The 144179-nt window shown below is 33.3% G+C and overlaps 1 protein-coding gene and 1 long non-coding RNA gene across 4 annotated transcripts; one reads left to right on the plus strand and one right to left on the minus strand.

Moving 5' to 3' along the window:
* The first annotated feature begins 26148 nt into the window (after window positions 1-26148).
* Window positions 26149-104081, plus strand: LOC131664816 (zwei Ig domain protein zig-8-like). Of its 2 annotated transcripts, none has more exons than XM_058936208.1 (7): window positions 26149-26335; window positions 29323-29537; window positions 44057-44223; window positions 53902-54112; window positions 97366-97493; window positions 100555-100723; window positions 103102-104081. In XM_058936208.1, exons 2-7 carry the CDS (start codon window positions 29417-29419, stop codon window positions 103191-103193), a joined length of 888 nt encoding a protein of 295 aa, XP_058792191.1. In that variant the 5' UTR covers window positions 26149-26335; window positions 29323-29416; the 3' UTR covers window positions 103194-104081. The 2 variants fall into 2 exon arrangements, with proteins under 2 accessions (XP_058792191.1, XP_058792192.1); XM_058936209.1 differs by having other exon boundaries at window positions 103105-104081.
* On the minus strand, window positions 63941-114845 carry LOC131664817 (uncharacterized). Of its 2 annotated transcripts, none has more exons than XR_009301971.1 (3): window positions 114094-114845; window positions 71291-71724; window positions 63941-64258 (listed from the first exon to the last, which is right to left on the minus strand). It is a non-coding gene; the product is annotated as an uncharacterized LOC131664817 (long non-coding RNA). The 2 variants fall into 2 exon arrangements; XR_009301972.1 differs by lacking the exon at window positions 114094-114845 and adding an exon at window positions 77251-77336.
* Window positions 114846-144179: the final 29334 nt, after the last annotated feature.

The raw sequence follows: 144179 nt of genomic DNA on the forward strand, positions 1-144179 counted from the left end.
CTGCAAAGAGTCAAGTTCGCTAAACTTACGAGTTAGATAAGATCTTTAATTATTCTACTTGGTCGTTTTACAAATTGAGTTGAAAATTCATCAAGCGTATTTCAGTTTGCTATGTAGGCTTATGAATGTAGTTCAACTGTATAACTTGATAAAATTATAGTTTCATAAAACATATTTCCATAAAGTTTATTACAATTACAAACAATTTTTTTGTTTAAATATTTATCAATACGTTAAATTGTAATTATCCTTTGAATCAGTGATGAAGAATTTCCTACTTTTTTATAGTCACTTATTTCATGACCTTTACAGACGTTACAAATTATTTTCAATTATAACGATATAGAAAAGGCATGAATTACTGAAAGAATAGTTATAACGATTTATCATATTAATTTTTAGTATTTCGGTACACAGTCAAATAAAATCTGTAACTAAGTTACTTAAGTAATGATGTTATTTTAACAATTCATTATTATAATGACGTTATTAAGTAAAGTAATGAAATACTTTTAAAAAATTGTGAAAAATAGATTATATTTGATTATTATCACAATACATTTACATGCAGTGTGTGTGTGTGTGTAAATTTAGGTTTCGTTTTGAAGATATAAAGTCGCAAGAAACAGTTATGTAATTAAAAAGTAATATTATACAAACAGACCATGCTATATTAGGCAAGAAATATTATTATTATACAGTAATTCTTTACATAATTTTTTTAGTGTTTCATGCTAGCTTCAACGATGCCATTTTTAATTATTTCGATCAAGTCTGTACCTTCATATCATCGGATTTCATTATATTTGCTAAATACGTTGATTATGTTGAAATAAATATCTCTGCCAACATATAAGTCAATATATTAATTTTTTAGTTTAATATACACTACTCGTTTTTTATGATAGTAAATTAGCTAGCAACCGTCATGGTGTTACATTAAGAGTAATAAAAAATAGAATATTAATGAAAGCTTTTTCTTCAAGCCTTTCGGAAGCAATATTTTGCAATGGGAATTTTAGAATGAAAAAATATAAATAAATAAAAAAATGTCTTGGAAATTCTAGACACTTGCTGTCTCATTGTTTGAACATTAAGTGGCAATCAAGACTTTCAATTGAATTTAATTACAACCTAGAGCAATTTATAGCACACTGAACCAAGCGTATTCTATAATCTTTCTTAAAGTGAAGTTATAAATAATCGAGCCAGTGCAGAGAAAAACATTAGCTACATAATACAAACAACGATCAAGGGTAGGAACTTTTAAGACAATAACTTTAACAAGAATCCCTTAAATTCAGCCCATGGGCGAAGGCAAACTTTATTGCGCATGAATCCCCGAGGTACTTCAGCTGCTAATTTTCGAGAATGTGAGGCAGCCACGTCGAGAAATCCGTTCCAATGTTTTGCCGCTCCCTGGAGTAACTTAGCGCCCAAGCTTTCCTTCGCTTTTTTCCCCTCTTTGCACGCGCGTCTTTCTCCTTTTCTTGTTCTTAATCTTTTAAGCTCAAATTTAATTGCAAGCCTCTGCAGTTCTTAGCTGACTTTCCGTCATCTCGTGCGTCACCTTCTTCTTGCTAAGAAAAAAAAAACTTTTTTTAACGACACGCGCGGTTTGTTCGCATAAAAGCTGGATTTTGCTCCAATGAAACTGCGTCAGTGAATTCTGTTGTGCAAGATAAGGGCTCAGTTCTTTTTTTTCTCTTGTCCCTTTCATTCTTTTTCTATTTATTTATTTCTTATACTGAGCTTAATCTACGCGTGTTATTTTTTTTTTTATTGTACAATTTTTTTTTTTTCATTTATATTATAGATATATATGTTCGGGATGGTATGAGATGAAGTATCGCGAGAATACGGTTTGAAATCAATATGCGCAACGACAAAACGATTGCTTGCAAACGCACTTTTGTTTGCATTCTTTCACCCAATTCTCATTCGTAAAATCCGATGCTTGACTGGCGCGTTGACATCTGTTCTAGCTCGGCGAGAGAACTAAGAAAATGTGACTGAGCGATCAAGTGTCGATCGCAATGAATGCGTTTTCGGTTGGGTAACACCGGATAATCTCTCTACGATCGCGATATGCCTCCTCGAAAGAAAACAAACATGTTGTTTTACTCGACTGAGCGTATTTTTTGTTTTTTAAGTGGCGATCTAGTTTAAGATATTTATAAGAACTGTAAATAATGTAAGAAGCGTGAGCGTGAGCGATTTGAGCGGTGCGCCCTGATACAAGCCAAGTTTTGTTTAGTTTTTATAGCGTAATTAGTTGAGGCGAAACGTTGAGTTTCCTTCAATTTCGTTCCTTTATGATCACATTTATGAACGTGTATTCCTTTCTCTAATGCATAAGATCTAACGATTAATCTGTCGTCAATGAGACTTATTGTGCGTGAAGCCGCTGTCCATGCCCTGCAAACAAGCACATCACAAAAACAGATGCTGCATTTGTTTCTCAAACCAGCAGGTCAGAACAAGATGGTTCATGACCTCATCTGGGTCTCGTAATTCGTGCTCAAGGTTGAACGGTGGAGGGCGGAGAACGTGACTCTCTTCCGAAAACCAAAAAATTGTTTTTGTATGATTGGGGGGACAGCAGGCATATCATCACCATTGGCTGCGGTGCAATAAAAAAAAAGCAACGCCCATTTGGTCTTATCTTGAGCTACGAAAGTGGGGAGGAATTTCCAATATTTTTCGGCTTGCAGCTAGGGACGCATTGTTCAGAACGCTTCGAACGCTCGATTAGGCAAGTCCTTTTCCTTTCTAGCGCTAGAATTTTGTATCACTTAGAAAGGCATTTTGATTGTTTATTACGATTAATGGCTCTTTGAGATTGTTTATTGCGATTAATTTAAGTTAGTTTATTTGCGTTCATTCCATAGTTTATTGTATTTGAGTAATTTATCATAAGATTCTCTGTTCTCTAATATTATATGGTTATATAATTAACATTGTTTGTTCTGAAATTCATTAAAATATTCTCACTCATCCTCATCCCGAACAATATATTATTGATTTTTTCTAAACACATTCTTATAATTGAGCGTTATTACCCAAAGTGTTAAAAGTGAACGAGTTATAATAAATACGTGTTTAATATTTGTGAAAAAATACGTTAAGTTTGAAGAAAATATTATAAAATACAGTCATTTTATTATCACCTGAACAAAACTGAAAATTTCAAAAATAATATTACAAAAATTTCATTTCATTCAGTTTTTAAAAGATGTTCCTCATCATCAGTTTAACTTTTATTAAATATTTTATTCCATTAAAGAATTAGTCCAAACTTTAACTGTTTTCGATTGTGCATGACTGTTATAATTTCAAAAAGCATAGCAGAAGCATGCTCATATCATCTACCGTCAGGTAGACAATGTTTAGTGAGCTGCAGTCATGCATACGTTTAAGCAATGCAAGGCAGCTTTAAAAGGTTGACTGGCTATTGATGAACAAAGAGGTGCTTTGAATATTATCGAGTTCACTTTATTCATTAATGGAATATTATGTTCAACTAACATCAACTTCAACAAAAAATACGATAAACTATGAATGGAAAAAGGAAAGAATATAAAGCTTTAAACTGTTAAATTACTTGAAGAGATTTAAACGGTATTCTTTGAATGGTTCAAGATTACATTCTGCAACTCAGGCGTTTCTACAGCTAGGTGGGCTTGATAAATGCTGAAAAAACGAGGACCTTTAATTTTTCATCCACACCAGTGCAGCGATGTTCCCCTATTTGGCTGGTTAACCGTACCAAATAAAGCAACCACTCATTCGTGAAAACTAATTCAAAGGATACTTTATGTAAATCAGACTAACGACTCTGTATTGATAGTTTTGCTCAATTGTACTTTTCTTCGTGTTATTATTCTAATCGAGGGATTTGATTACATACTTTGTTTGTATTATTTAATTACCGTTATATAGTCTTAAAAAATAATCTTATTTTTTTACACAAGCAAATCATACATAGTTTCCTGAAGAATTTTTGGTGTTAAAATCGAATCTGGTCTCATGCCCTAATTCTACAGGATTTTGAAATGTTATAACATAAAGGTGCGAAAATCGCGTTTTTCGACTATATTTGAAGTCATGTAGAATCACGAAATTCTTTTTTCACAAAAAAAATTATAAATACTATCTTAAAGTAGACGTATAGCCCTTTTAGAAGAGTTTGCTCAAATAGCTTATATTTTTCTTTGAGATATTCAATTTTTAAGTCTATCAGTTTTATGAATTTTGTACCTCTCAGAATTCATATGGCTCTGAACTTTTTATTCATGAGACAGAAAAACTTAAAAATTGAATATCTAAAAAAAAAGAGCTTTCTAACAATGTAAGCAAACCCAACGGCATTAGAAAGGACTAGACTTCTGCTAAAGTTAGTGTTTGTAGTTTTTTGTGAAAAAATAATGTCATGATGTTACATAACCTCAAATATAGCCGAAAATCATAATTTTCACACTTGCTTGGTTAAGATATCTCAAAAGGATCTGACGTGTTAGAGCAATTCTGAGGCCAGATTCGGTTTTAATATCAACTATTCTTAGGGAGCCTATATATAGTTTACGTTTGCTTGTATCGAATTCTTTGTGAGGCTATATTATCGGACAGCCTAATTGTACTTGTACCGAGTATCTGATATCTAAAAATATTTTAATGTAAGTTCATATTTTTTTTAGTTAATCATTCTTCATTAAAATTTCGTTACAACATAATTGAAACATGATACTGAATGCTATCATACCTTGTTATAAATCTTTGTTAAATCATTTTAATTAAAAATTTCGGTTAACAAGGCAATGTTTAATGTATCTTTGATATTTAAAAGAGTATTAAAATATAAATAGGTTTGATACAAATTGAATAATTTGTATAAATTGATAGCTAAACAAGTCGTACTTGAACTAAGAATACTATTTCAAGGTTACTACTTTCATAGAATAAAAGGGTTAAAATGAAGTAATTAAAAGTATCCGAAAAAATATTCTCGCGCGAAAAAAAAATGTATGACCCATTCGTCGTTGGGTCTGGCATACAATGGAATATAAAATTAAGAATCATATATTCCTAAAATTGGACAGTGAAATATTTGCTTAATTAATTATTTTTCAAATAAACGTATATAGAGAGCTTCATTCTTTCAAGGAATATATTACGTTTAAAATTAGTTCTGGTATCTATGTTAAATTTTATTATTTAATTACGCAATTTTTTAACAGAATAAAGTAAATTGTAGATATCTGAATATGTTTTCAGTATATCTCAATTGAAAAGTATCGACTCGAGCCAAATAATTCGCTATTGTTGTAGGTAAGCACAAAGAAATACAAGTGTCACTCAAGCGCGATGCACATATATTTTTTTCACGTCTAAAGGATATTTGTCTGCAACAGCAATTCAAGTGACTGTAAAAAAGTGATATTCACAAATCGAAAAACCATAGCGGTAATTCTCTTGTCTCGTGCTATTTTTCCCGGAGGATAGCTGCGTTTAAAGGTTTTTTCGGGCTTCATTTCCGCCGCTGAAAAGGACGTATCTCGATTGTCGAGCGCGGTTGGCTCCCTTTTTTTCTCGTTGGCCGAGCCCACATCTCATTCTGTCTCTTTGGATATTTGGCTGCGCTAGCGCTTATATAGATATAAAAGTACACATACAAACTTACAGACACACGGTCAGCGTTTACTGACAATTCGCTTCGTTTAACTCGCGACCCTCTTTTCTCTGGACATCGGCCAAGCAGCAGGAGTGAGCGTTTTACTCGCGTACCTCTTTTGAGGCTCGCTTAAGGGGTGTCTTTTTCGCTCCTTTGGAATCGCCCTCTCGCAAGATGCACAACAGGAGTATATTCCGTCGTGCGGAAAGTCAAAGAACGCGCGTTTTGCTCCTCACTTTTCTTACCCACGTGTATACGTATATGGCGCGATCTAGTCGAAATGCTTTAAGCATTTCACTTTACTGTGGACTTTTCAAAAGCCAAATATCAACTACCAGTCTAGGTATTGTTAGTCGTTTCGGCAATTAGTATACTTGACCATTAAATTAATTGATGCCGGGTAATTACTGTTCATTGGAATATCCTATGTAACACGCAAAATGCGATGAGACGCAATAAACTGCACAATAACGGACAAATAATAATCGGCTAATAAATGATGGATAAGCTTTTATCGAATTACACCCTATCAAAATATCAGTCACAAATATATAATATTATACGTGATGTATGGGCTTATTTGCCCATTATCCATGCGTCAAATCAGTTTCCTTTTTTTATTTATCAGCCACCACAAGCACGCTTGACATGCTCGCGTTATATACTCATAATGATGTGACTTGATAAACAGTCTACATGCATTTTTAAACACAGAGGAGTTTCTACTCAAAATTTCGTAATCATCAGAATTAATAAAACGAGCAACTAAAACTAGAAAAACGTACATTCCGTTTATGCTGGAACTTCACAAATCACTTTGCATGCTTCATAAACTTTGCAGTTTTTTCGCTCGTAAAGCACGTCGACACGCTCTAACTTGGAGGTTGAAAAACTGAGTAAGGGTGGAGGGAGGTTGCAGTTCGTCGGTCGTCGCATTTGTTTCGCTTAACTCCTTGGCCTCGTTATACTTGTGGGGAGGCAGAGCACACCTTTAGCTCGACGATGGATAGCGGTACTTTTACTCTTAGCTTGTCGTGAAGACAAGTCTCACGCGCACCATCTATAGATAGAGTCGTGTGTCCCCCAAGTTTCAAGATCGAGATGACAAGTGTTGGATTTGCTACAACGGCGGCGAAGCGCGACAATTCGCCGCAGGCTCATTTTGCGCTTAGGCCATACGTGCTACGTGTGGATCTTAGTCACGTGCGAACATTACTAACTATAGTCTCTTGCTTAACCGACCTTCCTGTCCCGCTCAAGCTTACAAGTATTAACGTAGGATCAGTGGCACATGTGTGCTTTTGTATATAGCACCATGTTATCAAGTTATTTATTCTCTCAATGTAGTGTTTTAATTATTGTGTACAATCTTCTCTATTTAATTTCCGTTGTGTTAATGTGCTGAAATTACGCATAAAAAAACGCTGGATTAATTTACTCTTTAAAACAATTTTTCACTAATCCAAGCGTTTGGAAGAATTGATTAAAAACGCAAAAGAGCTTATGTCGTACTTAAGCGAAACTAGAACTACAGCTTTAAAGTTGTTTGATTTAAAAGCTCGACTTTGTGTGCTCCGTTATTTTTCTTTCTTCGTAACCTTTTCTGCAAACAAACTTTCATATCCCACCAGCTATGTAAATACTTGGATAAGGGTAGGAAGCTCTTCAAAATGCCCTTAAAATATTCAATATTCACTTATTGTACAATATTTAAATTATTATACATGAATAAAATGTTTTAACATTGAGTTCAAAACAACCCATGAAATGATAATTTTCAATAATAATTTTCGAATTTTTCTCATCTTTTTGAATTATGACATGGCAACTCTTAAAATGTATATATATATTTCGTGATTACAACAGTATTTTTGAACTATGCTTCCATTAAAATTTTTCTTTGTTTTATTATTACTTTGCTTGGTTAGTTATATCTTTAATCATTTCATCCATTGTGTATGGAACGACCGGTCAATTTCACGCTCTGGTTTTACAAATTTTTTAACAAGGAAAAATGCATATGCAAAACACTTTACTATACAATGAGTGCTTAAATTGCCGAGCACATGGGACCTAAATTGTAGATATTATATAATTTTACCCGAATATATAATATATTTTTTAATGAGAGTTTTTACTATAGTTTAAAAATATAAATTTAGACGAAATGATAAAACAGTCTGACTAAGGCGGAGACGTGTTAAAGTTTTCATGAAGTCTATTGCAAACAAATACCTCAGGTTATGGAGTAATGAATAAGGAATTTTGATTAAAGTAACACACCTCAAAAGAGTTTTAATCTTTTATACTGACATTGGAAGAATTTCATATTTTAATATTAAGTACAAGTAAATAAATAAATAATAATGTAGCTATCAAATGATGTTATAAATTAAACATTTATCCTGTTAAATATTTTGTCTTCTACTAGAGTCATACAAAATGTGAATAAACTTGTAATATCTACACAAAATGAACTTCACTTCCCGCTAGATCTGAAAACTGATTAACAGCGCATGCTCTTTAATGGCATTAAACTCACTTAACGTTATTTCATTAAATTACAATAACTAAAAATTATCCTTATGCTTCATCGCTCCTTAACTTATTAATTTTCATTTATCTTTATATATCTTCATAGATCAGTAGTCGTCACAGATTCCTTGCTAAACAAGGAAATTGAATTGATTGTCGTATATTTATCGGATATTAAGGGGATGCTACTGTTTTGTCGACTTTTTCTTTGATGAATATTTTCTTTTAAAATACGCATCGTATGACGTTCATACTTAGGATAATAATTAATTATTTGATAATAAAGCGAAGTTCGGTTGAATCGTTGATAAAAGTGACAAAAATTATATTACTAAAAGAATATTGGATCAATAATTTTAATTGTGGCCATATTTCGCTTTATTATCTAATAATTAATTATTAGTCGAAGTATGATAGTTCTCCAACGTGTATTTTAGGAGAAAATATGACTCGAAGAAAAAGTTGATAAAATAGAGGCACGGCATCTCATTAATTCGCAACACGCCCAGCTTAAAATCACAATTAACCTTTGATAATTGAGGGGCTCTGATATATGGAATCGACGATAAGTCGCGAAATATATTTATCGTTATTCCGTTATTTTACACATAAAATCTTTACTTGAGTTCGATTTCCATATCAAAGTTGTTTGCAATCAACAAAGTTTAATTACAATTTTTAACTTGGCAATTAATACCTGGACATTGTATATTTTCGTATGTCAAAGAGACAGCGTCATATATTCGCAAAAGCTAATTAACAGTTCACGACTGCACACATATACATACATGTTTATTGTATTCACTCTTCATAATATTTAATAAATTTAAAAGAAATCATTGATGTTGATGGTCAACCCTTGAGTGAATTTCTGTATTTTTTATCAGTGAAACGTTGAAAAAGATATAATGTTTAATTTAAGAGTCGATCCTAACATCATTAACATTCTTTTAAATATGTGTGTGTGTGTGTGTGTGTGTGTGTAAAAACCATATAAATACACACACACACATAAACAGGCATTGCGTAGCTAGTACAATAAAAAATAAGCAAGTTTAAAACTCGGGAATTTCTTTTAAACAAAACCATACACTCAGAGAGCATAGGAATAGCGTTTATTCGGATGTAAGTTGGCGTTTAAATACTAACCATGAATGTATCATTCCGAGAGGACACTCGTTAGCATTTAAAGTGAGAAGAGATATATTTGCAGGGTAACGCCCGGATTACAGAGATTGCACAGATTATATTTTCGTGATGTGTTCCGCGGGTCGGCGTCGTCGTCGTTGTTGCGATCGAGCTTGCGCCATGGTATATATTTTCTTCAAGAGTTGATAATACTTAAACGAACATCAATTAGACTTAGATAATGAAGAATAATTTTGAAGAAGAATAATTCACAAGTCAAGATGGAATCTTCGTTGAGCTAGATAAAGAAGATGTATTTCGTGCAACGTTTTTGAAGTGTCCTATTTAATAAAGCTATTATTGTCATGGTTGGGTTAACAAATAACTTTCTATTTGTCGTGATTTTTTCTTCTTTCAATGCGTAATTGAATCAATTTTTATTTGACAGTAATTCTAATTTTCATCGAACATATACAATCTATTTAAGTAACTGTTATATGAGCGGAAATCGTGTATTAATAGTACATAAATAATCCAGTCATCATTATTCAAACTCTTGAAAGATTGAATGAGTGATTAAAGTTATATGTAATGGTATATCTGTGATATCCTGACAGAACTGTTAGAATTTTACGAAAATTATACCGTAATTATTATTACTTAATTATTTTATCCTTTTGTGGATCTATTACATACAATACAATCAAAATTCAATCACATTTGGTTGAGTTGTTTTCTGTGAAGAATCATATTCTACAGAAGAGTCAATTGACAGTTATTTCCTAAATAATTTTCAGTATAGAAACCGAATCCAAATTCAGAATTATTCCATCACATCAGGTTTTTGAGTAATCTTAACTTAAAACTGCAAAAAACACGATTTTTTGCTATATTTAAGTATCAACAACAACACTACAAAGCAACTTTTTACTTTCTATTTCAATAGTTACATTTATGATTTTGATTTTTCAAACCGGAGATATCGCTGATTAAAAAATAAATTGCAGGTTTCGCAATGATAGATGTATGAAAAAAAAACCAGACATAAAATTTCTTTTTCCATCCTTATTTCTAATATACAACGCATTGTAAGCCTGAGTACCAACCCAGAACGTCAAGCATTATAACATCAAATCCACGACAGGTAGGACTTTGCTGTATAAAATACAAGTACACTGTAACTCAAAAACTTCAAATACAATAACGTCAAACCCACAGCAGATAAAGTTACATTCAAGGTTATGGGGTTACTTCTTAATTGGGTTTTGTAACGCCCTATCTGTCGTGGGTTTGATGTTATAGCGTTCAAAGTTATGGGGTTAGAGCTTATTTGAATTTTAAACAGCTCTACCTGTCGTAGGTTTGATGTTATAGTGCTTAAGATTATAAGATTACAGCACATTTGGAGTTATAATGTCTTGTTTATCAGAAATGAGGATGGAAAAATAAATTTCATATGCATTTTTTTCATACATCCGTTATTGCAAAATTTACAATTTAATTTTTTTCAATCAACGATATCTTTGTTTTAAACAATCAAAATCATAAATGTAAATATTTGAATAGAAAGTTGAAAAGTTGTTTTTTCCATTGGTTTTGTCAGATTGTATAAATAATGAAAATTTGCGTAGTTATTAAAGCTCAAATACAGCAAAAAATCGTGTTTTTTGCACATTTAGATCAGGATTACTCCAAAACCTGACGTGATGTAACAATTCTGATCCCGAATTCGATTTTTACATCGAAAATTACTTTGAGAATTGCTATCAGCTATTTCATAATAAAAACCATGCAGACCTTTGTTATGGCTGATGATAAAATGAAGATTTTATAATATTACTATATGCAAATGTAACATATAAATTGTAAATAAATAAACTAATATTACTATATATTTTAAAAGTATGAAGGGATACTTAGTCTTAGATAAAATCGAAATGCATCGGTTGCAAAGTAATTATTGTTACAATATTATTAGCACGTACGAAGTTATATCCAGTTGTATCCTATTGTATGTCTTTGTTAACCCATGAACGCTCACAGGACTGTTTTGCGAGAATTGAGTTCGAATTATTACTACTGCCCTCTATGTTTTCAAGGATACTCTTTCTAATGGTGTTAGTTGAAAATCTTAGCAAGAAAATTTTGCCGAAATATCGAAAATAAATAAAAAAACCTTAATTTTTCGATTGAATTTTTTTCCAAATAAACTTTTTGATCCCTTAACATTTTTTTATACACTTAGAACCTCATTAAGCTACAACCTTGATGTCTAAATTAAATATTAGTAAATTTATCTGAACATGAAAATTTATTATTTAAACAAAATAACAGCCGATATGACCATTTTTTAATAGAAATTTTACAGATTTTTTGCTCAAAAATTATAGATTTTTGTAGACATTTTCTAGGGAAAAAATAATCTTAAAATTGATCAAAGATCACCCCCAAATTTTTTCAGAATGTTCTGAGAAAATTTGTGAATTTTCGGAAAATTACGGATTCGAAAAATTCAAAATTGTATCAGAAAATTCTAGGATACTTTTTGACTAATTCAAAGATATTGTTGTTCTTAAAAAATTTGTTTTCAAATATATAGTTTTTAAGCAAAAAAATTAACGTTGAGTAAACCTTAAGAATTTTTTACACGTAAACTATATATACTACTGAAAAAAATTAAGAAAACAAAAAATTCGTAAATTTTTCGGTGATTTTTTATGAGCTGTATTTTGGTGAAAGATAGTCGTATCTAGATAAAAAAAAAGCATTTTTAAGCTTGAAGTTTCTAGTTTAAGGATTTTCCAGTAAAAATTTTTATCTATTATGATTACTGCACAATCTTAAGGAAAAGAGCGAGATAAAAAATTTTTTAATTTTTTTTCGTTCAAATGGACTTAAATTTTAGTTAAATTATTTATTCATCTTCAATTTTGTTTTTTTCTTCATTTTTCTATGTCTATTATCGAGATATCGAATTTTGAATTAAAAATGATCCTTTTTCCTTCAATAGACAATATCTTAACAACCAATAATCGTACCGCAAATAAAGAGACAGTTTCAAAAATTAGAATAAAGTCCCTATAAAAACTATAAATTTGTTGTTAAAAAAAAAATACTTTCAATCTTCCATATTAAAATAAAAAAAGTACTAAAAAATGAGTTTTTGAATTATTTTAGAAAATCTGCCTCAACTTTGTAACTGTTGCGAAAAGTATCAATGTTTGTAGGTTTTTTAAGCTCAATATATATCCGTAAATGTCGCTAATTTTCAAAGCGATAGATCAAGCCGTTACTTTCCGAACCAAATCGTCAAACTTTTGAAAAGAATTAAAGGAACACGATTTTGTTCCTTAAATGTTAATAAATGATGATAATGACTAAAATAATGCCCTTAATCAAAAAACTGATACCCCGTGCTATATCCATTACGGGACCTACGGTATTCATGTGATTTCTTTATGTAAACGATTTTATTACTTTCTGCGAAACAATTTAACTTAGTAAGATATTGTCGAGTTCGTGTAGCTTATGCCCAGCGACACATTCAGTAGAGTATGATGCAATAAGGTAACGTTTTATTTGCCTACGAGTCTCGTTTTTGCTTATACTGCAACGATAGGAGACCTCTAGTTTGGCGTCACTGGGGAGAGCGGTTTCAATGAAATTTGACTTGAAATTTGACAATGAAAATAGCTGTCTACTATGGTGGATCGGTAATGGTTTGGGTTGGAATTTACAGCATATTGTGAACCTTTTTGGTCATTGTCCGCTAAACTTTCAATTCTAGATGGTACATTAATCAAATTTTAAAGCCAATCGTGTTACCTTGGCATGAAAATCATCAAGGTTAGATAATTATGCAAGACAATGCGCGCCCTCACACTGCGATTGTGATTAAACGATTTTTTGAGAGGAATAACATCACACTAAAGACATCCTGTAATGAATCCCGACCTTAACCTCATTGAACACGTCTGAGATATTATGAATACTCGAATTTATTAAATTTAGCAACGTTAGAACACGCACTTATACGAATTTGGTGTACCATTTCTCAATCGGTTATTCGATGATGGATAAATATGCTGAACCGACTGAAAGCCGTGATTCAGAGTAGATGCGGCAATACAAGGTACTAGACAGACGCAGACGAACATTACCGAGGGAATAAGTTTGGAGTCTTTAAATACTGCAGATGTGACAAACCGTGGGGACTCATTTCACTGAGAAAGGCAGACATAAAGACAAACAAACAGACAAACATATGGACAGACAGACTTGCGTATGCACAAGAAGCACAACTCCTACCGTGCAACTGCTACGTGGTATGCTTTTAGGTGACGAAAATGCCGGTGGTTAATGAATGCCAGAAAACAATTTTTGTTTAAAAAAAATTAATTTTTTAAAAATAAAAATTATTTATTTCATTATTAAGATAATTTTGTTCCTTGGAAATTTCTGCAAAAATCTATAGTTTTTGAGGAAAAAATCCATAAAATTTTCATATTGACCACCATTTTATTTAAATAATAAATTTTCATGTTCGGACAAACTTAATAATATTTATTTTAGACATCTAGGCAGCGATATAAAGAAGCTCTAGGTATATAAAAAATATTTAAGGATCGAAAAGTCTATTTGAAAAAAAAATCAATCGAAAAATAAAACTTTTTTTATGTATTTTCGATATTTTTGACAAACATATAAGACAATAGTTCCTAAATTTTTTCCTTTCAATATCATCACGTGATAATAATTCGAACTCAACTCTCGAAAAATCTTGTTGTGAGTGTTAATAAATTAAATATGTTCGTCGAATATATCAACTGAACTCTGGTGTAGCGTCGAATCAATTAAAATTAGTAATCGATTTACTCTAAATATATAAATAAATTAACTTTAAGGATTAAGATATCATCCTAAACTACGTTTAACAAACCTTCAAGGTTAAAAATATCTCAAGTAATCTTAAGTTATAAATTATCAACAGTCATTTGCAGATCTTATGTATTAGTTTGAATTTTAACGACTATCTCGAAATCATGGAAAACTGATTTAACCAGTTCTGTCAGGATACCACTAATATATTGATTACAAAATCAAATGTATTAAATTTAATAGCAAATGAAATGTTGATTGAAGGTTTCATATAGTTTCACATCAATATAAAAACTTGTAGTTCTCTGTGCCGTTTGATTTCAATAAAATGAAACAAATGGCGCTTATATACGTAATAACGCTTGATATCGATTAAGAGAATCGTGAGAATCCTGTGGACGTCGAAGCTCGAAAGGTCAATAGAGGCTTAGCACATGGGAGCTTTTTCCAATTTGCTTAGTTCAGTCGGTTCAGCTAGGGACGATAGTAGAGCGAGAGAGTGTCGAGCGCGGCGAGGGGTTAATCCAGCGATCGTCTCGGGATAAGTAAGGCGAGTACACGCTACAGCCTTTAAGTGGACTTGGAAAGTGCCGGATGGCTGCGTTAGTATTTGAAACAACTAGCTTTGCTAATTTTGCGTGTCTATAGTCGAGCCAGCAAAGAGGCTAACTACCAGTATTCAACGATGATACCCTGACCAGTATCTATCAATTATTCTATTTAGCATTTCTTCTTTCTCATTTTAACAATAAAGTTCACAACTTCTGCAAATGCTTATTTAAATTTTGACCCTGTTAACTTTTATTTGAAAAGTTTTTATACTAAATTTATGTGACTCAGTAGAAACATTGTTTTGGATGAAAAATATAGTAAAACCCATATGTCAAACTAACAGAGAAAACGTACTATAAATGTTGATTAAATAATTTGTAATCAATCGTTACCTTAATAAGAATTAATTTATTGGCACTAGTTTGCTTTAATTAATAAACACTATTGTGCAGTCACTGTAACTGTGATAAACTAATTACTATTGAAGAAAATTGTTTAGCTTTGTTTTCAAAAGCCGATAAACCTCGATGATAACCCGCATTTGCAATATACATGGATTGACCATCATCATTTTCAATCTATACTTTATGGCATAGATTTTTTTTGTTTATTAAGAAGCTTTTACATTTTGATTCACAGCTACAGTAAGTAGTACAAAGATTTTTTAATTTTTACAGTGAGTAATACATATTAATTTACAGACCATAGGTTCGGTTTAAGCAAATGTGAGGATATTGTGGTTTGCACATTATATTTTGAGCTGATATTTTTAAAAGTAATTTAAAAGATATTGACATTTTTACTAGTAGAAAATGGAAGTAGAGATTCTGCGTTGTATGGAGGAAATATCTTGATCGACTTAAAAGCTCCGACGAGTTGTACTCTTTGTGAGTTGTGTAGAGGGCACTGCCAAAGAACATACTCGAGATTTTCATTTGCATCGTTATATTTACATTTTGGATTGTTAAAGAGGTTGAGATTGAATAAAGATTCCAAGTTACGTATGATGATCGACTCGGCACCTATTAATAGTAACAACGAACTCTGTTATATTCGTTGTTTGCAAACCATGGTTTTTTGCGATTGTTGTAATAAAGATTGAAGTAGTTAAAGCCTGTAATTTCGCTGTTATCGATAGTTAGGCAGTCGAACTCTAGCCAAGCTTTTCAATGGAACATTTCAAATAAGTCTGAGTAAAGGATGTTTTTATGTCCAATTGCTGTATGATGGGCAGCGTCTTTACTAGTTTAGTCTGCTTTTTCATTTTTGTCGATTCCGATATGTGAAGGAATCTAATAGAATTTTATTTTAGCTCTTGGATTAGAGTTTGATAATTAGCTGTACTTTTCTTTATTTTTTAGAACGTAGATGCTTTAAGGTTTGACAATTGAAGAGATTGCAAGGCGTTTAGTAAGTCGAACAGGATAAATATTTCGCGATTTCTCATATCGTTCGTTAGATCGAGTGTCGCATAAAGCAACGCATTCTGCCTTCTACACCAAATCAAATTGGTTGACACTCTTTTTAATGTAAATTTTGTGGGCTGGACTTAGACAGGCACTGCCGACAGCTGTACAAATAGTAATTTTGTTGCCGTCGGGGTAAATGGCAATTGTTTTGCATTTTTTAATAAAATCATTTAAAAGCGCGATGGGATTGCTAGCATTACTTAACTCACGTTTCATGGTTATAGTTTTGTAATCGAGAGCGTATAGCAGAAGGATGTCATTGATTTCTATATTTTCCATTACCGAAATAGTGGTAAGGGTTGCTAATAAAACATTTGGTAGTAAAAGGTTTAGTTTTCCTATTGCATATTTTTTTAAAATTTTTGATAATGTTTGCAGTTAGACAACTATTATTTCACAATACGTTGACCAAAAAGCATTGGTATAGGTGGATGGCTCTTTGTTTAATAGAGACAAGTTTCGATTTAATTCTGACGACATTAGGAGTGCTGTTGCGGTATCCAAGAGAGAGTTTAATCGCTCTTTGCTGGATCTTTTCTACTTTTTCTGCTAAGATGATTGAGAAGAGATAATATACTAAAAGTTCATAGTCGATAATATATCGAACGTAACTCTCATAAAAGACGATGAAAGTGGCAGGATCGAAGCCCCACCAAGTGCTACAAAGAAATTTTATAATGTTAACAGTCTTGGAACGTTTTTTTAATATGTGATCAAAGTGTTTTCTGAAAGTTAATTTGGAGTTAAAGATGGTGCCTAAAAAACAAGCTGATTCTGAAGACTCCATGATACTTTATATTATAATTTCTATTATAATATATTATAATTTTGACGGAGCAGGGGTCATAATTTCTCCTATTGAAATGAATGAACTTGGTTTTGCTCGGGGTGAGTTTTACGCCAAGAGCAGATTTTTTTGAATTTTTTAAATTGCATTTTGCAGTATCTTTTTACCTATTAAGATGTTTTATATTTTATAAAAAGGAGATCGTCAGCAAATTTAGTTGAAACAACAGATTTGGGTAAGTTCGTGATGGTTTGAGCAACATCAATAATGTAGAGAAGTAGGCTTAGCATACCGCCTTGGGGAACGCCTTTGTGCACCAATCTGTAACAGTCTTTAATGTATTCAAAGAAAATGTGTTGTTCGTGTGTTAAGAACTTAATGAAGTATAAAAAGGAAGGAGAGTCGAATATATGCTAAAATGGTGAGAAGAATATCGATATTGATATTATCAAATGCTCCTTGAACATCTTAAATGACAGCTAGTATACCTTTATTTCAATAAATGCCTCTTTGATTTTAAGGCTTAACTTAAGAGGTTGTCACTACACGATTTATATTTTCGAAATCTATTTTGATTCTGAGGCAGTAAGCTAGTGCTCGATCCAACATGTCAGAAGATTTTTCATCATTATTTTAAATAGTTTACACAGATAAGAAGTCAAAGCTATAGGGCGCACGCTCTCGCTGTCCGATTTTGGAATAAAGTGAATAAGAGATTGCTTCCAAGAATGAGGATAGTCATTTTTCTGGTACTTTCGTTATATGTGTGTGTGTGTGTGTGTGTGTTTGCGTGTGCGTGTGTGTGTGTATAAGTTAAAATTAATTTAAGTTTAATCGGCATATTTTGGAGAGTTTAAAAGTCGATGCCATCTATGTCTGGCAATGATATGGTTTTTTTCGATTCTAACGTCAAGTTAAATTTCTGAAAACAAAACTAAAGGGACAATCAAAAAAATCATTTAAATTATATATTGAAAGCCAAGAGGGGTCCATTTGGGCCCAGCTGAGGTACAATTTATTTAGAGCTGAATCGGCTTTAAGATCATTTTGATAATTCTATTTGGAGTTTTAAGGAAAAATGTTCGCCCTGTTTTTAAGAATTTTGCTAATATTACAAATATAGTTGAGATTAGTATGGAATTTTAAACTAGTCGCAAATTCTCTGAAACAACCTTTTTTTTCATGTTGGTGGTTTTTCGATACAAAGTTACATGCTTATTATATTGTATCAAATCGATAAAAATTTTAGAAAATTACCATTTTTGTAAGGTAGCACGGCGTAATCTTTTCTAGCGAGCGTATTTCACATCTCACCAACCTACTAGATCATTGAACATTTTTTTTGTTATTTATAAATGTTTTCCTTGGAGTACTGGTATAAAATCCATCAGAAACTAACTCAATAAGTTTTTCATATTTTTCGCTGGCATTTAATTGATCATAATCGTGCGATAAAAAAATATTAAAATTATTTTATATATGATTTTGGACTCAGTTCAGTTGGTTTGTACGCTACATAATTTAGTTTTTTTTCTTTGTTGAGATTTTTGTTGTTGTAGTTGTTGATTTTTTTTTCTCATATGTCTGTTTTTCAGTGTCAACATTAATAGAAATAGAATAATGATCAGACCCCTAGGTTTCATCATCAATTTTATCGGCAATATTTATAGAAAAAAAACAAGGTGTAAATTAGATAAAGCGTCGCAATACATCTTGACGTAAATTTTCATATCATTATTGTGAATGACTAAATTATGAGAATCGATTGCATTGGAAAGTCTTTAGCCATTTGTATTACTATAGTTACAATTCCAGCTGACGTTAGACGAATTAAAATCATGTACAATAAGGTAGTTTGCGCGATTGTTTACATTATCAAAGATATCGTGCCATTGTTGCTGAATAAGAGTAAGAGCGGGGGGTCTATAGCAAGCGATAACATCGAAAAGTGGACTTATATTGTTTATGCGAATGCCACAAATTTCTGCGTACTTAACATTGTATACGAGTTCCAAAATTTCGGCGTAAATGAGATTATTGCAGATAGAAAGATGATACCTCCTCTTCTTTTGCTTCTTCTATCCTTCTTAAATGTGAGGTATTCGGAAAAACGGACTGTGTATCTCGGTGCTAGCCAAGATTCCCAGTAGATTATGATGTCATATATTTTAATTCTCGTTTCGATCCCTAAATGTTTCTTTCTAAAACTTGTTATGTTCCAATATAATATTTTTAAATTAGTAGAGATGTAGCGTGTATTTCTTGTTTAATCCATTTTTTATTTTTTTTTATTAGTTATTTTCGAACGCACTTGTCTCTACATTCTTTGAAGGATTTTTCAGTCTGTTTAGTAGACTATTGCTTGTTGATTTGAGGTTTTCGTTTTCAAGCATCTGATTCAAGTCATTTAATTTTAAGATAAGTCCATTAATGTCTGTTGTATATTTTTGGGATTCCGTGATAGTATTAGATTTTCCATGCGTTGAAAACAGAAACTTAGTCATAGGAACTAGGTTGAGTGGATATTTACGTTGGTTTTCTTCGAAAATATTTATGGTGTGCTGAAAGCTGGAAGCGATTTATTTTTCATTAGTCGAGTAAGTGTGTTTGGTTTTTTGGACGGGGTTCGATTTGTCTTGGTGTTAGACGTTTTCTCCTTGGATATGGAAACTACATTCAATGACTGAGAGTTGGAAAAAGGTCGTTTAGAGTTCAGCTGTGGCATGAGGGGCAGAGTAAGTCCGTTAGTCATACTATAGAGGTATTTTTATCGAAGAGCGGGGTAGAGAGAGAGAAAGAGAAAAAGAGAGTCCGTGAGCTCTTCTTCGTTCTGCTCATCCGAAGTGTTTGAATGTGAGCTGCTGCTTTCATATGAGCTAGTAGGCTGCACAGTTTTCTCATCGATTACAGGTGAAGCGGCCAATGATTGACTACAGCATAAATCATTACACGTATGAAGAATTATAAAATAAAATTCTTTAATTCGAAAAAGCTTATTTGAATTTTTATATTGCATGCACCTTCTTGCTTCTTTGATTTTACTACTCCATTATATATAAGTAAATTAAAAATATAGTTTCGAATTTGTTCGGAATTTAATAAAACATGAAAAATCTAGCTTTCAATTTTAATTCTACATTTCAAATATTTTTCTTTTTATTGGCGGTACTATTACTGTAGACGAAAAAAAGATGTCACGAACATGCTCGGTGATTGGCCAAATTATTTTTGAATCGACCGCATTTAGCAGAATCACATAACCCCGAGAAATTAAGAATGAACACTATGAAAATTAACTGACAGTTAACTGACAACAATATTTGAAGATTCAATGAAACTACCTTGAACTAAGGCATTATTTTATGGCATTCTTCCTATCATTTGTACACTTAGTATGCATATGAGTTTCAATTTTACAAAGAGCTTGAATGACTATACCAAAAATCTACTTATGTATATTTCAGGTATCATTGCTAGATAGTAAATATCACTTTGATTATTAATAATAGTGATCTTTAGATAACTGACGTAACGTTCATAAGTTTTATGGCACACTGCACACTTTACATAAATTATTTATTTTTGTTATTCATAGAATTGTGTATAGATATGCTGACTTAGTGGAATTAAATAGTTGCAAAATGCAATTAAACACAATAAATGATTACGTTGCTTCCCAGTGACAGGCAGCAGAACTAATCGTTGCTCATTTCAAATTGTGGTAATCACGTAAATTCCTCATTTGCTTGTTATCTTGGCAATAAAATGTTGTCCAAGTTTGTCCAAAGTCGGAATTTGAAAACTTACTGGTTTTCAAACCCTCGCCCATTTGTCTCTTCGTGCTTGTTGAGGGAAACTATGTTGATTATTTATTTTATTTTGGTCTTCTTTTTCTTTCAAAATGGATAGACTACATCGGGCAAGTGATGACATACCAATTAAGCGTCATCCTATTTATCTCGACAAGCGCAGGTTCTAACAAGGATCAAAGTTTGATAATACTCGCGTGATATCATTGACTGCGTGCTATTACCATAGGGGATTCCTGCTGATGAGTTGGGCCCCTTAACCGTCAGAGCTGACGACCTTTCAAACCACTTATACGAAACCCTTTAGTAACAACAGTTCTTACGGACTCTCTGGTGACTAGCAAGTCATCCCCTTGGCCCCCCTTCAGAGATACCGATTTCTGGATCAAGTAATAGCTTCTCTGACCACCCCTCTCTCTCTCTCTCTCTCTCTCTCTCTCGTGATTAGGAAGCTATCCTCTTGAGCATTTTAGGATGAAACAAATGACAACTTCTGTTCGCGTTGCTGTTGCCTTCTGATGCACCAAGCCCATTTCGGATTACCACTGTGTACTGAATCTTGAACACCATCGAAGATCTTGAGTCACGGCAAGATACTGCATAGGATTCAGAATTTGTTAAAAAGAGTTGTGTTTCCAATATGGAAAATAATCAATTTGTTTTTTAAATAAATTCATTGGATATGTTTGAGCATGAAATTTATGAGCGTCTGAACGCGTGTCGACGCACACGGAGGGTCCCGTCTCGCCATTACTACCGCTGCTAGGGAAAACTCAACTCGACATTCTTAACAACTATGAACCTAATTATTAGAAGCTGTTTCCTCTGCGCCCGCTTGTCTCCACGTTTTACGTTATGATGTATTTTAGATTTAAGCAACGAAAATTATGTTTAATGCGTGCATGAACTACCACAAAAGTTGATTAGAAATAAAATAAATGACTTGTCTATTTTCATTACTTCACGGCAGTCTGATTATTTTTCTGAATTATTTCGTTTTCTCTTGAGAAATTATAGAGCAAAAAAGTACGAGAGTGACACCCAAATACTATAAATAAAAACAATCTCCACTCAATTTATTTTTGACAACGTTTCGCTGGCTTGTTTTCAAGCCTCAACAGAACAAAAAGGTCCAATGCAACCTGATGAGGCTGGAAGAAAAACCAACGAAACGTTGTTAAAAATAAATTGAGTGAAGATTGTTTTTATTTATAGTATTTAGGTGTCACTCTCGTATTTCTGTGCTCTATAATTTCGCAAGATTTAATATGATTGAGAGTAATAATGTGGTTAATTATTTCGTTTTTTATTTTTAAATTAAAAGATTGGATCCTCTTTCTTTCTCTCTCGCAGCTCAAGACTTACATAAACATGCAGGAGAGCAAAGGCGTTGTCATGGCTGTAAAGCCACCACATCCTCCGCCTTCCAGAAGTTTGCTCCTAGAAGCTGTTAGATCCTGCGAGAAGATCTGCTTCTAGGTACTGTAGGACACCTAGGTAAGAGAAGCAGAAGCTGCAAAGCTGATTCTTGGTCAGTAAGTAGGCAAGTTGCTTTCAAGCGTTGTATCCCCTTTTTTTTAAATCTAGCGTCCATTGCGTATTAGTTTAAAAATTATTTTGTAATTCTTTTATAATTTTATAGTATTTTTCTCCATTTATTCCTCTGTTTACAATAAAAAAAGATGTTAATTAAAAATATATTCATGTTCGATTATTTCTGCTCTCCTAGTCCCATAGAACTTGTTAAGGCTGATTGTGTGACGTAATGTTTTGCCATTACTTTTTTCTGATTACTGTAACGATTAAAGGCAACTCATCAGTGAAGCAATGTTGTATTTACTTAATTGCTCTACCCTCAATTAACTCTCATCAACCATACGAAGTTGTATTACCGCGGGTTTATCTCGTGGCAAATAAACCGTCAGGGAAAGCTGTGTTTGTGAATAATAATTAAAAAAATAAGTTCTATATTAAGGATTCATTTTCTTTTTTCTTTAATTACAAGAAAAGATTTTACTTAGTCCTCAGAAGCAGCAAATTTGTAAGATAAAGAAATATACGCCACGTTGGAAGCTTAACAATGGCAAAGACTAGTATCGTAATACTCGGCACGGATGGAGTATACTGTAGATGATAGTTTTGCTCCAAATTTACTAGGAATACTTACAAGGTGGACGGTAGACTTTCGGTTTGACTATTGAAAGTGATAAAAATTCGAACTACTCTCGTACTAGCTAGAGAGAGCACACAAAAAAAGCACACTGGTAGTTTTCTTTCTCTCTCGTTGTGCTCAACTTTTTAATTGAAATTTAAACTTTGATATTACACGAGGATGAATAATAAAAATTAACTTGCCAAGGAAATTCTCGAGGCAAATAATAAAACTCGGTCTAAGTGAGCATCGCGCTTCCTTTCGTTTGCTTTGCTGTTGAAAATAACAGCTTCCACCAGAGGAGAACTTGCCTAAGTAACGAACGTGGCATCGGCAAAGTTAATGAAAACTATTTTCTCTCGGCGCGCGCTTACGCCAAATTGTTTGTGTTCTGAAAGAACGAAGCTGTAGCTTCCTCTTTTTCTGTTTTTTTACTATTCTCTCTGCTGCAATAGTCATTGGAGAATGTGGTCTCAGATTGGGAGCCTGAATGAAAAGTGTCGGAATAACTTTAGAAGATCGAGAAAAAAATAACGAGTGACGCGAGCTTTCATTCGAGTGCAATTGACGCATGTCAATTTGAATTTGCATAACAAGTGCACTCGAGGGAGAAAAGTACGCAGTGCTAGCGAGTTGCCGACCGCTTTTTTGTTGCTCGGCTGCAGAATAAAAAAAAAATTCACTATGCTTTTCGAAAAGCTTCTTTTCACGCTTTACACCTGCTACACCTATGCTTTTTATGTATTCACAACTATCATATTTTCTTAGCATCGATATATATATATATATATATATAAAACCCAACCCTGAATACTATTTCTTATAAAAGCCTAAAGCATTCTTTATAATTTTCTTTTACAAAAAAACATTCATAATTTAAAAAATATTTCACACATAAGAATATTACGTGAAAATTCTCATTTCAAAACCAAAACTTTTTTTTGAAATGAAAATATTATGTTGAAAACTACGTACATGTATGGTGTCAGAACGAACAAAGATATTTAGTAATAAAAATGTGATTATTCAATATTACTCCTTGACATTTAGAGCTTACAGTGAACATCGCATGAAAAGTTGAAACTTGAAATTTCTTGCAAGATCCGTAAGAGAAAACTTGTTTCGCTCGTTTCCTCCAAATACGGTACAATCCAATTAAACTAAGTCCAATCGAAAGTTAACTCACTTGGCGAAGACAGAAGAAAAGCGAGCGAGAGAGAGAGAGAGAGAGCTTGCGAATCTTGTCCCCGGTGACACGAGGAAAATTGATGTAGCTTCGTTTTAAGAGTCGCGATAAGAACGTGCGTGGCCAAAGAGGAGTCGAGGGAGGGAGAGAGAAAGAGAGAGATAGACAGACAGAGTAGGAGATAATTGCAACACTCTAGACGGAAGATCTGATGACGGAGCGATTGAAAGACTGAGGATTCAGATAAGCCCTTTCCGACGCAACGTCACGCACGTATAAAGTGAATGCATATTCAGCGATATTCACGATCGTTCTCACGCTTGTTATTAATTCTACTGTCGCGGAGGAATTTCGAGTTTGGTTAATAGCGGTGCTTTTATTTTCTTGCCTGCTGAAAAGATAAAAAAAAGAAAATAAGAAAATAAGGTGCAAATGCACTGTTATTTAAAGCATAACACTATAGTACTACTTTAATATTCTATAGTTTGAATGGAAAATACCGTATTTACAGACAATACCAATGATTTTTGAAGAACAATTATTTATATACTCTTCAAACGCTCATTTCCACACACTAAAAGCTAGAGCAAGATAAATTCTGTTATTCGTATACTTTTCTGTTTTACTACAACAAACTTAAAGGGAATGCACTCTTTTATAACAGGGACAGAGAAGACTCAAGAGATGAAAAGTGTAGCTTGAGGGGTTTTCCTCTTTTGCGTTTCCACGAACAGAACTTGACTTTTTCGCTGGCGTGTATATAAATCGAACGAAATTCGCTGGCTATCAGTGAGTAAAAAAAAAGCGTTAGAAATCTTTCTCTCCTAAAAGCATACGCAAAAACGCCTTGAGGCTAGAGTTTCCTATTGACTGCGCATAGCACTTCTGTAGATTATTATCCATTCTTTTTCCTTGAGAGGAATAATTTTATTCACCATTAACGATGGAAAACAACAGCGTAGCCAGAACACAAAAGCAACATCGGTGACAAATATAAGAAATGGGTAATCATACTAAACCGATATACGCTTCCAAAAGATTTATATTCCCTTTGCAATTATATAGTGCTGACCGACTAAAAACTAGGCAGTTGTTAAAATTAAAAAAAAATGAACGTGATTTCATAATTTTTTATATTTTCAAAAGCAGAATCTTCTCGACAGCTTTATAACGAGTACAAAAGCATGGAATACGAGTAAAATTTTCGTTCAAAGTTATTCAAATTTCGTAGATACCGTGAAATTAATTTATTCTGCTAAGTCATATTTTCTATTTATCCAGTGACTATTTTTGAAATATTTGAAACTAATTGAATTTTCAATGATAAAAGAATTTAACTAATTCTTTGAAAAATGCGTGAAATGGCGTGGTATGCATAAGTGTTGGTCTCGAAATATTTAACGCTTGCCATAATCTTATATGCGAATTAATAGTAGTTTATAGAGAGAAAAAGAGAGAGAGAGATAGAGAAAGAGAGAAAGAGAGAGAGAGAGAGAGAGATAGAGAGAGAGAGAGAGAGACAGAAAGTAAAACTGGCGTTAATAGCATTTCAGTGAATAAGAACGATAAGCAAGAAGCACTTGAGAAAAGTTGAAAAATCTTTGCAGGGGTTAAGCATGAACAAAAGCGCAAAATCCTCATTTTCTTGGCGAACTCACGTAATCTCTCAAACAAATAGTGCACATAATATTCATAGCGCCTGGCATGGCTTTATCTACGAAAGAAAATTTCCCATCGAATTATTCAAATGCGCTCGCGTTCTTAAGCGGAGGCTTTATCGCCAAAAAGTATAAAGCCCAACGAAAAATAACAGAATAAACGTGCGCGCGCGCGTGTGTGTGTGTATCGTGGAGTATAGGGCGTCTGCGCGCAACAAGGGAATATAGTGGTGGGGTTGACGCTTGGCGCTGGCGCTTTAGGGAGGCGGACCTCCATGCAAGCAGCGTAGCGCTCTTGCAGATAGTCTTGAACACGCGTTCGCCGGTGCGCGGGACACCTTTTCCTCGTTACAGCCGAGCCGTCATGCGTCGTGTGTGAGTTTGTGCGACATATATGACATCGTTAAGTACACACTGAAAGTTCTCTCATTTCAAAATACAAAGTGCAAGCATGCCGAGATCTTGCAGCTTAGTTGACTCGTCGCCGCCGGCATTATGTCAGCAGTTCCGGTAAGCTTGCTTTGAATCTAGTTTCCCGTCAGCTCAATACCTGATACGTTTATTATCTAGTGCTTTTAATTATCTTTCTCATCAGACTAGCTGATTTGTTGTCATAGCATATGTAGGGAATGGCTCTCTTCTCCAATTTTCTCTTTTATTTTTACTCGCTACTCTTCGATTTTATTTGTGTTGGTGATAATGCTAATCGATCATTTTTTATGATTCCAAGTGTTTTTATAAATACGAAAGCCTTGATAAAATTCTATTGATAGTTTGTTACCTTATAATTTTTATTATATAACAAACGAAATTATGAAAAATTTATGAAAAAGTTAATAGAAATGTTACGAGAATTTATATTGAAAATATTTTTTATAAATCAATTTGTCTCTCATCACATGAAGCATATTGAGTCAGACTAATCATTTTCATGTGTTAGTTGCGAAATATAATACTACTAATTCTGAAATAAATTAAAAAGAATTCGAGATATTTTTAAAAAAGGAGCTGATAAGCTATAAAGATAACAAATATAATTTTTTAAATATTTAAAACATAATTATTAGTTTGAAAAATCTTGGATAATCCATCAGAGTGCCGTCAATTTTCAATACAACTTTCAAATAAATTTTTTTTGGGAATAATGATTTTTATAATAAAGGAGATTTTTATTTTGGTAATTGAAAAATGTAAGTTTTTTGTGATCTATCTGTGATTATTGAGGATAATTAAAATTGAGTTTGATTAAATTATAAAATAAAACAAGAATATAATAGCAAGTCAATAATATCATTTTGAACTATTCATCATGGTAATGCATATACATAGTACTGTAAGATTACAATTCCTGTATAACTTATACTTCTATTATCTGTCAATTGTTTCACTAGATACATTATTCTGAAATATACTAGTGTAATTATGAACCGGGCAATACTTATATATATATACTTATACTTATTAATCAAATAATTTGCTCTAGTAAATAGTAACTAATGCTGTATGAACAAACTGTTTTATCGAAGCCACGTGGAATAAGAGCAAATAATGTTCTTATTCTCTACTGTGTTTTAAATATGTAAATTAAAAAATATATAGCAGTTTACTTAAGATTATGACAATTTCAGTGATTTATTAGACAAACGATTATTATATATTTTCAAATTTAGACATTGCATTTTTGAGTTTATGAAAATATCTGTTATGAGAAATAAAATTTTTTAATTATATAAAGTTTGGAACGTTTCATATTTTTTCTGATAGAACAAACATATTTAAGAAATAGTAAAATGTAATAAAGCAACGTTATTAAAATTTCTCGATGAGAAAGAAATGCATAAAAATCATTTAATAAAAAAAAACTCGGTTTTATTCATTTAGGAGTCGGTTTAGCGATAATACAATTATGTCTCTTTCATTGCAAATTGTATTTAAATGAATGAGCAATATCGAGATACGCTACCGGTGACAAACTTTGCAATTGAAAGTGAATGAAAACAAAGTTTAAATGGTAAATTCAATAGTTTCAGGCAAATACTAATTATGCATTTGTTTTTATTGTATATGTTATTATTTGAATGAATGAACATTGAGCTATGGCGCTAGATAATGTACTGATGACCAACTTTGTAACGTAAACACGAAAGTAAATCCAAAAAAAATTCGAATGAAAAATTGAGGAGCAAGTGATGTTTGGTTTACCTATTAATTCAAACTCGAGGGATATTATGATGGTTTCCAATCAGCGTCGATTCCATGAACAGGGTTAAAATCGGACGATCGTACAGGCATCATGTGAGAGCTAGCCTCTATTTACGCGAGTGCTGCGGTTAAATGCACTTTTGTCCATATTTCGGTGTGCTCTCGAGCGGAAGCGAAATTGCGGGGGACGACAAGCATGCCCCCCCCCCCTCTCCACTTTATGTACGGTCAAGCTGTATTTTATTTCGGATTAATTCCACTGGTCGACGATTGAAAATGATTTGTCGCGTGTGCACGAGCTCGATCGCGTACGAACCAAATCGAAATCGAACATACTGTGACAGCATGTAGTCCTCTCTTTCTACCCCTTCCTCTTCGCGTAGCAGAGCTCTCTTGTCGCGTCCGTGCGTTTAGTAATGTATACGAGGTCTACGTTTAATTACAAGCGTGGCTATGAAATGGAACTCCGGGAATGAATCACTAATCGTCCAGCCTTGCACCGGACACCGACAAGCATAATTTCGGTAAAATTTCCGTCCAATTGCTTTTAGTCAGCTTAATTTTGAAATCGTTATATATTCTTCACTTTTTCTCTTTTACTTTCCTCTTCCACTACCACGTCCTTGACATCTCTCTTGCAGTGCTCTATTGAGATAGATTTTAATTAAAAGTTTTAGCGCATATGCTTGTCGGATAGAGAGCGTTATAATAACAAAACAGATGCATTGAAGCTCAAAGTACAAAGCATCATGAATACACTGTTTGTAAAGTTTTTGCGTAACATTGAGAATTACGGAGGAGGGAGGAAAAAGTTTGACCCGCGCGTATTTCCAGTCATTATTCTGTTATAAGCTTTTTTCATAACTCCACTCGGGAAAGTTGACTTTTAAATTACAGTCCTCTCGTAGTATCGATATATTGATTTGTTAATTGAGATATAAGGTTTTTAAACTTAATATATAACTTATCAAACTTTCTCCAGATAACAATCCATTATGTTCTGATTGTTGCTGGAAACAAAAATACCTGTTTCAAGAATTGTACAAAATTTTAACGGATTGTTGTGAATTTCATTTATTTTGAAATCATGAAGAATAAATAAATTCACGTAAAATAACTCATTAATAATATAATATATTATTCATCAAATAGATCAATATGTAATTTGTGTTTGAAAATATCTATTTGAAATTAAAAATTATAAATTTTTCAATTGCATTCATAGATTATTATAAAGATGATTCAATTAACATCGATTTCATCAATTAACCTACTTGTAAATGTCTTATTTTCAGGCAAACACAAGTGATACCACAAATAGTTCCAAGTGAAGCAAAGTAATTGAATCAATCGTAGCTAATAAAAGTTTGAGCTAAGAGCAGAGGTGAAATGTTCTGGCGACAATGGCCTCTAATGAGAATGCAACACAGAAGTCGAGTAGATTACGTAAAAAATGATAAATTTGCTTTCATGATGATTCACGTCATCATCTATGCAGCATTTTTATATGGTAAGTTCATTCTTATAATTAATAATTTTTTTCGCACCGTTTTATAATCATTATCCTTGGGTCTTTATCGCTGTAATACTGCCATTTTAGTTAAAGTTAACATTAGTCAGATATTAGTTTTTATAACTTTTGTTAATGTTTCTGTGGTATAACGATTCTGTAATTAATTGATTGCTAAATAATGATGGGATACAACGGAATACTTAAAGAGAATTCGAATTTATATTGATTATCGAATGATAATCGATATGTTGACGATAGTGTCACGTTTTTTCCCGAAAATTCTTGGGGTGCTAGTACTTCATTCAAACATTCAAAAAAGTTTACAAGACAAAATAACATTTCAAGAATAGTAGTAAAATATATGAGAATTTTAGAAATAAAACTTTCATAATTCGATATCATGGTAACATTTCACGTAACTTCAGAAATAAAGTAAATGTGCCTATTTCCGAATTTGCTATTGATTTTTTCGCTCCCGAAGCTTATAAAAATAATAGGAAAAAATGTAATTTTTCATGATTTTTAGAGATTTATCGGTTCAAAATATACATCAGAATCATGATATGATCTTTTTTCTATTCGTGATTTTGAGGTTTACAAGATTTTTTAGAAGTTGTTTTTTATTGTATTAAAAAAATGGAAAATCATGTAAAACTTTTAATTGAGGTTTCTTCATCAAATTTTAGAAAATGTATATCGTAAACTAATGGGATGATTGTTTCAGGGTTTTTAAAATTTTTTAGAGTGACCATAGTCCATAGAGCGATAAAATCATAAAACTAAAAGCATACCCTATTTTACATTTTATGGACATATCAGTATTTAATATAATGGTGTCAAATTGTAAAATTTTTTTATGAAATTGCTCATATGATTCAATTTTTGAATCATGAACAATAACGTTCAAGATACTAGATTTCTCAAACTACTATTAATTCCTTATAATAAATTCTAAAAATTAATTTATCTTCTATCTTCTTATATTTCTTACGTTTATTGATACAATAAGATGCATAGGTGTAACGATAACGAAAATAAAGGGAGTGATTTGTTTTTCAAGCATATTACGCAAATCAAGAAAAGGCTTACACGATTATTCGTTTGGATAATAAGCTAGTTCTTTGCCGTAGTAAAAAATGAAACGATAACAATTGCTTGTAATTAAGCTAAAAGAATCAGACGCTTAATTAACTTGCATGCGACTAATTCGACTAAAGAATTACACAGTTTTCTCAGTAAGTCTTGAATGAGAAAAAGAAAGAGAGAGAGAACAGAATAAATCTCAATTGTAATTCGGAACGCGAGGTTTTTTAAGAGGTCACCATGTCAGCCTAATTACCATTCAAAAAAGCAATAATTCAACTGATCCTCCATGTCATGAAAATAATAACTATTTACTTAGGCGCTACGTGTCCAGTCGAGACGCACGTAATAGGTTTCTCGCAAGCAGTCATTTGTTCAAGAACCCTTGAACGCACACACGCTGAGGTATACCATGCGTGAGCTATTCATAAATAACTTGAGTCCTTACTAAAGGGATAAATTATTCACGTTGCCAGCGAAATGACGAATGAAGTGACAAAAGTAATGTTGGCTACTTATAGTTTCAGGTATACGTAAACGAATATATCTGAATTAAAAAATTTAATTGTTAGCCAAAGGGAGATTTTTGTCGATCTATAAAGAACATTGCTATTTTTATAAATAATTCTGTATTTTTCATTTCCATTAAAATTATTGACATAAGCCTCAATTTCTCATTTAAAGATAATTCGTATATTACAACTGAGGTATATTCAAATATGTATATTGCGTGTATATCAGATAGTATTAAATGACCGAGGGCAAAGGCAACTCAGCGTATATGAGGAAGGTTGACGTGAAGTCCATAGCTCACTAATTGCTTAATCAAAGATTCAGGCTGTTCGGTTAAACTTCATGCAGCGATATATATATGGCGAAAATGAAATTTCAAGACGCAGCATGGTAACGCAATATGCATGGGAATGATTAAAGCGTTGCAACGTTTGCAACGTCTTCGGATTCCCATTATGCATTCTCTTCTTCGCTTGGTTTCCTCTCGGTAAGACTTAAGGTTAATTAGTTGGAGACGGCCGCTCATTCAATATAGCGCTTGCAGCTCTTGCGAATACTGACCTAGTTGCGGACATTCTCGGCTCCTTTCCGAGTCACTGCTGGATTAATCGCTCACTGCACGCTTGCCAACGATCAACCAGTTATCGAAAATAATTAAATTGTCCCAGCTATGGAATTCAGATACTCTAGAAAATATTAGGAAGTTCATCATCCACGTGGAGTGTGAATGCCAACGGATCTATTCACGAAGCAATAGATTATTGGGTGTTTAATTTTGCCTGAACTATGCACGTTGATTTATTATTTAAAATTCTACTGATAAAATCGATTACCACAACACATAGTACATATAATTACTATTAACAATGTTAACGATTTTTGACGAGCTCGTTAAAGTATTTAGAATTTATGGATTAAAAATAATTTTTAATAAAAATGTAATGATTTTCTTAATATTCTTATCAAGATTTGAGTCAGTCGTTAAATTATGAGATTATTTGCCAAATAAATAAAAGCAAAGAAAACTACTTTCATTATGTAGTACAGTTAATAAATCCGTATAAATAGTCTTTGAAATTAATTAAATGAACATTATCTTTGTTTTCATTAGTTTTGTGGTGGCTATATTTATGTCAAGCATTGTTTCTATTTAAAGATTTGTTATGAATTAAGTTTACTCACCATAAATATCATGTCGCTTTGAAACTTCTCACAATTTTCAAGTTCGGAGCACTATCGGGAAATTTATAAGAGACACGATTTAAATGGTCAAGGTACTTGCACTAAACTTGTTATTGGTTACTTGCTAACTTACTTTACTTATAATTTCATTTACTACCAGTTAGGTACTTCTCAAAATCAGATATACTTAGAAGTTTTAGACTCCTTTGAATAATTCAACATATGACTAATAATCTGTTTGAGGCCATTATTAACAGTAATTTGATTAAAAAGTTTGATATTTAGTATAATTAAACATATTATTACTCTCAATCATATTAAATTTTGCTAAATTTTAGAGCAAAGAAATAAGAGAATAATGCTCAAAGACTATAAATAAAAACTCTCGACTCAATTTATTTTTGACAGTGTTTCGCTGGTTTGACTTCTAGTCTCATCGGGTCCTTTATTCAAAAAATAAATCAATCGATTATATAAATATGATAATAATTTTACAATAAAAATGGTATCAAATCGAATAAAAAAGAACGCGTACTAACGCAACTGCAAAATTTTTCAAAATGACATTATTGATTGTTATGAGTCAACAAAAAATTTATTGTAAATTTTTCTAAATAAAATAAATAATATCGTAAAGTTACTAGTCATAATATATTACATAGCAGTCGGAACATGCAATAGAAAATATGAGCGTGAAGTTACACGACACAAGTCAAACTGAGAAACAATGAGAAAAATACGAGTAGAATACAAAATTAATCCTATTAATATATGAAATCATTAGCAAAGCTCATTTTTAATAAAACAAGGATACGAAAATATTACATGGAATAATAGCTTATGAAATAATGTGGTATTGGAACCAGTAACGATAAATCTATTTAAGAAGTTTAAGAATACTATTGTATTGTTTACTGAGATATTGAGTATCCTCTTGTCTGTTAATAATTACTGTATGTATTAATAAATATCATTTCGGAAATTAATCTTTTATTCTTACTAATCTCTTTGTCAAAAATTCGAACATTGTTAAAATCAAAATGGTGTGTCGGATTTTCAGTAAGATATTTAGGTATCTTTGCTCTACAATTTCGCAAGACTTGATTTATCATGATATCAGGGTTGTTTTTTCAATTTAATTGATATCTTATTATCGTTAAAATGCAGGTCATACGTGTTATTACAAAACCATGATGAAACTTATAAGCCACTTTTCGAGAAAATCTAGCGTAGAATGAAGAGATGACATTGGACTAAGACAGCGGCGTGAGGTCGTCGGCTTTTCCGTTTACAGTACAACACACGACCTGTGCGCACGAGACAGAATGAAATTTGGCCGTCGAGCTCTACTCAGCCGAGTTATGCCTGGGTCTCAACATTTCTCCCTTATTCCTTCTTCTTCCGAGACGTGCACGTACTTTATTGACACAGCGTGAGTCTACATTCGTTTTAAAGGTCATTGGGCGTTGGTTCTTACTTTGATCTAACACAAACGACTCTAAGACTGAAAGTAACTTTAGAACTTTAATAAAGTCAAATTGTGCTTAAATAACATTTGATTAACTCGCGTTTATATTATATGTATACGAGTAGAAATCTCGAAGGTTTCAAACGATTTTTACAGTAAATAGTTTTTTGAAAAATAAAAGTTGAACATGAATGGAGATATCACCGGTATAATGCTGAAAAAAGTTAATTAGTACGCATTTACCGAAGTATTTCGTGGCGTAGAGAACAATGTATCTTCCCCTATTCCTTTTAAAGTCAGATCAAGAAAGTTACATCATGTTCTTTTGGATAGTGGCCAAAGTAAAGTACAATATGTACACGTACATCCTGACAATTTACTCGTCTCTTATTTCATGATCTTCTTTCATTAATAGCTGACAACTTTGGAGAGCACGCCAACTCCATCTTATTTGATGCATTTTAAATTGATGAAATGCTGCTAGCCTGGTGAATGATTAATCGATTAAACTGAGAATTTAATATCTAGAGTACTCGTGATTGAATATAATGAAATTTTTATGAGATTTTTATATGATGCCATATGGAAATACTCAAATTATTCTTATCGACTTTTAAATGAATATATTTCACTTTTTATTGAACGCCAAATCACTTTTAAAACGCCTTAGGATACGCTTCTATTCAGAGATTTTTTTATTGAGCTTTCAAACTTATATAAAGTTACATTGTATACAATGCATATTTACAGTGTTGAAGTCCAACAGTTACAATATTATATTATTAACTTGTAAAATTTACATCAAATTTAATTTTTAAGGTTACGCTCATTTCAAAAGGGTTGGACATAATGATTTTGATATAAAACGAAGGATAAAGCTTGAATTTTTCTTAAATTTTTCAGTAATTTGATTCTTTGGTTATTCTATAAAGAGCATTGCTATGTTACATGTTGGATATCTTCGATTTTTTGGCTACATTTGCACAGAGGATTGTTAACAAGTTTTATTTTCGCTAAAGATTCCGCCATATGGTACGAGTTTGCTTTGGCCTTCTTGACAGAGACTATATAGCCTCTAGATAGTTGTTTCTCTGTCAACGATGGTTAATTTTTTTCGTTATAGTAAGTTTTGAAATATATTTTACCTTTATCATGTAAAGACTTTACTAGTGCGCTAGTATTTGTTGTAGCGGTAAAATGAAGATAGCCAAACATGATAGTGAATAGAAGTTTGTTTATTTGCACGTGTCTTTTTTTGTGGTTTCTTTTGATTAATCTCATATCCTGTGATTCCCACATGAGAGGATACTCAGTAAATTTCTAAATTGGATGATGGACATTGTTTTTTGAATTTTGTATGTGTCTGTTTGATAGTAATATATATCCGATTAGTGTCTAATTTCCAGTAGTTGATCATCAATTTTTAATCTCCGCATTTCTTTCAATCAAGCTGTCAACAGTTTCAGGTTTGTTCAAATAAAAGCCAACTCTGTCTTGACTGATCCGTGAAATATAAAATATCTTTCGGTAGAATGACTACGACTAATGCTACAGTATATTCTTCAACAGTTTTTCCTTCAATGCAGTCTAGAACTATGGCGTATTCACGTGAGACCACACTGTCTTATTAAACAATAATAGAGAATGACTTTTTCGTTGAAGGCGTATGGACGGTGATTCTTGACATCTATAGCAGTACTTATGGCTCCTGATAGTCACTAGCACTTCACTGTTTGTACTTTCATTTTTTGTAAAGAATTTGTTCAACTAAAATATACAGAAATCGTAACTCAGTTAAGATTAGCATTGGCGTTGCGTTTAAATAACTCGTGATTAGAGTATAAACACAACCAAGTGCGAGCGCGAGTGCAAATACGTCTACACGGTACCGCGTCTAACTACCGAATGCCAGTGATTATATATAATAAATTTACGATGGGTAAAACGAGGAACAGTATACGAGCTAAAAATTATGCGTAACTCGTAAATTATATAGCAACGCGATAATAGCGTCTGTTGCAATCAAGTGTGAGATTGCATCACTTTTACGAGTCTTAGGCAAAGTGCGTATACGACGAAATCAATAAAGAAAAATGTACTTTTTTGCAGTTTACTATTAAAAGCATTTTTTACTTCTGTGGACCTTCCGAAGTGTTTTCCATTTGTTTCCGAAAGACTTGGAACTTGCTTCATATAAGTATGACTGCGCTTTATTATGACATAAGTAAGTCTCGTTTCTAGGTCAGTACATTCTTTGGATAAGATAGTTAGTCCTGCACAGTATATAGTCCTTAAGCTGATATTTATTTGTAACAATTTCAAAAATTAACATTACTGTAGATAGTATCAGTTAAGAGCTTTAATTTGCGTTTCGGATGCTAACGAAGAAGTAATAGAGCGTACACACGTACGCCAAACGCTTTACCTATGACACTTTATATTTCTTTCGCTCCTTCATTTTCCAATTATCCTACTATACTGCATAAACGCCTTCGCTTGAGGTCTAACTTCTACGACACGACCTTTGTACCAACAGACATCGAGCACGTTTAAAGGGAAATTTATGGTTGGTTAAGTGTTGCTTACGAGAACATCAGCTCGTACTGACGAGCTGCACGCATCCGAATATTTGCTTCTCGTTTTCAGGAAGTTTCAAATGGAATTAATTGATTTGTTTCTCGAATCATAAAGAAAAAGACATGATACTTTAAAAATACAATTGGATAGAAATGCGGTTTTAGCATTTAATATTTAAGAAAATATGTGATTGAAGTAATGTACTAGTCATTAAAACTTTGGAATATTATATTGTTATAGTATAAACGTGATAATTTCATGTCTTCTATAAAAGAAGGAAGAGAGTTTTAAACAATACAATTCACGAACTAAGCTATGTTATGTGAGCGAGATGCATCGACACGAGACGAGATTTGAAAACGTGTAGAAGCGGAGAAAGATGCAGAATTCTTTTTTCGTGACGTAATAGACGTTATAACAAAACGATTTACATTCTTTCAAAATAATTGGAAGCGTCAAATAAATTCAATCAACATTCTTTGAAAAGCACGAGCAAGCGAATCGCTGTCTAAAACTCAATCAATCCTTGCTTCTCGCGAAAATTGATACGCGCATTGCTAAGATCAGCAGATTGGAAGCAATCTTATTTTCAAAATGCAAGATGCTCGAATGTTGAATAGGCTTGCAAGTGTAGGATTTGAATGATCTGCTAGAACCAATCTGAGATACGACGAACGAGAGAGATAGCAGAGTAATCATCATTATAGGCGGCAAGGTTAAAACATGCTACGCCCTATGATCTTTAAAACTTAAGAGAGGTAAAATTTTTAAAGAAATCGATTCGCTCGGTACAATGGCTTAGAATGCTCTGAGGCAAGTCGTTTTTCTAGCGTTAGACTGCAGTAAGCTATTTAATTTGTAGTAACTTTTAGAATTAAATTGATTTGTAATTTAATTTTAATTTTTTGTGTATTTTAATATACAGTTATACCTTATATTTTATGTGATACCTTATAATTTTGGTAACTGTTGGTATGCTTTGAATAAGAAGGTGACAAATACTGAGAAACTCTAGGGGAGAAAAAAAATGTTTCTGTAGATGAAAGTTGGAAACGATATTAAAAATGATAATTATATTCTCATTGTTATGAATTCTCGAGCATCAATAATTGACGTAATTTTCTCATGAAAGCATCAACTAGAGCAGATGATATTCTCAAACATTAGGAGAATTTAAGAATATGAAAAATGTTCTTACTAAATTATTTACTGACGTCTCGTTAAAAAGTAGCTTCATAAATGAAAGCGAAGAAGCTGGGTTGCTGCTGTTGCATGTGTGATACGTTTTACCGTGACCAATACGCGTTGTCTGTATGCAGAAATAAAAAACACTAACAGCAACGGGCAAAGGAATGAGGGCGCACGTATTCCTATCTGCTCTGCATCGTAATTGATTCGTAGGAGGTGTAGAATATGTGCGAAAAAGCAACTGCGGACGTCCGCAGAAATTCAAAGGCGTTGACCTCCTGCGAGAGATGTATTATACGCTGAGCACACGAAAAATCTGCTCGACAGAAATCGCTCCCTCGGAGTATTAATGACCTTTCGCGCTCGTTCGCGCACCTCTTTTACATGCCCCCCTTCCTCTTTGTCCCTCTCTCTTTTTTGCACCAATACTTATTGTCGGGTACCGGTTTTTTGCGCGAGCGCTCTTCTTCTCTTTTTATTCTAAGTATAATGGCGGCACTATACTGGCTCAGTGCAATATTTTTTTACGAGCTTTTAATAACGATACCGATGCAATGGGTGTATTACAAAAGCTATGATGATAAATTTTATTACTTTGCTGTTTTCAAGCTCGTGCGCAATCTCATGTAATACGACGTATAACAAACGGTGCGTGTTCAATTTCTATGCGCATGTAGTGCTGCCCTGTGTTTCGTTGTATATACACTGGGAAATTTCATTTTCAATTAATGATCGATGCGAACGCACGCGTTTCTACCTTTTGTTTAGTTTCAACTTGATACGTTGTTACGTTATTAACTTGTCTCTCTGATCAAATCTATGTATGCGCGCATACTGCATAATGGATATAATAACTACGGAACGCGTAATTACGTCTATTTGAAAATGTTTGTTAATGCTTTTGTTAGATTTATGTCTCAAAATAAAAGAGGAAAGTGGAATATACATAGGTATGAAACACGTAATTACGTCTATTTGCAAATGCTATGTTGGTAAATGCTATTGTTAGATTTATGTCTAAAAATAAAAGAAGAAAGCAGATCATAAATGATAATGAAATATTTGTTATTCTGTCAATTATCCCTATTGATTGAAATACCTTGCAATATATAACGAGTCAATTCTTCGCGTGTAATCTATTGTGACATATATAACGAGTCAATTGTTCAGTGAAATAACTTTTTGGATTATTGTTATTGCAACTAACGTTCCATATTAATTATTCAGAATACTTGTAATAGTCTCATTAAAAAAAAACTCTACTTTTTTCGATACGCTTTATCAAGCGTTCGTGTACACAGTAATTCTGATGTATATACAACGTTACCAACTCTTAGCTAATCAAATGGCTTGATGTCGGCGATAAAATCGAAATCATCATCTTTTCTAGGAAGGAATAAACTTTGGTGTAAATTAATTGGAAATTATTTTTTCTTGATTAAAACGTCAATCATGTAACTACACTTGTAAAGTAATATGTCTATTCAGCTTCATCGTGAGGGCGTTATGTTTATAGCTGAGCTTTGGTTCGAAACGTCTACCTTAAAATTAATTTTCTTTTAGTAACATGTTACGGTAATTCTATTAACCGAGTTTATAAATTTTCAATCCCACTAACTTCCCGTCTTAGCTAGCTGGCCTCTAGAGCTTTGCAATGAATGAGCGAGTGAGCGATTGAGTGAGTGTGCGTGCGTGCGTGCGTGCGTGCGTGCGTGCGCGCGCGCGTGCGCACGTGTGTTTGAGCACATGAAACATGATGAGCTTTCAAACACTTGGAGCGAATGTCTAAGCATACACAAGCTGTTCAAGCGATGCCCCACGGTAATTGATGCAATTACAATATCATAGTTTGAGTGCTAGATTGCGTTGCCTCTAACGTGGTCGGAACATCCGAGTGTGTACAGCTACTCGACGCTTGCAGATTTGGATGGACGTGAACTACATTAAACAGCCTCCTGGCTTCAGCGCGAAAAGCTTTGTTTCTGATTTTGATTGATAACTCGTGTCGCAGAATATAAATCTCGCTCAAACCATAATAAAAACGAGCTATTTTTCCATGCCTCGATAAATTGTTGAAAAATTGGTAATATTACATGGTTGTAGAAATACTGTTAGTTAAGTTATAATTAGGATTTAAAATATGAATTTATTGCAACAAACATGACAAGTGTAAGGCGAAACGAATGTATCAGAATTTTTAGTTATCTCATATGATACCACTAGAATTATTATCATTACCACATTTCGTGTATTATCAAGTACTATATATCTTATAAGATTGTCTTTGATATTTAATACTCTTTACTAACGTAATAGGCACAATTAGTATCAACGCCTTGACGTTTATAAGAGATTCGTTCGATTTTGTAGCAATGGTAAAACAATATGGTTGTAAGAGACTGAGTTAAACGCGAACGCTTCTGCCTTTCTTTTATTGCCATGGCACAGTTGCCGCTTATAAACGTTGCGTTGTTTCCTTGTTATTGCTTTCATATGGTTATCAAGAAAAGGCGCGGTCGAGAGAAGACAAAAGCAGGACGAGGAAAACACTAGTAACTAGATTCACAACCGCAATAAGCGAGTCTACAGTTTTGTCTCTCCTCTTTTCTTTCTACAGCATCACTCGCAATACGAAATTATGCTTAAATTTTTATCAAAGAATTCGTACGCCGCCATTTACACATTCCCAATGTAGCAGCTATCGGTAATTGTATAGTTTAATTCTTTTGATAGAGATTTTTTAATAAATATTTTGAGAAAAATTACGTTGCTCAACGTGTTTTTACTTAGATCTATGCGTATATGTACGCGTAAGCAAGAGAAATGTATGAAGTTTGACAATCGAGATAATAAATCAAATTATCCAAAATTCACATTCCAAATTTCTAGATCATAAAACACTGCTCTCTGCCACCGCGTGGAATATTCTACTTTTGTAAAAAACTAGTTTCACTTTTTTTCACTTTTCTTAGGATTTTTGTCGGTGGTATATAAAAGGGTCAGCAACTTTATATATAAAAATTCCGCCCTCCACAGCAGAATAGCAGAATAGTAGAGAACTTCCGTAATCGAGGCCAGCCGATGTCCGAGGGAGATTACCCTTAACGCAAACTGCCGATACTCTCTCTCTCTCTCTCTCTCTCTTTCTCTTTCTCGCTCTCGCCCTCGCATATCGCCTTCGATAGAATCACACTGTAAATCATGAAACTTATCCAGATGCCCATTTAATCAGGTTGTGCATGAAAGACAGACGTAGAGCTGTCCTATAAAACTTAGATATTTATCAAACCAAGATCGCATTGCATTCAGGATAATTGTTTCATTATAATATAAATCTTAGCTAAAAATAGTTCTCTTGCTCTTGTATTACGTTGACTAAATAGAAGAAAAATGAATAATTAAAAGTATGTAAAATAACGCAGTGTTTTAATAATTTATTCACAATTTTCATTGTGAATAAATTATCGTCCAATATGTGAATTATCGATGCCTTTTAACATCAGTTCGCAGAGTTGAAATATAATTAGATAAACAACACATACAAGTTTTCAGTGACTGCACCAGCCGGAGGTCTGCTGTCGGCATCAAACTTGTTCGTATCGTGTACCAAACGGCAAGCGTTGAATAAACTACACCGAGAATTCACGAAAGGCACTCCAAGCAATTGTATGATATATAAACAGAAAGCGGGCAGATATTTGGGAATGACCTGTTTCCAAGGTGCTCTCGCGGCTCGCGCTCGTGCATATACGCCGATCAACATGGAACTTTCATTTGGCTCCATGTCATCCTCTTTTCCAGCAAGTTAAACAAGAATCAAATTTGGCATTCGAGGGCTAATAGACTCGGGCTACAAGTCTCAAAGTAAACAGCGCGAGAATGGAATAGTAGCTCGTGCCCGAAACAACCGGCTGATTTTAATGCAGATCCAAATTTGAATCTCCGCTTTACACCAGTGCATGCCTAGGTATATAGATATACATGTCTTAAGAACGCTAACGTAGGGCGTACTCTCTGCCCCACCCCTCCATGCGCATACAAATGGATGGTAGAGAGTATGCGCCTTATCTGCTCAATGTAAACGCGCATCCCTTCGAGACGTTTTATTGCTTCACGTGCTGGGTCAGGCTCTTGTGTAGCGGTTTCACACCTACTATGTATTCGCGCATATCTCTCTCGCAAGTCGTTCGTAATTGAATCATTATTCTATCGGCTTAATTATATATTCGGACTGTTTCCGCCTTCTCTGAGCACGTTCGCATGCTGGAAAACGTGCTTGCGATTGATACCATCTTTCTCTTCGTACATTCCTTGCTCACACTCACCTATCTCTTTCTCTATCTTTCATTTGCCACCAGAATTAAATCCTTCGCAGACAGCTTTATGAGCGCAGTATTTAAACACACTTTAAACGTGAGTCTGTTTCTGAGGATACATCTCTCTTCATTTATAAGATGCACATGTTTTACAGCGATAACTGATTACGTTTGATTATACAAATCTACTTGATTGCACATTATAACAGAAAACCTCGATTTGTATTTTTATGCAAAGATACAACTTAAAGTATTATTTTTGTATTATATCTCGATTTCATTTGCTATGTAGATGTAGGTATTACGTTTGCTATTAATTTATTGTATGACGATATATGGCCGCATACGGGGCTTATACCTATAATAAACTTGCACGTACGGAGATTACATTATTCTCCAAACTTATATAGTTGACTTATCGAATCATTTTGTCATGGAAGATTTTTGAAAAAAAAACAGTACGCGAGTACTAATGTAAGCCGCGAAAATATTTTCTGGGTAAAGTTTGCGTTACGCCTCGGTTTCATGCACGGTTCATATACACGGTCAAGTCGACGTATTTCGAATTCTTTTTTCACCCTCTTCCATATCCATAGTTCAGTGCATATGCACATGTCAGAGAACTCTGCAAGAGAATTTGAAATACGTAACGCTACGGAAAGTAGGTATTGTGTACGTATTTGCCGCAGTGCAGATTTATCCTTGTAGGGCATACACACATATGAACACGTACACACGATGTTTCCGCGTAAGTAGTTCCGCACACGTGTATAGGTAGCTTACATACTTGCACGCAAAACTCAGCAATATACCTCTTCTAACTTAGCCCCATCATTCTTTGTTAAAACATCTGGCTTTATGATTTTTTTTTATTGTCCTACGCTGTTGTATATTTTTATCTTTATGGTATCAATTTTATACAATTTGGATCGTAAATAATTCTTTTTGGAATAAATATTGGTAATTAGCCTGAAGGAACTACTGTGACACATTTAAAATAAATTATAGTATAGTACCAAAGATCGATATTGTACTCTTTTAGTTTTATATTGTTGTAGTTTTTGGGAAAAGAATTCTTGACTATAAATATTTTGTGCACAAAAATATACATAGTCCAATATTCTAAATATTTACTAATATAAGCTCTAAATCATTCAAATTAGGCGATAATTAAAGAATGAGGAATAAGATTGAAATATTAAAGGTCCGCCCATACTAATATATAGATGTTTAAATGACTAACATTTTTTCCACGGTATAGTTTTAAATATACGTATTTCTTATTACCGAGAACACGATGTAAATCGATAAATCAACATCATATACATAACACATTCAATCAATTACGTCGGCATATTCAGTAATCTAGTTTTTTTTTAAACACTTTTTAATAATTAGCTTGTGTCTGCAAGGTGAATAAGGCGATAAATAATTAAAAAATGATAATTTAACAGTACGTTTGAACGTTTATTTTTCAAAGAACCTGTTTGAAGTGACTGTCACACGAAATAATCCAAAATTCATTTATAGTACTTTTGTTACATTCATTGATATAGCAATCTACATTACTTTCTCGATATTATAATCTTTATTCTAAAGTAAAACGTGTATGAAGAAGCTTTCAACGTAACTAATCGAAAAATTTTAAATTGAACATTCGATTAAAGTCAAGTGATGAGCAGCGAATCATGGAACGAATCTGAGCCTTTTGATCTCTCGTGTACCGTACGTTGAACGTCAATATTTATCCTCACGTAATAGTCAAGGCTTGAGAACTCAAGAGTAGACTTTACGGCACGTACGAAAATACCTGAATGCACTTGCAAACAAGCTCTTTGCTCTTACGTAATCCTTGAATGTTTAGCTCCTACATTATCATGTTGTTTCCAAACATGTGCAGATTCTGCTTGTGCTGAAGTCGAACGTTTCATCGCTCATTTGCATTTCTAATTGAAGGCATTCAATTTAATTTGACTACCGTTATAAAATCTTTAGCCATTGATAGATGATAATGTAGATTATGTAATTTTCAAATTTATCTGCGATAAAACTTGAAATTATTGATCAATCAAATAATTACAATATTGCAAAATAAAATCCAAAATTATAGAAAGTAAAACAATGTAAAATCAAGTTTATAATTATAAGATAACGTAACCTTAATTATAGCATCAATATTGATATTTCAGAAGGAATGGCAGAAACTCATCGTCAGTTTAGAACAGATTATCTACAAGAATGGCCAACGGCCGAATCGGGACCACACTTCGATAGAACTGCACCTGTTAACGTGACTGGCCTCGTTGGCAAAACGGCACATCTTATTTGTCGGGTCAAAAATCTTGGCAATCGAACGGTGAGTTGTAACCTTGAATTGGACGCCCAGAAAAATTACTCTTTTTAAGTTTTCCGTTTTCTTTGTACAAAATTCTTAAATTTTATATGTAAAAATGTAGACACATTTAATTAATATTTTGTTATTTGAAACAATTGACAAAAAACACAAAAATAAAAAATAAAAAGGCATCAATTCTGTATCGCATAAAAGTAGTTGCTAATTATGCAAAGTGATTGTGAAAGGAAGTGCTGGATATTCAGGAGTGTTACCATCATGAACATAAAGATTTGTATTAAAAATTTTCTCCTTCCGTCGTATTTACAGTGATATAATAAAGTAGCCTGTAAAAATGAAGCTTAACTACCGAAATAATGTACATTGATTTTTTTATAGCACTAATGTCATAAAGCGCGTTTTGCGAGCTCTTTACTGTTTTTTCTGTTATCCATAACATTATTTGAACTTTTTACATGACAATTTTGAGATTCGAATAAAATACATGCATAAATAACATGCAATACATGCATACTATTTAAAATACACCACATCCATCGATATTCATTGATGAATAAGAATAGAATTTGCACCCATTTTTCCACGTAAACACAAAATATATCTGAAAAATCATTTAAAAGATTATTTAAATCTATGATTGATGAAATTTACTAAGTTATTATACACTATTCAAAAAAAGTATAGCATAGAAAATTTATCGTCGACTATTATTCAGCTTCAAAATATCGCAGAGAGACGATATATTTTTTTAATTAAAGCTTGAAGTTTTTAATTTAAGATCTATTTAACCATTTTTCGATTAAATATAATCCTAAGTTACGTGATCTTGAAATTTAAGATCATGTTTTAGAAATAAAAATTTGCAAAATTATGCAATACGCTTGTGCGTGGGTAATTTTTTTGAACAATTCTAAAAATGGTATTTTAAAGTAAAACTCTTTACTTTTATTAAAAAAAAAATTCCTAGGTATGGTGTTTTTAACCAATTTTACAATGTTTTAAAATGCTTTTGAAATAATACTTTTGTAGGGGTTAAAAAGAGTATTTGAATATAAACTATACGGGGCTTATTCTTACCGATGATTTTAGTTTTACCCGATAATTATTATAAAATAGTTGGTTGACAGTTCACCTTTTCTTATAATTATGTGTGTATGTATTTACGTATGTATTTTAGTATAATAGTATTAGAGATAAGGACACTACATTTCGTAAATTTTGTAGTATTTTATAATTTCCAACCCCTTCTGACACTCATGTTAGAATATGTGTCTGTAAATGTGCATGCAGTCTTGCAAATATTGGTAAATGTGTGTTTTTTAATCACACGTTGCCTCTACTTTGTTGAATAATGTCACGCAATCGATTCTACATTGAAATACAGACGCTTATTTCTACTTGTTGAATATCATTCCATATATGCATAAGAGTTTCAGATAGATCCTGTAATGTGATCGGTTGTCTTAGCAAGTTTCTTTATTTCCATCCCATCATTTCCCACGCGTGTTCGACTAGATTCAAATTTGGACTCTGTGGAGAATAGCTAAGACCTAAGATTTTGATGCTTCTCCAAAATGTTTACATTACAGCAGTAGTGTGAGGTCATGCATTGTCATGCATTTATACCAAATTTGGACCGTATTAATACAAAATACGGCGACGTAGAAGTATGACTTGCGGTCTAAGGACATCGTTTATATAGCGTACTGTTGTCACACTCAGCGGTAACAGAACTACTAATCCCGTATGATGATGAATGGAAATTCCACCCCAGACCATTACTGATCCACCTTGATATGCTCTCACTGGAACAACACACGCTCTGTCATTCCTATGACCTCTACGATGCCAAATTCGAGTCCGATTATCATTGCTGAATAGACAAATCCGCAATTCATCTATTGAGTTTATGTTTACGTATTGTCTAGTTTATGTGATCTCTTGCGTATTACAATCGATTTCGCCTATGTACATTATTGAGTATTGGCACACGAGCAAAAACTCGAGTTCTTAAACCTATCTCATGTGAATGATTTCTTACAGTTTACTCACTTATTCGCCTTTGCAAAGCTGTATTTTCAATTTGTCTAGCTATATTTACAAGGTCTCTAACTATGGTATTAACGATCCGGTATTAACGAAACGCCTATCTACCTAAAACATCCGTTTTGGGGAACCCCAACACGTGTCTTTTATTGCGCGCTTGTCCTGGGGAAAATCTAATACGTATCTTTAATCATCAACGTGCAACGGTGCATTTGCGCATTGCATCCGTTTCCATGTTCCTGATTCGTCCCCCAAATCCAAAGCCAAGAGCTGCAGGTTGTGGAAATAAGTGAAGAACCTGGCAATTTCGCTCGAGGTGTATGACGATCAGGCGGTTGGAATTGCGTTACTCTAGGAGACGCCTTTCTTTTTCCGCAGAGTGCGCAAGCGGCGTTGCGAGGTTAGCGGTATCCGGTGAGTAAATGCCCATTCGATTACCTTGACGCAAAGGACCAGGCTAAGCGAGTCGGCGCTCGTCCATTTGTAGCCAGCGAAGGACCAGGCTAATCGAGTTTGCGCTCCCCTCTGTAATTAGGGGCGTAATATTCGTTTGTTTATAATGATATATTTAGTTGTAAGCGTGTATCTTTTTGTAAGCATCGCACTTAAATGGCTTTTTCCTCACTCACGACTCGAGTTTTTTATGTCATCTTAGTTTTTTTTTCCTTTGGTCCAATAAATAAATTCAATGTTTACTTATCACTGTATAACTATTTCCTCACTCGATCGTACATCTTACCTTTAGTTGAAAGTTTCATGGATTCTTAGCATTGAGGCTTATAGTCGATTTCTTTTTCTATATTTAGCTCGACCGTTCAAAGTAAACTATTATGTAATACTAAATCTTATATACTCAATTCTAATGGTTACGGTTCTATTTTTTTGCTTTGTTGAAAACACCGGTGAACATTCTTCAATTTTAACGGGTTTCATAATCTAATAATTAGTTTCCAATGTTGGCATACCTTTCAATTTACAATGTACAAAAATAAAAAATAAATTTTAATTTATTTAGTTTCTCTTTCTTCTAACCAAATTTTAATATTCATTTCAATATGACAGACAGTTAGACAGTTAGAAAATTATTGATTTGTACTGATAATTTAAAAATATAACCTTTTATGTTCTTAAAACAATATATATATATATATATATATAAATTGTTTTAAGAACATAAAAGGTTATATTATATGTTATATATATATATATATATATATATATATATACACACACAATAAGCAATAATACAATAAAAGTAATAAATTCATAAAATGAATTTATTGCTGATATATAAATCTTAAGATATATAAAATAACTAGCCTGTTTCATAGTTCAAAGACATTTGATATATTAGAGATTTATGCTAACAAATAAGCAATTTTATTTGCATATTACGTATATTCATAGATATTATATTTATCTTATGTAACTTTATAGAACATGATTGATAAAATCGAATCCAGCCAAAGTATTGTTATATTATGCGTCTTTTTCTCAATGATCTATCAGAGATGTAGTTCTCTCAACTACAGATCGATTTGACCTGACTACACCTTCTGATCATGATGAAAGTAGCGCTCGTAATAGTACTTCACGAGAATCTCACAGATAATTTCGTTTACTCATATAATTTTTAAAGATATTGAAGAAAAAAAATTAAAGTTACTTTGATTTTTTTTGTATTAAACTGTTTTAGAATTAGTCAATTTTGAAAGAATGATCATATAAAAGAAACCAGCCGAAAATAAAAATCATAACTTTTTCATGAATACAAAAGGATCAGAGCTTGATGTAATTAGATTTATTCTAAGAAGCAGGCGTTGATACATAACCCAACCTAAACTCAATGAAAAAATATAAAGCTCGGTGTTGCACTTTGTCTACACTTTGTCAGAAGTACTAAAGGTAGAAAAACTAAGGCTGATGAATAAAAGCTTTAATAATATACAAAGGTCTTTGTGCTGAGCTGCAAAGTAGTGAACTCTGTTCAATCTACCGTGGAAAATTTTTTAATCTTGCTGCGCGTATTAGCATGCGCACTAACGGTGACATTTCCGTTTAATACACTGTGATCACATTTTACGAGTAAGGTACGGCCCAGAACTCGTAACTTGATTTCGTGGTAAGGTGGAAAAATGTTGAACCTCTCGGCACTTAAATAAGTTAAGAATTTCTGTGAGAGTACAGTCATGCAATAGTATTCAAAATTTACTTCAACTCCATTGAAGTAAGAGTAGCAATGAACAAACGAATAAATAAGCCAATAAATACAAAGATTACAAGTAAAATCAAGTATATTAAATTTATCGTGTAATGTTAAACGACATTTTCATCTTAGTTAACTAAATTTAGATTAACTAATGTGTTAACTAATTTTAGATCTAGTGTACTGTCTGATTTTTCCTGTATTTTATTAACAATTCCATTTTGAGGGTCTATTAATAGTGATAATTATAATCTTGTTAATTAGTTTAACTTTATTGAACACCCCAAAGTAACTTAAGTTAGTCACGCAAAATAGAATGTTGACGGAAACTCACACTCATTTGCAACAAGCATTCCAATCTCCTGGCATAATACAAAGGTATAGTGAAAATGCAATTACGTATTATGTACAAAACTTCAAAATAGGCTACAGTGGCTGGGATGAAAAAGAAAGACCTATATTTGTCTAGCAACTAGCTTTTGAAATTAATGAAGGGACGAGCGGGGGGATAAGAGGCAAATTTATTGGCTGGTGTCGTGTTATTCGAAATATATATTTAAACGTTAACTAAAACCTAAATAATGCTGCCTAAATCCAAGTAAACAATAATACGCAAGTTTCATAATTAAAATGCAAATGAAATCCATAAAGACGGCAATAAAGAAAGAAAAACTAACTAAAGGCAAATCTTTGTGGCCAATTTAACATTTTACCGAGACCACGGGCGTGGCGCGGCCAATTGCGCAAGAGTAGGAGAGAGGTTGGTATCCTTAGACGAGTAGGGAGACAGAGAGCCCAGGCCATTCTCTCTCTGTGCAAGACTCATCTCGTATACGAAATTTCTTTCCTCGGCCAGTGGCCTGTATGAAGTGTTTCCGCTCATTTCCATATCAGCGCGTTTACGCCTACAGTCGCCTATGGTTGTCCTCTACTAATGCCTTCCTCGCGCCACCCATCGTACCGTCCGTGAATGAAATGGATTTAATGGCCTTCCGATTATCCGCGGCACTTGATTTTACAACCACTTAAGGTGAGTTTAATGAAGCGGCTACTCTTCGCGCGCAAAATGTTGTCTCAAGTATTTTCGAGATTTTATGCCATAAAGCGATTTATTAATCAGCTAGAACTACATTTTTCACGTAGCTGATCATATTTTTATTAGTCTGAAAGGTTGAAAAATGGAAAAGTATTCAATCAGAAAATCAGAATAACACCATTATTAGTACGTCTTTCCAGCTTATTAAAACACTTATTAGATTTTCATTTCTATGAACTCTACTCAATATCAAAACTATATCAAAACATTGCAAATCTCACTTTTGGACAAAGCGGGGTAAACCCCTTTTCATGAATATTATTTCAAGCTCGTTTCAAGTGAGTTAGATACATTAATTAATGTATATTGGCTGTGGTTTTAAGTTTGGTTTTGAACTATGGCTGGGGAATAATCACATCATCAAACTACGAGATATACTTATCTGTAAGTTAGTGTTAGCGTATGCAATCAGAGAGAGTTATAGCTCTAAAACGATTTAAAATTTTTTTAAATCAATAGATTTTTTAAGAGGAACAAGAATTTTACGTCAGAATTTGGTTTGCATGCGTCTGAAGGAAGTTATTGCCAATTTTCGTAGGTACCCTACTTTAGCCTGCTTTTTTTTAATCCAAAAGCTGTATTCTTACGATTGAGAGCTCTGAGAATGAGTTTTTGACATAAAAAAGTTTCGGATAAAACATATTTAGATAGGATTTTCCAAGAAGAATTAGCATCTGTCATCAGAATTTAATTGGATGTGTCCGAACGATGTTGTCGCTAATAAACTTTTATAGGTACTCTGCTTTGCTCGGATGTCCCTTAATCCAAATGCTAGAGTAACAGAAAAAAATCAGAAAATGTTAACAAAGCATAACAGCTTCTCGATAAAAAATTTATGGTATTGCGTAGCTTACATCGATACTCTTATGCAATGCCTATCTCTCAGTAATTCATTTTTGCATCGCATCTACCTACCTCACGAAGTAAAACGGACTTAATTTAAGTTATGGATAAACTACCGACTAACCGTAAGTCTTGTAGTACGTATATCATAAAGCTTATTGTATGATAAGATTTGAAATAGATAGAATTAGAAACGTCAATATTTTCAAGATAAACATGAAAAAATTTATAAAAGTGGCATTGCCCTTTTTATAATGCACATATAACACTGTAATTTCGTTATTTCGTTTATAAACTTTACTTCAATCAATGCAAACGTAATATATAGTCTAAAGTTACACGTACATACACGCACAATGCTTTGATAGTAACATGTTCTGATCATGATTTAATAACTGTCACCAAACAGATTTTTTCGTAAAAATGTAGCGCAGAATGTAATTTAAAACTTCTTTCGAAATCTAACTTAAAAAGGCGTACGTTTCTAAAGTAGAAGAGATCTACACATGAAAGAAAAAGCTTGCATGTATGTCGGCGTAATACCTGTGAGACGGCGTGCACGCGAAGAGTAATCCGACTACGATAGATCCACGACTTGCTCGTAAACTTGGGATAAGATACAGAGAGGGTGAGAGAGAAAGAAAGAGGCAAAGGTAGAAGAGAGAGAGAGAGAGAAAGAGAGAGAGAGAGAGAACGAGGTAAAAGAGAAAGGCGCTCGCGTAAAGTTTTATAGCTCAATCGTGTGAGCGACGGGGCGTGAGCTCGATGATAGCCGCGGCAAGTACAAGAGTGCTGGGTGACTATTCCTTTTTTGGGCGCGGCTACCGACTCATCATCACGGGCACATTGATAGTCCTGCTACAGATTTAATGGTCTCTCTTTCGCTTCCAGCAATTTGAAAGAATTCAAAGAGCGCTTTCGCGTTTTTACGTGAGTTTGTTCTCTCTACGCTTTCCTACGATTGACTATCCAACACTTTATGAGCAGTTCGAATGATAATTTTCAAATGATAATTTTTTTTGGCATTTCGAAAATTAGTTGGATTATAAAGAGATTTGCAAGCTATAATTTTAGCAAATGTCAATACTCGTCTTTACACATAACAAATATTTACTATTTTTATTTGATATTGCATTTATTGATTAACTATTTTTGTAGAAATTATCGATCATTTCAAAGTTTATTATATTGTTAATTCTAGTTACAGAACTATTTCAAAATGCTTGTATCTATTTCCACTTTTCAAAGTTTTAACAAACCAATCAAAACGTTTCAGTAAAACTCAATTTTTGTTTAATATTTACGAAGAATACATCTAAACAGTTGAAAAAAACTTTATTCAGGAAAACCTTAAGCCCACGAAACATTAATCTTTAGGTAGGCTTATATCATTTGTATCATTATTGCAATTGATTTAAACTTCTAGATCTTCACCAATAGAATAATTAACTCAACTTGTTACAAATCGATGCTTTTTCAAGCCATGATTACGATTAAAAAGTCATTTCAAAAAGCAGTGGATGTGATATTTACGTAGATTTTTTTGTTTACCTATCACGAATTAAATAGTAATTCGTTTATTCCGTTAAAAAAATTTTAATTTAAAATCAATGTTTATTATTCGTAATAAAAGTAGTAACAAAAATTTACATTAATAATATACTTATATTAATAATTTGATTTTTTTTTTATTTAACGTCGCTTTATTTATGCTCCATCAGTGCTAATCAGCGACGGAGGCTTGCAATGTGTTTGAGAACAAAGCACATGAAACTTTTTTCAGTGGTGCTTGTATCAATCAGCAGGAACTGGGAATCGAACCCGGGCCTACCGGGTTCGAGTCCGTCGCCCTACCGACCGAATTAATAATTTGAATTTAATATATAATAAAACTGAATCAACACAAATGTAAATCAAAACTGTAATCAATTACATTTTAAACGTGTATTAATTGTAACAATGTGTATCGTGTACTATATTCGTTTAGATAATAAAATTTTTTTTATTTTTTCTCTTATCAAAATCCATAATGCTAGTGATATTTTAGTTCGTCATGCGGTTTTGCTTTTATAAAAAAAGGGTTTAAAAAAAGGTACTTGAGAAAACTTTACTTTATATCTAAACCAAACAAAGGAGATGATGATATGTGTATATCACAGTACATGTGTTGTTCATAATTATTCAGACAAATCATTTTTTAGCCATTTCAAATAATAAGTGCTGAAATACAGTAATTTTAAAAGTAATATTGGATGTTTTAACAGTTATTGTTAAGTGTAGTTGTTAGTTCATAAGCGTATAAAAATATAATTAAGAAATCTGCAAATAACAGCTTATTTCAAAGCATATGTATATAATAACGTACACTATTAAAACTTAAAAACAAAATTTCATTCAAGAAAATAAGCATTATTAGAGGGTGATACATTTTAACGATCATCTTTACTTGCAATTTTTTAACGCTGTAAAAGAAATAAATTTTAAACGTTTTTTAAATTTAAAGGACATACTAATAGCTATAAAAGTAGTCTGAGAACCAATTTAAAAACTCGTGTTTAAAAAATTCAAATGATTCGTAAAGAAAAAAATGAAAGTTGTTATTGATGATTTTATTCGAATGAAAAATAATTTGAAAAACAGAAAGATTTAAATATAAAGTTATTGTTACTTTTCTTAGAAAATTCCATTTTTCGTTTTTAATTGTACACGCTAATGCTTATCCCAAAGTTTACAAAAAATTTAATTGTTTTGAATTAAATAGTAAATTATGTTTTTAATTTTAAGTGATAATCAGTGATAGAGATCAGTAATAGTCTAATTATCGAGAATATTTTTTACATTTGACTGGTTTTATATTACAATTTACTTGAATATTATGAAGTTGATTCTATATTACTATATATCATGCATTTTATATGCTTTTTTTAAACTCGCTAAACTAACATAAACATTTTCTATTTAGATTCACTAAATGATAAACAGCAAATTACAAATTATATTGATCAAATTAATACTAAATCATTGAAAGCATAATTAATATAAATAACTTAGTTGAAATATACGTATATTGTTATAACGAAGCCACTATCGGCATGCAATAGTAAAATATCAATAAAAATGTTTTATTGTATTCTTATATTATGATATTCATACAAATTCGAGTAATTGAATAAAAGATTGCTAATTATATAAATAATATTCTGTAGTTTCAATTATTCCTGAAAAATATAATGACAGTACTTCCCTGACATCAAGATGAATATAAATGACAATTATATCGGCACAGTGGCAGGTATTGATAAAGGAAAGTAGTTTTCTAGAAGATATCTCATTATTATCAGATACTTAGTGAGGTTACGAAATAGCAGCTGATCTTTAATAAAGAGCTACCATAAGAGTAACTCTATCCGACGCTCAATCACCATACTTCTTCAAAAAAAGAAGTAAATATATCGACACTCGGAAAAATGAGCTTCTTTGTTGTTTCTAGGTATCATGGGTGAGACATCGTGACATTCATTTACTAACTGTCGGCCGGTATACGTATACGAGCGATCAGCGCTTTGAGGCACTTCACGCACCGCACAGCGAGGAATGGACCCTTAGAATAAGATACCCTCAACGTAAGGACAGTGGAATCTACGAGTGTCAGATATCTACGACCCCGCCAATTGGTCACCCGGTGTATCTTACTGTTGTTGGTGAGTTTCTGTTGCCAACTTTTTCACATACGCATATGCGCGCGCGCGCGTGTGTGTGTGTTTGTGTGTGTGAATGTTGTTTCCAATATTTCTAGAAATTTTTTAATAAATAACTATCATTTCTAAGGCGTTTGGAACATTTCTATCTTATTTATATTTCTTAATATTTAAAGGATCAAATAATCCTATGATCTAATTCTTCTTGACCTTCGTACACATTTTAAGTGGGAAAATGCTGGACCCTACTTTACCTACCTTTTATTACGGTATGATACAGTAATAGCTCTTATATAAGGATAAAAACTATTCCAATCATGTTTATACCTCAAGATTAAACGGGTCATAGACTTTTGCTTACAATTCTGAAGGGGAAAAAGTATTAAACATCCCTCAAATGACTGTTAACCGTGTTCAAATCCGGAAAAAACTATTGAAAACACGCACGTGCTCATACATTACATTGAAATTTTCGGTGCTTTGTTTCGAAAACAAATGCAAATGATGTATATGTTTAAAAGCTGGAAAGAATATCCGAAAATTGACAATAAATTACGTACCTAGACACAGTTCTTTTTCACGAATTTCTAATCGTGTACCTTAGCTTCTCTTCAGTTGTTAATTCTCACGGGCTATGGACTTATTAATATTTTCCGAGATTGGGTACGTAATTTCTTATTAAATTGCTGTTTAATATTATTGCTATACATTGAAAACTACAGATATTCATTACTCTAGAATTAAATTCTCAGAAAAACAGAATCACGATGCAACGTGAATGAATATCTCAGAATGAGAGATATATACAGAGAAGGAAAGGAGAAAGCGAGCTACGCCTTGTTTTGGTTTGCTTCGGTTTCGCATCTGCAATGCGCCCATTACTATCGACATTTCTAATCACGTACGCGTAGAGTACACTAGAGGGTTTATAAAGGCACGCGCACGTCCTCCCTCGGTCCTCTTAGCCTCTCTCTCTCTCGCTAAATCTCCAAGTAATCACAGCTCTAATGCGCGGTCAAACGTTGCCTGGACGATGGAAGACAGTAAATAGATTGTCGCGGTCGCCCAATGACGTGTTTGCATACACGAGAAAGCATCGTTAGGCAACTGCGAGAGTCGATCGAAAAGCACCGGTCCAGAATATGCAGACACGCACATACACATGTACACACATAGAGAGTACGACCAAATTCGTTGAAGCCAGGAACTACCTATTGGCTCAATACGCGACGGTACTTGTGTACTTACATATAGGGAGTGCGCGATATATGTGTCTACACCTACACGTGCTCGCGATAAGCGGCTACCATTACGCTACTTCCATAACTAAACTACCTTCTAAGTGTTTATGAATTACAACTTTATTGCTCATACAATTAATACTGCTTGAATTTGGCCGGGTTAATAAATTAATACCTACAATGAAATTACTTAAAAAAAGTCATCTACTTAAATAACGGTTATATACTGAATCGAAAAGAATAGAGCGTTTTCAGGTGAGAGATTTTTAGAGATTTAGATATGGTTTTCAATTCTATATTTAGCTATTTCAGTCGTCTTGTTGAAGGTATCCTTTTGTTACACTAACTCGACAACTTACTTCTATTTAATTGATCGAATCTTTTCATTCACTATATTTTTTATTATATTCAACGATTGAATTCGACAGTAACGGTACTAATGTTTTGAGCAATACTAAAGTAAACATTTTTTATTAAACTAAAATCAAGTATTTGTTATATTATATTACATTGAGTACAGAGCTTGTAGACCAATAATTAGAATTCAATAGTTTGCAGTAAGTAAAATTTATATTAAAATACTATTCTCTAGAATGCTATTCAGAACTTCAGAAAGGTTGTAAAACTTTAGGTAAACGATTTATGATATGAGTTTACCAATGGTCATGTAAAGTTCGTTTTGTACCTCAAACTCGACTCTCACATCTGAATTATACTAAAGGTAATTAATTAATTTAACCTCGAAAGAAGCATGTAAATATTATCAGTTTTGTCACTTTAATATTGGTACTTGGTAGATGGAATGTAACGATTAAAATATCTGTAAAATTCTGTGATTTGAATAGTCTGAGTACCATTTTACTTCAGTCTTATTAAAAGCTAGCTTAACTATTACTGACTTAATGAAGTTGCACGCGGACTTGATCTTTTATTTTTTTGAATATTTTTTCTCTCGAGCTCACCTCCTTCCTCTATAGATTTTTTTACTCGCTTACCCTTTTTCCTTAAGTTGCCCTCTTCGATTTCACAGATGTTTAAACGCTTTCGCGATTTCAATTTTTTATTTTTTTCTTCCGTTCTACTTCCTATTTTCTAACTCTATAGTATTCAATTTGTTTTAATTTTCATTTCAAATTAAGTAGGCTTGAGTTTTTCCATATTTATTTTTTCTGCGTTAAATGAAAGATTGCTACTGCACAAATCGATATTTACAAAAATCTTTTTAAAATATTATTCTAAACTAAATGCTCTAATACTTGCTGAACATATTTATCAAGCAATTAAATTGAAAAATATTTGTAGTCATTAAGCATTGAAGGACCAGATAAAAATTACAAATGTTATTGGTTACCTGTCTAAATTCATATAATTCTTTGAGCAAATAAAAAAAAACTATCTACATCGATGACCATAGTCTCAATTACCAATGTCAGTTTTAATCCACGATTTGGTATACTTCATGCGGTAATGGCTTGGAATAAAAGATTAATCGTCCAATTCTTGAGGAAATACGGTCTCGAAATTAAGGAGATTTTCAACGTGGTGTAAAAGTTTAATTCAATCTTCTGAGCTGAGGAAAACGACTTGGGGGTGCGGGCGAAGGCCGTTGAGACGACGATGCGGAGGCTCAGAGAGAACGGATGGGCAGGTATTAAAGTGCAAGTGGCAGCCGCTGCTTCTTCGAAGTGGCAATGGAGCTTCTCGGTGTCGTCATCTCTCTCTCTCTCTCCCTCTCTCACTCTTTGTTGGCGAGTTCACGCCACTAGCACGGTGTCTCCGTAATCACGACTCGTAAAGCAATGGTAGAACTTCAGATCCTTGGAGACAGTTTATGAAAGAATATCATAAAAATCCTTTTTTTATATGAGGATTTATTTCATAACTTTCTCGATTCAATTAACTCCTAAACGTGAAATAGTATATCGTTTCTTTTATAACTCTTTTGATTTGTATAGAGAAGACCTCGAAATGCGTATTTCATCAAGATCTTTTCTACAATTCTTCCATGCTAATAGTATAGTATTGCATTCATCGTAATTAAATTATTGCTGCTGCAACGTTGGGATAAATAAATCCAATATCTTCTTTTAATTAATAATGAAATTCATAAAATCAATGGCAATATTTTGCAATTATTATTCAGACTCGACTCTGCAGGACTGTTCTTCACTCAGCTCGTATAATGATTGTTGTTAAGTTGAATTCTTGGCACGCGATACCCGTGAAATTGTACCAAGTATGTACTTGGAAAAATTGAACTTTTCCGGGAACGGGGCGCAAGCCTCGCAACTTATTCACAGTCGAGCGCCTTGTGTGCACAACTGCCATTCGACTTTTAACGTTCGTCGCCCGCTCTTTTCTTCTGGCTACATTTGTGTGAGCGAGAGGAAGAAAGAATATATGTAGTCTTTTTTATGCCCTGACTGGTACACTAATCTTTGACTTTTCTGGCTTGTTATCCAAGAGCAAAACGTTGAGATAATCGATAATTGAGGTTAACTGATCTAGTTTTAGTTTGTTTGTTTTTTTTGTGGAGATTGAGAGTAATTCAGTCTGGAAAATCGCAGTGCTTCGCAAAATATTGATATATTGAAGGAAATTTAAGCGACTTTACCGCTATTCATCATTAAAGAAAGGGATACGTTACAATATAATTAATTATTTCCTTTTTTAAGCTGCTATTGAAGGGATACGGGGAATAGTGACAAGTTTGTTATAACGCTAATTGGCCTTTTTTCTAACTCCCGTAAACTACTCTTGCTAAGAGATATTGCCGCACTATAATACGACGAAATTTGTCCCGAGGTAGCTCAGGTAAATGCCATTCGACCAAGTGTCGTTCGGCCCGCGGAAGTGGTGAAGTTCTTTTTCTCGTCGTCTTCAGAGTGTTATAAAAAATAAGGTTAAGGTCTTATTAAGATTACAATAAAAAAGAACGAGAAATTATTCTTATATTAATATAAGTATGTAAAATCGAAACGTGATTATCGTGCAATTAATTTTTGTGGAAAATCATGGTAATTCTTAAGGTGTCACGTAAATTTTACGGTAATGAATCATAATTTATATGTTCTTCAAAATCTCTTACAAATTGTAAAGATTTCCGATAGTTTTTCAGTGCTATCCCGTAATTTTTCGGGTACTGACGCACCATTGTTTCCTTACATTTTTTTCGTGGTTGAATCACATCAATCAGTTCTTTAATCAACTCTATGAAGCACGCTACCGCTATCGTGAGCTATTATCTCATTAGTTTCGACATCTAAAGGAAGTGCAAGTATATGTTTTTAATACTTGTATTACATATGAATAGCTTTAGAAGTGAGAAAGAATCTTTTAAGAAATTAGGTAGTATCTTGAATAACGCGATTGTAATTTATGGTTTGTATTAAATTTATTATGAAACTTTTTTTTGGTTGACCAAAGTTTATACTATTATATTCAATGTGTGTGTGTGTGTGTGTGTATGTGTGTGTGTGTGTGTGTGTGTGTGTATGTGTGTGTGAGATCATCTGTTTTGTGATCAAGTATGTATTGTTACTACATAGGTGCATGTTCTCGGTATTTTAATCTTATCGACAAATCTATAAATATAGAAACCTTTCGTTTTGATAGTGATATTTATTAAACGAAAAATTAGATCAACCAACGTAACGGTATCGCTTCAACATCTCTTTCAAGCAAGGATATATTGAAGATCTTAGATTTTACCGAGATTGAAGACAAGTCTAATAATGACAATAAAAAAATAGTCAAAATAAAAGACAAAAATGAAAACACATTCGATTTATGGCCTTAAGAGATACATGAGTAACCAGTAGTTATATTTTTAAAAGTTGGGACTTTGAAATGTTACATTACATATCCTCAAATAGTACAACAATGCTGTAATTTTGCAGTTCAAATATCTTGCTACTTGGTGTTTTAGACAAAGTATAAACAGAAAATTGCTAAAAAAACTATTGATGGTTCATCAAAGCATAGATATTTTAAAAGAAGTCAAAAAATATAGATCATGTAAGGTAAAGTACTGCATGACTCACTTATCATTCTGCTTTACAGTAATATTATCGTGACATATCGTAATACATTTATTTAAATTAAATATTAGCGCAGTTTCTTAATATTAGAATGGTAATTCTGAAATTAGCAATATAATATTTTATACGATCCGACTACTTTATAGTTTTCGAACTATGGGACGATTGTACTTGTGTTGCTCATTTAAGACACGGCGATATCTACTGAATTGAATGCTACCATGATTAATTTTGAAATCACATTCCTAGCTCTGGGTATAGCTGTACGAACGTAGATGCGTTTCTTATTTACGGCATAGCGATATTTATCGAACTGGAGGCTAGGTTATAATACATCATTTTTTATACGGCGAATATTTACATTTAATCATAATATTAAGATACTTAACCCATTAACGATCAAAAGACCTGATTTTTTTGATGATTTTCGACATTATATTTTCCGTAGTTATAGGCCTTCGAAAAATTTTGCAAACACGTGTTTCAACGTGAAATTTAATGCCCTTTCAGAATCTGAGCTCAACATTATGATTTATTACGTAATAAAAAAGTTATAATAATTTAACAAAAAAACGTGAAAATTTTTGCAAAAAATCTAAATTGCGATTTTTTTAGCAATATTACTGTGGAGGAGTCATGATATAAATATGATTAGGAGTTATCTCGACAATCAAAGTATCTCAGGGAATTTTAGTGGAATTTTGTAACCACTTCTTCCAACAAAATAGTGGACAAATCCGAGATCATAAAAAATATAACATATTTTTTTTGGAAATTATTGAGTTTAGAGAAAAAAATAGTCTTATTTTTTAGAATTTTTGGAAAAAATTTAATATAATATGACATAATTTCACGTCGAAACACGTGTTTGCAAAATTTTTCTAAGGCCTATAATTACAGAAAAAGTCGTGTCGAAAATCAACAAAAAAATCAGGCCTTTTTATCGTTAATAGATTATAATGATATTTGTATATTACTCAATAATTTCATAAACTTAAATTTATAATAAATATAAAATTTTATTTATACGTTTATTTCAATAGTATTTTTGAAAGGCTCTTTAAGTACGTTCTCTTGCTCAGTGTTTTTCAGTGGAGGCTCCGCGCAAAGAAAAGACCATTTTTTAAATTCATTTCACTATTATTATAAAAGTTATCCATATATTGAAATAAAAAAATTTGAAGATACCCTTATTATTATTTAGTTTCTTATAGTCTTATTCAATTACTATATTTGTTTATTTATAAAAAATTATAACCTTAATATAGAAGCTTTGTATATAATTTTTTATTTAAATACTTAAAAAATATTGATTTCTATGTATTATCCATAAGAAGTGAATTTTTTTATTTACGTTTGAGAAACAATTTAGAAAATTTCTCTAGAATTTCGCAAAATTTTCACAAAATAAAGCTTATTCAATTCGAAAGCGACTGATATATTAAAAAATATAGGTAGCGGTTGTTTTTTTAGAGTTATTAACAGTAAGATCGTTAAGAATAGGCGCCGCGGCGCAAAGCCATATCATGAAATCTCTTATATAATTTTTTTAACGAATATTTGGTATACCTTACATTTGATATATACATACTTGAGACGTTGATAAAGAATGTAATAATGATTTGAAAATTCCTAATAGACTTTTGTCAAACGAAGTTACATATAGCTTTTGTGGTTATAAGTTTTTATAAATAAACAAATATACTCAGTGAAAACTGAATAAGACTATAAGAAATTATATAATAACATGATTATCATTTTTTACTTAAATTTTTTACTTCAATATATCAATAACTTTTATAATAACAGCGGGATAAATTTAAAAAGTACTATTTTCGTTGCGCAGAGCTACCAATGCAAACCGCTGCACAAGAAAAAGTCTTTAAAATCTACAATGAAGCATTCAAAAGTTCTTGGAAACCGTGTAGGCAAAACTTATAGAATGAAATATAACAGTTTGAGTAGGAGCTTTTCACACATGACTCCATTTAACCAATTGAAATGTCTTCATACAACGTAAAATCTCCTACAACTTCAATCTTACACTAAACCTCAACAAAGTTGCTCAAATTTTCTCCCATTGTAAAATAATTTTTGTTGAATAAAAGAATAAAAAAGAAAGTATTTTCACATTACGTATAGAATTGAAGTGTTGGCAAACACAAGAAATTGAATAATTAGAATTTGTATTCCTAGCTTTTGTCTATCTCGCGGAAAAATCAACGAAAAATTATGAAAATCGTTAGGAGCGTCAGTATTTAGTTGCTATAGGGATACCTAGAAAATTGATAGCGCTATAGAAATTTTATATTATTTCAAATTATTGACAAATACAAAAAAATATCTATCAGATGTCTATTCTCTACAATTTCTACGTGAAAGTACCAAAGGTTGTATTATTAGAGGGAAAAGCTGAGTTTGGATATAAGCATTTCACAAGATATATACAAGATTTTTGCGAAATCAAAGAATATTTTTTATATTGATCTTTCGCAACCATAATTTTAAATAACTTTTTTTAAAGACGGGGGACCTTGGCCTGTAGGACGTAAAAACTTGTGAGTTAAATTACATTCATATTTTAAATAAAGATTTATACATTTTTTCCATGCCTGTTTCCAGTTATTGAATGAAAGTATTCATGGAAAATCTGTTCTGTCAGTTTATAAAAAATATGGAATTTGTTTAAAAACAGTAGGAATCTATTACCTAGAATAATAAACTATCATGAAAAAGATACCATTCACTAGTATATTGTAATTGGACAAGAGTCTGATTACTTTGAAAAATTTGTATATATTTAAATTTGTCTGTAAGTAAAGATAAAAGATTAAGTATGACGCTATTTCTTCATCACTAGTATTATTTGTTTTAGATTTTCTTCAAGTAGATTCAAAGAATTATTTCCATCTATTATTGATCTATTTCCTGGGAAAACAAAGCGACCTATTATCACTTTATATCAAGACGTGTCAAAAAATAATTAGTCCATCTGGTAAATTATATAAACACTATGGTTACACAAGGAAAAAATTAAAACGAATAGGATTATTATCTCAAAAGTAAGAAAAAGAATCTTTAGCTATTTTGTCGCAATTATTGCTAATTGGTTAGTACTGTTTTATCCATAATATTTTTCATATGTTTTTAATAATTGATTTTATAATTAGTATTAATTTAGTTTGATTAACAATATACTACATAATCTTATAACCTTTTTTAATCAAATTATTGTTAATTGAAGATCAAAGTACTTTTGACATTAACTGGCTTTCTGAGTACTGTGAAACACGAGAAGATGTCAAATCGAATTGGGATAATACGTTTTATTATAGACAAAGAATTTTAAAAGAAGAAAATTACTCTGTTCGCGACATGTGCGCTCAATATTTTTGGTTCGTGCGCTATCTCTGCGATCATCAGTGAGGACGCTGCATCTCTCCACCAACAGCTGAACACGTGTGGGGAAAACCCCTAAGGTCCCTACACTTGTCACCGGTCGCATGACAGACGTTACACACGTTGAGGTCATACTGGCCTATACTAGCCGTCGTTGATGTCGGCTAGATGAAAGTCTGGATGGAGAGATGCATCATCTTCAAGGCTCCTCATTGGTTTCTGCTTGAAGCCCCTAATGAGAGTAGGGGTTTTCCGCGTTCTCAATGCGGCAGACCTAACAGAGTGACAGCCAGTTGTCTTCAGAGGATAGAAGAGCCCACTTCGCTCTTGTTTTGCGTCCATTTTCGTGTGCAACTTAAGTGTGTGAGTTGTGCCTACGTGCCCGCTTCTACCTCAAGCTTCTGCGAAGCTGCAACCGACCCGGTGACCCGTCGAGGTCCAAGGACAGGACAGCCTGCTGCCTTGGGAGAGGACGAGACGCGTCCTCTGGGGTGTCTCCAACCACGCGGCTTTGCCCATTCTCTTCTCGGCTACGAGGTAGCAAGGGCTGACCCGTTTCTGAGACGTCGGAGCTACCGAGGGCCTTTTCATTATCCTGGGGACACCTTCCTGCCCGATTGTACGTATGCGAAAGTCACCGGAGTAGTTTTTAAGTTCATGTATCTGTATTGTAACATCTTTCTGTTCTTTGTTTGACCTTGTTTATTCAAACCAATTGGATTGGTATATTTGTGATTGCCAAATGGCTTTTCCCTCACCTACGTCTGGGGTTTTTTATGCCGGCTGACAATTATAATTATATTTATAATCCTTATTTTATTAATAAAATAGTACGTTAAAGAATTCTGGTTATTAGTGTAGAGTCAATCCAACCCTCCTTTAAAATAAAACAAAATAAATAACAAGATCATTCGGACTTCGAATCAAAGATTATAATTTTAACTTTGTGCCTCTCTTCTTACTTGCACCTCTATCAAGTAAACATACTCTATTCACCATTATTATCATAAATATCACTATCTTCAAACGAGTTAAGGAAAGCATTAGGTAAAAAGGTTCAAGTTTATAACAATGTGAGAGCTAATAACAAAATTATAATGTTTTTAATATTTATTTTATTAGTTAGGGAGTGAAACTAACATTAACAATAACCTAAATAAATTAATTATTAATAAGGCTAGAGCAAGACCACTGTTGAGGATGGTTACTATAAAAAGAATGCACAGCGTAAAATTTTTTTAAAACTCAAGCGTGAACAAGTAATAAAACAAAGCATTCTCGCTTTACGATAATCATTCACCGCTCAGTTTTCTTAATTGTCTTCTCTGGGGAAAATCTAAAATCTGATTTATGATCCTGCGGTCGGCACGGAGCTGATGCTTAAAATCATTCGGAAATTTATAGTCTCGCGCTCGAGTGAGTCGGACGTGTCCAGATGCTATATGCCTTTCTTTGGTCCTCTTGGTCCTCTGTAAAAAAAAAAAAACTAAGAAATAAGTGGGAAAACATGCGAATATCCGGCCGGATGATTAGTGTGCGAAGCGTATATATAAGAAAAGAATTATCCATATTATAAATTTAAAGAAACATTTAATTATGTATAAGTTTTAAGTTTTTTGTTTATATATTCCATACCAACAAGCAGAATAGTACATTACGATATAAGTGCGGGAAAGTAGAATCTTGTCTCGTGTGGCGTTTACGCCCGACCGAAACGAGTGTGGAAAGGTACACGAGACGAGAAACTCTTTCCCGAACATGTGCCGTACCGTAGTTTTTGATACGACGTGTGGAAAGTACGATTAGCAACGCATTTTTTCTGCCAAGCGTGCGGGAAAGACGCACTTTGTGCACAGAGTATCGAAAATCTACTTATTTTTCTATGTATAGAATTAATTACAAGCTTTTAATAGTTTATCAGTCTATCAATGAAAACGTATTGAACATGAATAACAAAATACATAATCATCTGGTTAACTGTGTTGTAGAAATTGTAAACATATTAATATTTCATTTGCTTCCTTATTTAATGAATTTCTTAAAACCACAAAGAAAGAAAGTAACATAACTAAGAAAGAAAAAAAATGAAAATCAGTATCCAAAATCTGTAGCGTTCTACGTGGATGTAGTTCTTGATATCACAATAACAATAACAATCATCAGTGGAAGAACGTAGACAGTCGCTTTTTTGCAAACAGAATTATTATTTTATTAATTATATACAGTTACTATGAATCTGAGTATTTAGAAAGTTAGCAAAATAATATTATTTCCATTTATAGCTTGTTGATGATGTTCAAGTTGCTATTAACCGTTTGAAAATGAAGTATTAAGAACGGTTAATCCCTTATTATAGCCTACTTTGGTTATTGAGGTAAAATAACTTTTAATTTTACTTTTTGAGAATAAAGAAGTAATAAATGCTGCCTATTTATCTTTGTTAACCAAACCATGTATAAATATTCATATTACATAAAACTTATATACCAGATATACATATACTAGATAATAATATATGTTGATAATAGTATATTTATATAAATATATTATATACTAGATAACAATCCTATATATTTATATACTACAATTAAACATATTACATAACTATTTAACTATGTTTTTAATTATCTGTTGACGAAGCTACATCTATTAATAACATTTATTAATGTTAAAAGCCCTCCTATTTTGTATTTTTAAAAGTAAAGTAAAAATATTAGTTTTATTGTCGACAGGCCAACCTCAAGCGCCGGGGTGGACCTTTCAAGTTTTTTGACTGTCTCAATGATAATGAATTTTTCGTGTGTTGGTGCCAGTCGTCAAGACTCATAAACACCGATTTAGCCATCTTTATGTCATGTCCTAGCTTTTTCCCATACGAACTTTCACCAATATCCGTTTTCTCTAGGACTTTCTTAAATGAGGGAATCAGAGTATTGGCCATTGCGAGACTTCTTCTGACGCTTGATTCATCATGTTCGAGATCTACTAACAAGCTTCCGACGTCGCCTAAAAGTTGCAAAAAAGTTATTAAACTCTGACGGATCTTAGTCTAAAAGCTCTTCTATGATTTAAGCCGTGGCAGCTAGACACGCCAAAAGCTTAGTCTGCTTAACGGGTATGCTCGAGTAACACTGTATTGCGGTCTCCGGTAACAGATTTTATTCAGGGTTGAGCTTTAGTTGATCCTATACTAGATTATTTTCTGCAGTTTCGTAGAAAGCAGTAGTGTCCTTATATTTTTGATCTGGCAAACCGATTTTGACGATATCTGTCCAGCGATCAATTGTCATATCGTTCACTGCTTGAGAGTATTTTTTCTTTTTCAAAATATCCTTACCGAATCTTTCTTAAACTTCATTCCGGGACATAGCTGAATCCGAAGTTTTCACGTTCTTGTCGGGAACGTCAGCTTTCGTTGAATCATACAATTTGTCTTGCGGCTAGTGTGAAAAAGATCGTGAGACCTATGAACGACTTTTGCAACTCGATGAGCTGTCTAAGCAGCTTCCACTTCAAGCTGAAAGAGACATATAGGTGTATCAGAATTTGATAATTAATGTGCTCGTCACCAATCGTATTTGACTAGTATAAATCCGATAAGCGAAGTTTTAGGCGTTTGTTCTTCCTCTCTGTGAGATTTGAGCCTTGTTGACTGGCAGTTCTCGTCGCTAATCCAATGTTTACATTATAGCGGAGTCGCATTGCACTGTTTCGCCGGTTTAGAGCCGACAAGTCATATTTTCTTTGTGTGAGCTAGCACCCGTAGCAACGAGAAAAGTCATGGCTTATTCAAAAATATAACGAATATTCATTACTATTGGCAAAATAAAGTCTGATGCATTGATAGGCCAAAGCCTTATACCAGTAATGGTAGAGAAGGCAGCGTAAACTTAGAGTTTTACGTACTTTGTTGCATCATATACCTTTTGGTATACCTAGCTAAGAAAATATGTACCCACAGCTCCGAGGAGTTGGTAATCAGCGTTGGTATTGGCGGGGTAATGTTTGCGGTGATTTGCTAGACGGTCTGCCTCTACGTCTATCACGAGCTCTTCGCTACTTTTTTAAAAGTTGAATAAGTTCATCTTTTAGACGATCTTCGTATGAACTATACTCACTAGAGTAGGAATGACGTCTTTTGTGGTCCACGTTAAAAAATTACCAAGGATTACTTTGATAACGAACCGAATAGTTCGACACACAGTGAAAGAATGAGAGCGCGAGTGCTTGCTGGAATCATAGGAGGCAGACATCGTAGGAGAGTGCTGGAGGCGCCTCCATTTATCGCTTTTTAGCTTGAAGCTTTCAAATTTATGGAAATTGGCCAACGTCGACCTAAAGTCGAAAGGACTACATATTTGATCATGAGAAAGAAGCGCATAATACAATTGACATATTTTTTATGATAATTTAGAATTTTAGCAAATGCTAGATGTCACTATTGGCTTTAAATCTAATGTATTCTATAGAGTTTGTTACATAGATAATAAAAAATATATATTATACGTTTGTTAAGGATTAACATGAATTATATGATAGTGATGTATAGAAAAACGATGAAAAAATTATTTCATGGATTAAAGTACTATAACGTAACGAAAAATTGATCTACTAATATTATGTATGATCACCGTGAAAATCTGATACAATATGACTTAAGGCTTTTTCTTTAATAATTTATATACTTTTACAAATTTTTCCACTCTGAAAAAATTGAATACGTTCATCAGAAGATTTGACTATAGTTCAAATAAGAATATAGTAAGAATATTCGAATAAACCACTAAATATAAGCGAATCCCCGCCCCCACGTATTGTAATGTCATTGATCATCAGAAATATGCTAATGATTAGGTATTTAATATCAGACAGTAACAAAGAATTGTTATTATATTATTATTAAAACCTTTACTTGAAGTCTAGAAGGCCATCCCACAAAAAATTGTGCTACTATCCTGGAGAACGTAAACATTGACCACATTGACATTATTACCAATTACAAGACAAACACTAACCATTCTATACTAAAAAATACGTCGTATAAAGTTTCCCTTGCGTTGAAAAGACAGTGCTCTGAAAAAAGCTCTGATTAATCCCAAAATGAACTCTCTTAGACTCAAAGTGAGAAACCTACTAATTTAAAAAAGTGTTATATAAACACAAACGAAGAACGGACCCTAAAAACACAATTAAATCTCTAATACCTTCTACTGACCAAATCAACTAAAGCAACGCTAAAAATTCACAACAACAAGACAATGCCATTCACAAGCTGGACAAGAAATTACATAATATTAATGACTTCCTGAACATCGCTAATGTATTATATAATGATTGAAATGCGACCAATTTAAAAGTCTTTTTGAAAAAACTCAGAAAGTAAAGCAACTGTGATTAAAAGTGATCAAGTAATATATCACCGACCTAGGAAAATTCAAAGAATTTATCCAAAATGAAGTTTACCAATGTCAAAATGTCATCAAATCCTCAAAGAAACAAAACTCTTGAATAAATTATAATAGATTGATTATTACTACAAAATTACATTCGTCATTTGTACTTCTTGTCTAACAATAGATTACATAAATAATTATATTCTGTGCTACCTTTCATACATTTTTTTCCACTCTTGTTATTAGTTATTTCTGTCAATAAGCTCATTTAATGAGATATTTTGTACTACTATGTATCACTGTCATTAATACTCTTTCAGGGGAACGTGGCAATAAATAAATAAAAAAAACCGTAGTTGTGAGACAGAGATTCATTTTCACTTACGCAGTCGTCGAACTCTAAAGGGACCAATCGCGTAGGACAAAAGAAACAAAATAAATAGAATAGGAAAGAAAATTATTAAGAAAGGATAAACCAGCATTTATATATATTATAGAATAAAATTAACGAAAATAACATTAAGCCATACATCATGTACGTGCAGGCGCCAAACAATAATGTTACAAAATATAAGGATTACAAATAAACAAACTCAGCCGTCACTGATAAATAACAGTCAGCTGGAAACTATGATTATGCAACTGATGAATAGAAAAAAATCAATGTTTAATCGGATTACAATAATCATAAATAATATTGAATGAGAATAGAAATTAAAGTAGTTCTTTGAACTACAAACGGATTAGCCCAAAGAAGTCTTGAACTAAAAAAACTTCTAACAAACAATAATATTAATATAATGTTAATATCTGAAACCCACTTCACGCATTAAAATATTTTGAAAATATCGTAATATTCTATATATAATATAAATCACTCTTACGCGGTAGAATAACAATTATTATTAAATATCGGGCATCGATTTCTTGCAAGAGAAGACTACAATATGTAATTTCCATGTCAGGGATCAAGGTCAATAATTCCAAATCCAAAAGTTAACCTATACTCAGTGATGCAAATAGAAAATCTAATTCCAATAGATCTACGGACAAACCTACGTAGTGGCCCTCAAATTCAAACAACTTATCAGATTCAATTGACTTTGCAGTTGTCAAAACGAGTATCTGCATTATACTCTATCGAACGCGAGCTTCAATTATTAGATAATAACAGTTGCATCATTTAATCTAATTCTTTATTTTCTATCAAATAGGCAGCCTCTTAGGTCTTCTGCTTTACCTCTTATTCCGTATGTGTACAATTTTTGCAGTAAGATCTTATAATTCATCGTATCAAGTACCGTACATTTTGTTCCAATATTATTAATAAAGTCATATTGGTTGTTAGATAATATTTTATTGTTATTCATAAAGTAATATGTTTTATTATATATGAATCTTTCAAATATTTTTCCTATGTTAAAAATAAAAGAAATAATGCTATAATTCTTTAGCTTATTTTTCTATTTTTTTATAAATTGGGGTGATTTCTGCTTTTTTCAAAACGTCAAATAATCTAATTGATCATTACAAAGATATGTTAATGGTACAGCAATATGATTAATTATGGTTTTCGAAACTTTTAACCTTATGTTATAAACTCCTTCAGCTTTATTTTTTATTTTGCATACATTATTTTTGTGATTTCATCTACTGTAGTATAATGAAGAAAAATATTCTTATTAAGAAACTTTAGTAATTTCACTTTTTCAAAATAATTTTTCTAATATTTAAAAATAATATTTTTATTATGAATTTTTTCATTTTTATTAACAACTAAATGAGCTATATTGCTACTTTTGGACTGTTTTTTGCCTTATTTTTGATTGATCACTTTCCTTAATGACTTAGTATTTTTGTTATTAAAATCAAATTTCTTTTTATTATATTCAATTTTAGCTCCTTTAAAGGCAATTTCAAGCACCTTAGAATACGATTTATGTTTATTTTTAATTTATGTGTTCAACGGTTGCATTTTCCATAACTTATATAATAGTTCTCTAGTAATGCACGAGATAATTATTGCTATAGCAATCTATATTTTTCTTAAAATATTTTTTGTTTACTTTTTTTATTTTATTAGAATTTGTCGATAATTTTGTGCAATTTTTTATTTCAGCAATTATCAAATAATAATAATTATTACATAATTATGTTAGTTGTTAAGTTTGTATTTCGCGTTGATATATATTTTCTTAATAGATTTTTATTGCAGTTTTTTAGTTTAAAATGAGTACCATTAGAACAAATGTCTTCCTTTACTACGTATGTTTTATTTGTTTTTAAGCTAACGACTAATACATAGTGATTAGTGATTAAAATTTTTTATTTATACCTTAGAATTTAACATATCTAATTTAACAAAAGTGTTATCAATACAAGAAGTTGATGTTTTACAGTAGATCTTATTATATCCTTGAAATTTTGTTGAAAACTATATGCAAAAATACAATTTAAAAATTTTATCTAAATCTAATAGGTTGGAATCTCCTGTCACTCAATGACTGAATATTTTTAAATTTTTCCAGATATTTTTATATATAGCATTTTTATATTTTTATATATAGCATGTATTAAATCAGTTTTTAGTAAGTTATGTGATCTGTACATAGGAGATATTTCAATTATTAAATTTCTAATTATCATTAAGAAACGAAGAAATACGATTGACAACTCGAAAGGTGATATCCGCGGCTACCTGTACAAATTATTTAAAAAGGGACGGATTTGGGAGGCGCGAACGCTCCGTCGGCTGAATAATATACCGGATGTGTAGATTAATCGTATGTGAAACTAAACTTGGGATGAGGATTGGTGACAGGTGAAATACGGAGATACTCAGTTAAATAACATTTACTTTTATTACAAAAAAGACCGCAAAAAAAAAAGCATAAAAAAAAAAAAAGAAATGAAACACACGCATATAAAATCCAAAACGGGATTAGGATTTTGATTGAGACGTTAATTCACCAAATAGAATTACTGTTTGGTAATCCTTTTTCCGGACGCGGGGGACAGCAAAACTGCTTGGCTATACACGTGTGAACACGATATGCAAAGAACAAGAGGTAGGGAGAAAGAGAGAGAGAGAGAAATGCAGATACCGACCTTCGCGACCCGGCAACCGCCTTCTGGTTGCTGCTCCTCCTGATGTTCTCCTACCGCTGCTGTTATCGCTGCTACGGTTCGCGTCCAGTTGCTAGTCGTTTTTGCTCTCCGCTCGGATGAGCGGTCGCACGCGTCGTTGACGTGGATTCTTGCCGGGATCCTCACACGTTCCAGTGCCGTGTTCAACATTGGCTAAGCGTGAGCCAGCCACCAACAACAACAAAATCTGACCTACACGCCCCTTGCACTGGACGTGTATCCTTAATAACTTGATCCTGGCAACGCATCCAATCCGATAGTTCAGCACCGATTTTCCCCAAAACTCTCTCGTACGTCAATTCTCTCCTTGTCCTCTTTGAATCCGCGTTCGTCGTCTCTCCTCATCTGCAGTCGTCGGCCGCTCTTGGCTCCGCCAATCATCTCGTTCACCGCACCTTAAATAGAGCAAATCGGTATGAGAGTGCATACATACATATTCTTAGCCTGAAGTGACGAACGGACGATAGTAAGAGCTAACAAACGAATTGGCAAGGCTGTGATTCTCCGTTATAATTATTTTAGAATATCAAATTTTTTAATTGCCTTCGTAAATTATTTTAATATTATTATTTACCTAATCTTTATATATACTACAATATAACAGTTTTATTTTGTTTTGTTAATGATGCTATTATTATAATAAATATTATATTCATGAAGATGGTAGTATATGAAATATTTCACATTACATTTTTCAACATTGCAATAATAGGTTTAATTAAGGATTATTTAAAAAAAAAATGCCCATGGTCAGTAAGTCCAAGAGCATACAGAAAATATTTGATGAGAAAAAACGAGATACGAAGAGAACATTGTATCCGTTATTTACGTTGTATTTTTGTATCAGCTTTACCGCAGCGTACAAATTGTTATATGTAGGTCGAGAGGCAATTTCATTTCTTTTGTCGGACACGTCACTGCCGACTCCTCTCGCGGTAGACCATTATTTTCTCCCTCTTTTTCGCGTTTCTCCCTCACCCCTCTCTCGCTCTCTCTCTCTCTCTCTCTTCTTCTCTTCCTCTCTCTCTCTCTCTCTCTCTCTCTCTCTCTCTCTCACACACACACACACATCTGTTTGTCATTTCAATGTAGCGGATGAGCAAGAGGATGGCCGGATCTATGAAAATCCGTCATTCGCATGCAGCGTTACGCATTATTCCCTTTGATGCGATGTGAGCTCTGAATACTGAATAGTATACATCCGTTTGTACATATGCGCGAAGCTATTCTATTGGCATTGAACGTATTCGCTTAATAGATTCTTTTTTTACATGTCAGAGCTCATCCCAAGCTTTAGTGAAGAAATGCATTGGAAAAATACTCGGATTAACAACAGATCGAGACACGTAGTTATTTCTGATGGAATTAATAAGTATGAATGGATAGCCGTTGTTCGGTTATTTATAAAAATGTTTTTGAAGTAAATGTTTCGACTTTTATATTTTTCAGTCAGTGACCATTAATTATGAAATAAAAAAAAATAATCATAAATAATTGTAAGATATTAAAATAGCAATTAAATTCTCCTTTAATGATTTTATTAAATAATATCATTATTCAAATTGGACTTATCGCAATAGAAACATAAAAGTATTAAATTTGAAAATATCGTTGAAAATATATAATAAATATATGTATGTTACAAGTAGAATTTGACAATCTGTAGACTTCCTAGGGAGTTTACAGATTGTCGGTAATTGAAAGAATAGTTATTTCGAATTTTGTAGACAGTCGGCTACCTAAGGAAATGTAAGAAAATGTATACATGAAATTTGTAATAATCAGTTTTTCAACATTCGATTGTTAGTTATTATTTAAATGCTATTTGCCGATATTCTACAAATTTCTCGGCCAATCGACTAATTGTAGCATTTGGAATGATCAATCTTTTAATTGCTGACTGTCTGAATGAAATCAGGCAGATGAAAGAATAGTTGTTTCAATGGATCATTTTTTTCTTTGCGGGCAGCCTGCCGACTCTCTAGGCAGTCTGTGGGCTGCCGGATTCTATCAGTGGCTTTCGACATGTATACAAAAAGCAGTCTTGGCAAACATTGAAAAATCCGTGATAATTAGCGTGCAAAAACGGCTTTTATCGTCAAGCCTTTAGCAATGCTCTTTATGCTTGACTGTTACAATTATTGACAAACAAACATTTGCGATTTTCCAGCTATTGAACTGTAGCATTTAATTACCACTAGGCTCTGATTGTGAGAGCAATAAATCTGCTGCCTAAGGCAAGCAAATAATATAGCTTTCGTGTTCACACGCGACGAGTCAGCTCGACTGCGAAGTGGCGCTTTAGTTCGATTAGTTGAATGAAATTCATGCGAGATACATCCCCCTAGTTTCTCGAATGTCATAGCTTAATTACGGATTATCCAATTTGCCATATAGTACAAACCAATTGATAATGCTAGTTTTTTTCTTTAATAAACTTTATGCGGTTTATTGAACATTCAATAATCATTTTCATACATCGACTTTTTCACTGCGCGATCGGATTTTGCTGCATGTTTACCACTACACGTTCGCTGAATTATTTATTTTATCTTATTTTATAAAGTTTTCCGATATTCCGTACTTATTGCTGACGCATATTTATGAATTTATTTGAAAATTAATGAGCAAGTTTAATTTAGAAGACTTTCGAATCAACTTTATAATTATACGTGCTTCCAATTTTATTATTATTGCAGGGTTTAACTCGTGCATGTACATACATTTTTATTTTGTTTGTAAAGAGAAATACGCGGAAATCATAAAATGCGTATTGTCAATGTACATGCCTTTCAGGAAGATTGCTTCAAATTTTGGAAAAAAAGGTATTGTATGTACTGCAGATACAAAGGCACTGAGGAAAATCGTACATTATAAAATGTAAGCTAGGTAACATTTCAAGATTAAAATATCGTTTAATCACAAATTTTACTGGAGTACATCTGCATACACTAGCAAAATATTTTTTTCAGCTATACGTAAATAACTTTCATTCGAACAAGCATGGAAAATCTACCGGTTTAATATTAAAAGTAACCGTAATTCTTATCGACACCTAAAAATTAACATAAAATGTTGGTAATCTGAAAAATAATATTCCATTGTGATATTAGTTACAAATTACTATTATCGCAATTTCAATGGATAGCTCGAATGGCTTTACTAAAAGTTGACAGAAAAAACATATTTTCTGTTTTTAAGTTCAAAATGTTAAGTTTTTACCGTAGAGCCTATCTTTAAAAATAATAAATAAAATACTATAAATGAAATCATCTCGCATTATATCCTAATAGTCAAGTATCGATATTTTACTTTGACGATGGTAATTAGTCAATCGAATAAATTAGTGGAAACCTGCAATTACAAACTCTAGTAAACTAGGTATTCAAATGAAATAAGCTTTGGTTAGTTCAATCGTTACTTCATCTCTCATGAAAATTATTTGGCATTTTGGCTGCGAGCCAATATCTTTTCTACTTAGTTTAACTGAAATAAAGGATTTAATATTAGAATTCACTGTGTGAGAGAGAAATGACTTGGTTATGACGCCACGGGCGAATCATAAGAATCACTCGAAGCGCGAGAGATTTTATAGTTGACCATAAAATTGCTACAACGATGACGATTGATCGTGCTTTAGTTGCTGTGCAGCCATCTATAAATTAATTCATTGAACGCATTGAAAAAGTTTCTGCTCAATTACAATAAAGTTGGACAATACGTTGGTATTTTATCATCGATAATTTGTTGGTTTTATTTTATGTGACGAATCAAACGTGGCCGATAGGAATTCAGTGTCCAAAGTAAATATGTAAAGATGAGTCGATACACAACTATTTAAAGTCTTTTTGTTTGATATACAATTCAGCATATGAATGAAGCTACATTGAGTGGACTGTCTAGGAGTTTTTAGAATTATATTATGCGCTGTAGCAGCTGTAGGAGATGTATATACATACGTCGTCGTCGTCGTCGTCGTCGTCGTCGTCGTGCCCAAAGTTGGCGATGCGCTATTGATATTAGGAAAGTTAAGACGTTTGCTGTCGGATATAAATATTTCAACGACGTCCTGGACGAAGACTGTGTACCAGTCGGGGTGTAAGAGGGGAGAGGGGATAACTTTCGCGAAATGTTGTGCATTCGCAATGGGCACATCCTTGGCGTTAACGACTCTTGTTGCTACAGTTTCATCCGAGTTTCTATATACTCGTTGTCCTCTTTGAAAACTTGATAAAACTATTCCTTCAAGAAATGCTCTACCCGTTGAATTTTCTCTCTTTTTCCCTGTCTGTATCGTTCCACGTCTATCTTTCGTTGAATTTTCGTTCGAACGATCGTTCCACTGGGCGCATGTATTTTGGCCATACTTCTCCGGCAGTCGAGTAAATATTTCGATTCTGAATCTGCGATTGAATCAAGATTGAAAAGTGAATATACTGTGATAAAACCTTATGAAACAATATTCTTTTGGTATTTTTTTATGGCGTTGGAACAAATTTATTTTCATACCAACTGCAAGGTTCGTTAAATATATACACAGAGTTGCTCGGCATAAGCTGTCAATTATTTCAAGTGGAAAGTTTGTAATTCACTTGCTAATTGCACGAGAATGACATTTTTATAGAGCTATATTATTGAAGGTTTTTGATACTTTGAGGATTTAACTACTTTATAGATAATTCGCACTGCAAGCTTGCTATCAAATAGAATTTATGGTGTAACTATTACAACTATAAAAGCCATTGTTTTCAAATAGATATTCATACTTTTGAAAAGAATTCGACAAGTCATAAAATTTTAATCAGTTTATTCAATCATATACTCGAGTTACTGTCAATATACACAGTATACACAGATGTTACTGTCAATTTTTGTCCAGGAAAACCAAATAGTAAAAGGCTAATAGAGCTAAGTAGACAATGCGATATCTAAACGCTTAGAAAGTTCAGTTCTGATTTTGTTACTATTCTGTATGGACGTATACGACATGTTTTGTTCAAACATTTCCATATTCAGATTAGAAGTAATTGCGAGCGAATTGAGCATGAAATATGGGAAACGAGGGAACAGTTTTTGTGTATACACAGTAATTAAATTCAATTGTTCCATGGAAGTAGTTTGTTATTTATGAAGGCATAATGTGAAACTCAATAGCTTTTGAGTTTGTATAGTTCAAAACTATAGAAATAAATAGTCTACTATTTATTTACATCTACTGGAATCACAGTTTAAGCAGTGTTACCAGTATTAATCTATTTATCGAAATAATTGAAGTGTATTTTATAAAATTGTTTTAGATATATTATTGAGAATGACGTTAAATGAAATCTTCAATTTCTGTTTCTTGGTGATTTCTCTACCATTGTAAGATTATTTTTTGGTAGTGATTAACGTTATTACTTAAAATTTATGAGTTACCGAAATATCATCGTTTCAAAAGAATTTCGACTAATAGATGCATCAGCTGCAATGATCGATGTGACAAATGCGAGTTTAGCCACAAATACGCGAAAACCTGTGAATACAGCGTATACTTCAAGGTAAGATTGAAAAGAACAGGCTGAAAAAGCGATATCGGTGATAAAAATGAGACATGATATTGTAGGCTCCAGGCGAAGCTTGCGGAATTGCAGATATTACTGATCGTTTGTGTGCGGAAGGACTTTATTGCAGATGTGGAAAGTGCCAGGGATGTTTTTTATTTCGGTTCAAATGTTTTGTAAAGTTGTTACCTGCTAATGTAGTCACACGAATAAAACTGTGCAAACGAAAAATTATTATAAATATGTTCTTCTCTTCTTACAGGTAGACTCTTTAATTATTTGAGATTCATTCAAGTGCTGCAAACTAATTGGATTTACGGTAACAATAAGTGACACAAAGGATGGGCTTCAGTAACTGTAAGCGATATAATGATTTACCTCTTGAGAGCCGGAAACTGAAAGTAATCGCCGCTTTCCTCTTCGATGGATACCGAACGTTTATTGCGACGACCACTGCAATTTATTGTTCTGAAATTAGAGGAGTTTAATACAGTTTTACTTCATAAGCACAACTGCTTCATTGTTCTTTGTCACGTGAATGCTTTAAATTAAACCTTTTTAACGTTCATATCATTGATTAAAATTATTTTTTAACAAAATTTGTTAATTCAGGAAAATGTTTTTTTCTATTAGTTACATTTTGAATATATAGGAATGTAATAAAATTCTCGTGGATCGATCCTATCAGAAAAGTGATGCGCCAAAAAGAGACAAGTACCAAGTTACAAGAATCTATCCTAAATATGCGGTTTTACTTTTTTCAAATATCTAAATCATCTATTATATTAATTTATTTAAGGAATGATGGATGACTTTGATATCACCAAAAGCTTAAAATCCAATATGTAAAACTAAACATTTGAAATTATCGGTAATTATGTACGTTAAGTTTTTAACGCCTTTCAAGATTATTACTAAACATATAGCTTATAAATATATAAGTTATTACTAAACAATATATTCTTATTAAATTAAAATCTTTACCAAGGTTTACAATAACCTTAACATATCACCTTTGTTTTCGACCAAGCTTTTTTAATTCTTAAAAGGAATAAAACTTCAGACAGTTTTCGTTTTATTTTTAAGCGTTTATTAGAGCAAAAGTCACAAGCGACCGCTCTCGACGCGAAAAAAAAGCCAAGAGCAAAAAAAAGGGCGAGCGCAAGCTCGTGTGTCGTTTGTCCAGAAAAAAAAAAAAAAAAAAAAAAAAAAAAAAAAAAAAAAAAAGGTAACAATTTCATCGCTATGACTACAAAAACAATTCATCACTATGACTAAAGAACAATTGCTCGCTCTTCGAAAAATCAAAACTTATATTAGCCTGTCGGTAAATCGCAAACTTCTTTATCCTATCGGTAACATCCTCCTCACCTACAAAATTTTATATTTTGTATTCTTAAACTTTAATAGTAAACATCAATCATAAATAAAACAAATTATATAATTTACAATTGCGTCTTATTTCATATCTATTACTCTTACCAACTCTCAAGAAAATTAAACCCGAATTTGTCCAGCCAACCGTCCGTAGACAAGCCTCTGCGCTTAACTACCCCGTAGCTTTGCCTTTTACTGAATCAAAATTCATTGGCAAAGATTCTGCGCCCACGAAAGCAATTCTTTCGCGACGCGGCCTTGACACAAATTCAAAGAATACCTTTCTCTTTTGAGTGAGGTTTTACAGTCAATTCTCAGACAAGTGATCCCGCATGATCTATTCATGCGTACTTAACTAATTTATTACTAGGTCTTGTTAACACTCCGTTTTCCGTTCTTAGTTCAACAACTCTTACTCTATTATCGGCGCCTGGTAAAACACGAATTACAATTCCCTTTTTCCAACAGTTTCTTGGTACATTTTCATCGGTAATTATAACTAAATCGTTTATTTTTAATTGAGGTTGGTCCTTTTGCCATTTCTTTCTAGAATGTAATGTTGGAAGATATTCGCGTAACCATCGATTCCAGAATTCATCCGCGTACATTTGAGCTTTTTTCCATTCTTTCTTTAAGTCTAAATTTTTATAAGTATATCGTGGTAAACATAATTGTCCTGAAGAGGATCCAATCAGGAAATGATTTGGGGTGAGAGCTTCCAAATCATGAGGGTCGGCTGAAACGTGCGTTAATGGCCTAGAATTTACACTATGTTCAATTTCCGCTAAAATGGTACGTAAGGTTTCTTCTTTTGGATGCCTATGTCTAATAGTAGCCGCTAACGCACACTTCACCGACCTGATAAGTCTCTCCCACGCCCCTCCCATGTTGGAGGCTGTAGGTGGATTAAACTTCCAAACTATATTATTTTTTGACGTAAATTGAAACAATTTTGCATAGTCAATTGATTCGATCGCCTCTAACAATTCTCTATTAGCTCCAACGAAACATGTTCCATTATCAGAATAAATATACACCGGGAAACCTCTCAATGCCGAAAATCTACGTAAAGCCATGATCGCAGAATCCGCGCTCAAATTATCGACCAATTCGATGTGTATTGCCCGAACCGTCATGCAGGTAAATATCGCTCCCCACCGTTTCTCTTTTCTTCGTCCTATTTTTACCCAAATAGGTCCAAAGTAATCGAGACCGCAATGACTGAAAGGCCTCATTCGATAAGCCAGCCTAGCATCGGGTAGAGCACACATTCGTGGTTGATATGGTTTTGCTCTTAATTGTCGACACGTCGGACAATGCGCAACGATACTTCTAAAAACGCGACGTAAACCAATAATGAAATACAGCTGACGAATTTCATTGATAACCGCTTCGTGATGCATGTGAAAAAATTCTTCGTGATAATGTTGAATGATTAATCTCGAAAGTCTTTCATCGCCATCGAGTATTATCGGATCTTTTCGAAACTCCTGATTGATTTTATTTTGGATTCTACTGTCCGATCGCAGTAAACCATTTTCATCGACGTAAGGAGATAAATTTGTAATTTTACTATTTTTACGAACCGTACCCGAATATTTTAACGAGGCAATTTCAGCCTGAAAGGAAATAACTTGACTTTGAATCAACACTAATGTCTTTGCTCTTTCAAAACGTTCAGTCCGAGTTTCGAATAAGTTTATATTTCTTTTCATCCAAATATCAAGAATCTCAAGAGCTTTTGCTAAAGTGAGCGTCAAACGTAAAAACGTCGAGAATCGATTAAAATCAATTAATGGAGAGAAATGATTAGTCAATAAAATAAATTCTTCTCTAGTAATAAATTCTTTTTCCGTCTCGACTGTCTTTTCGGTGATACTCAAATCTAATTTATTGTTTAAGTCAATTTCCGAATCAAATAGAAAGGGTGGACCTGATAACCAGCGGCTTTTATTTTGCAAAGCCTCCGGCCTAAAACGCGTACCGTCGTCAGCTGCATTTTGACTTGAGCTTACCCAATGCCACTCATCCGGATTTGTTTTCTTACGAATTTCACCAACACGATTCGCGACAAAACTTTTGAATTCTAATGGATTCTTTCGAATCCAACTCAAAACAGTTGTAGAATCTGACCAAAAGTATCGCTTTTTAACAAAAAAATCATGTTCGCGTACGACAAATTCAGCTAATCTCACTCCAATCAGGGCGGCTTGTAATTCTAATCTAGGAATCGTACTTTTGTCGCTAAGAGCTATAGCACGACTTTTCGCCATCACAAAAGCTACGTGAAACCTTTCCTCGCCTATATGAAAGCGCCAGTAACAGACAGCTGCGCAAGCATTTGAGCTTGCATCGCAAAATACGTGTAGCTCGGCATCTTTTTTTTGAAAGTCTCGCAACTGATAACAACGATTAATTTTAACTGACTCAATATTTTTTAACTCGAGAAGCCATTTTTTCCACACGATAAATTCGTCATTCGAAATCAAATCGTCCCAATGTATTTTACTTTTCCATATTTTCTGCATTAAAAATCTTGATTGAATCAAAAAAGGTAACAAAAATCCTAAAGGGTCATAAATAGACATAATGATACCTAGAAACTGTCTCTTAGTCGGACTTTGAACTCCTTGCAAAATTTCAGGTGAAATTTTCTTGCTGTTAAAATTAAAGGTTAAACAGTCTGAGCTATTAAGCCATTTCAAACCTAACACCTTTTCTACACTCTCATCCAGGTTTAAACTATTTATAATCTCTTTTGATTGAGCTGACGAATGAATATCAACAAGAGCCAAACGACAATTACTTGACCAACTGTGCATTTTAAAGTCTGACTTTTCATTGATTTTGATCACTCGTTTTACTATGTCATTCGCTTCTTGACTAGACTCAAAGCTATCTAAATAATCGTCCATGTAACAATTTTCAATTAATTTTTGTGAAGCTATAGGAAATTGAGATTGAAAAGTCATCGCATTCTTATTTTTAATATACAAAGCTGTGCTAGGTGACGATTTGGCTCCGAATAATAATACTCGCATTCTACAAATTGTCGGCTCATTTGTACGATCCGAACCTCTCCATAAAAATCTCTGCGCGTCGCGATCCGAATCAATAATTTTGATTTTCATAAACATGTCTTTTATGTCCGATTTGACTGCAATTTTGTATTGACGAAACCGCATTAAAATTCCTGGTAAAGATTTTAAATAGTCCGGGCCAGGTAATAAAAGGTCATTGAAACTGACAGATTCGGATTTCGAAGCCGCATCGAAAACTAAACGAACTCTACCGGGCTTATTTACATTGCGAACTCCGAAATGAGGCAAATAATAAATTCGATTGTCACTCGATTCTTCAATGACCTTTTCAGCAAACCCACACTCAAACAATCTTTCCATTTCTTTATAATATAAACCAGCATATTCTTTATCGCGATCTAACTTTCTTTCAAGAGATAATAATCGAGACAATGCTTGAGCTTTTCCGTCTGGGAAATTACGTTTTTCGGATTTCCAAAGTAAACCTACTTCCCATGAATCGTTCACGTAATTGCTAGTTGAATCTAGAATTTTAATTGCACGAGCAATACCCGGATCAACACATTTAAACTGAATAATTCCGATAGCATCGAGATTGAAATAATTAAATACTAATTCATTAAGCTCTTTGTCATTATGTGGTTTCGACGGTCTTTTCACAACCCCTGTGTTACACAAATTTATTGATAATGTTTTGATAGAAGAGTTAAAATGACCGTGGATGGACCAGCCTAATAAACAGCGCGAAACAACTAAATCGTCTTTCATAATCGTGCGAACTTCTCGTGTAAGAATAAGACGACAATTGTCTTGACCGATTAACATGAGAGGAATTTCATTGAATGGCTCCACGTAAACGTCAGTTCGCTGTTTGCAAAAATCAGCTAATTCTTTAACAATAACTTGTCTCGACAGTGGAATCTCATTGACAACTAATAAATTATTTACTGCGAAAAGATCTGATTCAATTTTGACATGCAAATTTGTTTTATAATTTGACTTTAAAACTGCTTTTTCACCTGCTATACCTTTGATATAAATATTCGTTTTGAATTTAGGAGCTGATAAACGTTTTATTACAGAAGCATCTATAATGGAAATTGTTGCGCCATCGTCAATCAAAGCGTAGATTAACGCTGATTTTTCGTTTACTGAGAGTTCAACCCGAATAGTTTTTAATAAAGAGCACGAAGCTAGTCATGAATCAGCGTTGAAAGAATTGCTTGGAAATTGATTTTGTTTCAAATTTTCCTCACTATCAATTTGAGCAGTCTTTTGAGCTTCAACGGACTTTGAAAGTTCATCTTTTGGAGTGAAATGTAATAAGGTGTGATGATTTCGTTTACAACGAGCACAAGTGATTTTGGATTGACAATTTTCACGCGAATGACCCTTTTCAAGACATACGAAACACAAACGTTCGCTCCTAGCAAATTTCCAACGCACATTCAATTTTTCTTTCGCAAAATCGCGACAATCCTTAATCAAATGATTTCTACGATTACAAAGAAGACATGATTTCTCAGTTTTTCGTTTCTTTGCTTGCGGTTGTTGATCATCATCGTTTTCATTAGTTTTATTATTAGTATCGATCAACAAAATATTTCTCGAATTGTCCCGATCGTTGTTATGCGGGCGTTTGTTTTGAGCAGATGCCGTTTTCAAAATAATTAAATTCTTTTTGATTCTCTTATTTGTCTCTTCGAAAATAAAATCAGACAATTTTTCCAAATCAGTTTTGTTTTCACAGTTTGTTGAATCAAGATGCGCGTAAATTGTTACAATTGAATCGGGCAATTTTCTAATTATGTTGTCAATAATTTCAGGATTTTGCAAGTAACCTTGCCAACCATTCAACCCTTTTATTGCCGAAATGGTGTTTCTCAAAATGGTCGCAAACTCAATCATTCGCGACTCATCTACGTTCAAGTTTGGTAATTTTCGAATGTCATCACACAATTTATCAAGAATCAACTTCGAATTCCCGAATCGCATTTCTAATGTTTGCATTATCAATTTCGTATCTTTGCAGGACATAAACAGAGATTTTACTGCTTCAAAAGCTTTATCTTTTAAGGCATCCGCGATACGAAGAACATTGTCTTCTTCGTTATAATTTCCCGTCGCAGTTGAAGTCTCAAAAGCATTTTTGAATCGCAACCATTCGAGTGGATCACCCTTGAAAACGGGCAACGATTTTGCAGAAGACATTCTACTCAAAAATGTTGAGCTTTCATTGCTCGCTATGGAATTGCGCGACATAATTGAATTTTCCAAAATATCAGCTAATCTATTTAATGGATCACTAGAATGGTTCTGATTCAACCTAACCCTATCGGGAATATCGCTAGTCGTGCTATGGAATCGATTGTCATAATTATTTACGTCTCTAAAGTTCGCGTCTTCATCGTTGTTGAAGTCCTCTTCCATGGATACGTCGAAAGGTTCATTGAGAGCGTAGTTGGGGTCGAGGTTCTCGTCGCCGTTGTCAGCTTGTGGTACGAAGTCGTAGTCAGACGCGTTGATGGGCGCTGCATCGACGACTCGACGTTGTACAGCTCGACGACGAGCGTTGGCGAGCGCAGCAACAGCTCGCACACGAGCGGCGGCGGCCCGGCGAGCAGCGCCAGCCCGCTCACGGGCGGCGACGGCGGGAGCCGGCGCAGCACCGACGCCCCGCCGAACAGCAATGGCCCGACCTCGGGCGGCGGCAGCAGGCGCGAGCGCGGCGGCCCGGCCACGAGCAGCAGCAGCAGCCCGCGCAGGGACGGCGGCAGCGGCCCGGCGACCAGCGTCAACCCGTTCACGAGCGGTGACGGCGGGAGCCGGCGCAGCATCGACGCCCCGCCGAACAGCAACGGCCCGACCTCGGGCGGCGGCAGCAGGCGCGAGCGCGGCGGCCCGGCCACGAGCAGCAGCAGCAGCCCGCGCAGGGACGGCGGCGGCGGCGGCTCGGCGACCAGCAACGGCCCGACCTCGGGCAACGATAGCAGGAAGAGCCGCGCCGCTCTCGCCGGCAGCACGCCGCCCCGGACCTGCGTCACGCCTTGGAGCCGCTCTCGAAGCGGCGGCCCGGACCCGAACTCGGCCTCGAGTTGCAGCAGGAAGACCGCCGACAACTCGTCGAGGCGCCGCCTCCCGGCCACGAGCAGGAAGATGTTCAGCGCCTCGGACACGAGCCCGGCCCCGAGCGCCAGCAGCTCGAGCAACTCCCGGTGCAGCCGCCATGACAACGCCACTGTCAACTTGACGATGAGCATCGTCGTCATAAGCGACCTCCTGCTCCTGACCTCCTCGACCGGCCATTCTTCACTGACACTTTTTTTTTTTTTTCACAACGAAAATGCAAGAATTAAAAAAAAGAAAACTCGGAAACTTTCTTTATTCCCGGGTTTCGGCACCAAAATGTTTTCGACCAAGCTTTTTTAATTCTTAAAAGGAATAAAACTTCAGACAGTTTTCGTTTTATTTTTAAGCGTTTATTAGAGCAAAAGTCACAAGCGACCGCTCTCGACGCGAAAAAAAAGCCAAGAGCAAAAAAAAGGGCGAGCGCAAGCTCGTGTGTCGTTTGTCCAGAAAAAAAAAAAAAAAAAAAAAAAAAAAAAAAAAAAAAAAAAAGGTAACAATTTCATCGCTATGACTACAAAAACAATTCATCACTATGACTAAAGAACAATTGCTCGCTCTTCGAAAAATCAAAACTTATATTAGCCTGTCGGTAAATCGCAAACTTCTTTATCCTATCGGTAACAACCTTTATTATAAGCATTTTCAGATCTTGTAAATTTACCTTAACTTTAGTGAGTATACCCAATCGATTTTTATTTAATAAAAAGCAAATCAACTCTTATTTAATATATTCTTATGATCGTTTAATTTAAAATTGAATTGTTATTAACCATTACATTTATCAGAATAGTGCATTTCGTTACTGGTATGAGAAAATGATTTATGCCTCGTGTGGATAATTGCACCCGAGCGAAAAAAAGGTTAAGAGATCACACGAAGCTAAAATCACTTTCTCGCTTATGTATCTAAATTTATTTTTCGATACGAGATGTGCAAGACGAGATTGAAAGCACGCTTACTTTTTCGAGCATGAGTAAATCTATTCCTCGTACACGGAGTGTCGAAAACATATTTTCATGCTCGACAGCTTTGAAAATTTGAACATTAAAATTATTCAACACATCTGCGAAATGATAAATGCATTAATTAGCATGAGGCTTGAATTCAAAGATTAATATCCCGTTTCGAAGTTTAGTACAATCCAACTTTGAGCAACGTAAAACACCCGCCTACCCTTTCCCCCAATCGTTCATTGTTTTACCTCTAAGTAATATAACTTGCTGCAATACGTGCGGCTCATTTGCATTCACGGAATATATTCATAAGCGTGAAAAGCAGTCGCACGACAGTTCAAAGTTTCGAAGCGTGTCGTATATAGGCGAGAGAGAGAGAGAGAGAGAGAGAGAGAGAGAGAGAGAGAGTATGCGCGCGCGGTAAAGGCAATCAATTTCTATCGGTTGTAGATGGCAGATTATTATGGCCACACGAAGCGCGGAATGTGCGCAAGAACTTATCGTGAAGCTCGCGCTCACGCATATATGTGGCTTTCGAATACGAAGTCGAATTGGGTGTGCATTATATGGATTTCTAATTACAGCTTCGGATATTGGAATTTCGCTATTTCGAACGCTCACTCAACTGCGAACATTATTGTCGAAAGGCTGTTGTTAATTGGAATAATTAGTCTTGACAAGTTCAGTGGAGCGGAATTCTCATAAAATTTAATAAACGAATTCTTCTTCAATTATGTCTTTTATTTATATTGATTATTAAGAGAAATATATGTACAAATTAATAAAATGAAGTATTTAAAATGCTTTGCGATCAACGTCTATTATGAATGAATACATTTATATAAACATGAAGAGAAAAAAGGCGGCATGGCAATATGCACGAGAGCTCACATGCATCGTATTTCATGCGATTAAGAGCTGAAGCGAGATCTGAGGTCCAAGGAGACGGGTGATGTAGATGGGCGATGAAGCCAAAGACAAAGTGAATGAGATAGCAGAGAGAATAGGTGCATAATGTATGAAGGCCATAGCTTGCACTTGCCGTCCAAATCTGCCTCCTTCCCCTGAGCTCTTCAATGTATGTGTGTGCGTGTGCGCACGTATATTTGGGCTCTGCTGTCTGGTAATTCAAGTGTTCGCGTCAGTTTGCCCCGTTAAGTTGCGCCATTAACGCGGAACACTGATAGATGCCCGTGGGACTAATGTCACTCGCTCGACCGTACGCTTGCTCACGTTTCCGCCAACTCTCGTCGTGGCTTTCAATTTTCATAGAAATGTATTGGAACGATGGGCTTCTCGACGACAATTATTGCTCCAAGTACTGTTCCACGTACTATACAATAACTCTATAAAGAGAATGTACGCATACACAGATTGTCTCTGCATTTATATACTAATGGATTCCGTAGTTAGAGTTCGAATAACATCACTAGATACACCAGTCTGTTTACAACTAATATTTAAAAAATTTAAAGTAAAGTAATTTCAAGAGACCCTTCAGTGAGGTACTTTCTGTGCAGAAAGCTGTAAATCAAATTCCATTCAATTCAGTGATCTGTGAATTTGTTAGTCTTGATTAGTTGACGTAAGAAATATTCTGTGAATTTCTCGTCTTCCAGTTGAATTGAAAATGTAAAACATTGTTCTGTTAATCGGGCCAGATTTTTTAATGAAATTTAATGAAAGCAGAAAATATATTTTCAGCTCCAAGCGACAGCCATAAATTCCGACTAAATTCGACGTGATCCTAAATTATATCATCCAACCTAGAAAAAATGAAAAATGGAAGAGAGAAAAAAAGCATCACACAAGGAAAAGGCACAATCGAATCTTTTTTCATTCGTGGGTATCGATTTGAAAAGGCAAGCACTTGTAGGCGCCAGTGGTGAACCAAACCAATTTGGTAGTTCGCTTGAAAAAAAGATTAAAATAAAAAATGCATGGTCGAGCGAGGCGGGGCGAAAAAAGGTGACAATTGCTCCGCAAGCGTTCACCGTGAGGTGAATCTCGGGCACGTTTGTTTACGACGCCGTTGAGCGATCGATTCCCTCTGGGTTAGAGGGAGGATATCAAGTACCCAGTGGGATGTAACTGCAACGCTCATGCGCGCTCGCACAAACGAGAAATCGAGTAAGAAGAGAACGAGACGACTTCAGTCCCTTGGTGGGCCTTGTCGGGCGTTAAGCTCCTGCCGATGGCCAAAGCTTTAGTCGGATAATGATGAATTATTCAACGCGCCAAAAAGACTTAAATAATGCGAATGTGAAGAGTGCTGACTATTTACTTATACATACATTGACAGCCTCACGATCTCTCTCCCTCTCTCTATTTCAGGAAGATCGAATTTATTGGTGTTAAAATTGGAATAAGATAATTTTATATTCAGTTTACTGATATCAATTCATAAGATCAAACTCAAGATTACTGCTAATTACTCAGACTATTTGACTGGTTTTGCGATCGATAAACTACAATTGCTTGTAATAGATATCAGTATATATATGTTATCGCGCAAGATGCAAGGCGTGCGTTCCGCGTGCGCGTACGATTAATTCCAAAACCTGACCAGACGATGATAATGTTCGCACATAGCGATTCATTTTCACGGCGAACCGTCTATGTAAAATATCGTCTACGTGCATCAAAGCGGTGAATTATATCACGATGTGATGTGCTACTGCGACTTCGCGGAAGAATCTGGATAATTTATACTTTTTACTTTCGGTAATTAAATAACTATAATGCTTCAAACCACGACTGATGCTCTCCTAAATTATTAATTATGTAAATCTCAACTTATCTAGTTTTTCCGGGTAGCCGCAAAGTATACACTTAAGTTCATTTGTAATTTATTTACGTTTATGACTCGATCTTAAAATGATTTTCAAACACATCTCACCCATTAGCCCACCACGTACTCGACAAAGCATCGAGGTCGTGCCTGTCCGTGCTGTGATGGAAAAATACTAAGTTTTCCGAGAGAAGATTCAAGGTAATCGATTCTCACTTATACAATCCATGCTATGTCGGGATGTCATGAGTCCTCAATAGCTGTAGTACAATTGAGAATTTGACCTTTGGAGATTATAACCAGAAAACTCGGAAATTTCCGAAAGCCATAATAGGAGATTACATAAAATCAGCAATTTTCGCACAGTTCCAAGAGTCGTAGGGCTGTGAAACTAGCTGTACTAGGCCGATAACACATATGTCGCACGCACGCTAATTAAAATGTGGAAGTGAGGGCTATCAAACCGAGCCCTTAAAGACACTTACGCAACAGAAGAGTGGAGTGCTCATAATGACGCCAGAGACAGGTTGGTCTTTAAGACAATAGTCTTTAAAAGTAATTAACTTATAAATTTAACTACAAATTTAACCGGAAAACTACAAACAGTTTTAAAAATACAAGAGTAAAACGTATTACAACTTAACAATTTATTAATTATAATACGTTTTACTCTTGTATTTTTAAAACTGTTTGTAGTTTTTCGGTTCAATTTATACCAAGCTAATTATTTTTAAAAATAAATTATTTTCTGTACCGTTGTTTACATTAGGCTTTGTTAAAATATTTTTTATTATCATCCTGATTTGCATAATTTCCAATTGGTAAACATATGAAAGCACTTTGATGAAGAACTTACGGTTTTTTTGACTTACGATTATTAATCCTTGGTTGGCATGAAGCCGTATTTATATTGTATATCACAAAAAATTATATAAGACACTATACATTTCTAGCAGCCTAGCATTTCGCGATGTGAATTTTAAAAAAAGATACATTTTTTCAAAAACATGTAGCACGTTCATTCTTCTCATTTTAATTATTAAAATATAATTCGATTCTAAATAGGCTACATTATTCAACTCCCCATCACAAATAGAAAAATAGCTGTACTATGCTGTATTTTATAATTAATTTCTAATTAGAGGCTCATTTCTTGTTGAATTTGAAAATAAACTACGCATAGTTTTTTTGTAAATGGAACGTTAGTTTCTTTAACATAAGTACATGACTTTTTCTGCTCGAAAAAATACATGGGCTCTGTTAAACATGCATCAACATGGAGATCACTGGGATGAAAATACTTGTAAATGCCGCTTAGACTGACAATATATATATTTTTTATTTAAGAATAATGATATCTATAATTTATTGATGATTTATAATGACATTTGTATTAGAATTTTTTTTAATTTTATTGAAGTTTTTATTTAAAATTCAATCTTTAACAAATGTAAGTCAATCGTAAACCTCAGCATCAAACAATTTAAAAAAGAGTTTATTACAGGAATTAGGTGATTATGATACAAATTCCATTAATAATTTGATAAATGCGAAAAAAATTATTCTACAGGGTTGAATATTTCTCCGAAACATTTTTCTGCTTTGATCATTTAAAAAACAACAATCTAATTAATAATTTATAAAAACATTTATATATTGTTGTTCAAAAATGTATGGTCACTAAAAAATATTACTAATAGTTTAAAATGTTATATATCAACTTAAAGTAAATCTGCTACTAGAAGTAGCTTTGTGTCATTCATCGGAACGAAAATCAAAGTAAAACAACAAAAGATGTTACCGCACTTCACGTTGAGTTTCATCGGCTTTTTGTCAGTTAAAATAGATAGCTTTAAAGTTAAAGTAATCTTTAACAAAATTAAATGTTAACAAGTTAATTGAACAAAATGTATTTGAAGAACAATGTGCGAATCGCTATGAGATCATTATAGTGTCTTAAAAATTTCTCTCACGTATTATCGAAGCTCCCATAATGTACATTAAACTAGCTTATATTAGCAATAAAAAGTCAATAAACCATATTAAAAAGACGACCACGTCGGCTATTCATATGAACGTCAACCGAAGAAAAGAACTCAACTTCCGAGGATAAATGATAATGTCTTTGGAGAAGACCCGGTCATGAAGATGAGAATTGAATTTTGATTAGTACCAGATGGAATAATATAATGCTAAAACGACTTTTAGTCTCGAATTTTCGATGATGGTCTTAGAAAGAACAAAAGAATTGAAAGGCTGATATAGCTGGTCATTTGGAAGAGATTAATAGGGCTTTTAGGGTAGTTTTATGGTACGAACACAATGATTCGGATGATACAGCGAAACGATCAATGGCGTTTGTGGACAAGCGCCAGAACAAATTTCATGGGACTTCGGTAGAATTTGTTTTTTCGAAGAGGACCAGTGAGCTAAATTAACCAGGGGATCGGTGACTTGTCCCACACCGTTCACTAAACACTAATCCAGCTATATACCTATAAATTAATTCTCGCCCGCGTGCTATTTATCAAGGACTTGTGCGTATGAGTAACTATTTCTATGCATTAAATAGCATTTTATTCAAACGTTTATTTTTCAATATATATTCAAATGTTATATTTTGAGGTGATGTGACGGCGTTTTATCTCTTTATATCAATTTCTAAATAAAGATAACATGTCTGATCAAATTTACACTTTCTTCACTAAAAATATATATAGCCAGTTTGAAGTATATTACAGTTTTAAGACTTTTTTACTTCTTACAATATCAAATTCAAGGCTGGATTAGTCATAACTTAACTTTTCTCACTCATAAAGAGTTATTTTCACTTCACGAACGCATATAATGAAATCATATTTTAGTTAGAGATTTTTTTTCCAGGAATACCTAGTAATTCTTTTATCGATACAAGAATCACGGTGGTTAATCGTATTTCATTTAAATTTTTATCAAAGATATTGTCTGTAATGAATCTCTTTTCTTTTCTAATTTTTCATAAATTTTAATTATAACAACCCACAAATCAAACAAAATAAGTTTTATACACAAATTAAATTTTTCTTTTTCATTTCAACTTCAAAAGGTACAATATTGTTACAATCTACACCAAAAATAAGACTTTTAAAATAAAAGACCGAACACATTGGAAGTTCAACGTTGCATGAAAAAGAAAGGCAAGGAATAAAGCTTCTAAAGTAAAGCAGGGTTAAGACAGAGAAAGAGAGGGAGCGAGAGAGAGAGAGAAAGGGAGAGAGAGAACACACGAGATTAGCGAGATAGAAAGAACGTATGGAGACAGGGCAATACGCTTGTCTTCGCAACTGTCTTCGCTTCGCGAAGAAAGAATTTCGCAGAAATATAGGGGCGCCTGTTGTACTGGGCTGAAATTTCATAAGACGCCGACTGACGCGAGCGAATTTTACGCAGTCGTGATCCTCTTGCCGACAACGGAAAAGACGTCGCGTTTGAATTGGCGTTTCCTTGTCTTGAAGAGAGTCCAATTAGAGGCGCTATGGAATTCTGTAAGAAAACCAGGCTCCTTGATTCCTCACTTAAAATATATCGAAACGCGATTGAAATTTGCCAATGTAAAAATGTTCATTTTTAGTAGTTCGATACTCGTTAAAGTTTGTTGACATCACTGGCAAAATTGAATACACTGTATATTATTTTATCATGATAATCTATCGATTTATGCATTTTGTATACAGTAAAGTTCAATTAATTTCTCTATTAAGGTGTTAGTCGGTTTTTATTTTGAGGTTAGTATGATTAAATCAATCATTTCATATTACATTTATGCCAATTATACTGATACACTTTTCGAACATTTAATCATCTACGAAAATCTTTTATGAGCATAAGTAACACACGCACTATCAAACAACAAATGATTACGTGGCTATTTTTCAGCCAATCACATCACGAATAAACTGGCTTCACTTTGTCTTCCTTTTTTTATAAGAGGAGGAGAGGATACGAAAAGTACGAAGGCATTAAAAACAGTTTCAGAGCTAGAAATTTATAGCTGTAGCAGAAGCTGTAGTATATAAAAAATGTTAAATTGAAATATTCTTAGATCAACTCGGAATGAGCTTCATTCTTGTAAAGAATGATTTACTTCTTGTCCTTCTAAGAATCTAAAAACTTTTGACGCTGTAGTCTGAACAAAATAATAATAGATCATATTTTTCATTTGAATAAAGGAATAATGTAAAATGCGGAAAAGTAGTTTACTATTAAGGGAAGTGAGTAATATTTCTATAAATTGTGTGTAACACAGACATTTAAGAAACGTAGTGATAGATACCAAGTACCAATGAGTACTGATTCGATAATTCGAAATTATTTATCTAAAAATTGCTGTCTCGATCGAGCAACTGGGATTACTACATTTGATCTCGAAGATGAGATAACATAATAATATCTTCAATTCACGCTTATCATACATCCATGTAAATCTATAATATTTAAAGTTATTTTCATTCTTATGTCCGTTATAATTTATAAATTGCGATTTGAACGTACAACACGAATAATCAACAATGTTTACTTCGTTAGTCAGCAAATCAATTAGATTACTGTTAAATCCTTGATTTTGTCATTCTTTTCAAACATCAAAATTTTCGCTGATCCAAAAATCTGTTATTCACATATAAAGCTTCGATTTATACCTGATTAGTAAACGTAATCAACAAGTAAAATATTTGAGGAAAAAATATTCTCAATTTGATTCAAAATATCGCCGTGCAGTTTGATTTTATCTACTGTTGAAAGCATAACAGTTCTACTGTTTGCACGACGCAAAGTGAATTAAAGTTCTTTGGAAAGAAGATTAATTTTGTTATATATGTCATTGGAAGCTTGTTTTAATTAAACTACTATAATTTTTGAAAGTGAATAGTTCTTTAAAAAAATGTTAGAAAATTAATGTTTAGTTTACAGGTCATCTGTCATGATATATAATCCTATGTATTCCATTGTTCACCATACATAAAGCAACAGCAATATACTAATCTTTGCTGAACTAAAATGTAACTCTCATAAGCCTAAAATTTATGAACGGTATTGTATTAGAATACTAGCAATCTTCTTACTAGTGTTTTAATACAATAACTAAGTAACCTTAAGTAGTATTAGCACTAATAATATACGGCTACTTTCAAATACTTATGAAATAAAATCTTTAAAAATAAACAGCAAGTATAATTTTTTTATTTTTATGAAATTCGTTGATGTAAGTATTATATACTGAATAACGAAACTACTTTTATATAAAATACGAATTGAATGACAAAATATTACATTATATTTACATCTATTTCCACTTTAAAACTATATTTTACTACATTAGATGATTCTTCTAGAATTTCATTTGCAAAGTATCTCATGAAACCTCTTACCACATAACTACTACATTTTTCAGCAAACAAAATCGCGTCATGTTTGTTCGCTTTAAGATTTTTCACAACGGATTGGATTCGTTGTCTTAATGATGTTTATTTGAGTATTAGTTGTTATTAAAGAAAAATCTGAAAAGAGTAAAATCAAATAAAGCCTCTGTGCTTCTATATAATGATTGATAATTTTTCAGTTTGACTACATGAATTTGAATAATTTTACTGGCCTAATGAAAAAAATTGATTTCATAAAGTCCTCTACGTCACTGCAGAATGAGACGACTGTTTATTGGTAAATATGTGTGTGGAATTATCAATACCCATTTGTCACTTAGATTTTATATTTCTTTAAAGGGGTACAAGGTGGAGAAAAAGCATTTTCTTTGCTGTTTATTTATACTTGCTGCTTATTTTCTCCCAGACGTATCGGTATAATCTGCTGATTATTTATCTTCGATTTCTCAAAATTTTCCATGAAAATCGTCGCACTCTCATTGAAAAGATGTAATAAACAAATATCCTAGTAAAAAGGCTTACGAATAATTAATAAATATTTCATGAACATTTGTATTAAAAACGTTATGCTTTTACCACTGGATTCGCGAAAAATTCCTCAATTCATGAATTTTAATTGTCGCCAAAATGAAATCATTTTAATTATTTTATTAGGTTAAATTTTTCTGACTTATATGTTTCTGCAAAAAATATATATAGGATTTATAGAATTGGTTATTATACGTTATAAAAATATAAAAAATGTACTTTATTTTAATTAAGCTACATATAGATGCTCCAGTAAATTAAAGAAAGATTAAATTTGTAATAATTGAATAATTCTAGTTAAATGTATTTTTTTGTTAATTATACTTGAAAATTGTTCAGCTTTGGCAAATATTTCTTAAATTTCTTATTTTAGTACACATAAAGAAACTTTTACATTAACATATTTTTGGCTTAGTAAAATATCCATGAACAGTATTGCATGCAATGAATAATAATTTTTCAAGTTAAAATACCACGACAAATAAAAGAATAATATCGAGATTGGTTTACATAAACGATAAATGATACTATTGTTTACAGTCATGTAACATTTGGGTTAGCATAATTGAGTTTGAATTTATGTTTTTAAATTACTCGTAAAGTTATATTTTACTCATATCAATAATGAAACGGAACCAACTTGAAAGCTTACCCTTTCAAATGAATTCATTTCTATTAAAATTGGTAGAACCGTTTCAGTTATTTGAGCAGACATACATAAAAAAATTCAGGTCGAATACAGATCTGCTCCTTTTGGAAGCCGAGAAAAATATTCATTTAAGCTGGAATACGTTGAATGTGCGTGCATTTATGAACGTTATAATGTTCAGAATTTATGAAGTTTTCACGTCCTATTTATTTGACGTACATTTTTTTACATAGTACATAGATTTCATCAACTATTCAAATATCATAAAAATTGATAAATAGTTTTAAATACGTGTAACGTGGATTCATACACTACAGTATACGGGTATTACGCATTTAATTTGACGTATATGACAGAGCGTTAAAAGAATTTCTAAATTACTAAATCATGATTGTCAAAACGTATTATCTCGAATGATTTTTGGAAAATTACATGATTTGGGTTGATATACTATTTTGTTTTGATGAAAGATTGTAACAACATATTTCAACTTTGCTAATAGGAAGATTGGGTAGCGATTTACGTAAGTTTAAAAAAAGTGAAAGCTTCTCGCGAGAATTATGAATCGCCATTTTATCAATAATGTTTAGTGTTGAATATTACCAGCAGGCCTAGTCGCTTGTCAGTCGTTGACAACCGCGGTCCTTGATAACGAAATATTGACATCATTCTTCGCTTACACAATAAAATTTACCGTAATGAAATTCAGTTGTAGCAAAAATGAAATTTTACCTAATAAGGGGTGACAAGTGGAATTGCAGATTCAGATATTACTATAAAATTAACTACGATCCCTTTTATAATAAAAAAATTCATCGCAATAAACCGTATCACGTAGCTGCATAACAAAATCACTTCCCTCATTCGTCGTGTCCCTAGCGTGCAATTACGCTCAATTCCGACGACTATTTACCATTCTGCGCGCAAAGTGGAACGTGAAAATGAAATTCCCCGTGCTTTAATTTCATTCTGTGACACCCATGCGAGAACACTAATTTTTTATTTTTTTTTCTCTCTCTCTCTCCCGTTATTTTGTTAACTTGTCGCATAAATGGCACTCAAATTTTAGTTGTGGTAAACAAACAGTAAAAAAATTGTTATTTTCGATAAAGTACGCTTGATCTACTAAAACCATATGCTTCATAACAAAAAGAAAAAGATATATAAGAAAAACAAGGAATAAAACAATAAAATAAAAAAAAAAACGAGGAGAGCAGACCAAACTATTCATCCGGATTTGTGGCTGAAGAGACGAATGAATTTTTTCTTGTTGAAGCACTCATTTTGTTTCGGCAACTGTAGTAAAAAGAAAGAGTGAGAGGCGATTTCTCAAGTATACGTGTGAACTCTCATAAGTGGGTAGCGCGAGCAAACCACGGAAAAGCTGCTGATCGAGTTCAGCGGATTACAGCCCATAGAGCAGTGTGAAGTATTACGATGAGATCGAAGTATCGTTGATTGCTTTCTCGATAAAAAAAGATTTTTAGTTGCATAAATGATTGGTAAATTGTTTCAAAATTATAAAAAATTTTCAAAATTAATATAATATATTCTTTTCCTTGCTAAAAAAGAGAATGAAGATAAGTAAAATCTCTATTGATTGGTTAGTTGGAGATAGAGGTTATGGCATGCGATTGACTTGCTGATGTGACGTAATGATTTGGCGCGAAAATTTGAAATTATTTATATGCTTTGTATACTTGGACAAGTGTCCAGTTCGCGCGGTACTCATATCGATTACTAGTTACCATGTAAACAAGAATAACCTTTCTTTTTTTTATTTTTTAAGACACTAATTTTTTTAAACAAAAAAATTTGGAATAAGCAAGCTTGTGTTATTTTATTTTCTGTCGAAACTTTCATTATGTGTTATTACCTTTTATATTTTAAGATGTAAGCTATTCTAAGCTTACTGGAGCAAAGTTATGAAAATGCGTAGCTATCTTATGAAGCATTATTTAACGTTGTTTAACATTAAGTATTATTTTATATATTTAATAAGCTATTATAAAATCAAATATTCTTATCCGAATATTCGTAAGATTAACAAAGCTGATAAGTTTCTTACTTGTTTCCCACAAAACTCGATATTACAATTTTTACCCACTTTTGTTGATAAAAGAGACTAAGAATAATATATGAACGTTTTCGAAATCTCTTAATTATATTCTACAGAAAAGATAAAATTTTGTGTACACGCAAGGAAATAAATAAATTTTTTTCCCGAGGTGAATGATGTTGCAACGGAGCAAAGCATGACTCGTGCAAAACCAGAGATAAGAAGCAACGACAGAATAAAACGGAAATGCTTTAGAGCGTGGGGTTAAGTAAGACTCATACTGAATGAACAGCCAGCGTGGGTGTGTAACGTTTGCAGAGAAAACGCGCACACGGGGCTCGAGTCGCACGATCCATTTTCGCAGCACGCCCAACGACAAGCATCAAGTGCCCGATAGGGGTTTCTGTAGGCGAGGATATTTCTATTTCTCTGGAGCTGTAACTTTTATGTGGTAGTGCAATGTATATATACGAAGCACTATAAGATCTTCGATTAGCACATGCCTCTCACTTGAAACCTACATGTGTGTTCTTGCTATGTATGTTGCAGAGCCGATTACTGAGATTGCCGGAGGCGCAGAGCTGTTCATCAACAAGGGCAGCACCATCAATCTCACGTGCCTCGTCAGGAACGCGCCCGAACCACCTCTTGCCATGATTTGGAGTCATAATCGACAGGTACGCCGATATTCCATCGACCAGCCCGTTCAGCTAACTCCTCGCTACATTTATCTTGCCCAACTTTTAAAATTAGCAGCAAATATTTTCTACGCGAAGACATCTAATTTATTTTATTTATTATTCTCACATTACTTTTACTTAAAAAAAGTTTAAGGGTAAGTCATTGAAGTAGATGAATCTACACTAAGAAAAAAATTTCATTCTTTTAATGAAAACAGAATAGATTCAATAAAATTATTTAATCATCGGCAGTCCATTGAATAACTTAATTAAAACAATTCATCTATTATATCCAGATGCAGATAGATGCACTAAAATACATTATTTGTTATACCAAAATTTATTTTCGTTCTAAGAAATATTTCATTGAATGAATATAATATGTTATCATCACAACCAATGTCTAATTCATGAATTTAAGCATAGATGCTTTTCAATAAACTCAATATTTTATTTATTTCATGACGATTTTAATAAAATGACAAAATTACAAATATAAAACGATTGATGTTTTTTCAAATCTATTAAAAGTTAAATTAAGTATGCTAAATATTTAATGAAAACAAGTGACAGTTTCAAGACAATACTAACATATTTATTTACATTTAACTTTCATGGACTGTCCTGATAAAATTTTTCGTCTGAAAGACGACGTGACGTGTATGAAATGATTGCTGAATGCTCAATTTGATGAAATATTTAATCAATTATACTAATTATTGCATAGCTGGTTAAAAAAATTAACTGCTCTCATAGACTGATCATTGCAGTCCTAAAGTTAGGTTCACAAAACAATTATTTTTCTTCCAAATCAATTAAATATTTTATAAAATACACTAATTATTCAATTGAATTGAATAGTTCGTTCAATGAAATAAAAGTGTATTTGGTTGGATTGTGCTTATATGTAATTAATTGATGGAAACTTTCATTGCAATTATAAAATTATGTCTATAGATTGATCGTTCCGTTCTTAAATATAATAATCTTTTCATTGAAGTTATTCGTTGAAGTTACTTAACCTGTTTTCTGAAATATTCAGTGAAGGTATTGAATTTAATCATAAGAAAACAATATAACTATAGCAAATGTATATTTATATATATTAATGCATGCTTCATTCTTCTGTGACGTCGTCAGTTTGAAAAAATCATGTACATTTATTAATAGAATTCGAAGTTAACGTTGGGTTTCAACAGTATATTTATTATTTATTCGATAAAATTCATTTCATACTATTTTTATGTAATACTTATATAATTTATCATGACATAGTTTCAACAAGGGATCATGTAATAACCATACATATGACATTTCAACACAAAGAACTATTTTTAAATATTTTTATTGAGTAATACTGAAACTGAAATACAGTATAGATGAACATTACGAAGCTTTATATCTTATATAAGATATCAAATTATTATATAAGGGAGTTTATTTCTTGAAGGAACACAAGATTTACCATCACTAATGAAATAATCGCAAGAAAGTATGAAGTCAGCAAAATTGTTATAACAAATACAATGCCAAATGTTTCGTTCAATGACTTCGTAAGCATTTATATGCATATTATTAGAAAAGTTTAGTAGTTTTTTATAGACGAATATTATATCGTCTTGAAAAGTTATAATTATATAATAATATTTTGCTACTACCAACAGCAGATTTACTAGTAATTCTCAATAAAATGTTTACCGAATTGAAGAGGTGATTTTGTTGTTTTAATTAAGTAATGAAGGGTTACACAAAGGTTGTAGAAGTATCAAGTATAAGAATCTATATTTCTCAGTGTAAATATAGATTGGATAAATTTACCGCGACAGATCCCATCTCGAGGATCAAACTTTGACAAGTTAGTAACTTTTGTAACTGTAGAAGTTTGATCAGTCGTTATAAATTTTTCAGAAAATATCAATTTCAAACTTTTTGAAAGAGTTAGCGTAAGAGACGAATTATTTAGTGGGAGCAATCACAAATATACATAATTTTTTTGCAAAATAATTTTGGTAGTGAAGTATGTATTGAATGTGACAAGTACTATACAAACAGCTTTTGCTTAATTTCAACAGGTCCGAGATTTTCGAGGCATTAGACTTCATTAGCAAGCGTAAATGTGGAAGATAAAGGGACGAGATGGCGCGTCGACGCACCTCAAATGGCGAAGCAATAATCGTCTGAAATAATAATGTGAAGTAGCACAAGGCGCCTCTCATACGCGCGTAAAATGCGCAAAGACATAAACGCGGAAAATTCCTCTCATAAAAGGCTAATGCCTCGAGGTGCTCGCATATATAAAGGCTTTAAGTGTGTGACTGCCGCCCTTTGTGACACTTACGCCCCGTACTATGCCATTGCTCCTGTAGATACACTTCTTTCCTTAAACTTGCTACTCGCTATATACGCAAAGACAAATGCGAGCGGCACATCGATTTATGTTTCGCACCGATATATTTGTAGAATTAACACACCATTATTTCATCGTCAAATTTTCTCATGTCTTTATGGTTTCAATAGTAATAAGTTTTTTGCTTCTTATAGATAAATATCTGTTCTTTCAAGTAAGATACGGCTACTCCATATTCAGAAATATCAGAATAATTTATTGTTCAGTTTCAAGCATGTTTCTCAACTTTATATAAACATGTACAAATAAACAGGAATAGGAGCTGGAACGTGCGATCGCTTCTATAGAAAACATTACACTGAAGGAATGTTCGCAAAACGAGTCAATAAATATGATTGCTACAGCAACTATTGAACCTAGCTTTTCATCTTTGCAATATTAGTTTTTGATAATAAAAATCCGCTTATATAAATGCATATAATGTATAATGCAGCTTCATCAATACGTAAATAATAATTTCAAAGAAACGGCAACTTGTGGATGTAGTTTCAATGATCTCGAAAAAAGTGACAAATAAGAAAAAGGTGGACATTTATCGCATTTCCACGAAACGCAGGACTTGGCAATAACTGCGTGACCCGAAGCGAAAGATAAGGTTAGCGAGGCGTACATATATGTACATATACATATACACTCTTGCTCTGTTCGCAGGCAATAAACTTCGACTCACCGAGGGGTGGCATCAGTTTGGTCACGGAAAAGGGACCCGTGACGACAAGTCGACTACTCATCCAGAAGGCAATCCAACAGGATTCAGGCCTATACACGTGCTCGCCTAGCAACGCTCATCCTCATAGCGTTCGCGTGCACATACTCAACGGTAAGGCAATTCGCTAGAGTCGGAAATCTATTCAAAATTCGAATATCTATGCTACGTTGCATGAAATATTTAGTGATTGGATTATAAAATTTTTGCATGAAATGAATCACCATTAGAATACTATGAAAAAGAGTAATTTGAAATACAAAATCATTAAATAAACGAGACGAAAGACATTGTCTTGATAGCGACTAATTAAAAGTAAGATCTGTACAGACAATTTCAAAGACAGTAGCCTATTTTTGAAGCAACGGCCGATATAAATGGGAGCTACTGAAGAATACTTTCCAGGAATAAATGTCTTAATGTCACCACAGCCACTTGTAATATACTTTTCTGCAGAGTAAAAAGAGAGAAAGAAAGAGAGGAAGGGAAAGAGAAAGCTTAACTACATCAGTGATCATTAGCCTGGTAAAACGACCTTTGACGCCGTCGTTTCCTTTGAGTCATCTTCGTTCGATGGTACGAAAGGATGGTACGAAAAGGGAATGGGTACGGCTGGGGGCTTTTTTCCTTTTGAGGCCTGCATTTTGCACAATTATTATTATGCACTCCGAATAATGATACAAAAGAAGGAAGCCCAGGTTAAAAGCATCCTCAGGAGGATACTTCGCGCTCGCGCACAAGCACACGCGTTTGACTAAATTTATCGAGGGAATCGTAAATGTAGTGAGCATCGATTGATGACTGTTTAGTTTGCATGCTTTTAAATCTTGTTGTTTTTTAATTTAATTCTATAAGTCAAATTTTCATTACCTATTTTCTTACAACAGAATGACATTGAAAACCATACGAAAAAAGCATGTAACTTCTTTATTTTTCAATAAAGTCCTTTCAACGAACTAATGGTAGTTTAGATAACTAACATCAAGGATTTTATCATGCTTACTTTCGAATTATGCTTATTTTAGCTAGACAGTTGGTTATAATATTTCAAATTGCCACTCGAAAGTTTTCATGCACCTAAAATTTATTTCCACTTCGAAGAAGTTGGTTTTAACGAACAAAAAGAAAGTCTTTTCATTTGCTACTCGCTGTATAATTCGTAAACCTGAAAAATTGCCGAGTATTATGAATCCACACACAGTGTTTTTTTATCAATCTTTGGTAAAAAATTTAGTTTTATGAAACCAATTAGTAATTATATATTAGTATATACGGCAAACAATCGACAAGTCATAAATTCAAATTCTCCCTCCCTACCTCTTCTCTCTTACCGGTAATATCAACGCTAGATTTTAACGCTCATCCCAATGCTCCCGTAATAATAATATTCTGTCAAGAAAAATGATTAAGTATTATATTACTAGAAGAGTGACTGGATCTGCAAACAAATCCGACTCAGGACGTTAGTCTCTTTATGCCTGCTAATTATATCTTTCTCTTGCAGCTAATGCAAAAGGAAGCTTAGCTGTCAAGAACACGCGCTTCCTCAGGCTATATGTATCTCGCGAAAAAAAAAACAAAAACAAAAATCGAACACCTTTCGTATTTTTCCAACATTGAAGGAACTTTCATTTGTGATCGATAATTGGTATCATGAAAACTCAAAGTTTTGCAAATCAGCAATTATAACTCAGTATTGCGACAATTTAATTACCTTAGTTCTAACAGTTTCACTAGTCACAGTTTTGAAATACGTCATACCTAACGCGCGTATCTAGCATAAATGCTCACTTTCAGAATAAGTTGCTTGACGTAGTTATTGCAGTTTGCAGTATTTTAACTAATTTCTTTCGCGCATTCTATGGCGCATTCACAGACTTTATGTGTGATTCCGTATGTTTATTTCAAACTTCATGCAACCAAAGATCTACATATAAGTGACATGTAAAATTCTAATAAATTTGCATGAAAACTGAAAGATTTAGGGAAAATGAAAATGAGATTTGAAATAAGTCCTCTATGCTTGCAGAAAGTGGATGGCAAATAAAACGTGAAATGAGGTCGTCAGTTTGCTTCTACTTGTACTCCTTTTTATATATTACTTCTTCACAAGCACTCTAAAACATAGTTTTCTAACAGAAAAGGAAGAACATTAATGTCGCGTAAATACAAAAGTTTCTGAATAAATAAAAACTTGCGTTTTTGAAACACAAAAAGTACTTTGGACTAAAAAAGATTGCATTCGGTAATGCCAGCTTATAAATAAATTATTTTTCTGTAAACGTTTTTTGCGTCTTTTTTTGTGTATCAATATTACCTTAACAAACTTTGATTATATTTTGATTATAACTTTGATTATATTTTGAGGAAAAAAAAATTGTTTAGAAAAAAAGCCGAATACGTAGAGCGAGCTAGCGTACAACACAAAGGCCGAGATAATTTTCTAGTGGCTTGTTAGAGAGCAGCCCGATAGCTTAATCGGTTTGTTTCAGAAGAACACCCAGCGGCAATGCATCACGGAGCTGGCGACAGGATGGCAGGCAGGCTACTTCCGGTAGTGCTGCTTCTGAGACTCGTATTCTAGTCCGGTCCCTTGTCAGCCTGGTCGGTTGGGAGGAAAAACGATGACTTTTACCTGCTACCTGCAGTCCCAGCTGTAAAACAATCGGAAGTCTATATACTGTTGGCGTGGAACATTTTCGAACTGAGTGCGCGAGTGCATGTGACTGTCGCAGTTGGAAGCAAAAAAAACCCGTGTATATGCGAGACAGAAGTGAAACTGTCAAGTACATGTTACTTTTATTTATGAATACTTACAGTTTCCATGGGATCAAACGACTGTGTAGAAAATTTTTCAATGTCGCGTTTCTACGTAGATAATCTAGACTATTATTTTGAGCCATATGCCATTTTATAAAATCCATTTTTTAAGTAATAATTTTTTGCTGATTAAATTAAACGGTATTCAAAAGAAAGTTTGCCAAACATCATATTAAAATGCGGATTTTTTTATGACGATTGACAGAAAAAATTAGCGTTGGTTAATTTTCCTATTCTGTATTAACAATTTTCATACGAGTAATTTCGATATGTGTTGCTATACCGTACATAAGAGAATGATAAGTCGTTAAAACAAACTGTCGGGTTCAGATAATGTTACATATTTTGTCAAATAAGCGTCCTTGACATGCCCTTTGTACATAAATACCCTTTGTAAATATCACACACACTTTGATTTTTGCTCGTAGAGCGAAACGATAAAAAATTGCACCAAATATAAAGAGAAAATATCATTCACGTTAAATATTTCGAAATAAAATTGAATCAAAACATTCACATTTTCCATTTTCTAAATCAATATATTTATAATTTTATCGAAAAACTATATAATGAACAATCATTGACACTAAAACAGAGAAAATTGTAACAACTTTGTTGATTGAAGATATTGTTTTTTTAATGGCAATTTATATCAATCCTGTAGAAATCAAACGGTTACTGTAAGATATTAATGTTAACTGTATAATATTGATATTAAAATAAATGTTTTCTTTATATATTAATATCGATGGAATTCAATATCGTCGATTCTCTTTCAATTACGTTGCAAGTTTATTTTTGGATTGTTAACTACAATTTTCATTTATTCTTATTTGAAAAACCACACAAGTTGACCAGTTTGAATATTAATAATACAAGATAAGTGTGATAAGCAGAAAACACAAAATGTTATCTTAGAAATATCATCAATGCTGCTTCAACAAGGTAATCCATGTTGAAAACGTATACTTGTTATGTTCCGTTCAATGAGTCCATTTTCTTGGACATTACCACAGGTATATAGAGTAATACAACTTTGCAACTTGCACACGTCAAGCTTTATCTTTGTTCAGGGTGCATAAAAATGCCTTACTTACAGGTTCCGCGCGTAGACTGCGCGCACCATCAGGCTCAACGATAAAGCCAACGTCATGGTAAGTAATGTACTTGAGAGGGTTAGTATCAGCTCTTAACCAGCGCGTCAGCTGCACGTTAAAAACCGGCAACTAGCCATACCAACGATTGTCAAGATACCTTCTGCTGTGTTTCTTCATCACGACTAAACATTGTCTATCATTTTTATTGTAAACGGATAAAGAAACTGTAGTAAAAGTAGGTTACGATACGAGTAGTACGAAGATATACATCAAAGTTTATATGATAAAAGTATAACAAGATAGCCTTGGTATACATAATACTCAGTATATCCGCATAAAAGAAAATCGATATTCGTTTTGAACTACGGAGTAGTTGAAAACAATTGTGATGTATGAAACACTTGCATATAAAATTCTTTCTAAAGTGGATGGATAGTAAAGTGGAGTCAGTTTATTCGTGACTGAATTAGCTGAGACGTAGTCACGTGATAGTAGTTCATGCATCATAGCACACATGAGCGAACAACGCCCGACGTCACTAGTTTATCTCAAAGTTGTAATTTTTCATGACTAAAATAACATCAAACATGTCACTGGTCGCTTAATATCTACTAAGCTAATTAAAAATATCCCAAATGTTATTTCAATAAAAGCATTTGAAAAACTAAAAACGCGGTATAGCTCTTTGATAGTCTTCTTAAAGTAAGATGAATTTTGGAAATTTAACAAATAACCACTTTCATTCACTATTTTCGCGTTAGCGAACGGATACAAATATACTTGAAATCATATGTAGAACTTAAGTAGAGTTTGTTTAGATGCACCTGTTCGACATTCAAAATCGAAATATAGTACATTTCAGTATCAGTGCGAGAAAGTAATTTCAACCTCGTGCGGACATTTGAGGCCGAGCAACGGAGCGAGAAAGTAATTTCAGCCTCGTGTGGACGTTTGCATCCGAGCGTAGCGAGGGTGAAGAGGCCACACGAGGCTAAAATCACTTTCTCGCACGTGTTTCTAAGTTGCTTTTTCGATACGACGTGTATGGGACGAGATTTTAAGAATACTCGATTACTCGAGCGTGCATATAGTCGAGTCCCCATCGTACGGAGTGTTGAAAATACCGTTTGACATCAACTGTCAATATTTTATCAAAATCGACTAATAAATTATGAAGTTTAGGAAAATCGATATATAGCTACACTAATACCTATATGAAATATTACGTTTCTTCCTCACCCGTAGCACCATCAAACTCGCAAATAACGTTTAGCTAATGCACAATAATTATTTATTCAACTTGTAAAACGTCGCGAAATGCTATATAATATTTATGAGAAGTAGAGCTAATAGAAGTTAGTTATAACAAAAGTCTGAAACTAAGGCAAAAATTAAAAATCTCCGCTTGAATAAATATAACATTGGCAGCTTGCATCGCAGGGAGTAAAAAGTAAAAGTTTTTTCCCTTGATTTCCGTCGTTGAAAAAGGATGAGTTTTGCTGACATTCAAACTTTTTCCTTGCCTCGTGGTTCGCGAGGGGCAAACATTTTTCTGCCTTTTTTCTCACTGCGAAAGCGCAGATAGCGCGCGCTGCGTCGACCTCGGAACTCTGTAATTACACCTGCCAAACTGGGACTCAACTTTGCTACACGAGAAATCAGCAAAATCAACGTATCACCGTTCTCTTTACCACCCTCCGGAATTGTGACCTCGTTGATGGCGGTGAAATAAAAAAAATGAAAAAGAAGCGCGCGAGGCGAGAAAACAATCTGCGCGGAATTCGGACACGCGTCGCTCCCGAATGGGCACCTTTTTCATTAAGCAAAACGCCCCCAGCGAGTAAGGCACTTTAATTGTTTTATAGAGGCGCCAACCTAAGTGGAACATGCTCTTTTTCTCCAAGGCACAAGCTAGTTTCATTTTCTGCTTTTTTTTCCTTTACCTAGCAATGCGAGCAACCCACGAGAATTTACAATGATGATGAGGAAGGAATAAGAGAATAAACTTTGGTGCGCTGTATAAAAGTGTCGTTGACGATGCGCGCACCTTACGCTATAAAAGTGTTCACGCTACACGCAGATGTGATTACGTCTGCTAAACTGCCAAGATGTCTTTTACTCGACTCTCTTGAGACCGAGAAAAAGAAAGAACGTGACACCTGCTTTTTTACTTCCGTTCATGGAAGGAGCTTTGCCTTGCTAATCGACGCTTTTAAAGTTATTGCCATAACAAGTTATTCATAAAGTTATTTTTCAGGAAGGTCTTTAATAATTTGTGAGTTCATTATCGAATTTTATATAAATATTAGAAGCTGATATAATATTTCTACAAAAAAGCACATAAACTCTTCTGTAGCCTCTGCTGTTGAATTTATTTTTTAATTTATTAGGTCAATAGACTTAACTGTGCAGTGGTAATTCTCATTCTTTTTAAGCGCACGATATCTTGTCAGCATTTTCTTTGAGAAAATAGACTTTAATTAATGCCAAAAGCTCTCTCTCTCTTTCTCCTTCTCTCTCTCTCTCTCTCTCTCTCTCTCTCTCTCTGTTGCTAATTAAGTTCTTTTTACGCTTCAGAGACTTTGCATAACAAAAGTTCCCTTTAATTTGTCTGATGCTATCTCGTTAAGCAATGTTATAATCTTTGCTTTTTACTCATCGTTTTTTAAACTTACGAGTTCGGATGGCAAATACATTATAAAATATTCATTAGCTTCGTAATAATAATCAGTCAATCTTTTGGGTAATTTGATTTTTCTAAGATAAATTAATTTTTTTCAAATATATGTAGTAAAGTAAAAATAATTTATATAAAAATAATCTTTTGACTCATTAATTTATAATTAATATAACTAGAATTAACTCTAATAAATTACATATAGATTCTGTGTAACTTTTACTTGCTTTTATGAAACATTGCTTCAATTATCGGCTTTTCATTATTCCTCGACTATGAAACGCATTTGTTTGCTGCCGATGAGCTCGACTTTAATGGCTACAAATAAAAGCAAGCTCTGCCATTAGTAGAGTACAGTCACAAAGTTTTACATGCAACATAATGAAATTTCATCGAAGAAAATATTGCAACGGGTGAATTATATTTCCTGTACAATTTTGAGCCACTATATTACACAGTGATGCTAATTTACAAGAAATGTTTATTATATGTAAATAAAATTTTATACAACCTGCCAAATGATAATAAGCTAATCCATGCAGAAAATGTGCGATACGAATAGCGATTGTAACTTCAGAAGAGAGATATTTCAATAATAACAACAAATTATCTATACGTTAAAAAACGTTGAGTAAATGGTGAAAATGGCTGGTAATCGCTAATAAATATACGAAATGCATGAACAGCTAGATCAGTAATCAACCAATCAACGCTCCTGGCACAGTATCAAACGTAGTATAGACGGCTCTCGGGCGTATTAATAATGCAATCGCACATCGGAATTGAGGCAATGGTGCCGAGTGGTTGAGCCGAGAGAGAGAGAGAGAGGGTGAGAGCGTATGTTGCTTTAATTGATCGCCATTCGGAATCTGGGCATTGACAGTGTATGGTAATTCAAGCTGGGCGACGTTGATACAATGAGTCAATCGCCATGACCAAGCTTCGTGCAGATGTTGCAATTGCAATTGTCTCGCCTCACGCCACCATTCGATTCACTTGTTCCAACACATTGACAATCCGGCAAATTTGATTCATTCAGTCACATGTGACGTGAATGCCATTTTAATTAACACTTTACGCTAGATACCAATACTTTTAGTTAGGCTCTCTCTCTTTCTCTCTCTCTATCCATCCACCTATCTATCTATCTCGTTATTCAATTGTATCGCAAAATGAGCTTTTTGAATGGAAATCTTCATTTATTAAATATTGATTGTAACTTGAACGATTCAGTTCGACAATGAAGAGTATCATTGAAATTTAATTGCTTTTTTCGAGTGTGTTCGATTAATGCGCTTCGATTGATCTAAATCAAAAAACTTGGGCAACTTGAATACTTTACCAGACGAAACATTCATTTAAATTAGAAATACACATTTAGAGCAAACGAGTTTCCAACTTTCATACAGGTACATTGGGCAGAATAAATCTAATGAGCATTGTATATAATTCAGATTATTTAATGAGTATTTAGATTTTTCTTTAAGAGGTATGTGATTACAATAATAATCAAATATATTCTTAAACCATGATCATATTACAGTATTCCATATTAGAAATGATATATATTTAAATATCCTAGCAGCAATTGAACGCTTATGGAGGTAATTAGCAATTGAGTGTCTGTATGAATCATTCCTAAACTTAAAGTATGATCAATAATTAACAAGATAAATTGATACATTTGATGAAAGAGCTTCATGACTTGGAGAATAGAGACAACGACTAGACAAAAATAAATAATCCTAGTGATATAGCGTATGGTATCAATCTGTCACCGTAAAGAAATATTTCCTTTCCTAATATACTGGCAGTAAGGTTAATTGAGTAGGGTAATCAATTCTCATAGTAGTGTCAAAAAAAAGGAAGATGCTCGTTTATTTAGCAAACCGGTATTTCCATTTTTACGGTGACTAAAGGTAGGTACTATTCATTATCATAGTTTGATTGTTTAAAGGCCTTATTTATTATTGCAGACGCATCTTACAAGAAACCTCACAACTATTCACCATCGCGAACAACCCTGCATTCGCTCCTATTTCTTTTTTCTTGTTCTTACTGTTGGATGATATGTCGTAGATGAAAGAGAGGAGAGGAGATCAGCTAAAATAGTTTTCCTCAAGCCGCCGACAGAAAGAAAAAGACAAAATGAGAGCAAAAGAAAGAGAGAGGAAAACGGGTGGTGGGAGAATGGGTGGAAGAGAAATTGGCCCTTGAACAAATGGAGCAAACCAGCTTATCTGCTAGGTGCGAGATACGTGTACGATTCCTTTTCTCCTTCTGTCCGCGCCACCAAACCCCTTCGGCTGCTGCTGCTACCGCCCATATCTACCTTTCGACTCACCTATTTTTTACACCGAGCCGCTTTTACATTCTCTCTCTCTCTCTCTCTCTCGCGACTAGGGATTCCTAGACTGACGCTGCGTCGGTTGTTAAACGTGATATTATGTGTATATGTGATTGATTGCGCTTCGGAAATCGGGTAGATCCAACCTCTTTCTGTAGTTCAATTTTACCATCAAATTTTATAATTTGCTTTAAATTGATTGGCTTAGCTGTGTGTATATTATTAGCAAATATTTGAAATGAAGACTTTGTAATAAATAATAGAATTTTTACGATAGCAGCGCAGTGAATCTCGATCAGCTACATAGCTGCATAGCTTACCTTTTTTATCTTGTTGCTCTCTATTGATCTCATAAATATGAAATATTTGCAACAAATACGTTTGAAAATTAAAGGTTCAGAAAACTAATCAATCCCCTTATAATAATCCCTCATAAAAAAGTGACGGAAGACATGTTGAAGCATTTTATTCATGATCTGATTAGCTCAGATATGGACACGTGATATGTGGCGTTAAATAAGCGTGTATGTATGGTTTCGAGTTGTGATTTTAGTAATGAAAATCTTATTTATCATAATTGATACTAGTCATTTTGAAGATAATGAAAGTAAAAAAGAAATAAGCGACAATGTTATTGTTACAATACTCATTTTATGAAACTACTAACAGCGAGTAAATCGTTTCGTAAAAACAAGAGGTTAGGCTTTGAAATTCTTCTAATTATATCCTATTACTAATCGATAATCTGATTTTTGAACGTGTAAGATTCAAATAAATGTAATGTCATAATATTTATTTAAAGAGTAGGATAAACGTTTAATAATAATTTGACCCGTGTAGTTGAAAAAAAATAAGCTAATGGTAAATCATGGATTTGGAAATGTGGAATCGTTTGAATAATAAACATTTTTTCGCTGCGATATGTGTTTTATAAAAGAATTAAAAAATCTACCTTTAAAAAAATATTTGTATTAAATATATGAATCAATGTAATAAGAAATGGAAAAGAAGATAAGAGCGCGCGGAGCATGTCTGACGTCACTAGTACGTTAAAAAATAGAATAAGAATAAAAAGTTACACATTTATAGTATAAGAGATATACATTCTTCTGTTGTTACTTCGATCAAAACGAGTGAACATCGTAAAAGTAGCTTTCATTAAAAAATTGATAATCTTAGCTGTCATTTGTTTCAATTTCATTAGGTGTACAATGAATCGTGAAAAATATATCAATATAAAATATAATTAAATGATCATTCAATCATACGGGACTCGTCAAAATTTCATGAAACATAGTTCGCGCAACATTGAAAGATAGCCAGAAAATTCGTCTTATCGAGTCCAGCGCAATTTATGAACGTCTTAATCCATTCTTCCATTAAAGACCTGCATAAAGCATGATAAAGCGAGCTCGCATTAGGAACGTCCATAAAACTTGGCTTCCCCCTCCTCCGTTTCTCACGTGTCCAGCGATATTATTTTCTGTCCCTAATGCGGAACTGGCAATTTATGCGGGTGGCTATATCACCAAGTTTTCTTTAACGCTATACTGGTTCAGCCGTATTGTTAACGTAACTTTTTGTCCCAACCACGTATAACTTTTACTACGGCGAATTGCCTTTTGCCACGGTTCTTATGAACTTGTCGTTCATGTTGAACTTTGGTCGATTGCAAATTTTTTCTATTTCTGTTTTATGAAAATAAATTTGCTGACTCACAAAAAGTCAACCGAATAAGCTAGTAGTTTCGAAAGCGACAGCTGTTATCGAAGAGCTAGTTTTTGAAAAAGCTTGTGCATCGGTTACAAAAAAAGAGAATACAAATAAATGAGCTAGCATAACAATCTTTCATAAATAAAGATCTTGCCTAAATTTTTTAAATAAATTGATTATATAAACTCGTTATAGCGTAGACGAGCAGATATAGGATAAAGCAGGGGTTAGTTAGAGGTAAGTGTATGCAAAAAAACGCAGACACATCAATGTAGCTTTGTAGGACAGATTCTACTATACGAGTAGATGCGCTAACTATTTGAAAATGTAATTATTTTCACGACATACGCATGCTTATCTTAGCGAAAGTTGCTCAAACTTCGTCCAGTTTATTTTTCGTACAGCCGAAAGTCCAACACTTGAAAGGAGTTATACTTGTACTTATCTAACCCTTTTGTTTACGCTTTTTCTCTTACCTTTACGAACTAAAGCAACTTTATGGGTCCACTTGCGCAAGCACACTCAGATTTACGCGTAATAATAATAATAAAAATTCAGCTTAGTATATTGTTAGACATTTTTTCGTGTTAATTGTTCAATTTCGACGAGCATAATTTATTTAAAATACGCCGTCAATGCGCATATACGTAATATTATTTCGTACAAGTGCATTTCATCGAAAGTCCATTACTCAAAGTATAAAAATTATAATTTTTCTGTTGTCTAAACATGCAGTGGCTTTTGTATTCGTAAAAACAGTTTTATCAATTATCATATTCCGATATAATAAGAAAATAGAAATTGAGATATCACCTTCATCAAGATACATTTGATCGTGGAAAAAGAAAGCATCTGCAAAGGTTGTTCACGTAAAAATACACTGAGCTTCTATTTACCATTCGCCTCGCAGTGATAGCGGTAGCGCGTGAGGATATTGCTTGGCGTTGTCTCGTGGTAAAATATATATGCGAATCTAAAATTGTTGGACGTGCGATCCATGCATGACCGCGGATATATAGTGTGTGTAAGAGAGAGAGAGAGAGAAAGAGAGAGAGAGAGAGAGAGAGAGAGAGAGACTCGTTATGACACTCGTGTGGGGAGGCCTATATTGCTCGTAGTGATTCGTCGTAAATCGAGCTCGTAAATAACGCCGTGTTGCGTTGGTGATTTTTGAACACCCTACAAAATTCGTTGGCCAGCCTGAAAAATGAGCGCACGTGCGCAATGCATTAATGTGCCAGCCGTCGATTGGCCGAGCTTTTGATTTGGCCGTATCAGAAAAAAAATCTGCTTGGAAAATCAATGTATCACGTTCGAATGCAATCTGTTTGAATTATTTCTTTGGATCTTTGAGTTTGTGTAGATTAAAATTGAATTATAAGTATAAATGATGATACAGTAAATTATAATTAAGACTATAAAAAATTTCTATAAAATTTTTAGGAATAATATTAATTATACCTCTAAATTTAAATATAAATTTTAAACAACTATCAAAATTTGTGTGTACTATCTGAAGATATTTGTATTGCAGCTGTTATAACGTGGAAAATCAATTTGATTTATCGTAATTTTTCATGTTTCAACATTAAATAACCAATTATTAATCTTGGATTACGATTGTTTCAATTTGACTTTTAAGTTTCAAAACTTTTTCATTTATACTCACTTCATCAAATACAAATATCGTCAGAAAAAATTACATAGCAAATAAAAATAAAAATAATATGAAAAATTATTACTAAATTCAATGTAAATTTACATACACACACATATACACATATTTTGACCTCTTTTAATGATGTAAGTTATTCACAATTTTATACACGCAAGCTTTATATAAGGCTTTCGAGTAGAAGCTTTATCATAGAATAAACTTTCGAATTGAAATTGAATTGCTTTAGATGAAATACCATAAAATCTCAGACGTGAGTGAACTTATTTATCAATTGTATAAAAAGCTATTAAAAAATTTTGAATATTTTATAAAAAGATAAACTGTAGTTACCTAATTTTTGAAAATTAAATTAAGTAACAAGGAGATAAACGCGTATTACGTATAAAGCACGTCATATATAGATCTATTGAATAAATTCTGAGATAGTTGGAACTAATATGAGACTGTGCTTGGATTTTGAATTTACGTGTTTTATAGTGGTACAATCAATGTGGTACTATATGTTCATGCCATGAAGCAGTGACAATTCTATTAAATTAAATCATTCTCGAAGGCCAAATTCATTTTGCAGCAACTATATTGTGCTGAGACGATGGAATTTTTTAGTTTTTTGAACTTCTTCTTAGAGAATATGCGTTATTTAAGATATCGAAACATTTTTTATCATGCAATATCAATACATCATTCAAATCGTCGTTTCATATTCTATCAAAAACTTTCATAAAGAATTTTCTAGCGCATAATTTAACTCTAATTACTTTTGTCGTTTGAGTATGCCTAATGTGGGATTATACGAAAAATTCATAATGAATTGTGAGTAAACGTTACAATAATATTTGTAAAATTATTTTATTTGATATAAATATATATAAAAGAGAAAATGATATAAAAGATAAATTAATTAACTTAAAATAGTTAAGTCGGTAGAGCAAGACTCAGGCAATCAGATTGAACCAAATAACAAGAAATGAAGTTTATTAGAATTTAAATCAGAACTTATAAAACTATTTATTTAGTTAAAATCAATAAATGAAACATGCTTACACTCTCCCGGTGAGACCTGAGATGTATAGATTAAAATCAAAACATTTCCATATTTAACATTCAAACTACGGTTCGTCAACTCGGATACATAATAAAAGATTAGCTCACACTAAGATGCTCATGGTTCTTCGCTCGCAATGCTCGGTTCTTCTATGCCACACATCTCGTCACATGAATATTGAATATTTATAGCTGCCAAGTAATCTCAAAACTGAGAAGAAAAGCGAAACTTGGCTTGCCTCGTCACAATTCCCAATATAGGAGGTAATCACTAAACTGCACTAGCATATCTTGCAACACAAGCAGTGAAATTATCTTGATCCCAGAACGGATTCTGTCGCAGAAGATAGCCGTTGGAATGTCGTCAAATAGTTGTAAGTCAGAAGGTCCCGCCTTCTGTGGTGTTTCTCGCTGAGTGGCAACCGAGCAAAGGAGAGCGAGCAGCGTTAGAGAGGGGCTTATATAATAGAGCGCGTACATGGAACGACTCCCCACTTACTTACTTACACAAAATTTGAGTAATTCAAATTGATGCGTTACATATGCTCCGTAGATTTAGAACGAATCGCAGGAACAAAATGCTCCGTATTTCAGTGGATGCAATAGAGCTAAATCTTATAATTACTTTAATACACCTCAAATTTCACACCACATAGTTAACCCTTATTTATACTATTCTAAGTCGACTTAAAAAATAACTCCGGAGTAATTAGCGCAAGTTAATTTTACATAATATAATAAATATTCTCGTAATTACATAGGTGTACACGTGATATCGCTTAAAGCAATACATATTTAATCATATCATTCTTCTTTTGTCCCTTTATAGGTTTTCGAATATAATTCTCCTTTTCACAAATTCATCATATCTCGATCATGATAATACATTTCAATCTATCTGTTTTTAAGACATTCATCATCATACATGCACTTAACATCATACACATTCATAGCATACTACATTTCAGTCATTCATTTCACAATATAAACTCACTCATACTCATACGCACAAAACAAATCAAACATTTCACTTAAAATATAATTCGTTAGTCCAGCAAGGTATAGCAAAGACTTTGCGAGGAAATCGGAAAGGCAACGCATAAAGAACTCTGATTCACAGCATTTTTGTACTTGCGAAGATTGAGGCGATTAAAGGTACCCTTCTCGATTGATGGATCATTTGGATCAACCAAAAGGAAAGCATTCTCGCCAATAACTCTCGAGATTCTATACGGCCCCTCATATAGGTGAAAAATTTTTGTGTGACTTTGTCAAGCGCATTTGATAAGTGCCTGACTCTCAACATCACCAAATCGTTTACGTTCAAGACTACTTTAGATATTTTATTTCTTTGATTTTTCTTTCTTCTTTGAAAGTTTCTCAGAATATTATCTCTTGCTAATGTAATCATTAACGCCTTATCAATTGGTTGAGGAGATGGAAACTTTACAATCTTAGATATCTCATCCTTAACATGCTGTCCGAAATGTAATTCTATGGGAGCAAAGTTTGTACTATAATGGGTGGTAATATTTAGTAAATTTTCTATTGTTTTAACCGAGTCTATCCATGTTGTATGCTTTTTCACACAAAAAGTTCTAAAAAGGCGACCAATTTCCCGCATGACGCGCTCTGTAGGGTTAGACTGAGGATGGCGAATACTACTAAATAGTACTTTCACGCCTATTTCCTCCAATGGGTTTATCCATCGGTTTGAGGTAAACTGCGTGCCATTATCACTTAAAATCTTTTTGGGCTTGCCACATTCCGGTATATATTCTTTAATGATTTTATTGACTGAAGCTAAAGTTGTTGCTCTTTTCATAGGGTAGAGCCTCACAAGCTTTGAGAAAGCATCAAGTACGACGAACAAGTACTCCATTCCCCCCCGGGCGCGAGGGAGGGGTCCATAAAAATCCACGGTAACCAAGTCTGAAGGAAATTCAGAAGTCACAAGGTTATATGGACCCTCCATCGCGACCGACAGGTACTTAACTCGCTGACAGAGATCGCATGACAAGACGAAACTTTTTATATCTCGATGCATAAACCTCCAGTAATAAAATCGCTTCATATACGTAAGCGTCTTAAATACTCCCGGGTGACTAAGCTTCCTATGTGTATGCTCAATTAAACCTTGTTTCAAAACCAGTGGTATGACTATGCGAAAATTGCTGATTTTATTTTCACTGTGAAAAAGTATGTTTTCATATACATGGAAATTCTCACTCAATTTCTGATTTGTTTGTTTGTTCAAGCTATCTATTATATCTCTACAAACCCTATCAGTACTTTGCTCATTTTGCAAGTTTTTTAAAACTGATTTTAATGAGATATCACGATTGTTAATTGACAATATTAACAATGGAGAGATCTCATTTTCTAAATATGGCAGTGTAAATTGATTAAGCAGATTAATAAACAACCTATCACTGATTTGTGTACGAAATTTTCCATTTGGATTTCTACTGATAAAATCTGCCGCGACATTATCAACACCTTTGCAATACTTAATGTCAAACATATATTGTTGCAACAAAAGAGTCCACCTGATTAAGCGAGAGTTATGATAAACAGTGGATAACATAAAAATTAAGCCTTTATGATCCGTAACTATATCAAATCTAGTCCCAATCAGGTAACATCTAAATTTTGTCACCGAATACACAATTGCGAGCAACTCGATCTCAGTCGTCGTATATCGCGATTCCTCAGATGTGAGACAACGACTGGCTATGGACACAATACAGTGACTTTCATTCTCATCTAACTGATACAAAATACCGCCTATTCCCATCAAACTTCCGTCGCATTGTACCTTCAACTTAGCATTAGGATTTATGTGATTCAAACACACTGCATTCAAAAAGTTCTTTTTTAACTTCTCAAAATTTTCCGTATGCTTATCAGTCCAAATCCATAATGAGTCTTTTTTTAATAAATCGCGAAAAGGTGTAATATATGAATTATGTGCTATTATAAATCTTCTATAGTAGTTACACATACCAAAGAAAGATTGTAATTGATTTTGGTTTTCGGGCGGCTCAAAGTCAACTATCTCCCTTACTCTTTCAAGACTCGGCTCTATGCCTTTTGTATACAAACGAAACCCCAAAAACAATATTTCAGTTTGAAACAATTCAGTTTTATCAATTCTAACCGTAAAATTACTTTGAAGCAATTTTTGGAAAATAATTTGAAGGATTTGTACGTGTCTATTGAAACTCCTTGTTGCGACAACAGTATCATCAATATAAGTCTGCGAGTTTGTATAAATATCAAAAGGATCATCACAACAATTTTCATTTGAATCAACTAAAAATTTAAAATCTTGTGAAAGAGGAGTTAACATGGCTATGTTAAAAGCTCTTATAAGAGCGCTTCCAGCGGTTTTAACACCAAATGGCACTCTTATCCATTGATACATTTTTCCCTCAAATCTAAAAGCTGTCAACGGTCTCGAGTCCTTATGTAACATTACCTGCCAATAACTATTAGTTAAATCTATTTTTGAGAAAAATTTACATTCAAAAAATTGTTGCAACATTTCAGCTATAATTGGAGGAGATTCATGATCATCCTCTATACAATCATTTAACTGTCGTGCGTCTAGGCATATTCTAAGAGTTTTATCCGATTTCATAACTATCCTAATTGGATTACAATATTGACTAATAGCAGGCTCTATAATACTTTGATCCAACATCTCCTTAATAACAAGTGCAAGAGGTTTTCTAAATTCCAAAGGCACTGAATAATGTCTATTAATTTTCGGATTTGGTTTAGCTAATTTTAATTTATGTTCATAACCTATTGCACAACCTGTTTTGTTTGAGAAAAGTTTCTCATATTTATTCAATAATTGTCGGAAAACACTCTTTTCATTTTCGTTCAAATTCTTATTCAATAAAACTATGTTTTTTAATTTTTCATTAAGAGTCATACTATCGTTTTTACATAATATTTTATCTTTATCATTTTGATGGCAATCACTATTTATACATAATAAACTTTCTTCTGCTTGATTCATAAACATATTAATATTATACGTATTTATTTTTTCACTCGTTATAATTTCATTTATTTCATTATTTTTATTTTTATTTCGCGCTTCATTCTTATCTTCAAGCTGATAATTTGATTCATTTACATTATTAATTTGAAATTTTTCTTTATCTATTCGAACAATATGAATACACGTCACTTCATCTTTATTTGATAGTATGATTCTTTCTAAATCACATTTTTCAAATTTTATGATTTCAGATGGTATAATTTCATGTTTAATTCTAAGCTGTGTCTTCCAATAATCAATCACCAAACCAGCCCTTAAATTAAAATCATTTCCCAGAATAATATCAGTAGACAAAAAAGGCACAACTAGAAAATAATGTGCAATTTGAAAATTATGGATTTTTATGTGCAACAAAATTTGTTTTTTTATATTAGTTGATTTTTTTCCTATTGCTGTTGAGACAACTACATTTGAAACTGGAAGTTCTAATAATTCAAAGTCAATTTTTAATTTATTATAATAGTTTTCTGAAATAGCAGTAATTTGGCTCCCACTATCCACTAAACTCCAAACAGAGCTATTCAAAATATTAATCATAATGCGTGGTGAAGCAGGTATTCTTTTGTTTATGTTCTCAATTTGACCCTTATCATTAACTACTCCATATGATAAATCGTTTTCTAATTCGTGATATAGACGCATTGGCGGGTCAGAGTTCAATACGTCTATACTGAGTTTAAATTATTGTTTGAAACCTGATTATTATTATTATTATTCCCATTTTGATAGTTTGGCGGGGAATGTGATAGATCAGGCAAATTCATTGTAGCTTGATTCGAATTCAAACTCTGGCCGTGCAACCGACCATTAGAGTTTTGTAAACAATTACATTTATGATGATCCTCATACGGACCCTGAAAATGATTACGATCTCTATTTACGCGACCACGACCTCTACCATAACGACCACGATTTCTACTTTGATTAGCGTACATACTTTGTACTTTAAAATTTTGCCAATCTTGTTGTTGATTATTTTGATTGTTTTTATAGTTATTAAATTGATTTTTCCTTTCCATGAAAAGAGTGTCAAGAGTCGACAACGTGGCAACAATTGAATTCGAATCATCACAAGCAACTGAAGCTAAAGATTGTCGAGCCTGATAGGGCATTTGTAATACTATATTATGATTCATCTCAAAATCTGACATAGGTGGCATTAAAAACTTTGCTTGTTTTCTTTGTGCAAAAAAGTAAGACTGCAAATTTCCATCTCTCTCTTTGCTAAATTTTCTCGATAACCATTTACTTTTAATTTTTACTTGAATAGGAATAGTATAAAATTTTTTAATAAAAGCAACCTTGAACGACGGGTAATCCGAAAAGTCAGGTTGTAGTTCATACCAATCGCGCGCTTTACCGTGAAGAATAACACCTACAATATTTATTTTTCTATTTTCAAAAATTTGTTTGAAACGAAAATATCGTTCGAGTCCGTCCAAAAACTCAAGGGGATTTTGAGTGTCCTCGTCAGAAAACTCAGGGATTTTAACATCAATATGATTTGTACCTGAATTTCCCAAAATCGCCAAAACGTCCGCAAGCACATCACCCCGTTCGTTGTTCGATCGTTGCGCATCTTGAGGTATAGACTGTGGCGGAGCGACAATGTTTTCAGATTGATTTTCATGCAGAACACGAGCAGCGTCCAGCTCTCGCTGTAGCTGATCTACCTGCTCGACCAGGCCGTTGGCTCTCTCGAACTCAACATTTACAAGCCGCTCTAAACGTGCCACTTCATCGCGATGCCTTTGCGCTTCCTCGCGCTGCCTCTGCTCCAAGCGTGGGTCATCGGGTACAACATTCATTGTTGACTTGTTCTTTCTCGTTCGTTTGGAAAACAAAATAGAATTAGGAAATATTTTCGTTGTCTTTCTTCCAGACCTTGTCACATAGTTCAAATCGTCAGCCATTCATTTTATTAAAATTACGTGAGTTACATAACCGTTGGGTGCCAATGTAAAATTATTTTATTTGATATAAATATATATAAAAGAGAAAATGATATAAAAGATAAATTAATTAACTTAAAATAGTTAAGTCGGTAGAGCAAGACTCAGGCAATCAGATTGAACCAAATAACAAGAAATGAAGTTTATTAGAATTTAAATCAGAACTTATAAAACTATTTATTTAGTTAAAATCAATAAATGAAACATGCTTACACTCTCCCGGTGAGACCTGAGATGTATAGATTAAAATCAAAACATTTCCATATTTAACATTCAAACTACGGTTCGTCAACTCGGATACATAATAAAAGATTAGCTCACACTAAGATGCTCATGGTTCTTCGCTCGCAATGCTCGGTTCTTCTATGCCACACATCTCGTCACATGAATATTGAATATTTATAGCTGCCAAGTAATCTCAAAACTGAGAAGAAAAGCGAAACTTGGCTTGCCTCGTCACAATTCCCAATATAGGAGGTAATCACTAAACTGCACTAGCATATCTTGCAACACAAGCAGTGAAATTATCTTGATCCCAGAACGGATTCTGTCGCAGAAGATAGCCGTTGGAATGTCGTCAAATAGTTGTAAGTCAGAAGGTCCCGCCTTCTGTGGTGTTTCTCGCTGAGTGGCAACCGAGCAAAGGAGAGCGAGCAGCGTTAGAGAGGGGCTTATATAATAGAGCGCGTACATGGAACGACTCCCCACTTACTTACTTACACAAAATTTGAGTAATTCAAATTGATGCGTTACATATTTTACATGTTGCAGTATTTTTTTTGAATTTTTGACTATAATTAAAGTGAAGAATTGATAGTTATATCAATATAGATTTTCTTTTTATTTTTTAAAATCAATTTTGATACGTAATTGCGATATTGCTATCTGGTACTAATTAACTTATTCTACTAAAATGTAATAAATATTAATATTGTAACTTATTTATATGTTGTAACTTATTTATATGTTTATTAATGACTCTCATACGTAAAAATGCTCTTTCCCGAATAGTCTCATATTGGATCCACTTTCTTCATAGATCCAGAATAGAAATAGAATAGAAACAGAAAAGAATCTACTTTCCAGCACTTATATCATAATGTACTATAAATCAATCGTATGACATCTTATTTGCAAGCTACTTTCATAAGACATCAAACAAATCTTTATACGTTAACCCACACATTATCGATCAAAAGTTACAGCAGTTTGAGCATAAAAATCTCTTATTAGGTTCACCTAGGTTACGTCCAACAATTTCATACCAATTATTAACAAGCAGTTTGGCCCATGAGAACTTTAAGATTACGTTTTTTTGACAGTGTTTAAGTAAAACTAGCTTCAAGAGAACTAGACCTTTGTTAATTCACTTTCTTCCAGATATTTGCCATCTTCTCTCGAATTTGAACTTTCGTCTTCTTGATTTTCGGTCTTCGATCCCTTCGGGAGTTGATAGATGGTAATTTCAGCAAATATACCGCTCTTCCCGTTTCAGGTCTCGATGGATATTGCTAGTAGACGCTTACTCTCGTGCTACTACCTCAGGATGGTTCGTAGTTCGTTTGGAGCGAACAAGATAGAGGGAAATGAGTGCCCGAATGCCAATTCCTGTGGAATTTCGAGAACCAGAAATTCCCATCCATCTGACAAGTCTGAGCTTTTCTATCAATTTGATATTTTTTTAGTTTCAAAGTGTAATATTTAAATGTTGTTTACTTTATTCGGTAACTTCGCGAGTTTCATTTCAGTTAATCGCCGCACAATTCTGTCTTTATTTTTTTATTTACGATTAGATGCTAAAAAAGACACAAACTATGCTCTAGCGGAACAACCTTGTTACAAACACTTATACAAAAAAAGACTGTTCTCTCAACACTTGATTATTGAAGAGATTCAAACTCTCAAACATGTCGAGACAGAAACATATTAAATAATAAAACGACTGAGCAAAGGGTTTTAACTCGAGAAGCTCTAATTACTCTGCCAGCTAATTATTTTCAACAGCGTCGCACACTCCTTCTAAACATAAATAACACCCAGTATTCATATGATGCGCATTCTCTTTCTAGGATCGTACATTACTGCGAAACGTACTGGCGTATTATGAATCCTTTTATGCTTATGCTACTGCGCCATTTTAGCTCCGTGATTTCTTGTCACCTATCGCTTCTTTTTTTGCATGATTTTGATGAATTGAAAAAATACACCTCTTTTCGTTATAACTATATATTTTTAAGTATGATAGTCTTGGCTCAACCCCTTTGAACTGCCTACTCTCGATACAAATCCTTTAGCTTTAACCTGTTTAATCGCGCTTTTTTAGTCGCACAATTTTACACACATTTTTACTCGTGTTCTGAAGTCATTGAAGAAAATAAAACCTCGGCGAAAAACTAGTGCAGTACACAGCAGTGGATAATGTCGTTAGAGTTCCAACGTGACTAATATGACTGCACGGTTATTCAGTTATGTCGGTTGGAAAAAGTATAATCTATGCAAACATTTTATACTTTTCAGTTCATTTGGATCCAGTTCAACAGTCTCAAAATATAATTAAAATAACCTAGTTATAGACAAATTATCCTCTTTCGTGTAACTTAAAACAGTTCTCGTGTTCGGTCAATATTTTTTGATTATCGTTATTGTTTTCTCGAAATCAATCGATAGATAATAAGCTAGAATTTACATCATAAATGAATAATCAATGTCATCAAAATATGGATTCAAAACGTTGAAGCAAAAAGAATGATGTAGTAATATGCTTTCTTTTACAATTTAAAAATGCGTCCAGCAGTATTAGTGAATCGGGCACCGCGAATCGCTTCCTCTAAGGTTTTTTAACATAAATGTATTTATATTTTTTAAGTTAATCAACAATTCTTTAGTTTGTTTGATTTTGTCAACTAATATTATTAAATCAATCCTATTGAAAGTTCGGATAAGATATCGTGTAAATATATAAGAGCATAATCAAGAAAACACACTTAAAAAGATTACTTAATTATATTTAAAAAATTTTTTTATTTTAACCAAATAATTTTGCAAACAAAAAACCGTATTTTTGTTATAATAGTTAACATGTGTGATAAATTTGAGTAAGCTATCTTTAAAATTGAAAAAAAAACAGGTGCTAACAGATACACAGAAGGAACATAAAACATAGACGACCAAAAAATAATTTTGTAAGCTTCTCATTCGTTTTAATGGAGTAACACGTAAAAACCATACTATTACATGCAGAAGTTAAAATATGCCAGGAGGGAACAACAAAGCAATATTTTTTTCAAAATTATTAAAATAAGCATTTATCTTTAAAGACGCAAAATGAGCTGCAATGAAAGTACCAAATAGAGAAATAGATAAGAAAATTCAGTGAAACTGTTAATTTTAGTTTGAATTTTTGCTCAATCTAGCATTATATATGGAAACATTATTAAAATACCGTTGCTGTTCTTTCTCTATTGGCAGTTAACAGTAAAAAATTAATAAATTGACAGTCTTTGAAGAATAATAATGGTATTTTTACATGAATTCAATGTAACGATGATTTTAAAGAATGAAAATCCATATGCTTGTTTGTTATTAATACGTATTAAACGTGATATTCATTTGACAGGTATGACGTGAGAGTCTGAAGGGTAATTTAGAATGACATTAGATAAAACTTTAAATTAAAAATCGAGCAAAATCAATATGGATGAAATGAATGTATACTATTTCAATATGAATGGGCTTATTATATAGATAACAGAGTAATGAAAGATATGTTTATTACATGACACGGATGCACTGATACATTAAACAATTTCTCAATATAAGGGCATCGCGGGACAACTCTACCAAAAAGTGTAAACTTTACAGCATTTCCTGATTGCGTGGTGAAAAAAAAGAGCTGTCACGAAGTAAATTTGAATTTCCAATTCGACAAGCGCGCGAAGTTTGATGGTAGCAAAAAGCCATGTTCTCCTATTATCTGCGGCAGGCCAGGCGTTACTATCGGCATATTAGGTGCGAGGTGACGGATACCGATAGCCTATCAGTCGCGTCAAAAATAAATATTCGGCATTGCCCGTGTGGCTGCAGCTTTGGATGATTATACAAGCGATGCGTTTCGCGCGTTAATTGTCAATGACTCGTTCTCTCTCTTTCTCTTTTTCCCAGACTCGTACCTGCTATACTAGTTTCACACTGAATTTATGAGCTTTTTTTGGGAGGCTTGGTCTCGCTTGCAGGAGCACGAGTTTTTCCTGCGATTTATAGAGCGTTTGAGTTGGCCGCTTTGCCCCCAGCAATTGCGAATATTTACGTTTAATGTTAACTAGGATCTCGCGTGCCTTTTAGCCAGATTAAAATATGGTTATTGCTTTCCAGCTGCATGTTACGCTTTTACTTGCTCTGCTTATTTTTCCAATGAGCCGGCACTTTTTTTTAGGATTACATTGAGGTTTTTACATTTTAGGATTATTACTAGGCGGTGTACCTTTGATAACGAGATAAATTTGCAGTTATTGAATTTCAGCAGAAATGACAGTACAAAGTTTATTCATAAATTTGACAAAATATAAAATTCACATAGGCATAAAATTTGTCGTTGTTATATTTTTTATGTACTGTCTACTATTAGCATTTATTGTGTGACATGTATAATTTTCCCATTAAACAAAAAAAAATTATTGAGAATTTATGTTGAGATTAATCTATTATCCATAAATCTAAGTATGAACACAGGATAATGTATTTCAACGCTTAATAAGATATGGTAATAGTTTTATCTGAATTGTGTTCTTTTCCTTCAAATTAATTTTAGTTTTTTTTAGCTTTAATGAATTTTACAATCTTTGTTTTTAAATTTTTTAACCGCCCAGAGTGCCTTTTAGTCTAATTGTGTACATATATATAATTAGACTACGCGAATATTTGTAGTATTGTTTTTTATTCATTTTTCAAATCTTTTCGATTTTTGTGACTGAAATACATAAGTTCAAAGCTAATTTAACAGTTGTGAACGTTCTAATGTGATAGAAATCGAAGACGACATGCAACTGAGAAAGCATGTCTCGCGAAAATTTCAATCAAGCAAACAGTCTGGAAATAAAGGACAAGAACGCGAAGGCGTTTAAATGAACGACGGCAAAAGTAATTTCGAAGCGCGAATGACCAGGCGAACTTTTCCGGCGTTGAATCGGGACAAGAATTCGCTGAGGCTCGCTCGCTTGCTCTATCTCTCTCTCTCTCTCTCGCGTTCACGAAAAAATTTCAATCGCGCGCCCTTCACACTATTCCAGTCACGAGTCTCGCTTTACACGCGGCCTCTCTTCTCCCTTACCGGTAATGAAGACACGCGGCTCATTTCCACTGGGCTCACTTCGATCCATGCTCAAGCTTTTTGTGCGCTGGCACCAAACCCTCTCCTCATTTTAACACCTATCTAGCCCGCGGCCGAGAGTTGGGGGCTTCCTTTTCTTTCTTTCGTTTTTTTTCCTCTGCTCCTCGCCTATGCTGACTGCTCAATGTCCCAATTTCCAGCGTATTGTTTGAGTCGCTTTTTTCCATCCCGTAATCCCTGTACTCGCGCGCGCCGTGCATACACATGTATTATTCTATTTTTTGGCTTTGTACGACGTATGCAAACAAAAGAGTAGTTTGACATGGACGAAGCAGACCAATCAGTCATACCGAGCTATTCCCCCCTCCTCTTTCTCTATACGTCTTTTTAGTTTTGTTTCTGGTTTTTTCATGCGGCGCAAGTTCAAATCGCTTTCGCGAAGCTTCCAGACGGAAGAGAAATAAAAAGAAACGCGACATAGAAAAATGTATTTACCACCACTGCTGAAAAAGGTTCATTTTGACGCTGTGCGCTTGATGCACGCGTCCACGCATTTTCATGTCAACGACCCTTCTCCTCTCCCTTCATACCCGACAAACCACAAAACTAGCTCATGCCTACGTATTGTATGTAAAATACAAAATGTGAAACTGTAAATTTTTTGTGAGCGCCATCGCATGTTTCATTTAAGGTTTATTTTGGTCTTTTTTTTTGACTGTGGATTAATAATGTTGAAACGCTAATATAAAAAGGTAATGAATGATAGTTAAGGAACTAATAAACATATAATTAGTTAAAAAACAAATGTATTTAACTTTCAAAACTTTATTCTCAAAAAATATTCTATTTTTATTTAGAAAAAAAATTTAGTTAAAAAAATTGTAACAAACATAAAAGAAGACGAAGCAGCTTTCAGATTACAAACATAGCAATAATTAAGAGAAGGCTATATCAAGAATTAATCTCAACTAATGCAATTTAATAAGCTATATAATTTATTTCTAGAAAACAATAATCTTCCGTGTTTTAATTAAACGCTAATGGTCTAGGCCAGTTAATAGCATAAAGTTTTTGTATGGCTTATTTTGAGTATTTTGTATAATTTATTTGCGTTCGAGCTATGAATAGTAGTATATTGTGATGATAGATGACCACATTAATTCAATTATTTTACAAAATGTATAATGCGAAGATCATAAAATATTATTTCAATTTTCTTATGACTCATAAAAAGAATATTGTAGTACAATCTTTTACGATGTTTACATACTCTTTAATTAAGATATTTATTTGAATTACTTTAGTTTTTAATTATGGTATTCTTATCTAGCTTAGTTCTAATGATATATTTGAGGTCAAAAATCCTGCTCCTGAAATTATTCAAACTATTTGCCTTCCAATATAACGTTGCTCACACTGCGTTATTTAATAGTACCTAAATGTTGTCAATGCCAGGAATATTAAGATCTTTCGCATCTATTTCTTAAAATTGTGTTGTAAAAATGACATTTATCGTAAGGCGTTTATGTATATCAATGTGATCCAAGAATTTCTTGATAATTCAATTACACTTAAAAATGAACCTTCTCACTTACAGATATGTGTACATTATAGAATAAGTAACAGCGAGTCATGAGATTATTAAATGAATATAAAGTTGCCTATATCTTCATAAGTAGTAACAATTTTTAAAGAACATTGAATAATTTAATGCTTGATAATGACAATAAAAATAATAGATCTTAAAATTACGTACTAGCCACATGTCTCTCTAAAGTATGCTATATCTCTAGAGTATTGTCGTAATAATGAGAAGTTATCAAAAGTCAAGCTACGCGACGATATACCTAATATTTCTTACGTCGAATAAGATTTACGTTGTTGACGTTGATTGTGCTATCGCTCTTCGTGTGTTTTGATGAAAGCTCTTTATCATCGAGCCTATCTTAAAAGAAGGGTAGGATAGGCATTGTAAGCCACGTGTACGATGGAGTCGAATAGATTGTCAAAGAAAAGTGTGTCGCTGGTGCTTGAAGATTATGAGAAATCTGAATTGAAACAAGTCAACTACCGGAAATGCATACTGAAAATGAATAATGATAAAATCCATTAAGTTCGCTTTATTTCAATGATGTAACAAAATCTTAGTTGTTTAATTAAAAAGCATCTTATTAATTATTTTACAAAATAGACTCGTTAAATTGACTATTCACTCAAGTTAAATCGTCGGTATAAATGTAAATTTATTTCGAAAGGAGATTTTCAAGATGAATATGAGGTTTTTGCGACGCAAGCAATTAATTATCTCAAGGAGAAGTCCACTGATTAGATTTTTTTGGTAATGAACAAATGTATTTCTTAACAGCCCAGAAGCAGACGAATCCAGAGAGTGTTCGCATGTCAAATTATATAAAGAAATCACAAGGCTATACATGGCGAGCTTTCTGTAGATAACTAAAATAAGTATAGGCTACCTGTAAAATTAAAAAATCAAACATCACTCATAAACACATGTATGCGGTGACATCAAAATTGCAGCAAACATACCATGTAAAATAAAAATTTTTCTATCGACATTTGATTAAATCTTTGTTAAAGAATTTCCGTTCAGTGCATATTGGTTAGTTTAATACTCAAATAATCTTAGTATGAAGAGGGCGTTTTCTGCATGTATATTCCCTTTCCTCTTATCGACTCGCTCCAGATTCTTAGACCACGCTTCCTGGAATTGTCGTGACATATTGCGAGATGGAAAAGAAAAAGAGAAGATATATGGTCCTCCAATACATACTTCGCCGCACTCGATAAGGTTTTGCACATCGTCCAAATACATTACTGCATGTTATCGTTTCTTTGTATTTTATAAAGAGTTTGGCATATTCCGATGCACAGATTTCGAAAGAAATGACTAAAGAAAGAGAAAAAAGTGAAAGAGAGGAAAAATGCTATGCTATAATGTGTGATTTAACGCCACTGGATAATATCTCACCCATTGAAAGGTTCTAATTACAAAGTGTTTTTATATTTACTTTTGATACAGTTGTCATCTTGAAGTTGGCAGGGTCTTCTAGTGGGTTATTCTAATGGAGTATACTTCTTAGGGTACTTATTTATTAAATTGATCATCATTTCCAGCAAATAAAATTTTAGGATCAGAGCACGAATTCGAGAAAATTTTAATTTAATTAGTGGAAATTAATTAAACGTATGAAAAGTATTTTCAAGGAATGAAAATAAAAATTATGTTAATTATAATAAAGAGTTGAAGAAGCTATTCGAATATAATTTGTATAAAATATATAATTTCTTTTCTCCGTTTGATACTGAATATCTTCGTAAATTGTTCTGCGAATTCTCATTCTATTCACTTTCTAGGAAAATCGTGGAAATTTCAATAATCCACCATTGTTCAATCGCTCGTGAAAAAGAGAGAAAATGCAAAGTATTGCTGTGTAAAATTCGTTTGTTTTCCTGTCAGACTGAAATAACTGTAACTGTATCTGTGCAACTAAAATAAATTAGTCTTGTGGCAGTTTGGAGGGTAGACGATACCGAAGCCACAACTCACCACAATTCCGCGCTCGGCACACTCAATCAAGCCTTCAGTTCGGCGTGTACATGTGCATTCGATCTCATCCGAAAATTTCCTGCAGCAGCAACTCGGTTTGGTTCAACGCGTCGATGGCGATCGCCGAAGCTCCGTACTCCATTATACGTCCAACAAAGGAGCTTCCCTTCGTGCATACCGTGTATGCCGTCGGAGCGCGTCTATGTACCTGTCATCGACCAGCTTCTCCATATATCGCGTAATCGGCAGCTATCGTCTGTGAAATCAGTGTGTTCATGCTGTGCTACTTTTTTCCTTCAACCTTCAATATACAGTTTGCTGCTGCCTCCTGCTAAGATTATAGAATGGTTCTGTCACCTTTGATAATATTTATAAAACTTTTTTAGTCATTTGAAAAATGATAGGATGGATGCAAAAATAATGAAAAACATAAAAATTATTACTAACTGGTATACGTAGAATATAAAAGCCACATATATAATTATTTTAAATTTCAAAAATACTTACTAAGTTACAAAAGACGATTACATTATAAAGAAAAAAAAAAAGAAATGCAGCTTTCTCGTGCAATGACGAAAATTCGATTGACTTGATCATCTTTTCAGGAAATTGTATATATAAGGGTATGATGAGCTTAGAAAATCCACTAATAAAACGTCACTAAACAGGAAAAATTGAACAATTTTTTTCTCATTCCACACCTACTCGAGCCCTCAATTAATTGCATTATAATAGATGAAGAAATGAAGAAGAACAAACAAAATTCTATAACACGGCTTCGTTTGAAAATATTTTAGCGCCCTTTTCACACTCATTCAAATTCAAAAAACATCAATAGAAGGACATTATTTTTCATGGTTTTTTGAGCTTTCAGAATTATAGAAAGTTATAAAACTTTCAAAGAAGGTAGTGCTGATATGTTTATTTAACACTTGCGTAGTTTAGAAGCATTACCTGGATTGACATTTTAAGTACAAAATGAATTTATTTTGAATTCGATTTATTTTGGTTCAAAGAATTTGAATTTAAACTCAGATTAATATTACCTTTCTTAGTTTTCAATAAAATTTGGAAAAATCATGAAATATCATCGAGAATCGTAATTTTTTAATTGAGTATTCATATTAGGTCATGGAGCAAGGATTGTTATTAGTGGAGTCTGATAGGAAAATTATTTGCATGCACTAAACTACGAAACTGTCAAAACCAAATAAATTTATGCGCAAGCGTTTCGTCCTATTTCTGCTTATCTGTTTGTCAGGTTGGCTATGATGCGTAGATACTGCCATGAACGTCGATTTCGTAATAAAATTATCCTAATTTTAATTTTTTCAATTGACGTCGAATAAAAAAAATCGCGTAGCTGAATTTTCGTTTTCCCGCAAGTCGTCCCTTCCCAAGGATTGTAGGCGCGATTTTTGAGGGGTTGTTCGCGTAGCTTTTCCGCACAAGTGCGCACTGACTTCCGTCTATTTTTCAACTTACAAGCTGTTACCTCGACACATATTAGAAATTTCCATTTATTTCATTTTAGATGTTAAAAAATATATGAAGTGTTTTTCTTATTAAACAATCAGTTTGAATTACCGAAAAATTATTGTATGTAGAAAATTTATTTCACAATCACGTCCACATGCATGCAATCCTTCAACTCTCGATTTCCTTTAGTACGGAACGGATCAATAAAAACTTTTTTTCTTGTCAGTAAGAATGGAAGCACAATATCGTGCAAGTCACAGTGAAACTCGAAGTATGACACGATTCAACGAGAAACGTAAAAACCATTTTACGTAGGCAAAATACTTGAGATGCATAAACTTTGTCATTTCATTTATCGAGATTCTCTTGGGGAATAGAATTTTCGCTGCTTTCACGCCTGAACATTGTAGGCATCTAGGCGCCACTTTTTAAAAGACTTTGCAATGAATGATAATAAAATGAAAAACTTAAAAAGTAAAGAAGTTTACTTATTTCAATGTTTGATAAATTTATGTTTTTTTTTATTAAAGAAAATTGAACCGTTGTTGTGTTATTTAATACCACTAGATTCCTATATTGTCTTAATTTTTTCTGAAAATAAATAATAATAATTTATTTACTTGAATTATGATAGACAAAACTAATTGAATTGATTAAGTTTCAGATGTATGATGTGCTGGGCTTTTGCCCATGCGTTTCATATTCGCATTTGTGTAACCAAGTAAGATTAAATAAAGGAGGTTACATTTACCTTCAAAAATATCTTGCCGCAAAGCGTCTCGCATGAGGTAAGATGAGTGGACGGTCGGCGCAAACAAATGACCAACTTACAACCTAGGGGGCCAAGGGCCTTCCTGTGGCCGATCGAGGTTGCGTTAAACACTCAAGTTTTCTAGACTTATTTCGAGGGCATTTAGCTGGACGAGGCGACTTTCGATTGTTTATTAACAGCTTAATTGTTCAAACTGATCTAGTTATTTTTGTATTTAAGAACTATTACCACGTGACTGCTTTTCAACTAATCCGTTCATCGGTTATATATACACATAATATTATATACAATAGAAGACATGATATTATGTAAAGTTGTGTTTGGCATTGTAATTATACAGACAAAATTTGTTCGAAATTAGTCGTAAGAATGAATTTAAATTAAAACACTTGGAGACAAAAGCATCTTCACTTGACAGAATACTCTCTCTTCAAACATTATCTTACTTGAAACCGTATTAATTGTTCGAATTTTCATCAATTTCCAAACTGTACGTCATTCTATAAATGTGTATGTGCATACATCGTTAGTGCTGATTGATACAGTTTGAATCATCTTCTCTCTCGCAATTTCTATCACATGGGTTTTCATTATTAACGTGCACCAGCCAGGTGTGAGATATGGTGATGCATGCGACCACGCGTGTCTGTGCCTACTTTTGTAAATGCATGGAAATCGTTTAATCTGTAAAAAAAAACACGTCAAAAAATCTCGTTTTTGACATGTAATGATAGTTGAAGACTAGGGATTTGTCTAGTGTGAGTTCTTTTAACAAAGAGTTTGAGTTACCTTCATATGTTTTTTCCGTATACTCTGCTACTGTTTCTCTTTTTTTTTCACTTAATAAACTATTCGTTGTCATCGCGAGTATCAGTATTTGCTGATAAAAGTTTAAATTTTGATTTAGCCAATGGTTAACTTAATACTTCTAAATGTGAATTTGGTTGTCGGTTAAGAACTGTAGAAATAATACTCTCTAGAAAAGCAAAGTTCTCGAAAATAATTGTCCGATAAACGGAATACGAAAGCATCTATAGATATATCAAAAGTAAAAGAATGGAGGAAAGAGGTCAAAATATCAAATGTAAGCTGCAAAACTCGACGGCTGACTGCTGAGAGTAGAGAAAATTTAAAATTTGCCCGTGTTCGTAACTTTCTCGGCTTAGTGGCTCTGACCAACTTTAATTGCATCCGACGAGCCGAACCCGCAACGGCAGGCGTTTTGCGACGCTTTTACCGTGGTGACACGCATCCTCTCTACTATTCCTCTCTTTCTCTGTCTGTCTCTCTTCTCTGTCTCTCTCTCTCTCTCTCGCTCGTGCTCTTTATAGCACTCGGTATATAGATGGCCAAATATAACTCAGTATGCCTACTCGCGCGTAATAAAATGGCCGAAGAATATTATGAATGAGTTATGCGTACTCGGATTAAGGGTTTGTAACACTAAGTTTTTCCTTTGCCTAGACTACACTTTATAAATTGTCCAGTAATCTATGAGCCGAGGAATGTAGGTACTTATCGTTGAGCTTTAATTCAACTAACTCACAACTAAGAGACATTCTCTAAAGTTTCAGTAATTTATTATCACATCCAAGACTATTGTTCATTGTTCAATCCCTCAGGTGAAATAGCAACATTATAATGTCTCTCAATATTTCCGATACAGATAACAGATGAGTCCAGTTTTTCTCGTGCATTGTGTGTGTGTGTGTGTGTGTGTGTGTGTGTGTGTGAATATACCGACGTCAGCGCGAAATAATAGCGACGCGTCGCAGCGTGCGAGAATTAAATCTTATCGAGTTAACGACGCGAAAATACGGGAGCAAGCTATAGCGCACGCGATCTGTGTGACAAGGGAGCTTGCAACGAAGCCAACCTTGCACACCACAGGGAAAACGCGTCAATGCCGGTGAATTTAAATTTTTTTAGTTTAATTAACGCTCTCACCCGACCACGGTTCCCTTCACTGATTTATGGATCTTTAAATCATTTACAAATTACATATAGTTTGACGATGTACCTTGGGCTATGCTACTTTTATATTTGCTATTGCTTAGAAATTATGCCCTACATGTGCACTTGCGTGCGGATTTAACTAGCAGTTTTTTTCTACATTGGCATAAGTAGTAAGTATTGCATTTAGAGTTTAATTTTGTGTTGATATTCTTGACAAGTAATAATGGATTTGATATATGGTCAAATTATCTCAGTTATGGACCCGTAGCCTTTCACTCGAGGCAACTGAGAATATTACTATATTTATAATCAAACAATGAACAAATATTCAATTATGATATTGAATAATTAATTTACGGAAAAGAGTAATTCTTAACATTTATTGATTGAATCTTCTTATAGGAAAATTATTAATTGTTAATTCGTGAAAAAAAGCTGAAAAATTTTTCATTATTTGAAATTTAATATTATATGACCCAATAATCCAATTGTCATACCGCTACTCTATGTATAATATCAAGGTACTATAATAGTTAACGATGCAATTCTGAATAATAATTAACCTATTCGTCCAGCAGATGTGCTTTGCATTTCAAAATCTTAAGAGGAAGAGGTAGAGGCTGAAGAACTAAAAGAGCTGGAATAATGGAGGAGCGTGACTTATTCGCACTTGGATTCTTCGAAATTTAACGAAGCTATTTGAATATTAAAAACGTTAAAAATGGTCTAATTAACCTTTAAAAATTCAAATGGAATATTTTGACAAATCATATTGTTTCATTGATGTATTCAAATGATGCGAACATTGGCTATATTAATTAAACGTTAAAATGCAATATATACTTAATTTTTATCGTCGTCAAACAAAATAAAAGATCTATAATAACTGTTGCTAATATGCTTCGAGAAGTAAATCCATTTCAAACTTCAGATCTTATCAACTATATGATGAATTATTCAAACTTCTCATAGTTGCTAATCCTATCTACAATAAATGCACATCGATGGTTATCCGTGTGTAAAAGAGGGTCGCTCCATGAATAATCACCAGCTGAGTATTTACCTTTGATGGTGTTCCAGGCCACCTGCCGATAATTAAGGTAGTAGGCTAGCGGATTCCGTGTACGTAAAAAAGCTTCTCCCCCACCCGCCCTCACTCTCCGTCTCACGACATCAATCACTCTCAATCGCCGTAAAGGCAAATAAAGTTGCGAGGGTTGCTTCTTTTAATCTGGTGAAACGATGAAAATAAACGTCTTAAGAAAATCTTGAAAAGACTCGAAAGCGATTGAAAACCTGTGTTGACAAGTTAAGCTCTTCTATTGATAAAGAAATGAACTCAATGAAATATTTTCTTTCGCCTAAGGAAAGTGAAATTTTGTTATTATAGTCTGTACTTTTGCAATTACTTCCTACTTATCGAATATTGATTTCTTATAATCTTTGAATGACAATAAGAGAAATAAGAATGATAAATAAAAAATAACGGACACAACAATGTAAATAAATACTAGCTTAAGCAAAAAGCAAAAGAAATAAGTCTTAATGTTAATAATTGTCACTTAATGCTCGATAATTTTAAATTGTCGAAAAAAAAATAGGTTTCGTGAGCTTTTCTGATATTTACGAGGATTTTCGATTCTTATGAACCTTTAGTAAAAGCTAAAAGTTTTGGAAGCTCTGTCGAGGAAAAAAAGTTTTTCAATTTTTTACTTTATAATTGTTCATATTTAAATGGATTTCATCACATATTGATATTAAAAATCTAAATTATATACAAACATTTTGATAATTGAATACACAAACAACAAATTTATTATAATTTCATCGACAATCCTTTATGTATATTTGTATATTTTACATCCATCCGAACGAAAAATTTTCTAAAAAATTTAAACTGAATATTTTTTTAAATTCAGTGTATGAATTTGCCTATCCTTATTTTTTATTTTTGTAAAAATTTTTGTTTTAATACCGAAAAGTTTACATTTTCTTAGCCAGCTCAGTTAAAAAAAATGTACTTAGTAAAAATGTTGTAAAATATGTTCTTTCTAAATGAATCTATGACGATCAATATGCCTAATTTGGCAATGTTTTCACTAGCGAAGTTCTTCTTGGTGAAATATTGAATCTGATAAGAAGTATGGAAAGCTGTGTTGGAAATGATAGAAAGCCGAATAAAGACAATGCTGCGCACTCAAGATAATGCTGGGGTACGTTCGGAAAGACATTCAAAGAAAAGAGTACCTTACGTGCACGCGCAAATGAGAGGAAAATGTATCATCAGAGTAGAACCTGCTGAAAAACGCAATAAGTATGATAGGCATGCCAGTCACAAAGAGGTTACACGGATTCTCGAGCGTAATGGAAGGAGGATCTTCTTCGAGACCAAGACAGGCTAGCGTATGATAATGGAGTATGCAAAAAAGTTTTTTCTCTCTAACCCTCCCCCTCCTCCCTCGCGCCTTAGAGAAGCTTTCGCCTCCTTACACTTTCTCGGCGCCGACTTCATTGTCTTTTCTTTTTGCGTGCTTTCTCTCTCTTTCTCCTTCTCTGCCCCTTTTTCTCGAGCACTGTGTGACTTTAATGGTGCATGCGTTTGACGCTGTTTGGCCAAAGATAGAGACAGAAAATAGAGAAAGCGCTCGCGCTCGCGCTCAGGTTCGCGCAGCTTCGTAAAAGTTTTCGATGTTTTCACAATCCTTTTTGCATAGACTTTTTATCCCGTCTCGCTATTATTCGATGTTTGCTTTCTGGAATACAAACACGAATGTTACTTCACATTTACCTAGATTCAACGGTTTTTTTCCCAATGACTGCATGAATCTTGCAGATGCGAGCTTGTAAAAGCATTACATTATTGGATTGCTTTCGAATAAGATGGTTTTTATCCCATTGAAGCTTATTTTTACTACAAACATTGCTAACTTATAGCTCGTTACGCTGCATAATTGAAAACTGATAATAGAATTTTACAAAAAATTGATCAAGTTCATAATAAATATACGTGTAAAAGATATTTTTGTAAAATTTTACGTGTATTTATATTAAAAAATAATTAAAATACCTTCGTAAATTGCAAAGTCGTTGTGTTATATAGTGTCCCCTGCATTTATTCTACAGATCGCTACCGTGACCTTTGATTATACTTTCTACGAGAATAATTATATTATTTATACAAGATAATATATTTGCATTTATACTTGCATGAAGAAGTCTTTATTTTATATTAACAATACTTTCCGAAAGTTTCCTATTTTTAAATATGTAAATTAAGACTTTCTCAGTCATAAGTATAAAATTTATAGGATAGAACTTAATATTAATTATCGGTTTTTAATTAATTAAAATAATCATAAATATAAATCAAGTTGCTTATAAACAAGTGTTGGAAAGGTTATTTCTTAATTAGATAATTTTATATAAAATGTTAGAAAGAGGACGACATAATTTTTCATAAGAAGTAATTATTACTGAAAATAATCTGCAAAATAGGTTATATTTTTTGAAATCATAATATTTCAGAATCATTTTGTGTGGAAAACAGTGAAATTGCATCAAAAACAGAAAAGCTATTTAATTGCAAATACCATCAAGCTGAAAGCCAAAAAATTGCAATATCATTCTGCTTACACGCATATCTCTATGTCGATGTAGACGCGAGTAAAGCTTTAACAGAGCTTTGTTCATGGTCTCTCTCTCTCTCTCTCTCTCTCTCTCAGTCACACGATTTCTGTCTGTAGAATGACTGCATCTAATCCATGGCCGGAAACGACGATGTTATTGTTTACTTAGATTTCAGTTGAATACAACTGCAAAGATGAAAAAATGATCGGGAAATCTACTGCCACCTCATTATGTATAGAGTATCAGCACTTTGTTGATTAGTTATTTTTACATTTAATTGTGCGTGACTACAGTCTTTAACAATTTTCGTATTTTTATATCATAATAATAAAACATGGATCGATGCTTGTTTGAAATTCTATAATTTAGTAACACTATCTTGTAATCTGAGAGATACATGTCGCTACTGTAATTTATTGTTCTAACCTTTTTTTCAACATTTACATACACAAATATAACGATAAAATATTCATTATCATTATCACATTAAATTTTCATCGTTATTTTGGTAATGTTTTTTCACTATTGTTCAAAAGAAATAATAATTCTGTTAAATGTCAAAGTATGATTATTGACTTAACATACAAATTGAGAATTTGGAATTCAGAATCGTTTTATTATTATTCGTTTCATGTTGTTTTTTGCAATATATATATATATATATATATATATATATATTGGCAAATGTGCTCGCAACACGAGACACGGCGACTTACAAGTAGTATATTAGTACGAGTATATAAGTTAACGTAGTATTTAAGAATGACAACGAGCAATAAGGAGCTCCGATTAGTATGAATGCGTGGTGGCGACTATGGTCCAATGATAAAAATAGATACAACTTATTATACAAAAGAAACAAAATAAAAGCAAAAATAAGGACGAGAGTACGAGTCAATGGAGCAGTACTTTTTACCACGTCTAGGCCTTACGACGAATCGTGTCGCCGTCTCCGATGCTCTTTCGTGCAAAGTGCAGAAAGTACGGGTAGCGCTCAAAATGAAATACCGGGGCTCAGTGTCGAGATGCTTACGGTGCCTCGAAGAGCCTCCTTTCGTTTACCTTTGGCAAACTGAGTCAGCTTCCCGCCTAGAGTTCATAAAAATGCATAACGTTTTCGAGTAAGTAGCTTCTTTAAAAGCGTCACTGTGCTTCTTTCCACAGAATAATTTGGCTTATTGCATTGCTTGTTTGCGCTGTTCTGGAACTTAAATTGTAATTGCATTTTTAATTTTTCTATAGAGTTGCAAAGCAGTAAGATTTTATGAATTGCATTGATTTTAATGTTTCGATATTTATAATCTTCTTATTTTTGAGTATTTCCGTATCTTCTTTTTATAGTTCTACTAAAATTGGGATAAAAACAATTGTTGGAAATATATTACAATGACAAAAGTAAAACTTTCTCTGTGAGGATACAACAGGATAATAAAAAGAAAACCATAAAAATTAATGATTTCTCGGCTTTGCGAAATGTAAATATAACGAAAATGTAACTATTTATAACTGAGATACTATCATACAACTAATTATTGGACTGACTAAACATTTGATCTATAATAAAAAGAAAATATAGTTAAGTAATTCCATTTTATAAATAGGTTTTGTGACGTTGTAGTGCACGTGCATCAGAGGTGGCTACTAGCGCAGCGCAATTTCACGCGCGAGATAAACCCCACAGCTGTGAGCGTGCTCGGACTGCACTTAGTCCCCGGGAGGATAATTCGGACTGTAGGAATGAAGAGCCTCGAGTTGAGTAATAAACAGAAATATTTATTAAATAAACTAATAATTACAAACAGTTCGGGGTTCGTCAGTTGTCTGCGACGCCCCTGGAACAATGAAAGAAGCCGGTTGGTCGTCACACAGCTCGCAAGGCTAATGTCATGTCTAACTATGAGAGCGCGTCATCACCTCGAGGGTCGTACTCGTGATATCGACCGTCGGTATACCTCGTGATAGCTGATCATCTCGGACTCGCCTTAACCTTTCAGTGGAAGGGGCAATCGATACAACACGGAAAAATAAGGCTTCGTCCAAAGACCGAACAGTCACCGAGGGTGAACCCGCTCAAGGGGGGAGTCGGAGGATCAATCCTTTAGGATTCGTAAAAGGGTGGAAACACCCCAAAACACCGTGACTCAGATACTGTGCTCCATCAGTGGGACTTTGCATCATTCTCGGAGTTCCTCGCTCGTTCACAACCGTCCGAATATATGCGTGGAAGGTGAGATTTCCTTCCGCATGAGTATGCGGCCGCCTAGCAAGAGTTGGCGGCGGTGCCATAGTCACGGTATCGTCACAGTTTATTTATCGAACATTTCTTATAGTATTCAATAAAACCGAGTTGCATAATGTTAATCAATTTGTATTGGTTATGAGAATAAAATAAAAGTAAAAATTACTATTTTATCAGTAGTTTTATATTTATATATTTTTGAAATGAAAATTGGTCAAATTTTCAAAATACAATTCTGTGATTTTAAAGAAGTCGCAATATTATGCAAGCACCACGTTTTAACGAACTTTTTCAAATTCCATAATTCCACGACAATTTAAAAATAGTCATTTTGAATAAATGAGTAATTTCTCGAAAGGTTTCAAATGTTATGATAGTGTTTCTTTTGTACATTTTATTTTGGTAATTTGCTCTTGTCCTAGATTTTTCTCAGCATAGGGATAACAATCATTCTTGTTTCATTATCAGAAAGTCTTTTCCATTTTTACTTTTTTTTTAGTTTATATTATTAAACATTTCTTTTATTGTCGTCGGTATCAACTGGTTCAATAATCTTAAATTATGCGTGATCTGAGATTGTACATTTTAAGATCAACTCACGTGCCATTCTCTAACATATATGCTCAAACATTTTTCCACACATACAATTTTCATTAATTGAAACGTTTTTTATTGATAAAAATACATCTTATGTTATAAGTTGTTTACTTAAAATAATTCATAAAGAAATCCTTCAACGACTTCACGACTTCATTGTTCTCTTCCAAAACCATATAGAAACAGTTCATGTAAAATTGTTCTATTAATTTAATGTATATTCAAAGGCTAAATCGTTTCTAAATAGAAAACCCAATAATTCAATCGTAATTTCATACACAGACTACCTTGAAAAATTTAAGAAAGATTCGTTTATTAATACTACACACAAGTGCATACAAGAAAAAGTTCAAAAAGGTGCTAGGTATTTTGATTTATTTCATACTAATGGCATTAAACCATGGTTTCAAAAACTTTTTGTAGAACGTTACATAATTACGTCAATTAACGGTCTTCTTGCAAATCATTATAAATTAAATGCGTCTTTATATAAAGTCAAAATAGTCGACACCCCAATCTGTACTCATTGCACAGATGAAGAAGAAAAATAATATGAAGAAGACATAAATCATACAATATGACAATTTGAAGTGTTTGATCAGGAAAGAGTCTTATTATTAAAAAATTACCTAGTATAAATTTACGGTTACCATTGAACTGCTAATATTTCCGAAATCAATTCCGATTCGATTCATCATAAAATATTTAAAAGAATGTAATAACTATAAGCATAATTTTAAGGTGTAAAATAATACTCCAACACACAATATATATCTACAAAGGCCGATGTAAGACAGCCAAGTCTTCAAAGGCCATTGGCAATAAAAAAAATGTATTGATGAACACGTGAGCCCCCCCCCCCCATCCCATTTAAGTTTATTGCATACTTTCTAATGTTGATTTTAATTATGATATTTCATCAACAGTAATTTTTCTACATTTCATAAACAAAATTTAAATTAAAAATTATAGACGGGGGATGACGAAGTCATGATCTATGGATGCGCGAACTTCAGATCACACGTGTGCTGATCCCCCACTGATTTGAAGCTTCTTTGATCTATTGTACCTTTTTTACTCATCTATACTTACTTATGAAAGAAAAAATTGGATGTGATATTTGTCTTTAACAATTTTTTAATTTTTTATAACATATATTAATCAAACATTTAGTCTTTGAATATTTTTTCAAGATTAATAATCTATATTCATAGTATAATAGGAATAATCTATATTCGTTTGACCAATAAGCTATTTTGTGATTTTTTTGTAATACAGGAAAGAAAGTATTTATTAAAAGTTCCTTCCACTTCTGCAACACGAAACAGTAGAAGCCGAATATTGCAGCTGATATTCTACATTCCGGAAAACAACACGTTACGTCAAAAACACAGCACAGAAACTTAATATCTACAAGCAAATGAGGTATATCTGAGAGCAGTTGACAAACGAAATGAAGTAGCTTATTACGAAAGCGCGGTCAGAAGCGGATCGACAACCATCTCCGGTAGATCCGCATCCTCCCTCTTGCTCTCTCTACGTGCAAACATGCGAACGAGTGTATTGCGCGCGGGTCACCTGATCTTGCCGTTCATGCGCGCCGTTTTCGTTATAGCGATGCGGAAGCACGGAAAAAGGCGTTTTCGCTTTCTCTCTCTCTCTTCCTTTTTTGCTCACCAACATCAGAAATCGCCTTCCGCAAGAGTAACTACGTTGAAACGACGTTCATGTATCCCGGAAATATGTACATCCCCGAAAAGATAGCTCACATACCTTCCTAACAATGTCAAAACTTTTTCTAGGGATAATAAACCTCGATCCCGTACTAGTCTCTACGTCTTCAACCAGAACAAAACATGAACACAAAAACTTGTATGCGTATTGATGACTAGATTATAGATTTTGTTAACTTTTATTTTACTTGTATTTGTACTTGTATTTGTAACTATGATATGTTTTTTTTTTCTATTGGTATTTATTAAGAAATGAGAAAATCTAGATATGATTTTCAAATCATGATTATTTTAATCCTATAAATCACAATTTTACAATTTAACCTTTTAAATTCTTTTCTTTCATTTTCATTCAACAAAATTTCAACAAAATCACGACTCACATACATATAAGTTTACGAAGCTAAGAGGAACGAAGGTCACGTTTTTCCGAAATTCACAAATATTTTTTTTCACTTCTCTGCGTGAGTTACGAATATTTCTATTAGTTCAGTTTCAACAAAGTATTCGATTGAGAAAATGCTTGCATTGAACTTTTTCTAATTTCTTTAAAACAATTTTAGAGGTTTAAAGAAGACTATTATTTTTATCTGATGATAAGTTATTTAGAATTGAGAAATTTTTTATTTTGTGCCTAATAATAAATTTTTAAATTATTTGATAACGCTTTAAATGATAAGGAACCTTAATACATATTTTTTTTACAATTACCCATATGAGAATGAATACAGCAATGTTTGAGTTAATAGCCGCTAAGTAATAGAGAAATAAATTAATTTTTAGGTAAATTATCAATATTCGCTTTCAACAGCATTATAATAACTGTAAGTTCTGATAGCATGACATTGATTATATAATTACGTTAAAATTATAATTTATATTAAATTAAATTTATATTAAATTAAAGTTATAATTACTTTAAAAGTATATATTGCAAATTATTCATCTGTGAATTACGCTCATTAAGCTCATGATACCGGTAATAAGTTTCTGTTAATTCTATTAATGGTGCAAATAATTCTACAAACTCAAATAAGTACCTTTTGGAAATTTCGTTTTCTCTTTGAAGTACGTAATAAACTTGGGATCCATGTTGCTACGTAGATACACTTATACTTTATAGGTGTATAAAATATACAAAAATTTCTTGGACTTTTCATCTAAAACAGAGGATGATGGTCTTTTCATTCAATTTTCTTTAGGACTTCCAGCTCATACGTTATAAGTTATATTCTGTTTTGTTACAATAAATCAAGCATCTGCATTTTTTATCCATAAATGCCGTTAGTGTCTAATACTTTTTAAACGAGCAAGAAATACAAAACTATCAACAAATATCAGATGAACTTACGATTGATGTAATTGGATTATTTGCAATAATAATAAAGTGGTTCATTCGCGAAGTAAGTTGATGCTTATATATGAGAGTAATGTAAGTCCAACATAATCAGCAATGCAGACCTACGAAACTAAGTGCAAACGATCAAGCAAACATGCATAGTGTGCGTTCGTAGAGCTTATATTTGCAGGATCCACAGCAGCAGTTTGAATATAAGCTCAACGAAGAAGCCATCACGGGACGGTACAATAATATAGCATACAGGTATACATGCCGTGCAGCCACGAGTGAATTTCCCAAAGGGCCGCGGTTGCGCGAAAGCGGCGTCGCGCGTCAGTCGCGTGTACATTCAAATGAAGCTGAGGGATCTTTAAGTGGTCTCGCGCCATTTGATATTTTTGCCCTTCATATATTGTTACAGCATAGCAACACCGCAAACCGACATAGCAGCTGACAAATGGCCAAGCGTCCATGCCGCGCCGTCGATCCACCTGAACGCTCTTAATACGGTGCAAATACTCTGACGAGAAGATCTTTCAGGTAATTAACTATGCTCATTTTAAGTCTTTTTTAAAGTACATACAGAATCAAAAACCGATAGAAATTTTCAAATAATACTCACCAAACCTAGGAAAATTTAAAAATTTCATTTTAGAAGACAGTTACTCAAATTGTGACAAATAACAAACTAATAATAATTTGCAACGTCTACCTGAACAATCAAAACAATATTAATAATAAATTTTTACAAAACATCATAAATCAACTCCCCATCCTTTTCATACTGTAGGAGACTTCAACAGTCACAATTCTTTATAGGGCTCTAATAAAAATGACAAGAGAGGGCAAATCGTAGAAGAGCTTTTAGTTCAAAACAACTTGAAATTATTAAACGTAGGCTTCCCAACCTATTACAACCGGTAAACTTAGTTCAATCCACCTAACAATCTGCACAAGTGATACAGTGCTATACCGCAACTAGAAAGTACTCGATTTACTATATCGAAGTGATCACCTTCCTATAATATGCAACTTTTATTCCCCCGAGTACGAGAAAAATTAAATCGATTGAAGTAAAGCAGTCAGCAAACACAGTAATACTGAAAAAAAACAGCACAGTAATAAATTATCACTATGAGGTATCGAATAACTTATTAAATTACATTTGGAAACAATTCTAGCAACAACCACCTCTCAGAAGAATTCTTAGCTTTGTAAGGGTGAGAATGAGAGAAATTAGTGTTTTTAATTTAATTTTGCCCTTTTATTTATTTTGTTTCGATTACACTTTTGAGTCCTGATGAACTTCGTTAGCTGCACTTAAAATCTTACGCGCATCAAAAATACCGGCAGAAAAAACCCTCACAAGGAAAAAAGCCTGATATTTGAACAATTATATTTTTAAGAGCAGAGGATGACCTGCTTCGCACGAAGTTACAATTAAATCTAAAACTAAAACTAGGCATTCGGCACGTGATGCCGGACTTTAACACCCTCCTCCGTTCATTACCATATTCTCCTAAGGGTCCGC

The sequence above is a fragment of the Phymastichus coffea genome, unplaced genomic scaffold (genome assembly GCF_024137745.1).
Source record: "Phymastichus coffea isolate CEN01 unplaced genomic scaffold, Cenicafe_Pcof_1.1 PCOF00045, whole genome shotgun sequence".
In the NCBI taxonomy this organism is placed as follows: domain Eukaryota; kingdom Metazoa; phylum Arthropoda; class Insecta; order Hymenoptera; family Eulophidae; genus Phymastichus; species Phymastichus coffea.

What these genes read in the sequence shown, in the direction of transcription:
- LOC131664816 (XM_058936208.1), top strand. Translation starts at nt 29,417, where the DNA reads ATGTTCTGGCGACAATGGCCTCTAATGAGAATGCAACACAGAAGTCGA. An exon ending in AAAATCTTGGCAATCGAACG is followed by an intron (nt 44,224 to 53,901) that starts GTGAGTTGTAAC and finishes TGTTGTTTCTAG; the next exon opens with GTATCATGGGTGAGACATCG. An exon ending in TTTGGAGTCATAATCGACAG is followed by an intron (nt 97,494 to 100,554) that starts GTACGCCGATAT and finishes CTCTGTTCGCAG; the next exon opens with GCAATAAACTTCGACTCACC.